The 144,179-nt window shown below is 43.6% G+C and overlaps 1 protein-coding gene and 1 long non-coding RNA gene across 5 annotated transcripts; both read right to left on the reverse strand.

Annotated features, from left to right (window-relative positions):
* Positions 1-48,825: 48,825 nt before the first annotated feature.
* Positions 48,826-118,524, reverse strand: LOC142879457 (uncharacterized). 4 transcript variants are annotated; one of them, XR_012925304.1, is made up of 4 exons: positions 118,373-118,524; positions 116,557-116,917; positions 68,410-68,540; positions 48,826-49,070 (listed from the first exon to the last, which is right to left on the reverse strand). It is a non-coding gene; the product is annotated as an uncharacterized LOC142879457 (long non-coding RNA). The 4 variants fall into 4 exon arrangements; XR_012925302.1 differs by having other exon boundaries at positions 48,827-49,074; XR_012925301.1 differs by lacking the exon at positions 48,826-49,070 and having other exon boundaries at positions 68,101-68,540; positions 118,373-118,523.
* Positions 118,525-125,200: 6,676 nt separating this feature from the next.
* Positions 125,201-130,104, reverse strand: sox4b (SRY-box transcription factor 4b). Its single transcript, XM_076012506.1, has one exon. The coding sequence runs from the start codon at positions 129,388-129,390 to the stop codon at positions 128,062-128,064; it is 1,329 nt and encodes a 442-aa protein (XP_075868621.1). The 5' UTR covers positions 129,391-130,104; the 3' UTR covers positions 125,201-128,061.
* Positions 130,105-144,179: the final 14,075 nt, after the last annotated feature.

Here is a 144,179-nt window from a genome sequence, read left to right on the forward strand (position 1 = left end):
ATTCTTTGTCCTGAACACATTCTGGTGAGGCTTGTTGGGGAAAGAAATATCAGTTTAGAAGTGACATAATATCAGCGTTATGATTTAGACGACGATATTTCAGTTCATACAAAATTCCTAATGAACCGTTGAACTTTAACCCTGGTTTCCAAATTAGATATTGTCCGATATTGAATGAGATACTCTATTAGATGTTGGATATGTTTGCTCGCGAATTGGTCATGTAATTTTTACAAGAATGTAAATCACATAACTCCAAATTTTGTTGAGTATTGAAAATATTTGGGTCACCTCCTTTGTAAGTCCACTTTTCCAGCTGCAGGGGGCAGCTGCTGTCTGATAAACAGCTGAGGTGGATTTACTGTCAGGTGATTATAGTGTGACTCTTCATCTCAGTTGCGACTAGGAAGCTTTTTGGTGTTTATTGATTTGATCAGAATTTCTGAACAGTGATAAACGAGTAAACTACTGCCTACTTACGCTAGCATTAGCTCAGAACAAAAAAAGACATTTCTAGAGGTTTTTTTTTTTTACCCTTTATGATATTTTAGCACATTTTTTTTGTATTAATTTGCTAATACATTGACGTTTAAAAGATCCCATCAACAGATGACCCAGAATATAAAAAGATTTATAAAAAATACGATCTATCTGATCATCTTTATCTATATCTGATTATGCATTAAAAGAACAACAAGCAACATGGACGCACGGACGCCCGGAAGCTTCACTTCCCTGAGCAAAAGTTGATGCCTTCACTGTATAATTAGAACTTTAATATTAAAAAAAAGGTTAATACTATTTTCCTATGTGACATTTTGCTTGCTAAATATTCACCATCCAGGATTTTCATAGCTTAACCCTCCATATGAATATGAAGTTATTGAAAAATACATTTCATAGTCCCACTATGGACTGATATTATGAGAGAGAATTCACATATTAGCTAATAAAGAAAAGGAGCCTAAACAGAAACTATGGTCTTAATCAAAAAGGCCTTTGCTACTTATTCTACCACCATCCTAATAGTGACGCATCCCTGAATGTAATTAAGCCTGAGCCTGTAAGGATAAAAAAGTAAGCTTGTTAATAATACGTTCTGGGAGAAATGAAAGAATAAAATACACACGAGCGCTGTCTTCCATTTATTGCTTTAGAAATGATATTGGATCTAATAACCCAGAGCTGTGAGACCACATCACACCAAAAAACAGCACCTAGCAACTGACGGATAGACGGGGAGGGGCTAGAAGGGGGAGATTGACATGAGAAGTCATTGAGGAATGAGTGCAGAGATTTAAACAGGTGAATGGGAGAATCCTTTTTTTACAGTGAGCAAGCGCAAATTCTTGGGGATTTGAAGGAACAATTGAAAAAAAAAAAAAAAGGTTAATTCTCCAAATTGTAATATCACCTTTGTCCACCCCTATGGCACAGAAATAAGGTGATGTTGTTACCGCCGGCTAATATGTCACCTGATCTGATAAACGGTCCTTGGTTCAATGCCATGCTCGGCCCTTCCTGTGAGGGAGGTGGACTGATGACTCTGAATTCCCAGTTTAGGGTGTGAAAGTGTGCTGTGTTTGTTGGCTTATCTCTGTGTGTCGGCCCTGTGATGACGACGTGACCCGTCCGGGATGTCCTCCACCTGTGGCCCGTTGACAGCTGACATGCAGCCAGCAGCGCAACAGTGGATGGAAATGGAAGTTGAACACGGTTCACTGGCTGGGTGTACACATCATGGTCAAAAAGAAAAAAGAAAAAGAAAAGAAAAGAAATGAATTGCCCGATTCTTATTTCCTCCTCTCAAATAGAACAAGAATGCCTAAATTCAGATTGGAATCATCATTAATCATTTAATCTGATATCTGTCAATAACAAAAAACAGTCCAGCAGACCAATTGGATATTCCTTGCCATTGGGAGTTAAACAACACAGACAATACACATTAGCGTTGTTGCATTTGTATTTTTCTTTTTAATTATTATTTCATCTGTTCAGCTCCAACTCATCCTGTTCTGGGTTGGCAGTCTAATCGCATCTGGGCATCTGGGTCGCGCCAGTGTCAACACATTTGAAAGTACATAGCAGATGTGGGTCATTTTTTTTTAAAAGAACATGTAAGTGACACTCAAACAACGACAAACACTTGGGTGTGAAGACTGAGTAGATGTAAATTCGGCGTTCAAAAGTCGCTTCATTGTTCATTGTTAAGTCGTCTTCCCATGTTTAGTTATGTGGACAGGAGGTCTTTTGGAAGGACAGATGGATACTGTCGAATGTTTTGCCATATTTGCTATGTTTTGAAGCACAGCAGGATACTGTGTACTCTGTGCTTGGCGGTCGCAGTTTATGACCTATTGCACTGCACTTGCGAGTCACTAATTAAAGGAAAGCTGCAGTGACTGATTTCACATTTTGAATAACAGCGTCAATTCTCAGGAACCCATGACGATGTGGCATCTTCAGGATCAAAGTGGTTGCTGTCACACAAACGCTAAAATAACCTATTTTTAATTGCTCCGAGAACATTCCATTACATCTAATTTCACAGCATTATTTTTTTTAATAAGAAAATCGTCTTTCTGGGCACTTCTTCATCTCCTCTGGTGTGGATTTAGACCACCCACTTGATGTTTTACTTTTCAGTAAGCAGTGAAAAACCAAGGCAATTATTCAATCTTGCAGTTCATGACCTTGTTTTCTTTCTTTTTTTTTTTAAGTGCCATGCTTTAACTCCAGGTTCACACATTTCATTTAAATTATAATCCTTCCTTCAAGCAAACAGGCCAGGGCTTAGAGCAGACAGCACTCAAAGAGCTCCACCTTCATCATCATCTTTACGTTCATCAAGCTGCATGCGCTCAGACATTGAAGTCCTCTGCATCCCCGCTGAGCACAAACTTAATTTCCAGAGCACAATGGCTGCATACGACGAGAGCGCTGTGCCACCAAGTGTTCTTAGTGCCGATACACACACACACATGCGTACGCTTGCATTATATATATATTTAAAAAAAAGGCCAAAAAAAAAAAAAAAGGGCCCCAGTATCAAGCATGAGCACACAGACGACGGGGCTCTTCCTCGTTTGAAGCTACGTGCATTTCCATGCAAGAAGAAAAGGAGGGAAGGCATTAGGAGCGGTTTGGCAGCAGGGGGTGTGGATGGGGGGGGTGTTTGGGTGGGTGGGGGTGTGGATGTGGGTGGGGTCGTCCAGCCCCTCAGCAGCCCCGAGTCTTTACAGTGAGTCACGGCGAAGTTGGCTTGGGAGAGATAGATCGTGGTAATTGCCTCCGTGTCTGTGGATAGGATAGAGAGAGAGAAGAAGAAAATTTATGTGTGTGTGTGTGTGTGTGTGTGTGTGTGTGTGTGTGTGTGTGTGTGTGTGTTGCCAACACCACCTCCAGGCTGAACTGATGAGCTCATTATTTTTGCTCCCAGAATCCCCTCCAGTCTCCGGTAACAGAAACACGCGCGCGCGCGCAGTCGCACGCACACGCACACACCCATGTATGCGTGCACGCACAGTGTAGATCCCTATGTGTGTGTGCACTTGCGCTTGTGTGCATGTGGCCCACGTGTGTTTGTGCGTTAATGTGTGCAGTCCCAAGGACTAAGCCGTTCCCCCCACCCCTTCGAGTCCTGCCTCTGAACTATTTATCGTAAAAGCGATAAGGATAAAGAGAGGCGAGAGATGTACAGGGGAAGAGCGCAGGAGAGAGCGATGGTGAGAGTTTTGATTACATCGTCTGCAGCGGGAGGTGAAAGATATTAAAAAAGATATATGCCTCTCTGAGTGTGATTTAAAAATAAATAAATAAACGATGATGCTCAGAAACTAATCGACGGGCCATATCCTGGACATCTACATCGTTAGGAGTGATTTACAAAGTGGATCATGAGCTTTGAAGATTAACACACCAGTGCAGTTGCCAGCCGGCCATGTGTCAGTCTTGTCAGTTTGTCTGAATCTAAGTGATGTTGTCTCCTCTCTGCCTTGTGTCTCCTCAAATAAACAATTAGAATGAGGAACAGTTGGCCTCCGTTGGCTGTGATTTGATGTCCACGTCAGGAAAATGTAATTTCCTCGCGCCCAATTAAAAATAAAACGTTTTTCACGACACTACGTATATTCATGTGATTTTTTTCCTCCCCTTTATCATCACTCAGTATTTAAGTTGTCCTTTATGCATTCTTAACTACACACATATCCACAGCGTTTAAAGCGCTGACGTCACATAAGTTAAAGGAATGGACTTTGCTGCTGCAGTACTGCTTGATTCTGGGATTCGTCTGCGTGAAATCCATCAGACAAAACAACCTTGTGGATCAAGCGCGCTCATCCCGGTGGCATTTGTCCACTCTATGAGCTGTCACACGGCAGAAAACACTGATCACTGCCGGCCAGGTGGACTTGACAGAGAGTTTAGGGTGTCCTTGGCCTCAAAGTGACCCAGATCACTTCAGATTGAAAGATTACACAGAGCGCTGCTTGTATGAGAGTTAGTGACGTTGTAGAGAGTGATATTTGGTCAGGACATCCATATTAATATCAGCCTGGAGTATAAAAAAAAACCCTAACCTGAGAATATATTTGCTTTTGCAATACAGCTTCATTTTTTTCTTTTTCAACAGGTATTTCACTGATTTTCGAATTGGATCTAATGTGCAACATGTTTGCAAACAAGTTTCCCTGAAGAAACGCTGACACAGCGAAGGTTCAGTTCTTGCGAGCTGCGCTGTTTGCGTGTTCCTGGAGGTTTTCATAAAGAGCAGCCCAACATGGACGTTCGCATTAACAGTTCATGAGGAGACCTAAGTGTCCGCTGGCCTTATTAAGATAATAAATAAAAATAAAAACTTGAACCTTATCAAGCCATGCTTGGAAGCCTTTCCTGAAATTGTCTCTCCATTCTCCTGCTGGTTGTGTTTACCTCCTGTTTTTTAAACTGATCGCTAATCGGCGTCCTATAACATACAATGCTCATTCATTTGTATAAAGCGTCATTGGATGTTTTTATTCTGATAATAATTTCTGAGCTGAATTTTCCCTAGCTGACTTTAAATCACCTCGGCATGAACTGCCATTGCGTTGAACAATGTGGCTCATCAGTGCACTAACTCTACTTTCAGCTCTGCTCTTACTTTTCACTCTCCTGCTGAGTTTAGGAGTGTATTACATTTTTTGTTTGCTTTTTATTTTTTTTTTACTGACTTCCTTATTTATTTTATTCTCATCATTATACCTGCTGGAAATCACAGCTGCTGCTCATTTGTGTGAAACAATCAAAAGCAAACAAAAACTAAAACACATGTCTGCATGTACCCCTCCTCCACACACACACACACACACACACACACACACACACGCACAGGAGAAGCATGTCAGATGCAGAGATTAGTCAGGATCCCTTCAGTTGGTGGCAGCCAGCAGTGCCCCACCACAGATTCTCCCACTGCGAGCACACTTGCTCTACGGAGCTAATCCTCAAATGACTGCAGAGTCACTGCGTAATTAGAAGATGAACCTCCTTACTAAGCGGGATCCAGGGGTAGGGATGGGGGGGTGCGAGGGCAGGCGTGCCATGCACATCCTCTCTCTCGCACATGCACACTCAGACGGGCTCACACCAGGAATCACATCCCTATCATTTTGATAATTAATGCCATTATAATAAAAGGCAGGATGTCTAAATTTAAGACTCTGGGCAGGACAGACACCATATGGCAAAATTAAGTTTCATGATTCCAAGCAGACTGACGCACACACACACACTCACACTTTAATGTGGGCTGAGATTGAAAACGATTCTCTTTGTGCACTTAAGTGTTTTCAACTGGAAATTGGTCTTATTTTCATTCACTGGTGACATCTTTACTGTATAATTTATGGTTGTTTGCTTTTTATCTTTCTAACAAGCACAGATCAGGTCAGGCCACCTTTTTTTCCCCCAAGATGTCTGTGTGACTTTCCAGACACCGCATGTATAATTAATACCATGTCGCTGCGTCATCATATCAATTAAATATTCCTTATAATCATAAATAACCTCTTTGTATCTGAGATTCCCCTGGCAGAAGATTCTTCTGCTTGGCTTTTGTTCCTTCCCTCGTTCGTCTCTGTCAGCGTGAGCACTGTTTCCTTTTCTCCAATCTTAAAAGGCAAATTGAGTTCACCTTCTGAGGTTTGAGGCCATGTGCAGGACAGGAACTTTGGCTGGTTGTGAGTGATGCTGCCAATCTCTTGCATGGTTTGAAAAAAAAAAAACTATAAACATAAATTTTACTGAGCCCTCCAGCTCGAGCAAGAACAACTTTTAATACTTAAATTATAGTGCTTAATATCCAAATAAAGCAAAGTGTTCTTGCAAGGACTTTTCCCACTGTTTGTTTTGTTTTTATTGAGGCTCAAAGTGAGTCAGATGTTTATTTTATGAACACTATCGTTCATCGTCTGGAGCGCCATTCACGTCCCCTCCTCTGTGGGCCTCGTGATCACATCCAAGCACGTCTGTTGCAACGAGGCCGTGAGAGGCAGCCAGTGTGCAAATGAAAGAGGCTCCCGCTTGGACTGCATGATCATTCCTTCCACCCATTCATGGTCAGAAAAACTTTGAAAGTTGCCGTTCACTCTTTACTGCGTTAAGTCAGCAGGTCGTTATGATGCTGCGCAGGTGAAACTGACGTCTCAAGAAAGGGCCGAGAAATCTGTGTTGCACAGCAGCTGGAAGAGATTCACTGCTGTGTGCGAGCACAATAATCACCACTTTAAAGGCAAAAAGAGGTCAACCTGACAGTGCACATACTGTAGTTATAGACCGAATCAGAGACAGACTTCTTTTTTATTGTTCTTTAGGAGGATTTGCCACTGATCCAGGGCCAGTACAAGCGGTTAGTTGTCTTTTTCTTGCTAACAATGAACTAATAAATGCATTATTTGTCTGTCTTGATGCAGCCAAATCTTTTGAAGCACAAACAAAGATTTTTCTCCAAATATTTCATGAATATATTTGAGGTTGAGTAAAAAGTTAATGTTATCCAAGAACTGTTTTTTTTTTTTTGCTGCTACTTTACTTGATAACTGACTGTCAGTTCCCAAAATACACAATGGTGAATAATTCACTGATGGAAAAAAATAGTATAGCATATAGAAATATTGAAATGAATCTCTCTGTGTTAAGTTCAAATGCTCCTTCAGACTCATTTTTTTCTTAAAAAAAATAAATTAAAAAAACTTATTTTTTTTGGAAGATTTTGAGATACATTATTTGATTGTAGGAGCAGTTTACAAACTATATGTCAGTGACAGTAATCATTTGAGACTCTCTGAAAGATAGAAATGCAACATTAAATTTGCAGTGTATTAATTCCTATGTACAATAATTAGATCATTTGTTCATTCAGATTTTCTGACACTTTCGACAATAAATACAGATGTTTAAAGATGTATCCGAAACAATTTCTGCATTATCTACAAATCCGTGCACACTCATGATCCCTACAGAGGGAGTTGTGAAAACCTCGTCCGTTGCTTGTACTTCTGGCGCTCCAGACTTCACCGTGCGCGTCCGTCCTCGTCAGCAGCTGGAGCTCAAGCCTCATTTAGCAGATTCCAATCAGGTATGTTGTTCCACAGTTTAACTACCCAAAAGTACAGGAAAATAAAGAAAGATAGCATCTGAACTAAAAACAAACCCCTAATAATGTCCTCGAGCAACGACTTTGACACAAAGCCAACTGTGTAATGCAGAAGTGACTCTCACTGGCAGGTCAATAGTTGCATACAAAGCAATATTTTACTGATAACAGCTGTTTCTTATTGAAGGTTCAAATGTAATAACTATGCATTATAAGGAGCAATGCACAGTGTAAATGAAACTGATAAGCCAAGGAGACTCACGATAAGCCCAAGAAAGATGACAAGATGCCGGGGGGGGGGGGGTGTTTAAAGAATAATCAGGTTCCTTCCTCTCGATAGAAAAGTTCTACTTCCACTGTAGTGTGCTTCAAAAAAGCAATCAAACCCAAGGTTCCTTCACTGGAGGCCATCTGAAGAAAAAGGAGACTGTCCACATGCTGCAGCTGTGGGCAAGAAAAGCAGAAAGAGAGAGGGAGAGAGAGAGCACCAGAAGGAGGTGAATGCAGCACCCAAGACTTTAAAATTGAGAGCGAAGATGTATTGCTCTATTTCACTGTGTCTCCTTTAAAACTAAAAATCCACTTTACTAAATTCCTTGGAGCAATAGCTTGTGAGCATACACGCTAGTGGATGACCAGTGTGAAAAGTCCCTCAATTTGCTGCTTGCTTCACTTTTCAGCCTTCTGTGATGTCACGAAGGACAACAATTCCTCATTGACGCACGCCCAGTCAGTTTCTTGCTCTGCCCCTTTAAAGCCACCTCAGTTTTGCCAGCAAATCTCCATGCTAAGACTGAGGATTCTTTTCAGGCTTTAAAGCAGACTGCCATCTACTTGTGCCATCTACAAAGCCCATGTCGGTTAAATAATGAATTAGAAACTTGAGCAGAGGGGAAGAGGTTCTTCTGTGTAAGGGAAATTTGGAGGCGAGGAGAGAGCATCATTAGAGGCAAAATGACTGCAGACCTCTCATAGAGAAAACTGCCTCTTCATCTTAGAAGGAGGAGCTGAGAGTGTGTGTGTGGGTGTGTGTGTGTGTGTGCGTGAGAGAGAGTGACACAGCCAATCAGAAACCGTGATTCTGGTTCAATGCAAAGTTTACTGGGTCAGACCAGATGCGAGAAGAAGGAGGGGCCCCAGCAGACAGCGAAGGTAGGGGAAAAGGGAGTGCGCACTGAGTATCACTTACAGATTTTCACTCCCCTCAGCTATTTTTCTCGCCATCTTTCTCTCATGCACGATCTGCCTGCTTTTCATCTTGTCTTCATCATCTTCTTTTGCTTTGCATTTCTATCTCTTCCTGTGGGGAAGAAATGCTGGAAATTTAATCATGCAGTGGTGGGAAAAAAAAAAAAGTTTTTGGATCCGACACGCTTTTGTAATATAATGCATTGATAACACTGAAGCCTCAAACTGCAATTCTTTTAGTGCAGTCACCCACCGTCCACATATTCACTTCTGCATGTGCACTGCTTTGTCCAGGTCAAAAGTGGATGTTTTGGCAAGAAGATTTCTCTTGGCACACATCCTGGACAGGTACATGAATTCATTTTCCTTGTTAACGTTCATCAATAATCGTTTCTTTCTGCCTGATCCAGTCATACTTTTTTCGGCACACGTCAATGTTTTTCTGTGTTATATTAAAGACCGAGTAAATTTTTACAAAGAAAATAATGTTTTTTTTTCTGTTACTGTCTGACTGCAAATTGTAATTTCCTGTTTAGGACTTGTTATTGGTACTTCCTAATATCCGCAGTGGCCAATAATTCACTGGTGGAAAAAAAAATATTCAGCATGATTGAACAATTTTACATGCGTGTCTGTGTGATGAGTTCAAATGCTCTTTTACGCTAAAAAGCAGTTGTTATTTCCAAATTTACACACCTGCTAACTAAGAATGAAACACTTAACCGAAGTTGTGGCCGTTGAAGCTGGCTTATATTTACCCACGAGTCAGGATGTAGCATTCGTGGACAGCAAACAGGTTATCCAGCTTGAATCACAGTTATTCTGTCAATAATATTCCCCATGAATCTTTTGCTAAAAAGCTATATTTCACACTTTTGCAGAGGGACATCTTTAGTCTTTGCTGAAACAAGGGTGTGTGCTACGAATCTAAAGCAATGCGGTAAGTCTGCTAAAAGTGTAATGGGGAAAACAGGCTAAGCAAAAAAAAAGAAAGAAAAGAAGCGGAAGCACCGTGTAGGGTAACAGCGAGGTGTCTTATAGGCAGGAGAAAAGAAATCAAAGGGAACGAGATCAAGGGGGGGGGGGGGGGGGAGCGGAGAGAGAAGGAGGCGCGGAGAAACACAAACAGGGGAAATAATAATGGGAGGAGGCAGCTGAGAGATAAGAATGAAATGTGAAATAGGGTTTTGATTGGGATGAAAATGAGATGACACAAATGAGGGAGAGAGGGAGAGAGGGAGAAGAAGGGCGCTGATGTGGCGTTCCCTGACAACACAGATGCTGCCGCGCACACACACACACACACACACACACATTAACACTCACACACACATTCCTTCATAAACAATTTAACCATATTTCCCCATATAACACACTCTTAAGTTATTCCGGGCTCATATGCTTGTCCCGTTTACTTACGGTCTCACATGCAAGTAGTGCTGTGCTTATAATTTAGGAATAATTTGTTCCTGCTGTTTCACACGCCGGCGTCTTATTGCTGCCCATATGGCCATCCAGTTTACATACAGTGTGTCCAAAACATCAGCATCAGATAAAATTCAGACAATCACACTCAATATTGTGTGGCTACCCCCCCCACACACACGCACACACCCTCTCCGTGCACAGTGTTTTTTTTTTTTCCTTTTCAGTTTTTTTTCTGATTACCATCAGAGGCAATATGGGCCAGTGCAATTCACTTGCAAATGCCGTGCGTATGAGACCACATCACGCTTTTATTGGCCACTGAAAACATTTCTAATATAAGGGCAGACACGGGGGGGAGGCATAAGGAGGCACTGTGCTGCGCACAGCCTTCAATAACACAATTTTGTGTTTGGCGGCTGCGGCAGACTCCCTCCTGCGCCGCACCTACGCCGCGGCGGCCTGTCGGAGAGGCTTTTATTACGAAAGGAAGAGAGGGGGAGCACGTCTGAGATCACAAGGGCAATTACAGCATTATTTGGAGTTTGGTTATTTCCTGGCACCCTCTGTTGTGTGTTCATGGGAGCGCGCAAGCTCGTTTGCACGGTTTGCCGCGCGTCTTCAGCGACACATTTCCCCGTCTCCTCAGATAACAAACAGGAGATGCTTCTGTATTTTTTCGGTCGAGGCATTTGGATAGAAAACTGTCTTCTTTTTTGTTTCGCAATAGGATTCCTTATTGATTCCAACATTAAGTGAATACACTCGGTCTGCCTCTTTGCGTTCTATTCTAGCAACATCAGCCTTATGAGTTGTCACTTTTTTAAAGTCAATGTATTTTTTAAAATTCTAAACAAAGTATATTCCGATGCTATAAGTCCTATCGTGGCATGAGTATTTTTTTCACCTGTGGTTATTTGTGAGGAATCCCCAAGACCTGTTTTTTTTGTGTGTGTGAGAATAATAAAGGACCATTGCTGTTGAGAGAAACTTCAGGGAACTTTAGGGAACCAGGCCATGTCTTTTCCTTGTGCTTGATTCAGGGCTAATGGGTTATAATGATTGTGAAAACTTAAGCCCTGCTTTCTTCTTCTTTTTTTGTTTTGTTTTAATAAGAGTAGCAGCTGTGTTTTAGTACATAATTTGACTCTAATTTAACCATTTACCATTAAATGAAAATCAAGGAGAGCATTCTTGCTAGAATCGCTGCTGGTTTCGGGTCAGTGAGGTCTTTTTTCGGCACAGCTTGTCTGGTCAGATCCAGATTCCAAAGTGGCTATGTTTGTTGTAAATGGAAAGGTTCTTTCCTCTTTCAGCATTAGGGCATCGGTTCACAATTTCTGTTTAAAGTAAGTGTTATAGGGGAGTTTTCTCTTCTTAAATGTGTTGCAGCCAGTCTGGTGTACAAATGACACAGCGACAGTGGACTTAACCAACAGGTACTGGCATCCAGAGGATTTATTATGTGACTGTGCCATTAAGCCAGCAGTGCAGCTGTGTATCTTCAGTGCAGGCTTAAAAAAAGATGTGTTAATGGCTTCACATGTTCTGCAGTTGTAAACACAATAATCCTCGACCTCAGTGTATCATATTGCTGACATGGTGTTAAAAGAAAAAAAAAAAAGTCACTCACTCAAAATACTTGCAAATGTGAGAGTCCCCATTACATTGTTTAAATCACAGATGCATGCTCACCTCATTTTGAGGAAATTGAAAACTGGAGACAATCAGCTACAGTATCTTTGCAGTTTTAAAGTGCTGTGGGTTGCAGGAGCAGAAGTCAAGGTTTGAAGGATCCTGCAATGAAATATGAGTCTCTAAGCCACCCCTGTAGCATCCCCACCTGCTGTGCAAAAGCTAATGTCACAAGTTCTGTCTGCAAGACTGAACAGGATAGCTGGGATTTTCTCGATACAGCTAGCTCATAAAAGACAGAAAAACATGAGCCTTTGGCGTAATCCAACATGGTAAATATAACAACGTCATAAAATAGATTTGATTGATGATAAACAACTTTGCATGTCTCTAAAGATGGTAACGAGAGCAAACGGCAAAGTACAGCAACACTGTCTCCTTTCACAATGTGTGAGATTCCAAATGGTGGCTGAAGAGGTGAAGAGTTTGAGGAGTTAACTCGCTTGATTAACTATGTCCAAAATAATGTTTTTTGTTCTACATTCAATGAAGAAGTGGGTCCCCCAAAACATAGGTAACAATTAAAGCTGGAGCAGCATTGATTGGGGCTAAGCCACACCTTGCAAAACCCCAACTCATGACCGAAATCTGGCCCCACATCCCTCGAGAATGGCAGGATCTTCATCCAAAAACCCCAAAACGAGGCTTCCTATTGACTATAAATGAATTAATACATGGCGACACGGTGGCGCAGTGGTTAGCACTGCCGCCTCACAGCAAGAAGGTTGTGGGTTTGATTCCGGGGCCCGGGCCTTGGACCTTTCTGTGTGGAGTTTGCATGTTCTCCCTGTGTCTGCGTGGGTTCTCTCCGGGTTCTCCGGCTTCCTCCCACAGTCCAAAAAAACATGCATGTGAGGTCAATTGGACATTCTAAATTGTCCGTAGGCGTGCATGTGAGTGTGAATGGTTGTCTGTGTCTATGTGGCCCTGCGATGAACTGGCGACTTGTCCAGGGTGATACCCTGCCTTCGCCCTATGACAGCTGGGATAGGCTCCAGCAGACCCCCGTGACCCTGAATAGGAATAAGCGGGTATAGAAGATGAATGAATGAATGAATACATGGCAAACACTGTAATTCAGACCTAGTGCAGTCTGGCACAGGGAGGCAGATGAAATAATTGCACAGAACTTCTTCCAGAAAGAAGGACACAGCACAAGAAGAAAAATAGATAAAGTGCTGTAGATTCTAACTTATACAACCCTGGGAAGTTAAAAGCTACGAGTCGCTCTCGCGTGACCTCTATGCTAAACCAATGTTTTCTCCTGTACGCATATTCCAGTTGCCTGCAGGAAGAGGCCAATTTTCCTGATTGGCTTCCGCAACAAAATATCAGACTGCATTTTCTCCAAAAGTAGAGCGGCTTTCAGCTTTTTCCAACCAACCAGCTGCATGTTTCAGTGTGCCTGTTGCTTGCGACAGATCAGGCTGCTGCGGCCAAAACAGAGAGCGCTCATTAAAACGAGCAGGAACACCTGGGTTCTCAGTAGATGACCTGATGTGGGTTTTTAATGCAGCCTGAATGTTCGGTTTTATGCAGGAGTCTGGTGGCTGAGCAAATAAAACAAACTGGCATTCCTAGAGCCTGAGGTCACTTTCTGTGCAGATTAAGAGTGGTTGACTGAAGCAAAGACCTTGCATAACTCTAATAACGCCCGCATTCCAGATGTGCATCCTGTTTTGGTTATTAGTAATATGATGACTTTGTCATGTTGCTGCTGGCATCCTCAGTCTATTCAAGTCTTTTCCGCTAATTAAAGGGATATCAAATTATTTCATATATATATATATATATGTATATATATATATATGTGTGTATATATATATATATATATAAATATATATATATATATATACATATATATATACATATATATGTATATATATATATATATATATATATATATATATATGTATATATATATATATATATATATATATATATATATATATATATATATATATATACATATATATATACATATATGTATATATATATATACATATATATATATATGTATATTTCTCTAACATACAATGTGACATTTTGCCCAGTAAGACATTCCTGCTTCTACTGCTTCTGTGTTCTACAAGAAGGATCATGATTTTGACCATCAAAATAATTGCAGGACAGAATAATTACAGTCTGTTTTTGTGGAGTCGGAGCTTCCCAGTTGGCTGGTTTTGAGTCAAACTATTGCTGATTCACATCAGAGCTCCAAAAAAAGCCGTGACACTGTGATGATGGATGAGAAAAAAACATTCTGAGTCAAACTCTGCATAGATCAGATGAGTTTTGTGTGTTTTAATGTGAAAATTCGAGAAAGAGTGCATTAAGGGTGAAAATGAAAAGAAAAACCTGAAACTGAGTACTATGAAAGCGTCACCGACAATTCTAAAATAACAAAAAATTCTATTTTTCCTTCTCCAACACCAGTTAAAGTGTAACACTTTAACAAGAATGCAGTTCATCTGATTGATTTATTGAATCAGCCTTCTGTATTTCAAGTCCCTGGATGAGCCGCAGGAGCTCGACCTGAGCAGGGAGGTCAGGAGTGAAGCTCACAGGAAGTTAGCAGAGGGGGGATGAGGAGATGGAACAAATCAGGAGGAATATGCAAAGGTCGATCGAGTTCCCGCGGGGCGCCCTGAACTCAGGCGAGAAGGAAGGATGCTCCGAGGATCGACGGGAAGATGGGACGAGACGCAGACGAGCGAAAACTCAGCAGGGTGAAGCAGAACGCTGAACGCTGGACTGCCGAAGCGCTGGACCAGTGGAGGCATGGGAATAATTCTTCCAGATGTTTCTGTTCGTTAGAGAGTTTTTAGTGGCCTTTTTCCCTGACTGTTCTTCTCTGGATGCACACGCGCACTATTGATGAGCTGTGGCTGTGACAGAATTTCATTTTTTCCATTTGTGCTCCATTACGAGCTGGATCTAATGAGCGGCGACGAGAGGCCAAAATGGGCATTTAGAAGAGCTCATAACGCCGCAATTTTATTCACGGATGCGGTTAGTTTGCACAGTGGACAAATCAATCTCCTGGCAACACAGACACGAATTTGGTGCCAATCTTCTCGTCACACACTGGGTGACCGCCGTCCAAATTTTCCCAAAAGCAGCGCAATCATCTAATAGCAGTGGGGCTCCTCACTGAAAAAAAGAACCAAACACTGTGAAAATTGAGCCACAGCAGTGGCACTGAACTGCTCAGGCTGATTATGGGCTTGACTTTGAATTACATGACTTTAACTAAGTGGAGCGATTCGGGGGATTCAACACCACCTTCCCCCTTTACCCCTCCAAAAAAAAAAGAAAGAAAGAAAGAAAGAAAGAAAGAAAGAAAGAAAGAAAGAAAGGAAAAAAATCTGCTCTATGGTAGGAGTGGTCAACAAAAGATGCGTGTAACTACATAGAGCTGGTGATGAAAATTGGCCTCAGGCTGTGCTGTGGGAGTGAATAACAGAGGAGGCATCTATTTCCTATGTAAATGAGCGGCAGGTACACGCATGCAAACACACACACACACACACACACACACACACACACACAAACACCCGTGGATCCACAGCCACACAAAGTACTGTGAACATGCACAAACACTCAGAGCTCAATAGGTGGCCCGACAGAAGTGGTTTATTGTGCATGAACGCTCCTCAAATTTCAATGTGTTGCATCAGCCAGCCGGCTGCACTCACTGCCTCAATTAGCTTGCCTCTCTTTCCTCGAACAAGTGAAATAGCACAGTGCTCAGTGTAAATGACACTTGAATCTTCCATTTAAAGTGAAACATAGCGGGACAAGATGTATATATCACGTTTTGGACAGCTTGTCATTTCCATATGACTTCTCTTTTTTTCCAACCCCCATATTGTCCCAGATATGTGCCTGATGAAATCAAAGTGTAGGACCTTCCTCTCTACCATACATGTTTTCTCATGAGCCCCCACGTTCAAAGAAAAAACATGATAAACAGAAATGTTTTGCTTTCCTTTATGGCAATGCCCAAGGCTGTATACTGTCAGTATTCATCATTCTGTTTACCATAGTATTTTGTTTTAGCTTCAGGTCTGTGTTTTTTGGTCTCTCATGATCCACTCCGTGATGCGTTCTGTCACAGAAGGGGTTGTTTAAACTGCAGCATCTTCAATGTGGCACACAGACACTGTAGCTTTTTGCACTCTGGTTCACGCAATAACCGGGTATGAAAATGCAAACCTTTGAAATTTGGTTTTGAAATGAAATCTTTCCAGTGCACAGCTTTTGCGCCGCTGTGTACATTTGCAAAAGTGATCAGATTTTGTGGAAACGATGACGCCGTGAAACCGCACTGCTAGTTTGGATTGCATTGTTCAGAAATGTCCGGCACTTACTAACGTTGTGGCCCTTTGCCCATTTTGTAGCGCACATACTCGTATTGTGTAGTACACACTGTTGCCTCTAAAGGTTGGAGTAATTTTGTATTCAGACACAACCTGCTGTTTGTTCTCATCTAAATGCGTCAGTAACCACTTCTGACCAGGTGTACTGATTACTTTGTGTCCCAATTTCCAGAGTGAAAGTAATTCATGCATAACAATTGTTTGGCACAATAAACGCAAGAGCGTGGTGGGCTGGGGAGAACAAGGCATTTTACTCAAACTTTTTGACCAACAGTGTGTATATATGCCATATACAATATTAGGCAAACATATCTCCTAATGAGTCACATGAGCCTGTGCATTGCAAGATCTGGGAATGCAGTATAGGTGAGCTATCTAACGTTTACTTCACACGGTGCACAACATAAACGTGCATTATACACACCCTCCTTACGCAACATTACCGTCAATGTATTCAACCATAGATCCTCTTTCCGCACAAAAATAGGACTTTTGTAAAAAAAAAAAATAAGGAATACAGTGACGAATGATACCTGCTGCACCCGGCTTGTTTTCACTTGGCTGCTGGCATGATCTTATTTCTCCACGGTTCATCACTACTGAAATCCAGCCAACAGCCTCTGTGTTTTCTCAGATGTTTATTGTTATATTGTTATATGTAGTATATTCTTTGTTATACACTATGAAATTCTGTTGATGAGACTTTCAGGCCAAGTCATTCTGTGGTGCACGCTCGGTTTGCTCTACTCATTAAATGATTAATCATTTCATTACTTATTCATTTATTTGCTCATATACTTATGTATTTCATCAGTCATTCACTGAATCACATAATGTAATACAAATTTCTTTCCGAGAGCCTGACAGTGAGTTTACACACATGACGAACCGTTTTTTTTTTTTGTGGCATACTTTTTAATCTTCATATATAGGCAATATGGGTCATGTGTCACTGTTGTGTGTTGACAGAGTCACACAGCCGGACAGAAACATTTATACAATTGTTATTAAGTCAGCACACACAAGGGACGCCGTGCAGACATTGCATGGCTCTCATGTTTCATTCATATTTATAATACAGGTGTGTGAAGGCATCAGAATCACACATGTTCCACCAACACGTCAAACACTGAAAAGCTCAAGTTGACCAGGACTAAACTTGGAGCACCAGGAAGTCAAAATGAAAATATGATTGGCATCAGCAATATTTTCTTGTTGTTTTTTTGGCAATAGTCTAAAATATGCAGATTTTTGAGATTTCAAAACATGGGGGAGAAACATCATGCAAAATGGAACAGCAAAACATGTTTGCAGTTATATGAAAGCAAAAAAAGGCCAGGTCGGAGTAACAAGTACAGTTTCTGTCTCGAGATTTTGAGTGTTTTGTATTTGTGTCAAGAAAGCCTTGTTCTTGGGTGTAGCAGATAACTGGCACTGTAAACGTTTCATCATTCATTCTGCCTCTATTCTCAAAAAGTCAAATAAAACATTTTTTTTTTCTTTATCAGTCTTAGCAAAAGCCAAAATAAATAAATAAAAATAAAAACTGCCGCTGGTACGCAAGCTGCAATACACAAAAGCGCTGCATGCACGGGCATACACACTGCTGTCAGGGCTGGTTTCTTTAAGTTACACTCTGTCTTTCATCATGGGAAAGACAATGCGTGGAGGATATGGTGACAGTTTTCATACACACAGTCACAGAATTAGGTCCAACCCTGCTGGTATTTTTAGCTATTGGAAACTTTTGTGTTTGTTCTCTTTCTTTTTTTTCTTTCTCTCAAGCAGAATTTGTCTGATAGTTTGGGTGGCGCTTTGCATGTATTGTCTTTAATCTCCTTTCACACTATGCTGTACTGAATGTTCTTTCTTCTGTGCAGCGCTGCCTTGTTTTGTTCTTCTCAGCAATGTTTTAGTGTTGAGTTGTTTTGCCATCCTATTCTATTCTATTCTATTCCAGTCCATTCTATTCTGTTCAAAACATTATAAAGGATATGTACCATACCAAATGTGAACCATATGTTTAATCTTGGAGACGTGGATTCAGAAAATCAGTAAATCAGCAAACATGTTTTCCTCAGACTGGAAGGTCAACAAACTGGCTCATTCCCTGATCTCTGAAACTGTGATTCACCATGGCAACTAAAACAAAAAGTTCTCTGAGGGCTTTATGTCCCTTGAATAATATGCATTTCTCCACACATACACTAAGTGAAGTATGTTCAGAAAAAAAAGTGAAGCAGCCTCAGTCAGCAAAATTCAGGAAGACACAGAATACAGTTTGAATACAATGTAGTTATTCAAAAAAAGTTTCTATCATTTAAGTGCAGTTCTGTAGGAGAACAGTGCCCAGCACAGGTTAGCATCACAGACTCAGTCACAATAGTAACTCGCTTAGTAACAGACTGAATTAACCCACTGTAGTTTGTTACTACCTCCCTCTCTGAATGGGACAGCCCATTTCAGGGTTTCAAAACAACAACTCTCAATTGGACCACTGATAGACCCTGGTGACCATGTAAAATGTATCTCATAAATTGTTGAAACAATCAATTTGACATTTGAAGATGAAGGCAATAAAAATCTAAAATGAATAATTTCACAAAATAAAAACGACCACTGGAACAATTTTGATGGGGGAACATCAATTCACTGTGAAGTGACTATTAATCAGGATTAGGGACCAGGGTTAGGACCAGGGTAAGGATGAGGGAATACAAAGGGGGGTCCTTAACTGTATAATAAGCAATAATTCCAAAGTTATCGAGGAAAGACTTGAAGACTTAATGTGTGTTACCAAGGTACCAAAATACAAAATAGCAGCTCATCAATCTGCACTAAAGATGTCATTATTAAGACTGTGGTTCAGTACATAGTAAAATATGTGATTTTTATACTGATGCTGGTTTTTGTCTGTAAAGTTAGATTAGGAATATACTGGCTTTCACCATATCATTCAGCCATATTGTCTTGATCTGTACACCCTGCTTTATTTTTGCTGCACACTCTCTGGATATGTGCTGCTTGCTCAGTGCTCCTTCTCTACTATGACCTCCCTCTTATTTGCTACATGTTCTGTGTGTCAGTATCAGGTGCAGTGAGTGACAGTTATTGGTCTGGTGTCAGTGGCTTAGGCGTTACCTTTTTTTTTTTTTTTAAGGCTGATCTCATTTCTGCACACTTCCTCTGTGGGGTTAACGGCTCGTGCACATCCTGGCTGTGGAAGGAAAACAAAACAGGAGCTATCGCTGACATGCAAACAAGTGGGCGATTATGTACACAGTGCCATCTTAGAGCAGGACGGCCAATTAGGACAGGTAACAACCATTATGCACCACTGCCGCTATGATTGCAATTTGTCCTTAATTGTCTCACTTGTCATTTAGCATTTCTTGTGTTCCCTGTGCCGCCCAAACCCCTGTTGAGCACCAGATGCACAGGTGTAATTGTTTTGCTTGTTAAAACGGCAGTTGTGATGCGCTGAGTGTGAAGCCAGTTTTGACGGCGCTAAAATGGATGTAATCATTAAAATGACTTCATCCGAGAAAGTTGAAAAGTAGAAAGCACACAGCTGGGTTTTGTTCGCACAGTCTAATAAGCTGAGAGACAGAGAGGGAGGGAGAGTTTAACTAACGTGAGAAGGCAGGAAGGGGAAATGGCCTGGGAGGAACAAAAGTGGAAATGTTTCTTTTTTTGAGCAAACTGCAAAACAGAACCATGATGTTTTCATCATTGAAATCATTGAGTTTTACATAGTTTCCCTCTTTTGTTGTTCAAGGAAAATGGTCGTTACACATTTCTCTCCAAGTTATACATTGCCCTGCTTTTGATTTTGATTATCACTTGAATATTATGCAGGAAGAAAAATAGCAGGACGTTTTACCTGGCAGTCAGATCTATACCTCTATATGCCAGATTCCTAGACATTTAAGGTTAGAGTCATTTTCTTAACCCTCCACTTCCATTCCATACAATATCTACAGGATGTTTTTAATGCTTTCAAACAATCTCTCGTATTGCTCAAACAATTATATCTGCTTTTGAGGGCTGTTTTAACAGAAAAGTCGGCTCAGACGTCTATCCTGGTTGGGGTTCTCACTTGTCATCAGCACGCAGTCAGTTCGGTGAACCAGTTAGACCCCTAATGCTGCTGTATGTTCTGAACTCTTTGGTTTTCCTGTCTGCTCGACTGACTGGGGACCCGAGAGAAAGAGGTAAAGGAAGTGCGATAGTCTGTCCATAGGAAACATTGGGGGCCCCACGTCCGATTTTGTAGAGGGGGTAAAAAACCACCAACAGAGATGGAGGGAGGCAGATAGGGAGGCCGAAAAACTGCTCCCAAGAGAGGGCCTGTCGCTTGCGTATTTGCTAAAGGCGGTTAAAGGTTATTTTCATCTAACGTCTCAACAGCTTTTTTTTAAATGTTCCGCTGAGACACAAAACTTCTGCAAAAACACTTGTTCTTTAGCTATCTAGCTGTCTAGCTATCGTCAACATTGAACACATTACTGCAACCAGCCTTTCGTGCCCTTAGTTGAAAATACGCAGACAAAATGACCAAGAAACGAACTGAAAAAGCAGATTTAAAATGTTTAATACAGGTGAGAGCAGTAAAGATTGATGCTGTATAACGTATAATTTGACTTGGTTACAGAAGTAATCTTTCCTACGTAAAAAGATGAAGCAGATGGCAATGTGCTATTCTTCTGTAAGGTACCTTCCAGGTTAAGTCACTCATGTATAGCATATCAAACTGCAGCATGCCACTTGACTCTAAAGTCCCCATGCTGCCTTGAGGCGCAGGTCAGAGAAGAAAAAGCTGTTTCTCCGATTCTGTTGTTATTACAGAGAAAGACATATTACACACACACACACACACACACACACACACACACACACACAGACACACTTCTAAACTGAGTTGTTAAACTGAGAACAAGGGAAGGTTTTTTTTTTTTCCTGGCGCTGTTGAGTATGTCCATTACATCCTTTATTCAGCGTTAAATGACCAAACTTTTTCACGGCGCAATATAATATTCATTAATAATATATGGCACAGTGATGAAAGGAAAACACTGTGTATGTATTGTCACATCAGGACGCCACAGTTTGCAGCGTTCCTGCGCGCCTCCTTGCATATTGTATGAGTGAAAGTCCCGTTAACGCCGTCTGTGCTCCCCAGCGACCAAAGTTGGATCATTATTTCTTAACAGATACCTTGCACAGACATGAATATGTTACTGTAGCAGACGCTTGGCTTGTCAAAGCTGTGTACTCCTCACATACGCTAGCTACGTACATTGTCCTGACCATTTTTTTTTTGTTTTTTTCCCACTTCAGCTCTTCCAACATGAAATGCTTGAGGACAAAGTCATGAAGAGAGACTGTTGAGGGACAAAATGGTGCAAACGAAAACAGCTTTCTCTGTCGACATCATATAATGTGAAAAAAACACACATACAACGAAACAACTCAGGAGGACTTGTCGTCATTCTTAACTAAAAATACTGTAAGTAATCAAAGGTCCTCTTACACACACTGACATAGAAGCACTGCCTGTGTGTGTACACGTGCATGTATAGCGTCCTTGGATCTTCATTCCCTCCGTTTTGACACAGTTTTCTCATATACCCATTCAAAAGGCATACTGGGCTCTTCCTGTCATTGTATATTTTCTTGTTCATTAAATTCCCAGGATGTGATTCCTACAGTATTTAGTCTGCAAGAAATCATATATTCACTTTAAAGAAGTTCAAAAGTGGCACAACTAGAGTGTAAAGCACTTTCTCTGACATATATATATATCTACACATACGTCTCAACAAACACAATATCAGATCTACGACATATCTTTCACCCTCCTTTCTGCTACTTAACTCACAAGAAGCTGAAATTAGACGACCAACTTTGGGGTCGCTCCAAGAGAAGGAAATTATCTGTCTATTAAACAATTAACAATTATTGTAAGAACACAAGACTTTGACAATCATCTATGGGCAGAGGTTCTGAAAAACACAACAATTATTACTCAGAATTGTGCAGCCTTTACACTTTAACCCTGAGTCTGCATGTGACACTAAATGAAAACGGGCTAATAAATCACTTCTCTGTAATACTGTGTCATTAAGAAGGAACTGGCATGTGAATCACGAGCACTCTATATTATCCTCGGGGGGGTATGGACGCTTTGCGCTGTCAGGCTGTCTGTCTCCCAACACGTCAGTCTGGCAGACTTCACATCTGGATCACTGTTATTAAGACAGTCCCAACAGTCACAAAGGCACAGCGGCGCTGTATCCAACTTGGAAAGCTGGGAGGCGAGTGGCGACAAGGCTACATACAAATTTCCCGTAGTCGTAGTAATCAGTGTCGATGGAATCAAAGTATAAGAATGAAATGTGTGACCGTGTATATAGATGGATGGAGTCATCGTGATGTCACTCTTTGGTTTGTGACGACCCGTCCAGGAGAATTGACACTGGTTTCATGGTCAGCAACCATATTTGGGTGTGTGAGTGGTGGCGGAGGTGAGCAATGATTGGAAAATGAGTGCAGCTGACTCCAGTTGGCTGTAGTTGGCTTTAGCCGCATCCACAACTGAATGGCCATTCTTACACCATATTACACAAAGTGTACATTAGAGCCTTTTTTCTTTGGATTTAGTCCAACACAAATGTAGCACTATGAATTTTAAGGTCTCCTGTCCGTATTGACAGCCGGTCATTTTCAGTCTTTTTGCAACCAACTTTGGCAGCCCCTGCTGGCTAAACGATAGGATGCAGGTTTTTGGTGCTTCTGCATTCGCCTGATTTTTGAAGCTCCGTACGTCTTTCCATCCAGCCAGTGGACTGCACCAGCCCAATTTGCTCTGAACTAGCACTGTTTTTTTTGTTTTGTTTTGTTTTTGCTGAGAGCAGCATGACCCACCAGACAGGATCCCTCATTTGTCAGGCAGTCACACAGCACAACTGTCAGCGTGCGTCACCCAACAGTGAACATTCCAGTCATGACTCATCATGATGACTCCGCCGAGCGCACATTCCCTCGACCAGCGCCGCCACGTCGCGCTCTTATCTCACGGAGCGTCGGTGGCTGATGTTCACACCTTCGTCCGTCCCGGTACAGCAGCCGTGATCTCACACTGAACCTTGACACCGGTTCGAGTACGAAAAGCCAGAGCGCTTCATTTGACAATGAAGCGTCAGGAGCTGAAGCATTGACGATTAAGCGAAGTGGAGAGGAGAAAAACGAGGAGTTGTGAGGAATAAAAAGAACCGGGGGAAAGTTGGAGGGAGAGCCAGCAAACAAATCAAATTTCATCCCGGTCCTGTTGTCCCGTTTCATTTCCCACCCCACCCCCACCCCTCCGACCCCTATCCCTTTCTTTGTCAACTCATTTTGCTGCCTCATTTTCACCCCAACTCTAACCCCCTCCCCCCTCACCCCCCCCCAAACTCCTTGCTCAGATTCGTTCTGTCAGCCGCTGTCTCTCCCTCCGCGAGCAGACAGGCAGGGACAGGGAGGCTGTTGTTGTGCTTGCAGTCTGACACTATCGGCTCATAAATCCCTGTCAACAGCTTGTACGTCTCGTCTCCTCCTCTGCCTGCACCCTCTCACTGCCTCCCTCCCTCCCTCCCTGCACGGGTGGAGGAATGGAAGAACCCACTGACCTGCCGGCAAAGGTTTGAGAGGCAAAAAACACATACAAACATGCACAGACAGTTAGACAGATAGATATTTTTAAATGTTTTCACTTCCTCTGTCTCTCTTCTGCCGCCCCGCCCCCCTTTTTTCTTTAAAACCTTCCGGCAATGTTTACCAGCAGACAGTCGTCACTGACAAGTGCTTCCTGTGGTTGGGGGTAAACACCTGGGTAATAAGGCCACGCAGTACAGCAACACCTCCAGACAAGAAACAAAAAACCTCCACTATGATTCATAACCTTGTCTCACTGCACTGCATGCGAGGGTGTAGGCTGGAGACACACAATCAGGTCATGCAGGCACATGGGGGCACATATTTAAAGAAACGCGTGCATTCACACACATGAGCGAGAATGCTGCACAAATCCAAGTGCAGACATGCATGCTCACACACAGCTGCACACGCTTATTCTTGGCATATATCGCCAAGCAAGCGGTAAGCCAACCCAGCCATGTCAGCCAAAACAGCCAACACACATTCTGACTGCAGCGTTTCAGGGCGAGTGATGGGGGAAAAAAATGAAGTTCTTCTTTCCCTTCGGCATCGCTAATGGTTTACAGTCGCGAACTCAGAGTGGCACAGGTTCCACTCCAAGAGCTGTCAGCGAGAGAGCCAGTCCAGCCAGTTTTTTGCAGTGCCTCAAAAAATCCTGACGGGGGCGAAAAGTTGTGCTGCGCCGAAGCGTGAGAGCGACCCGAAGTGAAGTCTGAGCTGTCACTGTGTGTGTCAGAGTTTATGAACTGAGTGGCTCTCGGACAGGTTGTCTGCTCTCCAACCCCGTGGCCCAACACGTGGTTCACAAGTCAAAATTCAATAATGGTCCCCCGGTTGTCAAACAAGACAAGAAGTGAAAGAGCGACACTGTAACACTGGAGAAGAACGGCTGCTAATGTGTTTCAGGATAACTTTACTCTAAACCAATTCTATTCGGTTACTTAATTCAGATATGCTTTACTTATTTACAGGAGATGAGGATTATTTGCTTTCTGCTTCACGTACATTGAGCAGTTCATGTCGCCACTCACCATATGAGGGTACATTTTTTGTTTGTCAAGCAAAGTTATTTGGGTAAATGTTTTCTTTAACACAACAAAACACCAATCAGTCAAATTTTGAAGTTTCGGTTTAGGTGTAGCTGCTGCCCCCCCCCCCCCCCCCCCCCCGCCCACTGCAGTCTGCAGTCCTGAGCTCCATGCAAACCAGATGGCAAAAATAAAGTGCTGCACCCTCACGCATACCCTGTTTATGGGTGGGGCATCAGCAGGCTATCTAAATCATTTTTTTCCACCGCAGCGACCAAACTGTAGCAAACACTGGTTCATTTTCAGTCATAATGCAGCAGCAGCAGCCACCTTGCAAAGCCAAGAACTTTGCCAAGAATGCCACACATTGGGCTCTTCTTTTCCTCGTGAGTGCCCCCCCCCCGCTGCTCTGATGCAAAAGTGCTGCACAACCCTGTTGCCTTTCGCAACACAGGATTCAGTGTACGTGCAGCCTGTGTAGATGTCATATTTAGTTTGAGTCGGTTTAGGTTGATAAAAAATATCATTATCTAGTGCGTTCTGTAATTTCAGATCACCAACTGATCAGTAACACCACAAATGATGTATTTTTTTTTTCAACTTAATCCCTAATATATTAGCGAAAAGTACTTTGACAAACGTTCTTTCACTCCTTGACCACAAAGTCATTCGGCACCATGCTGCTTTATTTCACCTGTTTAAACATTTTCTTATTCCCATTTAGTTGGTTCTTTCTTTCTGATTTTAGGGTTTAGACCATGGAGAGCATCATTTTTAAGCAAAATGCAGTTTCAATTTATCCCACAAATCGAACCAAATGCCTGTCTCATTCTGTCATATTTTCTATCATTCTTCATTTCACTGTTATCTAAATTGATTCTGTTGCAGCAGAATTGCATTTTTTTCAGGCCTGCTGCCTAAAAATAGCTTCTTTTTTTTTCTATCAAGTGCACAAGTGTGCCAGTGATTCACTCTCGACTCATATTGTTGTGTTGTCTCCGGACAATACGGTCATGTGAACAACAGGGGAAGCCTCCGTGAATCATCGGCCCAGCCAGACAAGACGTGCTAGGAAAGCCTTTGAGCACTTCCATTTTGGAGAGATCACAGGGAGGAAAGGGCTTTTTTGTGTTAAGTGTGATTAGCTCTGGCAAACGCACAGCGTTGCCTGTACGAGCTCCTGCATGCACACATACGGTAACGTCTGCTCCCGCATGTGTCTCTCTCCGCATGTGTGTATCTAAGTGTGGGGCCCACACATGTCTTAGTGCGCAAAGGAAATGGCTGACAGAGAAAAATGTGGCCAATTCTAATTTTAATTGCCAATGGGGAAAAAAAGGGAGGGGTGGCAGAGGGTGGGGGGGACTCAATATTATGGGCTCTGTCCAGATGAACAGAGGAGAGGAGGTTTAGGCATGAAAGCGTATTCCTTATCACAATTAAAAAGTGCTTTAACATGACTGCAACCTTTTGAAGTTAGATTAGCAGCAATATTGGAGAGATTGGTGCTGGCTTCTAACAATGGAACTGAAAGGAGGGAAGTTATTTTTAAAAAGCCAAAGGTAGTGTTTTCTCTCGCTGTCGCCTCTCCCTTGAATTAGCCTCAAACTGTTTTTTTTCTTTTTGATAGATTTTCTTAAGTGGAACCACATTTTCCGTCCCGTTTCTTTTAAACATGACATTACTTCACACGGACATAAAACATGCGCTTGGAGTCCAACCAAAGGATTTGATGGAAAGGACCAAAGAAGAAAAGGAGAGAAAGAGAGAGAGAGAGCGAGAGAGAGAGAGAGAGAAAAAGAATCAGAAACAGTCTGAGTCTCTTTTAAAAGCATTTTTAGCCTGAAGTGACAGAAAACCACATTGCAACTCCACCTCACATGGAGCTGTTTTAAAAATCACAATTAGTTTTGATCTTCAGTGTAAATAGAATTGGGTTTTTGTATGGGCGCCCACTGACACGCAGACACACACACACACACACACACACACACACACACACAGGGTGAAAACAAACCCCACATGAGGACAAGCAAGTGACTGTGAATTGACAATTAAGTCAAAATTCCCATCATCCGAGGAAAATAAGTGCCATTGATCCACTTCTTACATAAGGACATGCAAACCCCTGGGAAGACACAGGGCTGCAACCGAGAGCCCTGTAATTAGAGAGAGGGAGAGAGCAGACAGAGAGCGAGACAAAGCCTAACCCCGGGCGCAGAAACAGGAAGTGAGCGACAGGAAGGCGAGGTGACAAAGTTGTGAGAAAGAGAGAGAGCGGGGGGAGAGAAAAAAAAATCCTCCCGCTTTCACCTGATTGAGAGAGCGTTGGGGGGGGGGGGCACGGAGGCAAAAACAAAGAGCAGCTGCAGAGGATTTACACACTGTAAATAATTCATGTAATCAGCAGCGGGGGCGCCGAGACGCAGACGATATGAAAACAGACCAGGTCTGCGGAGACGCAGCGGAGGGAGTCGGAGGGGAAGCGGAGACGTGAGGACGCAGACAGCGTAACGGTGGAGCGGCGAGGGGATGTAACACTTACCCCGACGTTCATGTCCAGACGGGCCCATCTTCCCCTCTGACTCCGCCGCACCTGAGCAGAAATAACAATCACCTCCGCTGTTTGTCTGATGACTGGAGATTGCTGCCGGCAGGTTGTGAGCCACAGCTGAGTGCGGCAGCTCAAGGCACAGGTTCATCTTCGGGAAACTGCTTTGCTCTTGTCAAGCTTCAGACTCAACGCCAGGACTTTATTAGTCATTTTAAAGCTTCATGTGCACGCGAGGCCGGGGAAGCACATCTCCGCCGGCTCTGTAGGGAGTCTGTACGGCTTATTGCAAAAGCACTCGTCTTGGTGCGCAGTTCCAGCCAACAGAAATATGTCATTTCAGGTCAAACACTTGTTGAGTCTGCTGCAGGGTTGTGAAGCTTTGGGTAGTTTGCAAAAGCAGGCTGAGTGAGAACACTGACCTTAAAAAGTTCCTTTTATCACCGAGCTGCTGCACTGATGCAGTGATCTGTCAACTGCTGTTTTTTTGTGTGTATTTGTGTGTGTTCAGTGACTTGTTGAGAAGTCCTCAGAGAGCGAGCGGTGCCTCGTTACCGCCCCTCATGTCACGTCCAGGCACCGAGGATCTCTTTGTCTCTGGTCGCGATCCAGGAGGCTACAGTGTAAAGGCACATGTGCTTCTGCAACAGATGTCATACCGAGTTCAGCCCTGAATTGTCGCTGTGGCAAAAAATGCAGCTTTTCTCATTTAATGTCAGTGAGGCCTGTCTGTTTTTGTCAGCATCTGAAAAAATATCGAGCCTTCTGCGGTGAAAGAAACCTGCGGATGAGCCGAACGTCTTGGCTGCCGCAATCCGTGTCACGCTGCAGCAACCAATCACGTCTCTCAGTGAACAAAAACACATGGAATAACACAACTTTAAGTCACACAACGGGTCCTGTTCAGTGAGTTTTTGGTCTAAAGAAAATAAAACAGCTTATATGTCCTCTCCTGAACTAATCATTGCAACCATTTTGCAAAACCAAAACAAACAACTTGGATCTTCTCAGTCTTGTCTTCAAGTTGATATACAGATGTCCATGATCTAAGGACAGATAGATGGAGAGATAGATAGATAGATAGATAGATAGATAGATAGATAGATAGATAGATAGATGAATAGATAGATAGATAGATAGATAGGTTTCAGGTTTTTTTGAAAGCTTTAACCTGACACAAGAAGATACAAGAAGCTCAGGTGAAAACACTTTTACTTTAGTAACAGATGCCAGGCTGAACTTAGAGCTCTGGGTGAGAATAATAGAAGAGCTGAAGTATTGCTGACATCAGTTTGCTATCATAAAACGTCTCTCAAGAACAACACCCTCAGTGTTCTGAAGGGTTGGGAGTGATCAGCCTCGCCACTGTCGGTTTGCCTTTCTGATGATGTCACCTCTGGCCTTGCTTCACTTCTGTCCCCGTCTCCCCTCCCCCTGACCCAAAAGCCATGGCAAACAGAACGCATCAGAGATACCACATAAACACATGAGCCCTGTTGCACCCATTGCACTCTGTCTTCGCTGAGTTACACACCCCGACACCCAGAAGCTTTTTGAGAAGTTGCTGATCCACAAATTCCCAAGGGTTTGGTGGAGTGGACAGGAGCCAGTGGAAACTGCAAACACACTCTGGAGCGGCTGCGAGTGATGCAAGCACAAACAAACTCCAAGCTCCCGTTCTCGCAAAACACACACCACATCTGCGTGTGCACGCTGTGTATGTGTACATGTGCGCATGCGTGTGTTGGCGACTGCATTTTGAAAGGCATAACGGCCTCGCGTTTACAAGATCACAAGACTGAAAATTAAAGATTGCACTTCCTGTCCAAAGGTTCTTTGGGTCTCAGTGCAGGGGGATTGAGTTGGAGAGGAAGAGAGGTGGTGCTGCAATGTGAGTCAAAGCCAGATGATGTATAGTGAAGGAGGAGGGAGTTAGACTAAGGGACGAGAGAGAAATGTTTGGGAAATGAGGCGGAGAGTGCTGGGAATAAACAGAAAAAGCAGTTTTAACCAAGGGTAGATGGTTCCATGTCTCAGGCCGGAGAAGGGATGGAGGGGCCAACGAACCGTTCAGGGAGAAATGGAGGCAAGAACGTTGCTATCGTCTTCCCCTTTGCTCCTGTCTCTCCGCCCCTTCGCTTTAAAGGCCAAGCCACAGCACATTATGGGTCCCTGGGTTTTATTTAATGGCTGGGTGTGTTCTGATGCTAAAGTCATCGGCAGTTAAATCCTGTTCCTAATTAGTGGTGGGAACCGGAATGGAAAAGGGAACAAAGAGATCGGTTGGGGAACAATTAGTAAAGGGAGAACAGTATTTTAAAAATATATCTATATATTTCATGTCATGGTTTGAGACAGCACCTCACAGGACATACGACATAAACTTGCAATGCTGAGGATTAATTGCTGACAGCAAATGTCACTTTTCCGCTGGCGTCCTCTTGCCTCCACTTTTCCTTCACTTGCTCACAGTTCTTTTAAATGGAGTTTATACATAATCTTGATGATCTCAGAATATTATAAATCTGTTGTTGGCTGTAAGCATACAAGCTGGAAAAAAATAATAGAACACATCGAATGAATGACAACTAATCTTCAGAAGGTTAATGTCTAAACACATAAATACATTAGAAGAAGAAATTAGAAATGATTAAATGAGTTGGAGGGGGGTGATCCGTTAAATAGATCAGCTACCTGCCTCCTGTCTTCTAGAAATCTACTAGAGTAGAGTATAGAGTTAAAATGTCTCTCAATTTTAAGGTGTGACACCAAAACATCTTGGCCTGTGTTAAAAATGGAAAGAGTGAGACTTTGTGGGGACCATTAACTTGCATAACAGCATACATAATTCAAAGTCAAGCTAATTTTGTGCTCGGTCACATGGATTAGATTATGGTCACATGACGTAACTGGGCATGCCCAGAGGGAATGTTTCCTATATCTTCTTGATTTATTACATTGAAAAGAAACAAAGCTCCTTTAAAAATCAAGCTCCAGTAGTGACTGTCTAAACCTTCCAAAGTGGACCAGTTTTAGAGCAGAGAGAAAAACCCTTCAGGCTTGCAGTTGGTGCAAGAGCAAACAAGATGTCTGTCACAGGCCTGTGGTGAGCCACAGTGTGCTGTGTTGTTTAACAAAACTCCAGAGTGGAGCAAAAACATCTTTTCCACCAAGAAAAGCCACCAGTGACGCTTGTTGTCTTTCTTTTAATGTAAAAATGGGACACACTTTTGTTAGCCAATCCAGCTGCAATACAGGGTTGACAATAATATTGCACTAAAACAATTATTTCCCTAGAATGCATTGAGAAAACACACAAAGCTTCACTGTTGTTTCTGTTTTACCCGCCTTCCATATGCCAGTCCATCATACTGTGTATCGCATTCAGCTGTTGTATGTGGTATAACTGCATGTTGTCATTTTTCTGGTTGTAAGTAGTCATTTATTTATTTAAGTAAGTCAAGGTAAACAATGGATCACCTATTGGCTTTAAGCTGCTGTTCCTTAGAATGTGTTTGTGGCCTCAACAGAGGTGACAGGTCTGCGCTGGTATAAGATCAGCAGTGTCCGGTGATGAGTAATTCCTTGAGAATGAACAGAAGAAAACCAGTTCACCAGTGACTTTTTTTTTTTTTTGACTCTGCACTCAACTGGGCATACAGCGACTTTTCCATGTGTCCCCATGTGTCACAGAAAAGATGTTATTTTGGCAAGAGAGGCTCGAACTGCTGGATGAGCAGGTGGTTTCCAATCCAAAATCAAAAGCATAAAAATCACATTTTGCTTTCTAAAATTCCAATGACTGCCAGAAGTATTTAAATGCCTGGTTTACTAACTGCGGCCATTGTAAACCCTAACAAACATGCTGTAATTCAAAAGAACGTACCAGTCAACTCTGGAAATTTGACAGCTCGATTGCTCAACAGAGATGCTTTCATAGCATCATCACTTTTACGTGTTCCCAAGTCTTTCAACTAGATTCCAACTATATTCCAGTCAAATCCATGCCATCAGTTATTCCGAGGCGAGTCTTGTCTTAAGGCTTTCATAAGACTAAGTGGGAACATCTGCACACACAATTTATTCTACTTGGAATAATGCTTAGCGATTTCAAAGGAATTCATGGTTATTAGGAATTTTGATGTGGTTGACACAGCAGCCCAAGATTTTCCATTGTATGGGTCTTGTGTGGAGTTATTGTAGCTAAATTTCATTACAAAGACTGTGCATGGACTCAGACTGGTATTGCCGCAGCTCACCTTTGCTCTTGTGCAACGGATGTGCAATAGCAATGAGAAAAGGATGAAATTCCAGTTAGACATTTTCTAATTTTAAATTCATGGAGACGAGAGCTAAATCTCTTGTCTGGGTCAAGTCTCAAGCTAGAGTGTGGGAGGCAATAATTGTTAAAGTCAAACTGTTTTCTGCTCTTTCAAACAGCTCGTTGTTGTTCAGTTTTACAGTATTGAAAGAGCCAAATCAACATCTGTGTGAAAAAGCTGAAACAGCGTAACGGACAATAGATTGTATTCAAACCACATGTTGTTCGCAGTTTCTTACACACAAAACATTTTGGAAGTTTTAAATATGAAAAACAAAACAAAGTAACTAAACTGTTCAGTTTTTACTGTTACAGTAAAGCACCAGTTTTCAAACTGTTGCCGTCTGTTGAGCCTGTTATGAATACAGTGACTAATATTTGATTGACAGGTGGTGTTTTAGAATACTGAGTGTACAATGTGCTCTCTGAGCAAGAAGGAGAAGTGCGGGAAGAGAATTTACAACAGACAGGGTGTACCTGCTGAGCAATTAGAATGAGATTAATTGGTTGGCTGGTTGGTTGTCAATTCATTGGACTGCCATTAGCTTTCGTTCCCCTCTCTGGAAACCATTTAGATGGGAGCTAATTGGTATAATTGTTCTGAAGATGGCGGAACTCCTGTGGTACGACAGAACACACTTCACATCCTCTCTGTGGGTTACTAGCACGAGCGAAATTGCAATTGACAAAACGTTACAAGTCAAACAGACAGCAACAAGAGAAAAGGAACATTTATTTTGCCGAAGAAATCGCACAATTATGCACCAAGGTCACAGTAAATCTGCCACCTATTAATTTATACTTCAAAAAAACACCATCAATCTTACTTAATTTACTCACCATCCTTTGGTATTTATTCATTGGGACTTTGTCCCTTGTTTGTGACTTTGGTAGTGTCTTGATGTTGTCTGTCTTGCCCTTGTCCTGTCTTGATCTATTGATAGTTCTATGAATTTTATTATCACAATGTCACGTGTAATGGAAAAAAATAATAATCTGCCAACTTTTTGTATAGATAAAAAACAACAACACCGGATTAAAGTGTATGCAAAACACATCCTGTATTGCAGTCAAGTAAATTAAGCACTGTTCAATAAAGAGGTAAGGCAGCAGACTCTGAGAAAGCAGATCTTTGTTTATTTTCTCGTTTATTTTTCAAGATCATATTAGTATTCACAGTGGTTTCAGTCCTCCATGTTTTGAAGGGTTGTACCGTCAGTCTAATTAAGGTGAGGCGTTGATGTAGTCTATGATTTATGACAGAACAGGACCCCTGATGAGTCATAATGCTTTATCATAAAGGCTCCAGTGGAACAGAACAAGGCAAAGCTAATGATACATTTTGTTTTCAGTAGCAGTCTGAGAAACACAGAGAACTCTCACTGTGCCATGGACCAACGCATCATAATACTTATATAATATATGGAGACTATGCTATGTACTTATGAACCTCATGCATTAATGATAAATGCAATCTGTTGACATGAAATAAAATAAAAATGTATATTTATATATTGTTAGTTGGATGAAGTCAACTAAAAGTAAGTGTTCTGTATTCAGACTCTAATTTTAAAAATGTGTATTTAAATAATTGTTAGTGGTGGTGATGAAGCACCGCCATTCAGCAAAAGTAGGAAAGGACACAGATTTTACCTTGTCCTCACAGCCCCTGTGACTCACAGCACATTGATGTTGTCAGCAGTGGGGGATTTCTGACCACTGGATGCTACTAAATCTTACACACTTTTAACCAAACAGGATGTGACCAAAAAAACAAAACAAGAAATCGAATGTGAACATTAGTCTGACCCAACACAAGAGAGAGACACATGCTGTAATAGAAGCATGAAACACCCATGGTATATGTGCGTCTGTATCTGCTGTAAGAGTGTGCATGTTTCAACAGCATGAAGTTGAGGTCATGGAAACTTAACTGCCTGTGTGCTGGCCTGAGGATTAGCCAAGACATGTCTCCACTGTGGCTGGAATGCTACTTTATCGCTGTCTTGCTCACACACAGGCACAAACGCACACGCGCGCGCTCACACACACAGACACAGACACAGACACACACACACACACACACACACACACACACACACACACACACACACACAAGGTCAAGCTATGGAAATTTGGAGCAGTGTTTGCGGAGACCTTGAAGGCCTGTTTCCCTGGACCATTTAAAACGTGAATAACTGATAAATAATCAATCTGATGTAAGAACAGATATGTAATGTAAATGTAAAATCTTACTAGCTCATACACTTTAGATGATACTGTTGCATTTCAAATTTTAATGTGTGGTAAATATTTGATTGTGTATAATTAATGCAACACTTGCTTTATTATTGTAAAAAGAAACCTGAAGCATTCATTTTTAAGCGGCTATATTTACATATTTATAATTTGGCTGATAGAACTATGCAGATGAACGTGCATATCAACGTAGGAGATCAGAAGATGTCAGCCTTCTGTCAAGAATAAGCTGTCATGGAGATTAGTTGATATCAGCAGCATGTTGGGATCTGAGATATATCATTTATTAAAAACTCGTCAAGTTATGTCATAAAGAACTGCAAGTTTTTTGTTTTGTTTTTTTCCCCCTGAGACATGAAAACCAATAGTATCTTTTTTCACTGATTTTAGAAGATTCATTTTACATGAATAAAACAATGGCTTTTTAAGTTTATTTTTAAGATCTTCAAGATTTGGGTTTGAGCAAATTACTTCAGAAAGTGCTATAGGAACCCATCTTCCACCTCCTTATTACTTCAAAAAATAAACATTTTTTCCCACTTTATTCTTAGGGTCCAGAGCACGAGCCCTGGAGTTATCCAATTGTTCAACCAGTGGATCACTGAGGAAAGCGGAAAACAGCGGAAATTTCAAAATGACTGATATAAAGACAGGTATTAGTGGCTGTGTGGCTGCACGACCACCATGCGCCACCACACATGATCACTGAGTATTTTTCCACACTGACAAGACCTTGCTGACAGCTCCCTCCCTGCATATGCTCCATTTTTCTTTTTAAAAAATATTTACCTGCAGTTTAAGAGCAGTTATACCTAAAGACAGTAACAGTAAGGGACACAGCTTGGACTTCTAGGGTCTTCTAAGGTCATACAGATGTCACGTCCATTTCCCACAAAAACATGAATGATCATGATGGACAAAATTGTTATTTGTGTCTCTCAATGGTAAGTCTCCTATGACAAACCAAATAGAAATGATCAAACCAAAAGAAAACTGAAGATGTTATGTGGCACAATGTCCTGGCTGTCAGTTGGGCTTGTTGTTTGCATGTGTCCGCGTGGGGTCTCTCGAGGTGCTCGGCTTCCTCCCGCCGCCCTAAAGACATTTGGCTAATTGGCAACTCTAAAGTCTGTAGGTGTGAGTCTGGTGGCTTGTTTGTCTCTATGCGCCCCCCCCCCGCCCCCCCCCCGATGAATTAGCAACTTGTCCAAGACAGTGGGAAAGGCTCCAGGACCTCCGTAACCGACTGCAGGATAAGTGGTATCAGAAAGTGGATGAGTAAATAGACGCTTCTGTCACACATTCATGTGGCGGTCGGTGTGAGGACTTTTGATCCGCACATTTCACGCCTCAACATTTCGCTTTCGTCTTGCGGTTTATTCGTTTCACATCTGGCCTGCAAAGGCCTCGAGTGTTTGGTGAGCAACTGCAGTCCATACTCTTTCTGAGTTGCACTCTGTTGTCTTTTATGGTTTGGAGTCTGTCCTCTGAAGTCGTGTTGGCAGGCCGTGAGGAAACTCACCAGACCGCAGCTGGGCTCCTATAGAGCCGGACTTGAGCAGAGCCAAATTAATTATATGCCTCAGTGTCACACATACTGCAGCATATAACCTACTTTCGGGGTTATTGGAGTAGTTAAAGCAGAGCAAACAAGTTTTAAGGGGATTCCAGTGGACTGATTTGGCTGTCAGCTCTTATTCATCGTCCAAAGTGATGAGCTCCGCCCTCCACCTGGAGGGAATTATAGTAGGTTACAGTTGGACATATACTTCCACCAGTCAAAAGGAAACGGCTTATTTCTGCTGAGGAGACCCTGTCCCAGCGAGGGAAGTGGCGAACCACATGAAGCTAGCGCGATCCAGTTTGTTTGCGCACAGTAATTTACACAGGTGAGAGAGGATGGGCTGCTGGGGATTCGCACAGCAGCGGCCTTGTTTGGTTCCCTCCACCGCCGGGGGAAGCACGGCCTGAATCCACACCATTCATCAATTCCGCACCAGGGCTTGCTCAGCTTTTAAGTAGTGCATGTAAAATAAATATTCTTAAACAGTTTTATAAATAGACGCAAAAAGGCCATTTCAAAGTGGGGAGCATTACTGTGGAATCAGCAAAGAGCTGCACTTAAACAGTCGGAAAACTGTGTGCGGCATTTTAATGAAACTGATTCCTGGAGGGACGGAGAGACTTGTGGAAATGTTCAGTAACAGCAATGAAAAATCTCAGAATCTGAAAAGTTAGGCCATAGTGGAGGGCAAAATGTTAAAAGTGGTGTGTGAGCACCTAATTTTCTGTGACACAGATGTTTCTGCAAGCTCTAAATACAGCCTCAACAAATAAATCCTACTTTTCTGAGATGCTGAGATGTGATTTGTATGTTCATCTGTGGTTGAAAGGGGGCCATCAGGTTTTTGAAAACCTCTTCAAGTGGTCAAGTTTGCTCATTGCATATAAACCCTGCGTGGACGGGAAACCACTGGCAGATCGGAGACGTGCAAAGGCTGCAGTCTGGCTTTGTTGCAACTAAACTGAAAAAAAAATGACCATCCAAATGATTGAAAACCCCTGATATTAAAATTCTTGTTGATTAACCAAGTCAAACATCCAACCTAACCTCATGAAGCATCTGGATTTCTAAGTCTGACTTCCAGCAGATTCACCTTTAAAAGCTCCCGTTGAAATAATTTCCAGTCGATCTGATGAGGAACAAATCTATAAAGGAGAAAGAGGCGCGGAGGAGATGGGGGGGGACATCTCCTGTTCCAAAAACAGGAGATGTCTGCAATGGCAAACAATAGTCCGGCAGTGTGGTCGTGACACTTTTATTGATCACAACAGTTCTTTAATACAAAGAAGAGCAAAGGACAACGGAAGGCTTTCCCCACCCCTGAAATGGCATTGACGAGACTTGACAAGACACCGCGGGGTATCACAGCTCATCATAGGGACTGGTACCAAGTCAGTGGCCCTCCTAGTGTGATTGGCAGGTGGCTCATCCAACCCACTCTTACCTTCTTGTCCACCACCAACATCATCCAGTGAACACTCCTATCCGCTTCCACGTGTAGACAGAAAGTTAATCAAAAAAAATGACAATCCCTGGAGAACTTCTTTCCACAAAGTGGTTCATCTTGTCCTTCCTCTGCAGCGCGTGTGCGTGTGTGTGTGTGTGTGTGTGTGTGTGTGTGTGTGTGTGTTTTAATAAAGAAAAGGGGGCTGTACTGTAGCTGTGATTTACCTCATCTGTCGCCGCTTTCAGAGTTTTGCTCTGATGGATGCTCAACTTTTTAATTTACAGCCCTTTTAATTTAGTTCCAAACTCGGTTCCTTCATTATCGCCATTTTATTTGTCTGCGCGACCTCCACTCGCCTCTGTGATTTCCACCGTGGAAAGCCTCCGAGTGCTGTCTCTTTATTCCTCCATCAATCTTCCCTTTTGACGCAGCCTTTCCTCGCTCAAGGTTGTGGCATGAGGTTACTTTATTTTGACTTTCTTTTATGTTGGGCATAACACCCCATCCATCCATCTGTCCTCCTGCGAATCTGCCTTTGTTATGGGCTTATTCAGACTTGTTTACAACTCTCCCTCCCTCTCCTCACCGACAGTGTTTCATTCATTCATCATCACCCCTGATAGGCCGTCACTGATGCCGCCATTCCACCATCTTCATCATCCATCTTCAGTCAGCGGCTGTGTGCGTGTGCCACACTCTCTGCCAGGCTGTTTACCGACCGTCCTTGCTTATTTCATTCTTAGTTCTTTTTCTCTCTTTTTTTTTTTTAAGTTTATCCATTCAACGAGTCCGTTTTAGAAAGAAAGTTTTCATCAGGTTCTATTTATCTGTCCAGGGTTTTTTTTTATTTTTTTTAAAGGAGCTCACATAAATAAATTAATTCTAGGCTTCTCCATTTTTTTGGCTTCTCTTCAAGGAGCATCTCCACGTTATCAGAAATGTTGATACTCTTCACCTCTTCCCTCCTTCGAGAGAACTTTTTTGAAATTGCCTGGGTTTGTTTATGTAGCATCTTTTCTTATCGTCCCTGCCGGTCCACCGCTCCATTCATTTCTCTCTTCAGCGCAAAAGTTGGAGGAAATGTACAGCTCCTTCTTTCTTGTACAGACAAATATTTTGGTCAGTGAGGGTTTTTGTCCTTGGTGAGGTGAGGATTCGTGAATTGAATTACACAAATGTTTGACCGCAACAAACAGGGCCTGATGCCTAATAGAAGCCCACAGGATGAAACAGTGCTTAGGGCGGTCGGGGAGACAGGTAATGTAAATCTTGAAACACACACACAAACAAACCCCTGTCAGATGTCCATCTCTCAGTCTTGTTTTTGTTTATGCATTGATCCCTCCCCAACCAAATCCAACTTGCAGCGATCTTTCTGACTGACCGGCTGCCCTCTCTTTCATTTCAAACTAAAGAATTTCATAAACCCTGACCAACTCTGGCAGGATGGGAGAGTGGGAAACGGAAGAAATGCAGCTGAGGTAATAACCTGATTTCGCCTCAGTTGGTTTTGATTTAACAGAGGAAGAGTGTGTCAGAAAATCAGCAGGCGCTCTCCTGTCTCGGTTCCCTGCCAGATACCACCCCCCCCCCCCATCTCCTTCTCTCTCTCCCTCTCCCCCCTTTTGCTTTAAAGAAAAGCAAAGGAGCGACTGAGACACAAAATGAAAGGAGAGACGTGCTGAACAAAGAGGGATAGAGACAGTGAAACACACCCCATGCCAATGAAATAAAGTCAGCTGACACAAAGAGGCAGCGATAGCATTGAGGGAAGTGAATGTGCTGCAGAGGCAGATGGAGGCGAATAGAGGAGGACGTGGGAAGGTATTAGCAGAGAATACATTTTTAATAGCGCACAGATCAGACGCACCAAGAGCTCAAATGCAAATAAGCACTTTGCATCCACAATTTTGATCTTCCTATCCCCCCCCGCCCCCCACCTATCAGGTGGATTCATAATCATTTGGCAGACATGACAGTGTATCTGACACTAAGAGAACAAGACCCTGACAACATGACAGGGAGGGACAGAGAGGCTAATGGGTAAATACTGCGCCGCACGCCACTCACACCGCGTGCACGCTGCCAGTTGATTACCCCAGGTGTTTGTATTCACACATGAGGAGCATTTGAATATTAAACTCCTCCAAAAACATGTGTCAGCCCTCGCCCATCTGTCTGTCTCCCTACAACGCCTTGACAAAAGCGCAAGCACAATTAATGTAAAGCTGGCAGGATGTGCCAATTTACCTCTAGTTTCCCCGCTCAGAGCGTCAGACTTTCCTTTTAAAGCGCACATTTTTTTTCTTTTTTTTTTTAGCATAATAGATGAGGCGTGTCGTTCCCTGTGCCAAAAGCGCCCTCACATCCAAAAGAATGTCCCAATTTGCCCATTTTGGAAGCAGATTCCAATTTAGAGCTTAAATAAAATGACGGTTTTAGCAGCAACATTCTGTATCTCCACATGCCAGTCCATTTTTTTCTGTTTTTTCTTTTTCCATTTGCATGACATTCTGCACACATTAGCAAAAAAAAAAGAGGAAAATATTTTGCAGAAAAAAATAATTCCCCCCTCGAATATCCAGGGTTATCAGTTAAAAAAAAAGTGATGCATTCCAATGCATCCTGTATTGTTGTGTTGCCATGTCTTGTCTTGTCTTGTCTTGTCTTGTCTTATTGTGTCTCGGCTATGGACAGGTGACTGTAAAATGAAAAAAGTACTCTCAACTCAACTCAACTCATCCTCACACATTTCTATTCTTATTATAAAGCTGGTTTGTTTTAATATGTAAAAAAAAATATGTAAACAGTGGTTTACAAGATTTCAAGAAATACATTTAATGGAAACAAGAAACCATGCTTGACTGACCTGCCCGATACAGTCACTCTTTATTGGCAGAATATACACAGAAAGTACATCCAAGGCCTAATGACATGTGAATAATGGGAACAAAGCCATCTAACATTGTGTGACAAAAAGCTTAAATGGTCCATTATGTGGGGATGTAAAGGTATCAAGGAATATGTTGGGACCATTCTGATTGCTTGTTGTTTCCATACAGCCGGTAAAATGAATAAATAGATATATATATATATATAAAAATAAAATAACTCAATTTTTTTTTTATTTCTTCTAACCATTCGGTCATTTGGTCTAAATGAAATCCTCAAGACAGTTTGAGTTGTGCCAATTTATAACAGAACAAGTCAAAGCCTTTGAATCACACACACTGGGTCTTTCATGCTTGTTGCACTGTCAGCAAACTTATGAGTTATTTTTTTTCCTTTCGAGGTGGAAGCCTTTGATATTGTTTTTGTCTGTTGATCGCATGTCACCGATCTGCAACAACAACCCACAGAAAATTGGTGCCATGCAGTTAAACAAAAAAAAAATCCCGAGCAAAACCATCACAGAAAGGCATGATTGAAAGTGCCAAAAGCCGACGTTCATACATGGTCAGTGTCACGCTCTCAGTTACGAGCTACACTTTTCATAGAAAAAAAAATGGAGACGACGTAAACGCACACAGATGTGTAAGCCGTCACATTGGTGCAAAAACAGTAGATAAACTGTAGAGTAACATCATTACACAGAGGCAGCTTTTTGGTGCACCTTAGTCTTATTATAAGAAAGGCACTTACAATGACTCAAATTAGCCGTTCCATTAATCCGACAGTGTAATCCCTCTATTGCATGGACCGCTTTATTCAACCCGAGCATGGATTAGAGAACACTGAGACTCTGTGCTGGTGGTCACTGGTGTATAACACCTCATAAAGATAATATGCAGCGCGCGTGCATGTGTGTGTGTGCGTGTGCGGGCGCTGGTGCGCTCGTGTGTGTGTTTCCTGCTGTGCCGGTGGTCACCATTGTGTAACGCAGAAAGTTTGAGTGTGGCCGTGCGTGTGTGGGGTGGTATGTCGTACATGTGGATAATGTGCTTCTTGCCTTCCTTTGTGGTTACCTGGTGAAGGGGAAAATCCCTGTGAGGTGGTCTTCTCGCTAGGTGGACTACAGAGAAGGAGGCCTGTAACAGAGGAAACTGGGAATTAATAAAATAAACCCTCTGACTCCAAGACTATTTCAGGTCAGGGAGCCCAGAAATGAAACAAAAAGTGTTGGGTTGAAACGGATGAGCCAAAGGAAAGACAAAAGACTGCAAAAAAAGATGTGTTTCAACTCTGCCCAGTTCACACAGAGTAAAAATAGATTTGGCAAAGTTTAGCATATTAAATATGGTGTTTTAGCACAGTCAGAAAATTTCTTTCTCTGTTTACTACCCAGTCAAACTTTCTGGATTTTTATTGAACCACTTCAATCAGAATCAGAATCAACTTTATTAAAGTTTGAGCATGCAAACATGTGACCCCGGTGTTTCTAAGCTCTCTGTGTACCGACAAAAAAGAAAGCCTCAAAATTATCCAAAGAACAGGAATCTAAACAACTACAATTACAACTATGACAGGTAGGAGAACAAAAAAAAAAAAAAATCTTCAAAACTCAAATTTAAACCCTTTAGAGGGAGAAGCAGAAGAAATTTACCCCTTGACCTCACTGCTTCCTTTTCTGCAATATTATTTGCAAAGTGGAACTGGTTGGTAATGGGAAAGTAGGGCAGTAATAATAAACATTTATATCCATCTGCTGCTAAAGGGGAAAATCTATACAATACAATCAGAAAAAAAAGATATCGGTCAGAGATGCATCGCTGCACAGCTCTCACTGGAGCTTAGAATGAATGTATTCATCATGCACTGTTTGCATCCCAGATGGAGAAAATCTTTAAAGGTGGCCCGAAAATGGTTTCATTTGCACCGATGATGCATGGTGCGTTCAAAGTACGTGTATATTAGTGTTCAGCGAGCATGCATCACAGAAATGAACAGTGTGTTTGCTTTCAGCAAAATGAAGCTCAGTTATATTCTGTGCAAATGAGCAGATTTCTTTCCAGTAGAACACTACCGTGACTGCTTACCGCAGTGTGGCTGACTGTTCTGCAAATAATTCCCCTGATCATAAAGTCATGGACAGAATTGGCCCCTTAGAGCGGAATTTATAGTTAAGTTTTTAACTGTTGTTTTGTTTCAATCTATCACAGAACTGGTTATTATTAAAAAAAAATAATAAAAAAAATAATAATGATAATAACTCTGCTTCAAGGGAATGTGCAAAATGTGTAAAATAATTTGAATTGAATCACAAACACACTGTCCTCCCCAAGGAAATAAAACAAACATTGTCTAATTACCAGTGATATTAAACAAAGCAGATTTTGATGGGATAACGTGTAAAAGAACATACAAAACATACAAAGACATTCAATGGAAAGGTCAGAAGAAGTTCCAATACAAACATTCAAAATGGAGACAAATAAATAAACCAGGTGTCATAAGGTCGTAGATGATTTCACATTCAGTTTGTTTGTCCTTTCATTGTGACCCCTCCCACTATTCAACCCTACAAACATCAAAACCTTGGTGGCAGAGACTAACATTGATAAAACAGTATGAAAGTCCTGTGTTGTTTCGTTTTTTTCAATTACCATTGAAACACCAGCAGCAATTAATTTCAAATTATTCCAGTATTGTACTCCAGGACACCTTGACATGTGGTGCATCTGGAAAGTGTCACTTTTTCCACATTCCACATCCGTGCTATGTTACAGTCTCATTCCAACGTGGATCAAATTCTTTCCTCAGAATCCAACATAAAACACCCCATAACAGATATTCACAGCCTTTGCTCATTTGTTTGTTGATGCACCTTTGGCAGCAATTACATCGTCAAGTCTTTTTTGAATATGACGCCACTAGCTTGGCACACCTATCTTTCGCCCATTCCTCTTTGCAGCACCTCTCAAGCTCCATCGGCTTGGATGGGGAGCCATTTTCAGGTCTTTCCAGATGATGGTTAATAAGTCTTAAGTCTGGTCTCTGGCTGAGCCACTCAAGGGCATTCACAGAAATGTTCTGAAGCCACTCCTGTGATAGCTTGGCTGTGCACTTGGGGTCATTGTCCTGTTGAAAGATGAAGCTTCACCCCAGTCCGGGTGCACTGTGCAAGCAGTAAAACATCCTCTGGTGGATCACTCCAACTTTCATAATGCCACAGCACTTGCCTTTTTCATCGTTCAGTCAATTTTAATATCTCTGTCAAAAGAATGGAAACCAGCACGGCGGGCGAAATTTGTGAACATCTTTAGACACAAATGCTCTCAAGGGACAACACGCAAAATAGGGTCATGTGCAAAATATAATGGTAGTTTAAAAAAAAAACGGGCGGTATCAGAAGAAGGAAGGTATGCAAACTGGAATGTGAAACTGGAATTTTAGGCCAACACTCTTCGCCTCCATATTCAACGTGCAACAGTTTTCAAAAGTCTCACTCATTCCAGCAGCTGCTGCTGTGTCTACGAGCTGCGTTGCGTGTCAGGTAGCGGCAGCGTCTTCCCATCAGGCTGCCACTTCTCTTCAACAGTCATTTTCTCCTGCAGCCATTTAGCCATTTCAACTTCCCCGCTAGAAAGTTCCAACAGCCCTGGTGAAGCCTTTTTTTTTTTTTCTTTGTTTTTTCCAGAAAAAGCTTTTGTGGTGTTAATGTAGGTATATGCACTCTGGTCAGGCTGTAAAAAAAAAAAAAGCATGGGTGGCACGCAGAAAGTGTCAGGTACAGTGCAGAACAAAAATCTCATAATCCACTAACTCTTTGCTAGTCATTATTATTTTACATGGAAGCTGTCCCAAATACATAAGGCCCCTTCCCTGCTTAGCCCGGTCTGCCAGGCTCCAATGCTGGGTTTGATGTTCCTCCAACATCCAACAGGCTATGATTATTTCATTCCTTTTTTAACATAACACATCAATTATTCAACCTTTGCTAGACCAGATTTGATTTTTTTTTGATTTAACAAAAATGGCTGAGCTGTGTGTGTGTGTGTGTGTGTGTGTGTGTGTGTGTGCAGGAAACCACACATCTGAAGGGGAGACTGAATATAAAATGTCCCTGCAAAGATAATACCTCATGCCTTGATGATGATGGATGGCTGTTGGAGGGGGTGGAGTAGAGAGAGAAAAAAAAGAAAAGCAAGTGCTCTGGAATAAATGATGGCTTCATTAGCATAGCTTCTTTTTGCCATACAATAAATTGCCTTCTATACTTAAGGCAAACGGTCCACACAACAAGTGCAACTGTGGCACTTGTGTGTACTAATGGACAGTAATGTGAATCCACGAGGTCCAGGTTTGAGAGCAGTAGCAGCTAAAAGTTAGATTGTAAGCCCTCTGCGTTGTAACTTAGTCCCCAAAGCATTTCATTGTTAAATTAATTAGCCTGCAATGCCAAACCTCTCATTAATTCCTACCTTTTGCTAAAATGGTTCCTTTATCCTTTGGCCTCATTTCCTCTCGCTGAGTCCCCTCTTCTCACCCCCTTCCCGCCTCTTCCTCCCTCCTCTCCTTCCATCTCTCTACATCTCTGCTAATGAAGCCAGTTAAATCTTTGCCAAAACACAAACAGCGCAAAGACAAGAAGTAAGAACAGTGCTTACTGTTTGTTAAAGGATTCATCATGTGAGCTGTTTCCTATGAATAATAAATGCAAACGCTGACTTTTGTCTGCAGACAAGACTTTGGAACATGAATTATGCATTGTTATTCCTGGATGGGGCAATGCAGGGACATTGTGGCTGCAAGTGTATCGAGTGTGTGTGTGTGAGGCACCCCAAGTACACACTGTGAATATAGCTGCCGAGGTTGTGGATACAGTTCACCGTAATTAAAACTCTTGTGAGATTGTTGTGTGTGCAAATACATTTGCAGCCAAAACCCTCCTGGAAGAGTTTGCCCAAGTTGGAAAACTCAGTCATTATCTTCTCCGTTCCCATGATGATCATCATGTTAGGTGAAGTTTCTTAGTCAAAAGAAATTCTGGATCTTTCAGGCAAAACAGTGTTGCAACACTCTATGTGACCGGTGGGGAAGACGAGAACCTATTAAAAAGTCCTCATCTTACAATCCATAAAGGCTGTAATTATTCTGAAGGCAATTTCAAGACTTGGGGCTCTCAAAGATTATCGCTGACTATGCAACACAGAGCAATTTTGGACTCCTGTTTTTTCTAGTTTTAAAAAGCTCCACTTTTCTTCAGCTATTTAGAAAAACATTGCTAAATTTTTTATTTAAAAAAACAAAACAAAACACCAAAACAATAAAGAAATAAATACATAAAAAATTAAACAGAAACATTGCTGAACTTGTCATTGACATTACAGGCAAGCAGAAAATTACTGAATCTAATTTTGAGGTAAAGTGTTTTTAGCTCCAGGAGGCTCATTTTGAAACCCAATCAAAAAGATCCCAAATGTCCCAAACATTTGTATTGTTGGGTTTATTTATCTTATTCAAGCCTCTTGATTGGGCAGGATGAATGTGTGTATTTTGGCTCATTTGTCCTGTGTGTAGGAGGTGTGTGAGGTGGTGGCCCAGCATATTTATGGCCACGGTATTTTTCCATTTGATCTCTTCTCTCCCTTCTGCGCCCCCCCCCCCCCTACACAGTAATCATTACAGCAACAAAAGAGACCGCCTTTCCGCTATGCAGTGGAAAGGTTCCACTTGCAATGCTAAAATGTTATTCTTTTTTGTGTCTGTTGTCACTGGGGAAATGATGGGGGGGAAACTTGATTGAAAATCAGGGAAAAAAGGGAATAATTACAAAGAAAAGAAAAAGGCAGCCATCCACCCGCGACAGCAATCATCAGTGATCTCTGCTGTCATTTCAGTGCGCTGTAAATAATTCATCAAAAGAAACAAAGGGGAAACAAATATGCAAATAAACCCCAGAAAGGCCAGTAACATGGGCCTGGCACCACATGGGAAGAATAATACCGGATTATTACCATGGCGGGTTACAACTGTGATGAATTTGAATTCTTCTTGTTTCATCTACCTTGACAGTGGTGGAGTCACACATACACAGACAAAAAAAAACCTTGAGGGATTTGAGGGTTTGATTGAGGAGGGAGGGATGGATTAAGGACAAGGGGAATGGAAGGATTGAGGGAGGGGGAGAGCGAGGCAGGGGAGGGAGGGGGCTGACATTGGAGGGAAGAAGAAAGAGATTTGAGAGGGGAAGGGAGGTAAGGAGGGAGGGAAGCTTTAGAGAGTGTATTCGACAGTGCTGTGAAAGGTAGCCATCCAGGGCTTTGATGAAAAGTGCAGGCCTTCTAAAGCTTAGGAGTGACAGCATATGATTTGGTCAAAGCAGGGAGCTTTTCAAAGGTAGACATTCTCACTCTCATTCATCTCTCCCCAGTTGAATATAACTTTTGGGGCTGGGCTCCTGCAAAAAAAAAAAATCCAAATTGGTTTGACAGATTGACTGCATGTGGTATTGTCGCCCCCTACTTCTCCCCCACTACTTACTCACTGGCTGGTAGGCTGGCTGGAAATGTAGATATCCTGAAATGAAGCGGAATGACATGTAGTGTTTCCAGCAGCCTGTCTCGTGTCAGTAGCCATGAAGGAAGCCACAAAGTCATAGAGGAAGTGACTTAATGTAATTCTGTCTCCTTTAGAGAAACTTAATAACCACTGCCACTGCTCCTTTAATTGGCAGCCATAAAAATTGAAAGACGAACGTCTAAAGACCGATGATGAAACGCTCATCTGTTGTTTAATTTTTCCCCATTTAAAGCATGGAAAATACCAAGATTGCACACAGAAAGTCAGTCAGTCAGAGACCGGCATGACCAGTCCGTCTCTTTTGAGGAGGATGAAGCAGGAGCTAAAGCCGGGATTTAGTCTGGGGAAAACACAACCCAACAGAACAGCTTGTAAACTGCCACAGTGCGGATGCTGTGATGTCAGCAGTTTTATCACAACACAACACAGTTTCTTGATTGAAATGGAGATGAGGGAACAACAGAAGTTTTTCTCTACTACCAACTGGCTTTGGCAAGAGTTTTGTCAAACACTTTGTCATGGTGTCTTGCCACATTTCTGATGTTTAAGGGTGACATCTGTCACCGACAAGCGCTGGAAGACTCTTCGGGCTGTGCAGCAGGCAATGAGAAGTTTCTTGAAAAATGAGAGACATGACATTTTTAGAGTTGCCTTCAATTCAAATCAGCTTTATTTACACAGTGCCATATCAAAAACATAGCTTTCCATCCATCCTTCCATTTTCCTATCGCTCTTTCTTCTGCACTGCTGGAGTCTGTCCCAGCTGTCCTCGGCGAAGGCGGGGTTACAGCCTCAGACAGTTTATCACAGGGCTAAATAGAGACAAACAACCATTCACTGTCAAACTCACACCTACAGCCAACTTGGAGTTGCCAATTAGCCCTGTGTGCTTGACAGTGCTAACCCACTGCACCACAGTGTTACCAGTATAAAGTGCATACTAACATAATTTAAAGCATTTTTTTTTTTTGTAAAGGGCCTTGCCAGAATGTTGTGAAAGAGGTCTTTCCTTGAAGGACGTGCAAAATATACAAATAGAGTCGGGAAATGTTCCCTCTGGCACGTCACTTTAGCTTGTTCATGGCACAGACACAACACTTGCGTGGTATCTGTGTGTCAGACATTGTGTTCTACCTTATCACATGGCCACAGCTATGCCAACGGCCACGTAATTGTCTTGAAGAGGTGCTTGAGGCCTTTTAGCAGTTGGCTTGGTGACAGCAATATGGACAGACCCTCTGGGCCCGCTGCCATTACAAGTGAGGGTTGAGGTCGACAATCCCAGGTCGGTGGTCACGGAGAGAAGTACCGTCTGGATTTACCAGCGTGTTGCTATCGCACACAAACAACTTCAAATGCATTATGTTAAAAAAAAAAACCTACACACACACACACACACACACACACAATTATTTGAAACCTACACACACAGCGTGTGGACAAATGTGCTTGGGTCGCGTTTTATATGTAAAAACGTTGCACTGACACAAAATTGAACACGTGTGAGCCTCTTGCCTGATAATGGCATCTACTCTGCACAGTCAAAGTTATACACACGTGCAGATAATTGTGTCTAATTTGGGCCCCTCATATCTGTAGAGTTCTCCAGGGGACGAGACCTCATCAGGAATATATTGGTGACCTACATACTACTGTAGGAGCAGCTCAGACAGACACACACTCACACACACGCACGCGCACCAGCGTCTAACAGCACATGCTGCTACCCAGACATGGAGGCTGCATTGCTTGCACGCACGCCGACACAGGAAGATGTCTGTTCACTCTAGGTACCACTCTGCCCACACGATCAGATACACCCAGAAACAGGCTAGCAGGCATGTAAACATATCTATACACTGCGTGCGTGTCTTTGTCCACCCACTTTGCCAAACAATCTCAGACAAACTGTAAGCAGAAACAGATGCTCTCCCACGTTTTCTCCAAAGGGTCAACAAAGAAGTCAGTCTGCAGCGTTTTGTGAGTAATACAGTGAAAGTATATAATATTCCAGCTGTGAGGAGTGATGAGCTGACTAGTTTTACAAGTAAAAGTGGAGCTTTATGGGTCAGTTAAACTGTTTTAGAAAAATAATGAGATCTCATCCAACCATAATTCTGGCCTAGCACTCTTTCAAAACTCCCCTGACGAAGAATTGTACAATATGTACATACATATCTGGATGCTGCTTTTGGTGGTTTCCACTTCAGGCTGTCCCAGTTATCTGCTGTGGGCAGATCCTCCACTGATATGATACAATAACTGCAGCATGTGTTCAGTGCGAAGGGCAGGCATCGCTGTCTGCATGCTGTATTATGCATTCTGTTGGCACCAGACAGACCTCAAGTCATCATTCATCATTCATGGGCATTGTCTGTCAGCTTCACACTGCAGCAAATGGCCAAGAGGACCTGACTGAGAGAGAGAGAGGAAGAGAGAGAGAGAGAGAGAGAGAGAGGGGGGCAAACATTTTAAGCGAACTGTAACAGAAGGCGGCCTGACTCACGCACAAGTCATCCGTGAGTAAATCAGACGATAAATGAGAAAGAAAAAAGTTGCAACAAAAGAAAAATGACGTGCTGTGGCACAAAGGAAGCTGAAAATAAATCTGTGGAGCATTAACTCTTGTGTGGGTTGTGAGGTTAGAACCCCTGAGAAATAGCTGCAACGCCATGCAGACACATCCATTATCAGCCCGTACAGGTAACTGGGTAAAATGCTTTTCATAAAGATGAAGGGGTGGAGTCTCAACCTCAAATTTTCTCAGATAGAGTAACTGCCATGGAGTTAAAGTATCACCATATCTCTTAATATATGGGGTTAATGTCAGAGTCCAACCAATGACGTATTTATTCAGAGATAACAAAATGACAGTGGAGCTCTTAGAAAACATCCTGTTTGTATGTGGAGGGACATAAAGACACAAGGATACATTGGGGCTAATCTGTAATTGATACCAACTAATCTGTTCCATCTGAACAATAACTATAGCCTTTCTTAGTGTTAGCCAGTTCTTGTTTATTTGGACCTAAAGAGATACTCTATCATCGTTTCATTTTTTTTTTTTTTTTTAAATAAGCTGAAAGTCAGATTGACAAAATGTTCACATGCTGTATTTTACATCCCCCAAAAATCTATTTACTTTGCCCTGATATAAACCATCTGCAAAAGAGCATATAAAGTTCCCTAACATTCTGAAAGTTTTATTGCAACCATAGCACCACAGGAGAGCAAATACTGATAGACGATAGAAAGATCAGTTGGGCATCTCCAACCTTGACAGAACAACAGTACACTGCTTTTTGATTTGACACAGAAGTTCTGCAGGAAGTTGGTTTGTCTGCCGGTACCCCGAGGCAAGAAGGAAACAAGTGAAATCATTTGTGAACCCGACTTAGAGTAGTTGACCCACTGTAAACTTTCCATTTATATTTAGGCCAGTCCATAGGATGTTCACTAGAGAGAAAACCAGAAAATATTTGTTTCAGACTTTCTCTATATTGAATGTGAAACTGTTCTTTCTTAAAATTGCATAAACTTTTGTTTGCTTTTAACTGTATTGAAAATGTGCTGATTGTTGTTCTGATTGCCATTTTTGGGGCATCTCTGTTTTTCCTCCCAATATTTATCTGTGTCTATTGTGCAAGTGCAAAAGTCCCACGTTTTATAGATCTCCGTGTGATTTTGAATATGTAGCATAATAAGTAATGTTGATTTTGATTATAAAAAACTGAAAACCGAGAGAGAATAATGGTGCACGGTGATGGTTATTTGTCTAGATAGCAGGATATTGTTGTCATGAAATGAGACGGGAAGCGCGGGAGAGTCAAATTGAAATGGACAGAAAAAATATGAGAGACGGACAGGCGGCGAGTAAGACGAGGGCAAGATTCTGTAATCATACATTCAGCAAGTGCACTACCAAAGAGCTGAGCCACTGTTATGTAAAACCGAATGTAACATTCATGAGAGCGCCATCGTCTCGCTCTTGGCCCGTCGGGATGGTGCATAAACGACCCATATGGTTGGCTGCTAAGCCACTATCTGAAACTCATCTCAAGCAAACAGGAACACTTGGAAAGGTTCAGTGCCGCAGCAGAACGGCTGATAGATGTGTGGCACAACCTTTATTGGAATGAATGGGAAGGATCATATGTTGCCCGAGGAACTCGGGGTATATCCAAACCTTGGGAAAAAAAAAAGATGAGGGTGGAGGGGGGCGGTGTTGAGTGGTGGCGCGATGGAAAAAGATGTTGTTGCGGGGGGCCGGCCGTCTTGGGTGGGAGTGGGGGCGGGGTTTAGGCAATAAGAAGACGGATGAGATCGAGAGGGAGCTGTGACATGCTCAGGCAGAAAGCATGCTTTCTGTTAGCCTGAGAGCTAACCACACACACACACACACACACACACACAGATGCCCAGGCGTTGTGATGTGGTTAGCTTGGGATTCTGCTTCTGAATGAGTGTGTGTGTGTGTGTGTATATATATATATATAGTATATATATATATATATATATATATATATATATATATATATATATATATATATATATGAGCTATGTGCTGCAGGAAGCTGTGCCAGATCTGCAACACTGCACCCCGCCATCATACGAAGACTGGGACTTAGAGGGCTCTGGCCCTCTGTTGTGGTTTCTTTAATTCCCGACATCTCTGTACCCCTCCACCTCCCTCCCACCCCCCGTCTCTGACTCTCACTCTATCTCCATCGCCACTGTCTATCTGTCTGTCTGCCTGCCTGTTTCTCGCTCCAACGCTCTGCTTCCCTTTGGCTGTTTCCCTCCCTCTAAATTCTCCCATCGCTCTCCTCTCCCCCAACCCATCATACGTCTTCGGCTTCCTCTGCCTTATTGCAGGCGCGGGCTCAACATCAGCAGCCATCGGACGGTGTGACACAACAAGAGGAGTGGAGCGCAACAGATTTTTTTTGTATTTTTTTCCCCCTAGGGTAATCTGAAGTCGTGAAAGCAAAAAGGAGGCCTTTTTGGGGAAGGTATGGAAGTATATAGGGTTTGGGAAATGTCTGATGTGTGCCTCAGACTGCTGGAGAACTTGATCTTCGGGGCATGTGTAGGCCTAAGTGCTGAAACATGAACGCAGGAGGAGTTTAGATCATGACTGTAATGAGTATAGGAGCCTCTTTCCAGATAAACCTCACTGCTCTGTGATCATAAGGTGGTGGGCTTTGCTGAGGTTTATGGCTTCTGTTGTGGTTGCTTTGTACTTCTGAAATCTCCCCCCCACCACCGCCCCACACCGGATTGTCATGGCACTCACTCAGCAACTCTCCATCACTCATCGCCTGTCCTCACTCACCTCCGATGCCTTTTTTTCTTACTTCTTAAGAGAGCCATTTAACTATCTCTTGTTGACACAGCCCTGATGTCTGACTGCCAGAGCTTTCAAGTCATCTTTTTGTTTTCTAAATCTATTTTTTCTTCTTTTTCTCCTCCCAGTCCTTGTGCAAATCTTTGAAAAATCTGCTGGTCCGTCCTCAGTATCGCAAGTCACAACCCAAGGCACCAACGCACAGACAGGACACACATATCCCTAAACACAAACAAGCAGAGGCAAATGCAGCCATGGGTGAACTAATGCGCACACAGCGAGCCTGACAATCAGACTTTATGTCTATACAAACACACACACACACAACCACGTTCTCTTATCATCACCACCTCCTCCGCCCCCCTCTGTTTCCGAAACCTCAAACACCCACACACTGCCTCTTGATTCAATTAAACCTTAGTCAGGCCCGGATTGTGAGATGCCCCATGGAGGGAAGTGGTGGTTCTGCAAGTCTGTTTTTTGTTGTTTTTTTTTGTGCGTGAACCCCCCACCCCCCACCCCCCCACACACATACACACACCCTTAAAAAAAAAATCACTTCAAATTCGCCACGGCAGCTCCTGCTAGCAGTCATAATGAATGAGGAACATAGACGGATGGACCCCAGATACATAGACTCCACTGCCAGACTTCCCTCAGCCGCTTCTTGTCCTTCTGTCTTTCCACATCATTTTTTGGGGGGTCTAATTTAGTTCTTCCTTCTACTCGTATGTCTGTCTCCCTGTCTCACTCTCAATCTCTCCTCCCTAATGAGACAGAGACTGTCCTCCCTGTGGGGAAAGAGGTCAGTGCTCCTGAAACAAACACGTGCGTGCGCAACCGCACGCGCGCGCACACTCACGCACGTGCACACTCACACACAAAAGGCACAGGCAGACAGTGACCCATAAATCCCATCTCTATTATGCAGAACATCAGTTAGCTGATGGTGGAGCTGATTATGCGGTAACCCTCCGCCAGCCCACAACTCCCTGTTGGATATCTGCTTTTAAAGCCCAATCCCAAATGTCTTTTTAGCATATCAATAGAGAATTATATATTCCTAAACAGTGGGACCCGCATACATATAGTTTCTTCTCAACTTGCTCATCTCATCTTGTCACAGTGTGTGGCCATTTCAAAAGGTAAGCAAAGAAAAGAAAAATAGAAAAGCAAATACATTTGTGGCAAGGTAAACACTTTCCTCTTAAACCCTCACAAATGTCTCTGTATCTTGGTATGATTGCCACTGAAGACATTATTCGAAAAAAAAAAAAAAAAAAAATCATTTATTCCAAACTAGCTGCAGTGTCGTGTAGTGTAGTGCTCTAAGCTTGCACATTTGCATACACTAGAGAGTAGGCAGGTTTAGCAGCAGCAGGTCAGCTCTTTTTTTTCCTTCTTTTTTTTTCGAGAGCTGTTGTAAAATTGAAGATCAATGCATTTTAATTTGTGTTGCAAATGGGGTCAGTCGTAACTAAACAGGTAATTTATGTTGCCGCTCATATCCGGCAGGTAACACTTAACATTAGATGGAGCACGCATTAAAGAGTTATTCTGAGCATTTTGAATGCACTAAAATCAGTACAGTCAGTCTTCTATTAAGGCGATATTGCAAGCCTTTTACTGAGATCCTATTTTTATTAGCAATAAGCATAAAGTAATGTAAAAGCTGCACCACTTAAAATCCCAATCACTCTAGTAATCCAGTAACACTTATTAACAATCTTGTCTTGTACTGATACTAACTACTGATTAAATTATTCTATACAAAAATAACATTATTTAAAAATGTCCTGACAAGTGGAAAAAACCCTTTACAAGCAAATATTCTTTTCACGGTGAGTACGTTATAGTTAGTTGTTGTTTTTTTTCTTTGCTGTTTGTCATCCTTCTCCACTTTTAATCTCCATCTACATATTTTTGATACCTTTGCAAAGAACTACGAGTCAGTTTTCATTGTTTGGATTTATGAAGGGCTGCGCAAACTGAGCACCGTGCTGAGTAGTTTTCATGGAAGTCAGCAGTGTGCCTCTGAAATTGCTCGGAGTACCTTGGCTTGACTGTGTCCCAGAGGGTTGGCGTTATAGATTGGTGCAGTGTCGGGGTGAGAAGTGGTGACCCCAAGAAACATTGCTTACTAAGCAAATAAGCAAGTAATCTGTTTGGGTGTGTGCGAGTGGATAAATGTGTGTCCATAGTCTATAATACAGGCCTCTGGATATATCTGCAACCATGTGTGTGTGTGTGTGTGTGTGTGTGTGTGTGTGTACACGCAAGTGTGTGTGTGTTTGCTGCTTGCTCATGAAAAGTGGTCCCTTTTGCATGTTCATTGATAATGCCATGCACTTCCATTCTGCATGTTTTAGCTTCGTAATTGAAAGGCCATCTGCGGTCCACCGGGGAGGTTTAGTAAAGGGTAAACTGCGAAGCTCATTATTTTAAGGTGATGGAAGCCACCAGAGGCCACAACATATTAGTTTGTGTCCAGTTTAACCTTCAATTAAAGTATGTGAGGCGTACGCATGCACAGAATTCATGCATGTTATTTCTTTTGGGGTATTGGACAGGGGAGGGTTGCGCCTACTTGCATCTTCCCAGACAGCATTAATAAAGAATAGGGAGGGGGGGGGGGAACCAAAAAAAAAACAAGACCCTCGTTATAGGTTAATCAGTCCAAACTTTTTCCGTCTTCACCAAAACTTTGGTTCGCGCAAATCACCACGACTTGATTAAAGCTAGTGAGTTTGCTAGAGTGTGCCTGCCTTTGTATGAGTGTTGGGTCAATAAACATGGAAACAGACGTGACCTGCGTGTCTCAGCAGTTTCCTGTGTAAGCTGAGCTTTGCCTCAGTGTGTCCCCTCGGTTCTCCTGTCACTCCTCACGCCTGCAGAGCAACGTTCTCTCCTCCATTAGTGGGACTGTGTGTTTGCACACCAGCACACGTGTGTCTGTCTTTACATGCATGTGTGTTTCCATCTGTCTCCTGTCACCAGCAGTCCTCTCCGCACCATTAGGACCTGTTAAGATCAAGGGTCATTTCTATAAAGGTCAAAGTTCAGCCTTCAAAAAGGTTAAAAGTCACCGGGTCGGGCCTGGTGTGAGGTGACATTGAACAAGCGCGCTGCTGAAGGCTTGACAAGTAACACCTTTGGGAACTTAAAGAACATCCCACATGGGCAGCCCACAGTACATCTCATATAAAGACATACCACGGCTCGCTTTTATAGGTAAAGTGACATAGGAAACTGCCCTAGAGGGATAAGTAGCTGCTGTAAAACCCTAAAGAGTGATTTAAAAAGACTAGTGAAGCTCTCACATTTGTCAAAGTTAGGTATTATGCCTTCAGGAGTTCAAACAAGTTATTTTACACATTGTTTGGTGCTGATCTAGCAGAGCAGTTGAAAGATCTTGGTCATCCATTGTGCCAACGTCCACTGGAAAGCATTTTTAATCACTTTCAGTTTTACATAACCAATCAGCCTCCTTTATGATTAAAGAGCCGTGAGATGCGAGAGGAATTGATTTCTTACCAAAGCGAGAGGCAATTGCACCATGCTGCTCTGAAAAACCACAGAAGACAAGGAATAAAAAGCTACGAAAGGTGGTAATCAATGACTGCCACAAAAAAAGACTTGCATGAAAAGTTTAGATTGCAGCCGTTTCATCAGAACTGGATGTCGTTTTTACATAAAAAAAGAAAAAAAGAAAGAAAACAGCACTGATTTTTTTTTTTAATGTGGATGATGTCTTCGTTTTACTCTCAGCTGGCTTTAACAAGAGTTGCATCAAACGAGTACCAACAATGTGTGGCAAATGTTAGTGTTCACACATAGCTGAGCTGGCAGTAACAAATCTCCTCGGTCCACTGGACTGGTCTGATAGTTTGTCCGATCCCCTTCCAAGTTTTGCCTTTCCTTTTCAAATACTTTACACGGTCTCCCAACCAGATGGGTCCATGAGATAAATCCGTTCCATCTGGTGTGCCAGGTTTGTTGTTGTTATTAGTAGCATTAAACCACTGGGAGATGGCAATCTCTGCCCTAACTTCTCACAAATCTAGCTTGGACACAACCTCATCTCGAGTAGAAACCACCGCGTACACATGGAAGTCTTCATTCCTCTGTAAATGTAAACTCATTCCATCAAAACCAGTTGAAAGACGCAATCACAGACTTTCTTTCATCCACAGGCTTTAATTGGCATTTGTAACAATCTGTTTAATGATGGTATGCAAACAGACGAATATGATAAAAATAATCATCAAAGTAAAGAGGAATATGGGAGAACTGCCCCACAGATGAGTCACTGTGGAAGGTCTTGGGTTGTTCTGCGTGGAACAGAGGACTTGAAAGAAGAGGAAGTCCAGGTTCACCCTGGAATTACCAATAGGGGCTGTTTGGCTTCCACATGCAGACATCCGCTAACATCAACACACAAACACACCCGCACCCTAGCACTGACAAGCTCACGCACACAGTCTGCCTGAGCAAATGTCTCACCCCTGCTCCAAGTCAACCCATTCACCCGGCCCCGGCAGTTAAAAACAAAGTTTTCCCCTCCAGCTAAACTCAGGCCTGACCATAATTGAGTGTGTGCTCTCAACTGAGTTTATTGAATTTTACTTTACTGCTGTACTTTTATTGTTTGCCGTGTACTTGCTGTACAGCTGCGCTCTGTTGTACCGCATGTGTTTATATGTTTGATACCGGGGGACGACTTAAATAAATATCTCTTGTGCTGCGAAACGTCTACTCTTCTTATGCATTGTTTATGAAGAAGTGAGGGAGTGTCACTGCTGGCACATTTGCAATGGCCAGACACAGCCCAGGCAGTGCAACCACAACTTTTACAACTAATGCATTCCAGTGTGATCCGGGCAAAAACATCATGTGGACCAAGTTCACCATTTTGAGTTATATTTTTATAACCACGAAAATGGGAGGGAACCATGCAGTCTGAGCCACAGTACCCGCCCGCATTGTTGCTTCATTATCAGTTGTTATGGCTGCACTAGCAGAGGTCACAAGGTTTGTGAACCTACTGGAGAGATGCAAAGAAGAGATAAAGTCAGACTTCACTGACAGTCATTAATGTTGTATGTATATGAATAATAACTGAATAGTTTTACATACAACACATGGACGCAATGTGCAAAATAAAGACGGATCGGCCATTCTCTTTTATGTAAGCAGACACCCAAAATAAAGCATGTTGATCCAGCTGGAATGTTATCCAGAGCAATTTCTGCAGATTTTTCCCCCTTTTGTATTGCCAACAAATGAATATCTGTTGCCACAATTATACTTTGTGAAATTTGTGCTTGCTTATTGAAAGCCTGGCAAACCAAGTCATCAATAACCAGTAGCAGATGTCATAAGAAAGAAAAAAAAAAAAAAAAAAACCTTTCAGTAGCATTTCACTTCTGATTTAGCTTTTCCAGAATTGTCGAGGTCTGTTCATTACGCCTGGTTTGACTCTGTCAACTGGAAGGTTAAACGGTGAAGTCAGACTCAGGCACGCGGACTGATAGGCTTTGTAAAATGACTTGCTTTCTCCAGAGGAGCAGTCTGACACAATTAATCATCAAAAAAAGGCCCTCCAGATGTCCAGAGAACAGCATATTTAGCCCTCTGTTTACTGACTCAGCTCCAGCTTCCTGCTAAAACCAAAGCTGGTGTTTTGTTAAACCGTCCACGTGTTTTGGACTAAAAAACAAGGAGGCAACAGGAGAGTCTCAGAGGGGGGAAGCAACGTCTCAATGGGGGGCGGGGGGTTATCGTAAACCTGGGATGGGTGTCAGCACCCTTTGTGACATCACACAGACTACTGTTTGAAGACATTAGTGAATGAGAATTTCCAACTGAATTTTGCGGAGCAGAATGCCGTCTCTTTTCAAACACCTGAATCCAAGATCAAGGTGCCTGATCAATTCTACACACACTCCTTGACGGCTCCAGGTGTGCTTTATCTCCCACATGCTATACAAGCTGGTTAGGTTGCTAAATTCCTGACTTTACCGCAGCCCTCTCGGACACAACCCACTTAAAGCCCTGGGTGTGGGTGCTGTGTGTGGGCATGCATATGTATGAATGTGTGTCCACCCCTTCCCCAGTTGGAACAGGATGCCGTGGGTCAAAGGGCAAGGTCAAAGGTGAAAGCCTGACTAAATAATTACCAGATACGATGACTCACACGCACACACACACACACACACACACACACACACATTTCAAAAGGCACAGGCCCACAACTATATGGGTTGTTATTTTTGAAATGTCTGGACACTGTCTTCCTCTCTGACCCCCCTCCCCAAGACCTCTTTAGCTCGTGCACACACCTTCACCTATATACACAAACACACACTTGAACGTGGTCTCTTTACCTCCCTGTCTGAGTGACACACACACACACACACCCACATACGCACGCACACACAGACACACAGGTTCCCAGGCTGAGAGCTTGTCCCATTGACAGGCTATCAGTCAGGAAACAGAGGGGAGAAAAGGAGACGAGAATGAGAGACGGAGAGACTGGGTGGCCAGATTTGGGCTGTCATTCACAAAGGGTCAAAGGTCACACCCAGAGCCCACTGACATGTATGCACACACATAGGCACCGCAAAATACGTATGCGTGCACTCAGAAACACACACACACACACAAAACAGCGTTTGTCAAAACAAGGTCAAAAGTGGAGGGCAGACAGCTGGCTGCCTTTGCAGAGCGACCGAGGCAGAGCAGACAGCTGGCTAGTTTTACAGGCGTCTGCCCTTTAAATAGAGATGGAAGAAAGTTTAAAGAGGGTGCAAGTGAATGTTTACAACAGGGCAAAGAGGTGCAAGCACTTCCTCTAATTGTTCTGAACGTGCTTAATGTCGGCAACATGCCTTCGAGAAATCATGAGCACGCTGAAAGGGAATAATTTAATTAGCAGAAAGCAGGACGCCATAATGTAATTGGATCAGATTAAATATAAACTTAATGTCTTGATGTTTTTCGCCACAGGCATGGCATAGTTTGCCCCTCCCCCCCGCTCTTTTGGGCAACCTTTAGTAAACTGTTGATGAAGAGGAGGGAGGCGAAACAAAAACAGTGCCGTTGCCAAGTCCTCTGTTTTATCCCCCTATTTCATATCGCTGTGCCACACTTTTTAATCATCCCGATCGGTCCAGACCTAGACGGCCCAGTTAACCTCCTGTGCTTTTCAAGCCCCCAACAAACTAATTGGTGCAGTGATGAGAAGACATTGGCAGAGAGACCCTGGACAAAACACACACACACACACGTACGCACGCACGCGCACACACACACATACACAAAGACAAATGAGTATATCTGCACATTCTATCACGCAGTCTACACATGTTTCACAAATACAAACAATGTCACGCAGGCAGACAGGTAAGGTTATACAGACAGACGTGCACTTCCCTGAGACTCTGGCCAACCATATGGCCTTCAGGTCGGCTATTGAGCTCACAAAGTCTGGCCAAGACAAATGGGAGCTGTATTTTCTCTGACTGCCGCCGACCGTGGCTCCGATGGCAGAAACGGCCAAGATTAGGTGGAGAAGGTGGCTGCAGGGTTTCATAGTAGGCTGTGTGGTAATAAAGGTGTTAGAATGTAATACTAGGAACAGCCTTCTGATCTCATCAGTATCCGAATATATTCCTTTATAAACTACGCCAACACTGGAAGGTTTTCATTTTGAAAGCAGCTTTAGGCTGAAACGAGTGTTTCACCACCATGTCTGATCTGACGGCCATCCACGGCTCTGAAAGCAGGCGCCAGCTCTTGTACTGAGCCTTCAGGATCAAAAGGGAAGTGAATTTTCCCCGAATCCATATAAATGCGTGAGGTTTTAATGACACAAAGTGGCAAAAGTTTTATGCTTTATAATTAAGACCTACTCAAGTAACTTTGCCCTCCATTGACTCTACATGTTTAAGCCTTCCTTAGAAGCTGTGTGAGAGGATGTTTCAGTGAGTGCTCAACATTTGAGGGCTGTTAACATTTGGTCCTTAATTTCGTTTAGTATTCCAGTCTCTGGCCTTGGTACTTAATGAATAAGGTGGCTGGCTATATCAGGGTTTTTTTGATTAAAAACATAGCATAAATTAGTGTAATTAGAGCAAAATGTTCATCTGTGTTAGAGTCTATTTTTTTTCTTCTCCCTTCGAGTGCCAGTCTACGGTCCACAAACCCCAAAGAATAAAGTCCCTGTTTTGCACAGCGCTGGGTGCCAGGTGGGAGAAGACAACATGGGTGGTCAAGGTAGATCCGCCAGGTGGGTTTTAAAGGTGGGAAGTAGAGCGGAGTGCACGGTGTGGTCAGAGCTGCAGGGAGGAATCCCACAGGTCAACTCACCCACCGACACACACCAACTGATAGGCCCAGTGACAGAGTGAAAGATGCATGGTTAACCAAACATGGAGACCAACTGAGAGTCAGGCCAGAAGCCAGATGAACAGATGATTGTGTGACTACACCCACACACAAACACACACACACACACACACACACACAGGTCACCCAAGCCAGTCAAGCTGCCTTTTCTTTGCCCGTGAGAATGATTAAGGGTAAGCGGTGATACACACACATTTGTCTTATTAATGCTGCGCTGTCTCCTTCTTTAGCACAACTCACACGAGAGTAATGTTTTCTGTGTGAATTTATATTTTCGTCCCATGGCCCAACCCCGCCATTGATCATTGATGTGTCCGGGAAAGGTGAGTAATAAGTAAGGGCCCGCGTGTTTAAAAATTCAACAAAACATTATACCGCATTAAAGTCCACATTTGATGCAATGTAGGCCTTGCATAAGTACGCAGCGAATACGAAGCCGCCGTAGGTTTAATATTTCATTGGCGAGATTGCGTATATTTTTTATAAGACTGTGTCAAGCATGCAACAAAAACCATCCATCTAACAAGCAATTTCATCTCACATTCAGCCTTCCACACTGTGTGGGACTGTTTTCAATGCCACACCTGTCTTCTGCACAGTTTCTAATAAAACTTGGCCCCATCCCACAGGACGAATAAGACATACTGCCCTTATGGATGTTTTTAATCTAAAGAAATGCAAATGCAGTTTCAAACTGTTTACTCAGCAACCTTTAGAGGGTAGAAGAAGGAAGGCCTTGTTAAAAATGGAGAGGAAAATCCTTCTCTGATGGTTTCTGCTATATGAAACTGAATTATACATGCTCTAAATATGTGACTGTATGGCCGTCCTAAATTACATCATTTGTTCAGAACAAAAAGGGTCGATTTACATCTAACAAGACCTGTTCCTCAGGTTTAATAATGATGTAAATGTCTAAAGGTCCACTGGGCGAACTGAACAGATTCTTGTGGGCACAAATGTTACCTTGTTTAACTTCATACAAATGTAATATCATCGACGTGTACCTCTTTTTATTCATAAGACTTGATAGCATTTACTTTGTGTACATTGGCCATGGCCATGCAAATCACTCGACTGTTATTATTATTACAACTTATTTATACATACTGTATGCAGTTATAATGATGAGTTCACATTGAAACTCTTCAATACTGCGTCTACAATCTCTATTCACGTGAATTCCAATTAGCTGCTTTGCCTAAATTAAAAGGATCTGTGCAGAGCTCTGCGTGTTGTCTATTGCAAACATTCAATCAGTGTATTAATGTTCCTCTGAGCCAGACTCCACCAGCAAAGTATTACAATGTTATGGTGTGATGTGTAATGTGTAATCTGATCTGATGGTGGTAAATAACTCCACCCAGCCACACAGGGAGTGGGAGAATTTCAGACTCCTTCTTTATTCCTAAATTAGGTGGGGGGAAATGAGTCATTGCACAATGGGACTGTTGTATTATTAGGCCCTCAGAGGAAGCTACAATTGTCGGATCAGACTCTGAAAAAAAGTAAGTCTGGGAAAATATTAGCTTCCTGCCCAGAATCAAGTTGGTTTAGTGTTCGCAGTTCTCGCTGCTGTGAACACTTGAACGTCCTTGTGAATTTTATCCTTCCTCTCTCCGATTCGTTCTCTTGCTCCACCTTTCCAGCTGCGCCTGGTATACACTGAATAAACTTTGAGGGAAATTCAAGCCAACACAAAAATAAACACTCAAAAACGCACCAATCAAAATAATCTGGCACAACAAAAATACAAACCGTACCAGTGAGTATGATTCCCATGAGAAGATCTCGGGGATATTACTGAAAATCATGCTGACACAGATACATCAGTGTGTTTGTGTGTGGAAATAAGATAACAGACAAATGGAGTCAAACAGCATGATAGTGAATGAAAGGCAGACGGTTTACTTTTATTACTTCTTGCTTCAACAGCCAAGCTTGTTTGCCAGGAGCACCTCTTTGTCTCTGGGTGCTAGAAGGAACGAAAGGGTGAACGTTTCCCTCGAAATAATCTGGTTGGAAGCCAGCGTGTGTCTCTCTAGGGCAGCAAATACTGCCTGCGTGACCTCAGCCGAACTCAGCTCAAATGGTACACTCCTCTCTCGGCTGATGTGGAGCTAAAAGAAACTGGGTTGAAGCAACCAAGCAGAGGGGTGGAGAAGGGAAACAATATTTATCACATTAACAAGCAAAACTTGACGAAATCCAGTGATATATGGGCAAAATGGAGATACTGTAAATCCCAAGTGAACTTAGCACCGCTACCACATGACGTTTCAAACGGAAATATTATTGAAATAGATTTATAAACCAGTATAGTCACAGTAACAGAAGGAGTCACAGTACTGCTCATTCTTGCAAAATATTTGCAGCCCTTTTAATCTTCACATGATCTAAGAGACTATAAACAATTGGCTCAAACAGTTAACCATCTGTCTTTGGATTCTAACCAATACCTTTGAAGTCCCTGCAACCATTTCAAAGCTGCGCACCTCGACCACAAAGACTAACATGCGCATTCACCCAAACCTCGGCCTCTTTTCCATATTTCAGCCTCCTCAGGCAAGGGAAACTTTTATGGGCCAACACGCTGACCTTTTTGAAAGAGAGAGCACAAAGTAGCACAGAAAATCACAAAAAATGTGAGTGGAAATAGGACTTTCTTAATGTTATTAGGATGATTCTGTTTATTTTTTTGAAAACAAGTGAGTAAGAGAAAACACGACACATTAAGGGCAGCTGTACCAGGTTCTTATCAAATTATTGTTGCAAAATATTTTCCTGGGCCATGCAGAGAAACACTAAAAGAAGCTTGCCACCACCACTGTTTCACAGACACCTTCTCTTTTCTAAACTAAATACAGATTATTTTATTTTTATTTATTTTTATTTTTTTGTTTGTTTTTGGTGGGGGGGGGTGGTTGTGGACTTGTGGAAACTAATTTTCAATTTAATACAGCCAAATGAGAAAAGCTAAGCCTACAGTGTACTCAGTTGGTGAATTTCTTAATAAGTTGAAATGGGGTTGTTAGGCCCTGCCAAAAGTACTGTATGTGCTTATTGAACATCATTGTCGTTTCACTCTGACTGAAAGTTGAAATATTTACTGCTTCAGAGAGGACAGGAAATGTAGCTCGAGTAATGGATTTTTGAACTTCATTCATCCATTTTCTATGCCCGCTTCTCCTGCACTCAAGGTCAGCTATGCTAAACTATCTTTGGCAGGGTAGAACCAGGACAAGTTGCCAATTTATTTATTTTTACAACCATTTGCACTCGCACTCACACCTATAGATAATTTAGAGTTGCCAAATCACCTTACATGGATGTTTTTGGACCACAAAAAAGCCCGAGTATCAACCCTGCAACCTTCTTGCTGTGAGGTGACAGCGCTAACTACTGTGTCACCCAGTTTTATACTTAATTATGTGTATTAAAAACCAATGTCTTAAAGAGAAGAAACAAGAAAGGGCTGTATTAAGACAGGAGAGAACAAGACAGTTTGGTAATAAAGAGAGGAAGACTAGGGTGACGAGAGGAAGAGGGGGATAGAAAGTGAGGAACAGAAATAAAAGAGAGAGAAAATGAATAGAAGGAAAGATAGAAACTGTTTGTTGAAACGAAGCAGAAGCAAAGAGGAAATGATGAAGCTGGCACCTGAGAGCAAAGGTAGAGAACGGAAGTGATGAGTTTGGAGGAAGAGTTCAGCAAAGGCCCTGGATCCAATCAAAAAATGTGTTTTTGATTCTGCTTTTGGTTCCAACCTAAAATAATGTTCCGACATAGACTTGCTCATACCTAAGCAGTAACCTTGGTCTTTGAATGGGCACTTGTTCCCAGAGAAACACTTCTCCGTGGCCTCAGATGAACTGTAGAACCTCACCGCATGTATGAACCAAGCACTGAGGAATTAACTTACCTGCTTTCACCCTAGAAATGCATGACTCACAGCTATACACAGCAACGACATTCTCTCCGTTTAACAGGCTGTAAATCTATTGTCAACAGATTCTTGTCCCGATGGAGACCTTATTAACATTTGCATGGGTGCAACTCCACATTAAAATTATCACATATCTGCTGCCGAATTACTGTACGTGGGAAATAAGTGCTCGTTAAAGTGTCCACCAAAGTTGTAAATGCTAACACTAGACGCATTCAATGTATCATGTGACTTTCTTATCTTGTCTTATCTTTCCGTATCTTATCAGTCAGAGTCACTCACAGGTTTTTTTGCCTCCTGTAAAAAAAAAAAGAACACCCCAAGCACAATTATTATTTTTGAAATAATGTCATCCACATGCACCTCATGAAATGAAGAAGGTCAGTTGCATGCCAGACCAGCTGGTGGCATTATAACCTCTTAAAATAAGAATACATTGACCAATCAGAAACCTGGAAAAAAGCCAAACTTTGCATTACCCAAAATGGAACAACAGCAAGAACAACAGCAATGAGCCAGTGCGCAAAAGATGACACAATAAAGACAGGTCTAACAAGATGTTGTCTGTGTAAATGCCAACAGTGTGAGAGCTTTTTTTTATTTTAAGTTCAGCTTATATAATGGTAAGACTGCATAAAAGAAGCTACTTTTGTTGAAATAAATTTAAAATCAACAAGTCCACCTATGAGTAGGCAAGGCCTTAGATTCTCAACAAGCACAGCTAAAATGTTTCCTGCAAAAAGTGCAAAACAACACTTTGACAACAAAAGTGAAAGCACCAAGTGCTAATCTTGAAAACAGGGTTTAGAGAAGTTTGCGGAAAGTGCTTTACACACTTGCATATGCTCAAGGTCGGTTTAGCCCTGCTTCATGGTGAGAGGGTGACGAGCAAAAGATCACATTACACACATGCAATATTGACATTAGTGCTAAATAGTGAGTGACAAAGGATAAGAAAGTGGCAAAAAAAAAACAAAACACAATTGACGTTAATCTCTTAACTGTGTGGGAACTATTAGATAAATGCAAGAAACTGAAACGTGAAAATAAAGACACTCATACATGTGTGCATTAGGGTCCTCACATGCACACACGTGCAGTGTTGCTGTCTGCCTCCCACATGCAGTGTTTGTGACACATAGGAAAAGTCACTAGACCCGTACTTCCTCCCAAACAGAAAAGCAACAAGATAGGCCGTCTTACATGAAGCACACAGGAAATGTGTGGGTGAGTGCCTTTTTGTGTCAGTGTGTGTGTGTGTGTGTGTGTGTGCGCGAGAGAGAGAGAGAGAGAGAGTGAGAGAGAGAGAGAGAGAGAGAGAGAGAGACTGTTTTCGCGTGTGCGCACGTGGCACCAGCAGGTTCTGCCTGTAGGGCTCGTGACCGGTGCCTTATAATTGCCTCCCTTTGATTTCGCCCACTGACGCAAGTGTCTGCAGAGGGAACTGATCTTGTGAGTTGTGCTCTGTGCCAAGGGATGGGCACATCGCCAACGAAGCCTCGAATGACACACATAAAACTCAAAATGACATTGGGAGTTAGTAAGTTACTATTTGACATAGATTGGCTAATTTCTGACCCGTGGTTGCCTCCTTATTGCGCAGCCTCACCTAAAATGTGCCGTTAAGGCAGCACCCTGGACACAAAATCCATATCAGGTTTCATTTCTCCTTTCACGAAACTTCTGCTTTTTTATCAAACACATGGTAGTAATCGTTGGGTAACTAATCACTTGACGCTCGTGTATTGGTATGTGTGTGTGTGTGTGTGTGTGTGTGTGTGTGTGTGTGTGTGTGTGTGTGTGTGTGTGTGTGTGTGTTTGTGTGCCTTCCTATACAGGAGTTGTACGTTTGCAAAACATCCAAACCGGCACTTCCCCATGATTCAGTGAGAGCACGCACTTATCTTCGCTCACATGTACTGCTCTGCACCAGCAAGTGTGTCAGTGTATGCCTGCAGCGTACACGCCACAATATGTTTGCATTGAACTCCGTCATGTACATTGCGCGAGACAATACACACACACACACACAGTATGGGTAGATAGAAGCACACTTTTGCACTTCATCGAAATGCAAAAAAAACACAAGGCAGACAGGAAGGAGGTGGAAGACAGAGTGAGGCAGAGGGGGAGTCCTGGGGTTTGGGCATCTGCTAAAGCTTTGGGAAACTCAATCACATCACGGCTGAATGTGGAAGTCGTACCTGGTCGCAGTTAATCATGTCAGCACACAGCGCACTCGCACCCGCACGCACACAAGAGTGAGAACGCGACGCAGACGGGTGAAGGACGCCTTTTATGACTTCCATGGGGAAGAGTGTTCCCTCTAACCCACACATGCACACACGCAGGCGCGCGCACACACACACACACACATTAAACACACACTAGCCTGCATGACTTTGGACACTGTGTCTCACTGCTGTCTTCCCCTGCCATGAACATCTGTCACCCTGGCAGGATCCAGACTGCTAATAAACCCGGAAAGGCACATTCAGGTGCTTACACACACACACACACACACACACACACACACACACACACACACACACAGCGTTATCTATATTTCTCTTCATTACTCCTCCTGCGGCCCAACCGGCACAGCCAGCTTTGGCCCGACTGTTGGCGGTTTCAGCATTTATCACTGTGCGTGCGTCCTCGCGCGCACCTGCACCCCCAGCCAGCTCAGCAGAGCCAGGAAGTCCTCAGCTGCGACTTGTTTATCTGTTGTTGTTGTTTTTCAGATTCTTCTGCCCCTTTGGGAGAGACTACCACCCCTGTTTACATACATTCCGGCTGATCTTTATGCAACAATGAGCTGCGAGACGACGGCACCTGTTTCCCGTAAGAATCCCCGAGGTGCAACTTCCTTCGGTGCCAACAGGAAACTGTCTCTCAAGTGCTGTTTACTGACCGGCACAAAGGGAAAGTCTGTGCGTGCAAAGTTCACCTTTAGATATTATACAGAGGTGTAAATCCCCATCGTGCTGCAGGCAGTAAAACGCGCAGGTGTTACTGTCTGTAATCTTCAGCTTTTGAGCTCTAGGGGGAATATTTAGCAATGCACCGTTCAAAGGGGCAATTTTATTGCTACGGCTCTATAATCTTTGAAACTGGTAGTGAGGAGGTGTGTGTGTGTGTGTGTGTGTGTGTGTGTGTGTGTCCTCGTGCAACACCCTGCCCTACATTGTTGCCATTATTTTCCACTCAACACTGTTCAAATTTTTTTTTTAGAAAAATAAGCCATGAAGACGTGCCTTTCCTGCAAACAAGCAATTTTAATTCAAATTAGGGAGAAAACCACAAGGAACACTGAGAAACACACGCAGGAGGAATTTGTGGAAAATGAGAACTAATTAACCAGAGTTATAAAAATCCACCAGGTCTGGAAAAAAGAGGTTTTAAGATGGACCTTTGGAGCAGCTACTTCCAACATCCACTTTATAAAATGAAAGCAAGCCATCACTGAGGCTGAGGATGATTATTTGTATGACATTTAGTTCCTTTTTTTTTTTCCTCATTTGTTTGCCTCATCACATCAAATTGCCCCCAAACTGATATAAAATTTTCATCATTTTGGCTTTCTCACTCAGATTTGTTTTTCTGGGCTCAGGAAATTAATGGGTCAACATTTCCTGTTTCTGGCTGTACGCAGCCTGCCTACGGATGCTCTGAGAGTGATCGCAGCTGAATGTCAACTGTGGGAGCATGACACAGATATGCAAAGTGAACAGGGAAAAAAATAAGCTGTCATCCTTTATTTGCATTAACAAACATTTTCCAATAGTTGCTCGCCAAAAAGCAACATTCAACCATCGTAGTTCTCCTAATAATCAGACGCGCGCTCTTTTAATTAAACCAGCCTTGTTCATTATAAGGCACCTCACTGGAACACTGCAATATAACAACACACTCCTACTTCATAATAGTTGTATGGTTTCCCTGCCTCTGACATCACCATCTAATTATGCATTAAAATCTACCAACGCCAGAGCTGTGATTAGTGTACATTGCCGGTAAAAACCACATTAGCTTAGAGGCTCACCTTGGCAATCTTATTCCCGCACACATTTCCACTGTAGTGGCCTGGTGAGGATTCTTCTGGTGTTAATTAAACCGTCTGTCTTAGGGAGAATTAAGGTCGTGATCTCCCGGACCTCGGCACTCCCTCACTCCCTGGGAAGAAAGGAGAGAAGAAAAGAGACTTAATGAAAGAATAAAAGGGATGAAATGACTTAATGAACCGCCTAACGAGGCCTGCGGCCATTTAATAAGGGCTTATTAAAGCTTAATTAGAGCAGCACTCCAGCTTGTTTGGAGTCATTCACTGTTGACTTGTGGCTGATTGTATTTTTATGACAACTGGATAAACAGGAAAGCGTCAATTTCACTCGAGGATGCAAAGCGCTAGTGCGTGTGTGCGTGTTTGTGTGCGTGTGTGTGTGCGTGTGTGTGTGCGTGTGTGTTTGTATGTGTGTCTGTGCCACAAACAGGGATTCCAAAAATAATAGGACGATAACACAGGTTGACCTTTCAATCACACCAAGGCCCTGGAGTCATCATCCGGTCACATCGTCACGTTTGATTTACATCCAGCACCACATTCCAAAGCAACCTTTTCCTGAACCCTTAAAACAACAAAAAGCCAAAAAAAAATAAAAAAATGTGGACAACCATCACACTCAGCGATTGCAAAGCTTGTCTGACCATCGGTTATTATTCAGATTCTCATCCAAATGCTGTTTGATGCCTTCCCATTGAGGTGCAGTCAAAGGAGCGCATCCCTCACTTCTCCACACATTACTCAGACTCTTTTGCATCAAAGCAATATTGTGAACCTTGGCAAATGAATCACCAGGTTTGCGGAGAGCCCAGTGATTCAACGCGCAGACATCCCTCTTTATTGATTCACACACAATAAGTCGTGTCCCCTCGGGGACTACGACTGGAAACACATGGCAACGCGGGTGTAGAGGAAAGCCGACTTTCATTATTCAGACGGTGACGTCAGCGGCTCTGGGATGGCTGAGTCACCCTCACGAGACGCTGTTTTCTACCTATATGCGCCAAAACACTGCCCTCATTACTGCTGCTGAGTCTCTCTGAGTAATTTGGTTCATGGCAGTGAGGCAGATTTTACTTGGCCACAGGATGTGGGCATTTGTGCTGCCCCCTACGTGGACGCTGTAAAGACATTGTGAGCAACGGTTCTCTTTGAGTGGCTTTTGGCGAATAAGATCAGTAATTGCAGCAGCTTTTATTCCTTCATTCATTCATTCATTTATTCATGCATTCATTCATTTATTAAGCAGTCACTGCAGGCAGGATGGGCATGCTGTTTTTCACTCAGGGCAACCAAAGGGAGAAGGAGGTCTGCAAGTGAAACTGATCTGACAAACCACCAACACGTGTACACTTAAACACGACCACTTTTTTTCTTTTTAATGAAAGATGTATTGAGACTGAGGCCACTGTGGAGCTGCACGCATCCAATGTGAGTAAGACAAGGCAACATGTCAGATTTAATTCATGATAACTGTCTGGGATTGTGTTGGGCTTTGCTCCTTTGAGAGGTTGTACCGTACACACCATGGTACTTTTGTGTTTCAGTCATGTGTTACATTCAGTTTTTTTCTGTATCCACAACCAGTCTAATAGTCGAGTAGTTCACTCTCTTGTTAAATAACCACAAGGGTCTGAAAATAGAAGAGTATTGTGTCCCTTGGTTTCATTGCAGCTGACTATACGTCCTGTGGTAGAGCATAATGATGGAGAAGACCTCTGAGGCTCTGGCCACCTTAAGCTAAAGAGTGCACTGTGGGTTCACTGCACAGGCACACAAACTCTGGACACTAAATCAGGTCTCCAGTTGACTTAACAACTTAACTGACATGTGATTTAATGTGCATCACTGTTACTATAACTGTTCTTACTGCGAGTGGATAAAAACTGCATGTTATATTGCTTTGTTGAATACACGCTACAATACCCCATCACTTCCAACTCTTGACCTGGAGTGAGGACTAATTGCTCTCCATAGTACAGCATCCTCCTATAAAAGTAGTCCATCAAATAAACTCAGATAAAATGCATCTCATCCCGGCTGAGACTGCAAAAGGATCAACTTGTCTCAACTCAGCAGCTGACGAACAAACCCACGTCACAACAAATGCTGCTGAGGACAGATTTTTGTGTTTTCTTGCGTAACCTTGCAACCTCGAGATACCAAACGAGTTTGCTGCTGGGGTCGAACATGTGCACACTTTCACACTCACCGGCATATTTACTGATGCATCATGCCAGAGTGCAACTCAAGCGTGACGTCACGTAGCAGGCGGGCCTGTGTGAAAACAGCCTTGCGCTGGAGCTGCGTGCAGATGTGCATGCTGGAGTGTGATTCAGGTATTTGGTTTCTCCAGAGCAAAAACCACCGAGAGCTTTAGCGGAGCACACGCCCGTCTCTGGTTTGGTCTTTAAAAAAAAAAAAAAAAATCCCACTGTCAATTTCATAAGTGCTTCATACAGCCACTTGCATCGGTTGCCAGAGTCTGTTTTGCCCTCGGCGCTTCTGGTTTTAGTTGAACACAGCTGAATGACTGTCCAACGTGTGTACGTGGCGAATGACACCCTGCTTTCAAGTTTCAGTCATTTACTTCCCACAATCAAAACCAATTTGAGGGTGGCGGGGACTCAGAGTTCTCAGAGTTTAGTTTCAGGCGCAAATTTGGATTTCAAGCTTGAAACCCGAGTGCATGTGGTTGCGATTATTTCTTTAAACGACTTTAACCTTTCTGCTCCCTCGGTCTGCACCCGACGACGTCTGGGAACTGAGTTGGAGGCATGAAGGGGAGGGGGGAGGGAACGCAAGTCACACTCTAGAGGACTAATAGCCAGTCTTTGGCATCGCCACGCAGACGGGCTTGAAGCGTCACAGAGAGGTGCGTGAAGGCATTTCGCCTTCGGAGGAAGGTTTTGGAATTCCTGCGTTCACAGTTCACGGATGGTGCTTCCGCGAGTCCGCTGCCTGGCTGAAACACTTCAATCCCACCCTTGTCTTTCCACAACGCCAAACAGCTGACGATATCCGCTGCCGTCTGTTTTCCCCCTCCTCTTCCAGACACGTGTCAATTTTAATGTTGGAGGAATTTTGGTGGTGCCTGTTTTGTGTTTTTTTTGTTTTTTTTGTTCTGCTCCATGAGAATGATGTCAACCTTTGTGCTGGTCCTTCAGCAAAGAATGGAGGCTGCAAAGCAGCTGACAATTCCTGCACTAAAAGATGCCAACGCATCACATCATTTAGTTCCCCGCTTTCGCAGCTCTGTCAGCTGCACCCAGGAGAGTTATGGAGGCGGTGAAGGGGGGCGGATGATGTCATCTTTCCGAGGCTGCCTTAAATCCCAGGGTTAATATGCAAGTGCACTGAGCTCTGGACGATGATGATGATGATGTTGGTGGTGCTGGTCAGTGAAGTGGTCATGGTAGTGATCACTCGGATGACGTAAGCTTCCCAAAGTCTTTTTCCAGCACTTCTGCCCTTACCTCTGTGATCAGCTCAGATTCAATTTAATTTAATAGAAGAAGAAAAGAACTTGTTGTAATGAAGGAAACTCAGTTAGTTAGTATTATTAATAATACCATCAGTGTGTCATCAATTAAAACTAAATTAGATTTATTTTAAATTACTGCAGGGTGTGTTATAATTAAAATGTCTTTCTCTAGGAAATCGTAAAATTTCATTCTTTTTTTTACTTACTGCAGTTTTAGTAGCACTATTGTACTTTGAATCAATATTAAACATTCTCACAACTTTGAGCTTGTTTTTCTGTACTGTTTTTTTTTTTTAATTCTCAGTTGTGTGTTGGGTGAGATAATCTGTAATAGCAATTAGCTATTGGGAAAATAGAAAATGTGTCTAAACTAGAGTTCAATGCATTCTCACAACAACGTCTGAGTCAGGGTTTCGTGACAAACAGTGTTCCAGCATTCTCCAGGGAAAGGGAAAAAGACCGGGGCTTGTCATAAACAACCAAATGTGTGCATATCCAAAGTGTGATCCAAGTCTCAAGACTGTAAAGTGAAATTAAAGGGTGTTATTTGGGCTTTTTACGTCAAATCTTCACTGCTGTGGGAAAGTGAAGATTCTTTTTTTCTACTTTAAATAACATATTTTTAACCGAATTTTGGATCACAGAGCTTCTGGAGACTGAAATTATCCCAGACAAGCTGTTTTTAGTCCCATCTAATCCAGCTGTTCAGGCAGCGAGGCACTGAGGAGACATTGTGCTCATTGTTTGTACTCATGTCAAAAGCAATTACTGCGCTGAATAACTTCATATCATAATGAATCCCTGCTTCAGCCCAGCTGGAAAAAATCAGCGTTTCCATGGCTTTTAATCTCTCTTAAAATGCCCATTAATTTCCAAAAATTCCCTACTATTTGCCCATTTCACCCCATTGTGCTGGGGCTGAACAATAAATTATGTCACCCTGCCGCATGACTCCTTGCTCATTATGGTTAAACTGATAACACATGCGGGGAAGCTTTAGCTGTTAAAACATCTCAGCACCAAATAGCTGACTAGGCCAAGGCTTTGAAATGACTTGCACTTAGAAAAATCAATTGGGGCTTAAAAAAAAAAAAAAAGTCAATTTCTTTTCCTGTGTAGCAACAGACATCAATACAGGCTAAAAATATCACTGTCACATAATGTGAAAGATGCTATTATCCACAAACTTTACATGGAACACATGTCATGAATTATATGACTGGAGTTGTCATCCGTCCTTATCGCTTTAACAAACTGCTCCATGAAGAGTTTTCAAAGGTCACACAGGCTAAAAATGAGACTCACGTTCATAAAGCCAGAGGGCACATTTATCTTTTTTTCTTTTTTGCCACCCTTCATTTCCAGCTGTTTTTAACAATCTCTCCCATTTCCTATGTTTTCCTAGTTACACCCTCGTGCTCTAAAACTATATCTAGTTTTACACATGGCATGATGTCATCCTGCCTGTGGGGCTTTCCCACATTCGCGGCCCAGCCGATAACACATGTGGGGCGCTGTTAAAACACTTGGGTGTGTAGCACTTTTAAACTCCTGACTCATGTCTAACCTATGGAATGAAAAGGAGAGTTCGGCCAGGGGAAACAGACATCGTTTTCACCCCCAACTTCTCTGAAGGAGCTTCAGGGCTCAAGCTGTAAGTGCCTTACACAGCAAATCTGTCCAGTAATCTCTCCCTCAGCTCTGTCCTGATAGATAGATAGATAGATAGATAGATAGATAGATAGATAGATGAACAGACAGACAGAAAGATCCAGATTTTGAACTGTATATTTGTTAATAATAGTTATTAGACTGAATTATGGTTATACACTTGGTCTCTTAGTTAAAGACCGCTCAAGCAATGACCTACTAAAAGAAAAAAAAAAGTTCCTGCTCCCCACTAGGAAGGCGAAGGCAGAGTGGGTTAAACGCTGACTCACCAAAGTGTACTTTTGTGGCCGTGCAGCAGACCACCGGTCTGGTCTGATGTCAAACACAGTCGGAGCGATCATAAACAGCAAAAAATAAGCTTTCATGCAAAATGAGTAGACGCTAATTCCCCGTCTGGCCTCACGTTGGGGGCGGAAGAAACACTCTGAAAACAACTGCAGTCCCTGTGGGGCACTCAGGATAAACTCGGCTGATATGGAACCTGAAGAGGAAGTGGGACTTGTTTATGAGGGAAATGACTTCATTCAGCTGGGATCAGACTATGACCTCATGCTGACAAGATAATGGCTCAGACAGAAGGAGCGAGCCAGCAAGCTGTTTGGTTTCCGAAGTCACGTGTTCACGCACAGAGGTGAACAAGTGCACCTTGGCTATTTAAAACCTTTAAGTCTGCAGCTTAATAGATTTGGGAAATAGTCAATGTGCCACAATGGGTGACTTTCACTGATTTCATGATTTCTGTCGTCATTGCTGCAGTGTGTGTGTGTGTGCTTACATTTCAAAAATGAATGTGTATTTTTGTCAACATTCAGAGTTGAAGCTTTGATTCAGAATTTCAGTGAGTCTGCGCGTAAAACCTTTTTAGTTTTCCTGGACAGCCTCAAAGGTGTCCTGGGAGATTCGGATAAACAGGAGTTTTCAGTCAGTAGAAATTATTAAAAGAAAACAAAAACCATCTTTGTTCCTGAATTGTACTTTTTTATTTATTTATTTATTTATTTTTTATCTCCTAACTGTTATTCCAAGCCCATTGACTTACACAAGGGATCACTGCAACTTTCCAAAACAACATTCTGTTGCTCTGCACTTTCTATAAACTGGACTGTACTGACCTCTAATAGTCCTGGGGATTGGGACAGCGTGATTGAAATAAAAATCCTTCAAGCAAAAAAAAAAAAGAAAAGAAAAGGTTGCAGGGGCTTTGGAGGAGCTATTGGACCTCCCAAGAGCATATCTGGAATGAAGCCCAAAAACAAAGCCTGTTGCTGGGTTAAGAATCTTAGAATATGTCCTGTATAATGGAGCCAGAGAGCCAGTCCACGCCCGAGGACAGTGGTGGAAAAGTAATACGAGCCTGGCTGAAGAGGGATCTTGTGTTGTTTTAGAGACAGTTGCTGTTGAAATAATGACAGTGTTTGGGAATAAAATAATAGTGGGTGTTTGGTGTCAGCCAACGTTTAGTTTACTGTGCAGCTGTTTCCCACCAAAACAGGGGCTAATTAGAAAAAGATTGTTTCTGCTTAATGAAGAAAGTGATGCTAGTTCTCTGTCACAGAGTGTGTCACCGACCATAGTCATTTATGTGGAAGTGGGAGGCTGCTGGGGCCCTAAAATGGGATTTTTCTTTTCCATTTTTCAGCACATTTTATATAAAATAAATTAAGGGCTATAAATGTGACTAATAAAAGATTTTAAGGGCCTGTAACAGGGACATAGGAACTGCTCAAATGCCACAACAAAACAGATTGCCAGGGATTACATAACGACATCATTAATTATAGTTGGGGTCCATGTTTGCCTCACAGTCAGGACTTTTCATAAACCAGGACAGCAAAATACATTAATTAGTTAGACTGTTGGCAGGTAGCTGAAGATACAAGAACTTTGTTCCATATCTTAGAGGACAGAAGGATACACACACACACACACACCCATACACACACACAGGTTAAGGGTAAATTATGTGCATTATGTTTTGATTGAGTAGCCTGTTTTCTGGTATGTGAAAGCTTTTCAGACACTTTGCGGACATGCGGGTGTGGATGCACGTGCACGTACGAGACTAACTACATTTTCCCAGCAGGACAACCAATGTCATCGCATCTGCAAGCGCCATGTGCAATGTGCTTAGCGTGGGTGTTTGGCCGGTTTGTGTCAATTTCAAATGAATGTCAGTATCCAGGGATTTCCAGTGTATTATAGAGCTGCTGCGACACGATCGTGTTGGTTCAGCTGTTCGCGGTGTTAGTGTTGCGTCTGATTGGCAGATTAATGTGAGCACTCCACGCTGATGAGCTCAGTTGGGCATTGCCACTTGCCTATTTGAGATGATGCATAATACTATGGATAATGGCCAATTGGTGGCTAACTACCAAGTGGAATTGTCGCTCTGCTGTAATCACAGACAGGAAACAGGAAGCAAACTCCTGTCTCTGTGTTCGCGGCCCCGTGTTTGCATGCCCTTGTACAACCACTTGCCTGTTGTGGAGGACAGTGTTATGAGAGGGTAATGTTGCTAGGAGAACCATTTATAGACAAATACCCATCTATTGCAGCGAGGTGTCTTCACTGTCAAGGCTAATACAGAAATGAGTGTTGTGGGGGGGGGATCATTCACCCAGAATTGGAATTGCACACAACACAATGGCGATGAACAGCCCCGGACTGGCAAAGAAAATCATCCCTGGTATTTGAGGTCTTCACCGGCCCGATGCCAAAACCACGCCCACTGAATGAAGACACTTCACATTCATTTTGGCCATATGGTTTTACTGTTGTAAAAAAACAACAGTAATAACAGTGTTCTAAATATATATAGAACCAAACAATCTCTTTCTGGATACATCACTTAATGAGAACAAAAAATAAATAAAGAGGCATGTGAACGTTAGGATGTCAAAATTACTGACATTTCTGTCAATGAAAGCCTCTCATAATGTAGAGTCTTTATATTGCAAATGCAGCAGTCTCCTCAGCCTCAGCAGGTTCATCATCACCACCTACATCTCCTCCTTGGGCTGCGGCTGCAACGCCATCCACCTCCTTATCCACCACGTCACAGACAATAGGTGACTTGGATGTAGCAGCAGTGGCACTAGCAGCCGGTGTCGGTGACGACGCCTCCGAGCCCGCGCCCTCGCTGACAGCGCCGCTCTTTACAGCAGGCTGCTGCTGGGCGAACAGCTTTGTAATTTTTTAGACATTTACCCGCATCTGCCTCCAGACGTTTTCTTTTTTTTGTCTCGCACCTCCTCCGCACCACCTTTGACTTTTTTGGTTTGTTTTCGCTTGATTTTTTTAATTGCAAATTTATTTCTGATGACGCCGGTCCCACCTTCAATTAGCGTATCTAAGCCCGCCACCTTTTTTTGAGGTAATCACGTAGACGTGTGGAGCAAACCATTTTTTTGGGGGGAGAGGGGGGGGGGTCGGAGTCTCAACCTACCTCTACCCAGTCACAATCACCTCACACACCCCCTCGACAATGGATAATGGACCGGGCCGCCCAGTTTCTAGGGCCGGCTGATGAGCGGTGGCTGCATGTTTTTATTATTATCAGATTTTTGGGGGGGAAGGCTTGGCAGCCCCAGAGACTGCCGGCCCTTCTGGATTCTGCCAGAAATGCCAGACCGGCCAGTCCGGGGCTGGCGATGAAGGTGACACTTCAGAATTATTGTCCTGGTGTGAGTCTAACTCACAAAAGGAAAACATCCAGTGTCAAAACAATGGAAAACCACAGGGGGCTGTATGGGGGTTTCTTGTAGCATGTAAACAAAAGTGGCCACACGCCTGTGTTGGAGGCTAGTAGTAGCAGTAGTAGCAGTAGTAGTAGTAGTAGTAAAGAGACATGTTTTGCCATCATTCCATGTTGATTTTATTTTGTTCTCCATTTGGATACATGGTCACAATTGGCACTGGGAAGTCTTCTTTCAGTTCAAGAAATCTCTATTAGCTCATGTAATTAAAATTGTACGCAAACTCATACATACTTCAAGAAGAAATGTGCAAAACGATATATATTTGAAACATGAAAAATAACATTTAAATAGTAAAAATAAAAATCAATTTAATGAAGAATTATCTTCCCAACCGTTGACAGAGGAGTAGAGGGAATAAATTTACACAAACAGAGTGGTCCCATTCGACCTTATTAACAAAGTGGGCCGCTAATGCTAACTTTTAATGGTGTGATCCACTCACATGCTGATTTTCACTGAATTCTTAATGAAACATTTGCATGTTGGAAAAACATATTGCTGCTCTGCAGCCCCGGGACCCCAAGTCAGATTTCATTTCTGTCTTCGGCTGCTGTCTGAACAGTGCACGGTGAAGTTCATTTGGATGCACGGGAAGGGGACCATCATGTAGCAGCATGTGTCCTTGGACAAAAATGTAATTTTAATTCTCAAGGTGTTGTTAAAGTTAATTAAACCGCTGACGTATATTGAATAGCTTCCGAGCGCATTCAATATAAATAGTGCAGCTGTCATGTGTGTATTTGGATACTTAATTCAAATACTTTTGTGTTCTATTTAATCTCTACAGTATTGATTGGCTATTAAAGCTGCATCTGTTTTTTTCTCTCGACAGGAATTTGATTTTAATCGCCGGCACCACTCGCAATTTCACCTTATGGACTCAAACTTTGTGGGAAAACAATTAAAGACCTGAAGCCTAATCATTGAAATGCACAGGCTGCTCCTACTGATCTACTACTCACACGCACCCCCGCATGCTTGCACACACACACACACACACACACACACACACACACACTGCAAACACTGTCCTCTAAATATATATATATACATATATATATATATATATATATATAAAAAAAACATTGCACTAAGCAGTCATGGCGTCTCCTCATGCAAGGAAGAGCAAACATAAAATAAAAATGCAAGAGCTGGCAACAGCTTTTTAATGCTGCTATAAATCAAGAAGGGCCATTGGCAGGCTGGTAACTCTGAAGCAATCACTCCATACACACACCCAGAGACATGCAAAACACACACGCACACACACACACACACACACACACACACACACACACACACACACACACACACAAACAGATCAATAGATGCAATAGAAATACACGAAGGGACAAATGGACGGACAGACGCAAACATTCTGCAGCAGACAGTCACTTTGGATATGAGGGTAGACACAGGCCTCCTTTTCAAAGGTGGCTTGGGAGGGAGGGGCACCAGGAGCGGATAAGGTAGCCGGCGTATTTCACCTCATTCACCGGCTGACATGGCCTCTCAAAGAAACCTTTCATTACATGTTCAGAGCAGTCGGCTCAGTCTGCCCAGTGCCGTCAATTTAGCTGACATAATACACCGGGCTGGGTCTCCACTCTTTCATCCGGAGGGGGATTTTTCATCTCATGATGTTCATACAGAAGGAACTGGCAAAAAAAGAAGAAGCGCGTGTGCGCAAATCCTCAGAAGTCCAAAGACCCTAATACATCGGTTAAGTTTTTTTTTTTTTTTTTAGTGTTCCAGCAGTTAAACCTGGTTAACCGCCAATCCGGCCAGAACAGAAAAAAGAAGATACCTCGAGGAAGTAGTAGTAGTAGGAACACCTTGAAAGAGATCCTTTCACCTTAAACTGGAACATTTGCATTACCTTGTTTTATTTTTTTTTTATCATTCAGGAAAATGTGGTGGAATTGGAGCTGGAGCTCCAGGAACACCAGCATTTTACACCTCCACCTGCAGCGGTGTTTTTTTTTTAAGTGTGCTATTTACTTTTGCCCTTTTCCGGTTTCAGAAAGGGCAAAGCAGCCACAGGTTCATTACACAGTCGCATGTGTGTAGGTGGAGCTGGTCTAACATCCGCATCAGTTCATCGGTTTTTGGCTGAGTTGAGCTTTGCTACATGTGTTTTGCGGGTCACATATGGAATCTGAATGGTTCCTTTCAGTAAATCACCAACTCGAGGGAGGGTTAGCCTGGGCGCGATGAGTTCTCACATGGCTGTGCAGCGAGAGGAAGCGTACACAGCCACAGAGAGAGCCTCTCAAAGCTCTCACCTTAAAATAGAGCACATCAATAACATTCTCATGTTGAGGGAAGATGTGAGAGGATTGGCTGGGTTTTTTGCTTTCCGCAGGACGAGCTCTGCCCGTCCTCTTGTCTCTCGCTGAAGCGTTGTAGGCCACCCACAGATCATATAGACACTGCCTGCATCTGTCTCTGCCTCGCTTCTTCCCACCAACGCTCTGTCTGGCTAAGCTGACCTTTTTTAAACTGTTTTTTTTTTTTTTTCCTTTTTGTTTTGGATTACATAAGATTATATAACTAAACCGTCTAACACATGGCTAAAGGCAAAGCAAAAACGCCAAAGCTTTCGCAATGTACTTGTCTATAGGCTTGTTTTTATTTTATTGATCTTGACTTTATAGGGCAAACCAGGTTTAAAACAAACCAAAGTTGCGGAGAGGGGGGAGGTTCACTAGACTCCGGTTCAGAAGACAAGGTGTAACAACCAACTCAGCATCAGCCTGTGATTCACTGAGCAACTGTCAGTCAGCTTCATATGTCCAAACCCCCTGCTGCGCCCACACAGGGCATGGAGGTATTTCTTTAGGTGATTTATTATTATTTTTTTTTTTTTTTAACAAGATTAAACAGCTAAAGTAGAAAAAAAAATGTCTCGGCAGCTCAGACGGCCTTTTTCACACTGTGAAAGTGCAGGATCCAGACACTGCATTAAGCTTTGCTGCCTCACAGCTCAGCACTGTCTTATTTCAGCTGCTTTGGCAGCCAAGCACTCAGTAAACACCAAACCATCCATCTGCTATTACTCATACAGACAAACTTAAAAACTGCAGCCCCTCATCGAAGCCTTGTCGTACGTGCAAGGCTTCAACTTGAAGATGTTAAAAGCTAAAAGAATCCGGATCAATCAAAACCCCAAATTATCCTTCCGCCTGGACTCCAGTGACACTCATGCCTCAGATGATGAACTGTCCCCCAAAAAACAAAACATAAAACCTTTGTGTGAATTAAAAAGAACCGACATGTTTAGCTGTTTTTCCAGAGCTGCCTGTAATAAGAGATATTTTCTGAAATGTGTTGCCAAAAAAGGATTTCCCTTCCGGTAAAGTGGGATTTTAAAAAAAGAACCAGCCTCTCTGCTGCTCTTCATCAACCAGTAGACATGTCAAAGCTCATGAGTCCATGAGTGACTTTGAGTCTTCGCTGCTCGCTTCGCTGAAGACACATCTTTTTGTCTGACTTGTAATTCAACTCAGCATCCTTGCCCTAGCCCATGCCTCTATGGCTATTGTTAATGATTATTCAATCATAGGCTTGAATAAATAGCGCCACTGTGGAAAATCAAAGCTCAATCCCAGTCATTTATTAGCCGTGCAAAGGATAATGTTTTTGATGAGTGAAAGCCACTCAAGGGTTATATTGTTATTATTCTCTCCTGTGATGGGGCGGCTCTGTAGCTAAGTGTGACCTCTGACCCCAATGAAACAGGGTATGACCATGAAGATCAATAAAGCATCTTTTAATAGTCAGGACATCTGAGAAAGGAGCCTTATAGGCTAATGATCTTTGAGACCTTTAGTGCAATTTCCAAGACATGGTTCACTTAAATTTGCATCAGCAGTGTACCTCTGCTAAAAAAGATCTATTGGCACAAAGAGACGGGAGATAATAGACTGTCACACAATACATTCAATGGTCATGTGATGCGATTGCCGTCTCTGATGTACACGGGCTCTCATCTCTCATCATTCGGGTCATTAAAGGCTACCGTGTGTGTGTGTGTGTGTGTGTGTGTGTGTGTGTGTGTGTGTGTGTGTGTGTGTGTGTGTGCGCGCGTGTGTGTGTGTGTGGGTGTGCTGGAACTTCAGATTCTTGTAGACAATCAAACTGGAGGCGCAAAGTTCTCAGAGAAACAACAAAGCTGAAACAGGTACAGACAAAACACAAGCAGACACAGGCACACTGTCGCAAGGATGAACACACACATTTGGCCACCCAGGATGTGAGAGAGCAGGAGAGAGAGCGGCAGAGAGAGAGCGAGGTGGAAACTTTAAACTGTGTTTATAACCTAACTCCGGATTATAGGGTAGACTGAGAGTGAGAGAGGAGTTTTAGTTGTTCAGCTGTAAATAATTAAAACAGAGCCCACCGCGCGCACACACACACACACACACACACACACACACACACACACATGCACTCAGTAACCCCTATTATCTTTATTAATACTTCCCTTCCTGATACTAGTAGTCAGTGGTGCAGAGAGAGGTAGGGCTTTCTTGTTAAAAAACAGTATTTTTCCTCTCTTCCTGTCTGACAATGGGTCATACATATTGCAAATCCTGCAGATCCTTTTATTTACAGTCACCTCACAGAACACAGCAGCTAACAGCGTGCCTTGACACGTGCAAATTTACAGCTCAGCTTTTGTGGAAAGCAAACGAAATACACATCCAGTAATCCATTATTTGATGGCTTCTTTTTTTCTCCTTATGTCTGAGAGCGCAACATATCCTCTTGTTCTTTCCCTCTGTAAATCTCCGGCTCCTGCGTCAAGTCTGAAAGTTTTCAAAGGGAACCTTCAAAGGCTTAAAAAATTTCCTTTAACTCCGTTGGGATTTTTTTTTTTTTTTTTTGTCTTTTTCCGGCCAAACTGACATGCAGAGTAAAATTAGTAAAGCTTGGCCAACATCGCCGACATGTCGCAGGGGGGACCGGCACGCAGGACCACATTTGAGGCTGGTAACGTTATAACCCGCAAGATCCGTTTTTGTCTGCACCAAAAAATCATTCTGAAAAGTTTCAAAGCCACCATGCAGCGCTGTCAGCTGCAAACCATTTACTGTGGAGGCTGCAGACGAGCTGCCAAGTCCTAAACGACACGTCTTATTGGCAGAGCTGACACACAGCTGAAAGCTTTACAGATGAAAGACTTCTCCTGTACGCGGCCTGAGGCTAATAAAAGTATTTATAGTGTGAACAGGTCGGCGTTGCCACGATTACTTTTAGAGTGTAATCTATTACACATAGGGTATAACCCCGCATCAAGAAAGAAACAGAAATCATACTCGGAACCTTTGAAGATAATTAACAGCAGTTCATCAGATGATCTCTGTACCATTGACTGACATGTTGTACTTTTAATGAGGCAGGAGTAACAGAATATGTAATGTGCTTAAGTGATTGAATTTAACAAGAAGGCCATTTGTAAAATCCAATCATTGTACACACAATGATTTTTTTTGTTTGTTTTTTTTTTCCATTTTTGAAGGTTTTTTCCACTTTTTGGATTATTTCCATTGCAAATTCAACAACAGATCTTTCAGATCTTTTTATTCTGATTTAGAAATCCAAAATAAACATAAGATATACACACATTTGCTCTTTGCTGCACGGTTTCATTGATAGGCTGCCAAACAATGCATGTCCGAGCCAAGGATTTCACACTGTAAGGGGTCAAAGGATCAGTGCGTGTCAGATGTGCAGTTGACAAGACTCATTAAAAATACACTCGTCCAAACACAAATGCACGCAAAACTACAACGGAAGCTACAATGGATGCTGATTTGAATTTCGCGGGCTTGTAAGCCATGAACTCTCTGACCTTGACAGCCTTGCGCCTTGTGGCCACTGATGCTTCAGAAAAGTTCATCTCACACCGCAGCTCATTTTGCTGTTTTCCTGCCCAACGGTTTTGAAACTTCCTCTAGAAAAGTTTTCTCCCAAACCTACAAAGAATAGTCCGAGGTCCCTCATGTCTTTGGGCTTCTATCAACAACATCGATGACAGTAAGTCAGGTCTGATGAAGTTGTCATATTAGTGTTGGGAACAAAGATGGCCCATACACATCACATGGAAAATCACTCTAGAAGACAAGTCAACACAAACGTTGAGCTGGTGTCACTACTATCAATAAAATGTCTCATTTGATTTGATGAATATGAGGAACTCTAACATTTATGATAGTTTTAAATTAATTGAAGTGGGTGCTCCTGGGTCTATTTCAATAAAAAGCCTCGTTAGATGAAGGACAGAAACATACCTTGTTTCATAACCTCTTAAACTAAGTGTCACTCCCCTTGATGAACATCTCAGTAAAGCTAGTTCAGGTGTCGGCACATGGACACTGAAGCCGCAGCTGTAAAAATATGTGGCCGTGACCACAGCGGAACAACTTTGACAGGTGAATTGCAAGATAACTCACTCATCCTCACAAAGGGCATTGTCAGGATGTAGTTTCCAACGTGCAGCAGCTGGGAGCTATAGAAATCTTTAAACCTTACAGACTCTGCAAAGACGACCTCGAAACGCCCCTAGAAGGCTGTGATTTCAGGTCTGAAACCTCGCAAATCTCTCCTTAAAAGCTCCAATCAAACATATTTTGACCTTAGTAGTAGAGAAAAGCCTTCTTGTCCTTGTATTTGTAACAAAAGCTACAAGCTGGCTTGTATGCAAAAGCTGCTGCTAAACAAAACTGGGTGAGAAAAGTGCAATAGTGGCAGATTTATTTTAATGCATTTGCATTAAAAGAAAAACACAGCACCACACTCAAGGCTTTTCTCAATGGACAACATATTTCCACTTTAGTGCTGTCTGGCGTTGGGGAGAGTTACATTAAAGACGCGCTTCCAGTGTTGCCCCTCACACCACTGTGTTGCTACCAAGTGGCTCTGCTGGCAACAAAAAAATTGGATTTGTCTGCCTTGAATGTGATAGACAGAAGGTTATACCAGTAACCTTCCAAGTTGTTTTATTTATTTATTTATTTTTTAAAGGGCCTATGCTTTCCAAACGTTCCCTGTGGGCTCTTTCCCAGATAGATACATGAAGTCAATCCAAACGATTTTGGGAACTGCTCCATCTGGCATGTGGGTTACTTCAACAAACATCACAAATATACACCACTGAATAAATTGACTTTAATTGCATGTACCGTTTAAAAATGAGTTATCCACTTCTGCCAATCGCCTGTGTCTGGAGAAAAACGATTATAATACTGCGTGAATTACTTAATGGCTGCTATTTGCACATACACAAAGCGTTTTTGCATTTTGTTTGATAGAATCAGTTTCTATTTGCACATTGTGAACTTTATGGAGCACCGTGTTGTTTCCTGTTGCTACAACGGCTTTCACATGTAATGACAGCACGTCGGCTCGAGACTGACCCACTTTGTTTAAAGTCTAAAATGATTCATGACACTGTTAGTAAAGCATTTTGTCAGTGTAATAAAACCTAATGAGATTTTTATATTCTCTAAACTGTGCCACTCCGGATGAGGTTAAAAAAAAATCTTCAGGACACAAAGTCCTTTCTAACCGCATATGAGGGATACATGTAAAACATCAAGGTAGAAAAGAGTTTAATCATTAGACCAACTGGCACGTTAACAACTGGTTCTATTGTTTTATAAGCATTTTCAAACAGACATTTCCAAGAAATATGCAGGGAAACAAATCATGAAAATAATGCTGTAGTAATGGTTGAGATTACACTCAATTACGCAAAGGCTCAGAGTTGGCACATTCTACTGCAGAATCTGGGCCAGGTTCACTTTGCTGGTGGTCAGATCACATCAGCCACTAAACAAAAAGACCCCCCTCCACCCCCCACCCGGACCCAATATTCCTTATTTCATCTCTCCATTCCATCTCCTCCCCCTCCACTTTTATTCATCCTGTCCATCTATCTGAATCCACACACACCCCTTTCACTCTCGCCATAAGTCTAACCTTTGCAATGTCAAGTCTGCACTTTTTCATTAAGCTTACACAATAGACCCTGAGCCGGTTTCCACTCTTTGTCAGAACAACACCGATGATTACAATCTCAATCTTCTAAATGTCCTCATGCAGGAAATACTCAATTTCATTTATAACCTTTAATTTCGCTCTCAATCACTTTAACCTTTCATTTTGCCCACAACAAAAGGACTGTTATGTTCATTCTGTCCCGACAGAGATTTATAATGGACCTTATCATCACAAATAATGGACATGCTTCATTTTGGTCCTTCGCAGCAGTTATATACTGAGTGATAATAATTATGATTAAAACCTCTTACGATAATGTGGTTCACAGCATTTTGAAAGAAGGATTTTTTTTTTAGGTTGAGAGACTTAAGCCTGGTCTAAGACTGCATTTACTGCAGATCAGTTCATTGAACCTTTTTAGCCTTGAAAGTGGAATATCACTTTGCCCTACATTATACGTGTAGTCCTGTTTAAAAAACACAAGTGATCTCCCAAAGGCAAGACATCTTTGCTTATGGTCATAAACAAAATAATGTTTCAGATCAGATGATTTACAACTATCTGAGCTGATGTGTATTGATCAGTTACAAAACAAGAATTTATGGAAAATGCTTGACAAAAACATTGTTTTCAAACATGGACTGCACTTTCCAGCACCTTCACGGTACCCCAAAGCGCTTTACAAGTTCACCCATTCATACACACATTTATACACCAATGGGTGGCTGGACTAATCAATGTTTCCTACAATGGATTGGTCATTGTTTAGACGGAAGGAATTATAATATGAATGTCTTATTTTCATTAAAGTAATACTTATTAGGTTTATGCTGTATTGACTAAAAAAAAAGTATTTAGACTATTTTGAGGGTTTTTTTTACCTGTATTTGAGTTTGTGTTTTGGCTTTTTTTTTTTTTTTTTTTTTTTTTTTTTACATTTCCAGCAAAAAGTTGCAATACCAGGGGATAACCAGTTTGTCTGCTTCAGCTTCATGCAAGCCAAGTAGTATCTAATGATAAGTTGCACTAGGCTCCGGTCAGTTGCACTAGGCTCCGGTCATCCTGAAATAATGTCCTCACAATAAAGGGTTAGGATAACAACGCTATATTTCAACGAAAGAATGAAAATTCATCCAACATTTTAAAAAATATGCAGGTTCTTACTGCGAGAACGACTTTGAATCACAACTGCTTTCAGTCAAACGCTGCCGCCCCACAACCACACCGCACACACATAGGTTCATTGTGATGGCGAGTCAGGGTGCCTTTTCTCAGCAAAAACTCCTTTAAACTGTGACGGAATGGATCATTATAACTGTCTGCGAGTGCTCTCTGAGCGTCAGGCCAAAACAAAGCCACTCTCCTCGCGCCCCTTATCTCTGCTATAGCTCGCCCTTATCTCACAAATGGGCCCCATACAGATAGACAATCATCACATACATCAATGGCAGGAAGGTGGACAAACACCCACAGCGCACACGCATCACACACGTTGATAGCACTGGGCTTGATCCTTTTTCATTTGCAGTGAAAGACAGTGCATTGAAAAAAAGGGAAGAAAAAAACGGGGAGGTGGGAAGGTGTCGGGGTGGGGGGGACCCTTTTTTCACAGATGAAATGAAAAGCTCGTGTTGCAGCGATCTGTCAGAGCAAGCGGCGGGTTCAACGCTGGGTCAGACTACCGGGGGATTTTTATTTTTTTTTCCACCACCATGTTCCCTCTCAAATTACATGGCGCAAGAGAAGGCGTATAAGGAGGGGAAGGGGTGATACTCAACAGCTGAGGTGAGAAAGATGGATATATTGACAGAGAGAGAGAGAGAGACTACCACTTCAAACAGCTTCGTGTTTTCGATGCTCAGCGCTCATCTCATATGCTGCCTTTTTGCCAAATATCCACCCAATTAGGCACTGAGGCCAGAAGCAGCGCGGCATACTAAAGAGCAAATCAGATTGCGGCCAATCGAGCGTTGATGGCGTGAGCGTTTGCTGAGAGAGAGAGGAACGAGGCCAAGAGGAAGAAAGAGACATCAGGTAGCCGGAAGGTCAGTAGGGCGGGCATTCCGCATCAAGGCAGCCTCTATCTGTTCCATTCTCCGTCCTCCCTCCATCACACCCTCGCTCCGGCTCTCCGTCATCCTGTCACTCTCTATTGCCTCGTCCCCCTCGCTGGATCCTACCTCCGCTCCCACTGCTCCTGTTTCAGTGGAACACAGGCTAGAGAGTCAGTTCAATCACCGACTGAAAATGACCGCAGGCGCTGAGAGAGGAGTACGAGGCATTGTGCAAGTGTGTGTGTGTGTGTGTGCGTGGTGGGGTTGGGGGGCAAAGAGAGGTAATGAGACAGAGAGGAACAGAGGTGCTGCTGCTGCTGCTGCTGGTGTCGGCGGCAGGGTGTGGGGGTTCGTGGAGGTGGCGGGGGCGTATGATGGACGCGGAGGTGGGCGAATGAGGGAGCGGCAGGGGGAGGCGTCGCCGTCCAATGAGAGTCGGGGTTAAAAAGTCGAAGGCATCATAAGCATCAAAGGCAGACGACAGAGGCCATTCTTCCTGCTGTCTGCTCTGTCTTCTCCTTTCAAAAACAAAGCCGCACTGTTCCCACTGAAATATGGCTCGCTCCCCGCACAGTGAAGACGTTTCCTCGTGCGCCCCCAACAATGGGGCACCGCCGCTGCCGCCGCCGCCGCCGACTCAGTGCGTTTTCAAAAGGACTTCTGAATTTGACAAATCCTTTTAATATTCATCTGTGCGCGACTATAGGCCCCGCGATGGATCGTCTTGTCGCCGCCTCAAGAAGTGCTCTAAAACTCGCTCGCTTGGGCGCGCGTTTGTCTCACTGGCGCGGCTGTAAGCACATTAGCGAGAACCTGAAAAGGAACCTGTCAGGCTTTCAAGTTGCTCAGCAATAACCACCTGTTTATGTCTTTTGTGAAGTATTTTCTTGAAAGGAATAACCACAGATATCCTGTTTTTTGCCAGTATAGTATAGAATAGTTTAGTGTACTATAGTATCGTATAATTATAGTCATATTATAGTGTTGCAAGAACACCTCCTGAGCACTGACCCATGAGAAATTGTTTCCTGTCAATGGGCAACCAATCAAAAGGTCAGCAAGAGGGTTGCCGTCTGCAAGTGTCACCACAGGCTAATAGCATGAACACATCTTTGAAAAGTGTTGGCAGTTGGTGAGGGTTTAAAAAGCACCACAAGGAACGTGGGTTGTTTACCGTTCCAGGGCAACAAACAGCGATTTCCAGTGAAAATATGAGTCAAACTTAGGGGGAAAAAACTGCAAGAGCAGTGCAACTACCTCTTTAAAAGGTTACCACGGGGAGAACACAAAGGGAAGCTTTTTTTCCCTTTTTGCCTATCACTTCCTAACATATAACAACCAACACTGCCGAACTGCCATAAAAAATAACCTAGAGGGAAATAAAAGTGAAGTGTGCTGGAGTGCCATTAAAATGAACACATCTCTCTCCGCAGTGTTACTCTGGGAAAATGAGCCGGGCTGAGGAAGCGGCACATTTAGGAGTTATAAACAACTCACTGAGAGATCACAGACATTACACAGAGAAAGGCAGAGTAGCTGAGGAGAGAAATCACAGAACATCAGCAGAAAGAGAGCAAGGAGAGGAGGCAGGGGGCAACAAAACCCAGCTCTGGAAGAGACTAGTGGATATAAGTAGGATAACAACACGTGTTGCTAAACTATTGCTTCTCAAGTTGCATTACCCTCTGAATAGCAGAAAGAAAATCCTGTCAGTTGGTAATAATAAAGGTTTTATTATGGCACAATCTAAGTGGTGCGGTACATGAGTCCATCTCTTCTTGTGCATTAACTTTTTTACTACCTGCAACCATCTGAACGGCTATAAGATTTGATTAGTTACTATTCACTGAGTCCTAGTCTAAAAGACTCAGTAAAACACTGTGATTGCTGCGCTACTGTATTCGGCTCTGCTGCTTCCCTCTGTTACTGCTTAAACATCCACTGATCTGGACCACCTGCTTCCTGCACAGAAGGCCCAACACACAGGTGGTGGAGGTGGGGAAAGTTTCACTCGCTCACTTGCCTAAATTAAACGAACCAGGTCAGTGATTCACGTGAACAAGGCAGCAGTCCGGATTCCCCAGGGTCACCTGCTAACAGCAGGCGAAATGCACGCTTTAAAACCGTAAAGTGCAACACGTTCTTGTTACTTTCTAAAATCTAATTAAAACAACTCCCAGGCTGGCATCTTATGACTAACAAGTGGCTACTTTACGTTTCATAAGTTGATGAATGAGTTGCGCAAACCGAAATTGGTCAGGCCTCCTCCAGCGCCACAGAAGATAATCACTTGCCTCACATCCTTATGCAGACACACTCACATAAACACATTTCTATATATACTGACTGAACGAGTAAGCAGCTCTACTTTAGCAACAGAGGGACTGAGTCAAATCCAAAGCACCAAGCGTGTGGGCTCGACTTTCACAGCACCAATCATGCTGTTAGATAACTGTCCTGCTCTCTGCAGAGATCTTTGACTGTTTCTCACTTTACATAGTAGTTGGTGGTGGGGGGTAGGCTTTATGTGTTCTGAGTGGGTGTCTGTTCAGCGGTGCTGCTGGCTCAGGTGACTCAAATCAATGGTGGAACCGGGTCAGATTAGATAAATAGTGGGAAGGCCTGCAGAGTCGGTCGAATTCACCGCCTGGAACAAGTGGACTGAGCGTGGACACATCCATCTATGGATAAAGGAGGAGAGAAATCCTCATGCTAGAACCTCGTAAACGCAGTTTGGTATGTGTAGAATGTGCAGGGGCATACAGGGTATAGCGTGTGAGGCAATGTCTGTCCCGCAAGAAGGAAAGTATGACACCATTTTTAATTATTATCCTGGTGCCTAAAATTTGCCTTTGGTTGTGGAGAAAAGCTTGTTTTTGTTTTGCAGCTCTGTATTTCCCAGAAGCCATTTCAGCACCGTCAGTGTTTATGGTTAGGGATTTTTTTCCTTTTCCAATCTTTGTCTGCCCTGCCTTGTTGTCGGCTACCACTTCTGATGCTTGTTCATATAATTGCTGCTTCTGCACGTATCGCATACTTTTTTGCTGTCACTTACGAGAAACTCCCCGTGAAGGTGGGGAAACTAAAAAGTGAAAAAAAAAAAATAATAATAAAAATGGAGGGAGAAGTGGGAGAGAATCTCCAGACGGTTATTTTCACTGAGATTTGTTCTGTTGTGTTTCTCCAATGGGGTGTTGAGTGCTGTTGCGCGAGGATAGTCACGCTAGAGCTGCTTTGTATGAATAACATTTCATGTGCAATAATCTGTGTCTTCCCCGTCGCAAAAAAAAAATATAAAACTGACACAGGCGCACAAACACGCACAGATGAGGAATGACCTCAACCATGGCCACAATCACCACACATCCTGTCTTCATGTGCCTCTTCTCCGTCACACACACACACACACACACACACACACACACACACACACACACACATACACATAGCTGAAGACAGACGCAGAAGCAAATTAAAGAACATGTGGCCTCACAACAGGAACTGGTTGACCAAACCAAAGCACATGCAGAAAGTAATAAATGGCAGTTCCTATAAATAAATGTTTGTTATGCGTCTCTGGCTTTGTAGTTGCTGCTCTCCTCCTCTGTCACAGTCATGAGAGTTCAGTTCCAGAGGCACTTGTGTTAAAGTGGCATTCCCTGACACTCTAGCTTGACTTGTCTAACTCCTGTCAGTACATTTTCCCAATTTGATCCCTGTGTTACTGTCACCCCGTTCTCACTGCACAACTGTAAAATGAACACGCATTCCCGATTCTGTCAAAAAAAATCATCATTAACGCAGAATCCTGAGACATTTGCTTAAAAAGAAGCAGCGAGAAAAAGCTCATCTTCGCAACCTTGTCTCACTTGCAACATTACGGGCGATAATCACTCCGCACGCATGTTTGCTTACTGGAATTCGTGAGTTCTTTTGAACTAGACAGGCACGCCGGAGGAGTCACGACAGGAGCAAGAGATGGGAGTCGACAGAGGCGGAGGGGGAGACTGAAGGAAATGAAATCAGAGTGTGGGAGAAGTTGACAGACGTGCAGTGGAAGGGGGGAGAAAGATTGCAGTGAGCTGGGAGCTGGCGTGGGGACTGAGGCAGGCCCAGTGGATGTGTTGGTGGAGTTGACAGCAGGATTTTTTTTTTTTTTTTTTTTGTTTCCCCCCAGCCTATATTTTAATGCCAAGCTGCTTTACTGACATCGGCATACAGTCACCTGTAAATCAAAGCCAAGCCCGTCATGTGTGAGCTCTCCTTTATCCCAACCCGTGGCTCGCATTTATACATAAATATACATACATACATAGATTTACTAGCACATTCTGTCACACTACTGCAATTCTATGCCACGGCTTTAAGCTAAAGATTTGACATTTTTAACCTTTAAAAAGTCATATACTATATATTATAGCAAATTACAGTTATTTATTTAGGCCCAGCGACTCATTCTGGTGAGTTTTACACACCTAATTGAATAATAGAAAAATATGCACAGAAAAAATGGAAACAAAACTTGCTCATGCAAATCAAAGAAGAAGCCAGCTTAAAGAAAACAATTAATTCATTTGATCCTTTTCAAATATGCATTTGGAGTGGGGGGAGCCCCACCGCTCCCAGACAAGGTCAAAGGGTGATGAGACGAAACCCTCAGTCTGTCACAACCACAGCGGACGAAGCAAGTCATTAACTGCCAGTTGGTAACAGCTCCAGACGTCCTGCTGGTGCAAAGGGTGACACTTGACCTGCACCACCAGCATGTGGTGAGCTCGGATGTGCCGAGGAGAGCTATGTAGAAAATCATTTTGCCGTGAAATGTCTTGGTTGTGCGCTGAACGTGCACAAGGACCTTCCAGTTGTTCCAGTTTTCCCCTGTAAATTGCAATCTGTGTTCTCGTGAGATGTTTATTTCAGTTTATGTGTCTGTTCGTATTGTATTGGTTGTTTATTGCAATGGTTCATGAGTGGGAGGGTCCTGACATTTTCAAAGGCAGAGAAGAAGGAGGAGATTCACACACATAAACACGACTGCTAGGAAACAGGAAGGTACAACAGATGGTGTGTGGTTTCACTTTTTACTCTGATGTCATGACAAAGTATTAGATTATTTATTTATTTTTTGTCTGAAGCTGGATTTTGAATATTCTTCCTTCAATCCAGCAATAGGGCAAAGTGAGCCCAAGGTTCCTTGATCTCTTCTTCTTTTAATCTGAGAAAGCTGCTATGACAGCATCCATTCTAATCATATTTGTAAGCTTGCAGTTCTGTTCTTCTTCGAAGTACCTTTTAAGTAAATACTGCAGTCACTTTTTTTTAAAACACCTGAAAATGCATTAGACTGAAGCTTTTCAAGATGGATGTTGAAAGATTTCAGTCTTGAAACTTTACCGATCCGGCCGCAGAGCTGGGTTAGAGCTTTCATAAGAGTGCCTTTTTAGCTGGGTGTGTGTGTCTGTGCTCACATGTGCATGTGTTTGTATATGCGGACTCCAATTAAGCATCATAGCTGGGAAAAGGTAATTACTAAGCTAAGTGGGAGACCAGCAGTCATGCTGAGACACATAAAGTGCAAGCACACATTTGTGCAAAGCACACACACACAGACAGAGTCTGCCTGTAACTCTGAGTGATGCATGAACACACAGGCCTGTCAAAGCCATCAGCCCTCATGAAGGGGGCTGAAAATAGCCTGTGTACGCTGAGACAATCAAATGTCACTTCAGAAATTATGCAAATGTATTTTTAAGGAGGTGTCTTGGAGGGCAGTCAGAAAAGGAAATGATAATCACGGCCGGCTGCCGCAATTAATAAAAAAGAGGCACTGACAAGGATGATGTCTCTCGTAAAATATTTAATTCCACTGGGATAAAACGGAGCCAAACACTAAGTTTGATAGACTTGAGGTTAAAAGAGAGGGCAGACAAAAAGAGGATGAGACATGGGAAAAAAGAGACAAAAAGCTGAAAGTATGTCTGAGAGTAGAAGTGAAATAAGGGGGAAATGATCGTCTCCTCCGTCAAAAGCTGCTCCACAATAATCTATAAATATGAAAAGTGGGGTTATTATGAGAACATCAGATGGATTGTGAAAGAGAGGGATTTTTACTCGTCAACAGGGATTCACAAACCACTTTCTAGTGGTTGACTGATGTTTTATCTCAAGCCAGACCAACAAAGCACAGACACGCAAACATGATACCATCAGAACATTTAACGTGCTTGTTGTCAAATCAAGTTGATCAGATGGTTTCCCAACCTCACAGTGAACCAGTTCCTTGTTTTTAAACGTTAGTACCAAGACCTGATGAACTGGTCACACATCCACACATGCTTCCCTTCCCCTGTGTGTGTGTGTGTGTGTGTGTGTGTGTGTGTGTGTGTGTCTGTCTGTCTGTCTGTGTGTGTGTGTGTGTGTGTGTGTGTGTGTGTGTGTGTGTGTGTGTGCGTGTGTGTGTGTGTCTGTCTGTCTGTCTGTCTGTCTGTCTGTGTGTGTGTGTGTGTGTGTGTGTGTGTGTGTGTGTGCGTGTGCACGTGCATGTGTGGCATGAGCTGCATCCCGCAGCACGATCAGATGACGGGACAAACCCAATGACCCTGGAGTGCGCAGACATGTCTGGGCTTGCTCGGACTGCGCTTCAGCTATGACAGCACCTACATGCTGTGGAATGAGGACTAGAGTAGGGCCCACTTTAGCCATATAGCACATTTTGCAAAACACAACAAAGTTGTTGTCGTTACATGGCGACAGAATTGCAGTTAAGGCCTTACATTTCACTTCCTTTAACCCCTGGCTGTAAAATCCACATTGTTACTTCCCGCCTCGATCAGAAATAATGTCACGATCCGCAAGTCGGTCGCCAACGGCCGACGAGGTGATCAGCGTGTCCAGAATGTTTCCCACGGGCCACATAAAGGCCTTTTCATCTGCACATATGGAGCTGTTTAAAGAGGGGCAGGTGGGAGAGGAGTCACGCACGCACACGCGACCGTGCGCGCGAGCGCTGTCTTGTTACCTTTGCAATGCAGCAAATTTATAGCCTTGGATCAAACATTGGAAAATGATGGCGCCCGACACTCAAGCACATATCATCAAGTAAAAATAATGACACGGACGAGGCATGACTAACAGATGTGTTGTAATTTCGAAATCCTGTCATCACCGCCGATTAAACACAACCATAAGGCAGCCGTGGCCTGTCTGGCAAGCGGATGCCGCGTGATGTTACCGCAGAGCGAAGGTGCAGCCTCGGGAAAAAAAAAGGGAAGACAGAGTGTCTAGCAGCTGTTGTTTTATGACTCATAATTATTGTAGGAGATATAACTGTCAGTCAACAGGGCAAAAATCTAATTGGCGTGCATGTGCTGACCAAAGTGTTGGATCGCTTTTTCTATTATGTAACATATATTTAGGTCATTCCTGGTTCTTATTTGCCAAAGCCGCATTTTCTCTTTCTCTCAGTATTTCTTTCTTTCAATCTTTCATTCTTTGCTTCTTTCGAGCCTCTATGAAATCAAAACAAATCCGACCAAATGTGAAAGCAACCAGGTTACGAGTGCATATTCCAGCAATGTCATTTCCCTCTTATTTACGCCACGCCGGAGCGGCCGCCGCCATGGTATGACAACCCTTGTTGGGATTCTGTCGCATCAAGGCAGCAGATTTGAATGCTAAACCCATTAGCCAAGCATCACTCACAGTCAGAGCTGGCGATGATAAATAACCCAAGCAGAGAAATCTGATTAGGAGGGATGCAGGCAGGGGATCTGAGGGAATGAGTAACAGCAATGTCGCTGTTATCAGGCCTCAGTCAGATTGGGAATCACACACCGAGAAAACATGAAATGTTCATCTGGTTGATGTCGGGTGTTTTCTGGATGCATGGCTGGGTTGCGACTTAAAAATTGGGTCTTCGGCATGGCGCAATTAAATGGAAGCTTAGCTGTGAGTGCGTGTCATACCTCAAGGCTGGCCGTATTGACACTTCTGCTCATCTTTTTAAATATGGCCTCCTTAATTTTGGAAAAGAAAGTACACACAGGCTCACGCTTCGCTTCACGTAAGCGTGTGAATAGCATGATGAATATAGAGTTGTGCCAGTGGAGTAAAACACTTGTGTTTACTCTAGTTGCCCGGGATGACAGGTTACTCTTTCCATCTGGTTCCTCAAAGACAATCAGGAGTGGATGACATTAATCACCCAGCTATTGGCCGAGACAAGACTGTAGAGGAGTGTAAATCCTTACTTGATGCAAGACAGGTCAAGAAACATAGCAAACACTTCTAGATTGAGATTCTTTCTAGATTTATACATTCTCATTTTTAGAAAACCCCAAATTCAGGTCAGACGGCCTCATACATAGTAAACAGCTTCACACCAACAGCGTTTTGCTTATTTGTTTGCATTTTTTAAGATTTAGGTCAAAGGGATCCTTTGACCTAAATCAGAAAAAAGAGCCCATGGGAAATGTTTATTTCCTATGTCCTAATGTCTTTTTTCAGATGCAGATTTTTCAAGATGAATCTGCAAGAATTCATCCTCCAAAATCAGAAATGTTGCCGTCTTATTGAGGTTGTGGATATTGTAAAGTGGTACAAAACTGCAGCTGACTTTTCTATCATTCTATCCATTTCTTGTTCATTTTTAAACCCACTGGCCATTCAATGCTGTTATTGTGATAACACTTTGACTGTTTATGTTTAAATGAGATCTATGATATGATACCTATGATTAAATTAATCCCCCAAAGTCCGATGTTTTTACATTAAAAGCAGTTGAGATTAAACCACAAATGAACCTAAAAGGGCTGTGGGGACGTGTTTATTGTTATGCAGGGATTTAAAGGAACTCTTTTTTTTGTTTTTCTTTTGTCTTTTTGTTATTGTTGTTCCCAAGGGGTATGCCGTGGCACACTGATATCCCTTGAGGCCAGGCCAGGTGTACCTTAAATCCCTGAAGTATTACAAATAAATGCAGTCTGATTAAATAGTTTTTCATTTCCATAGAACGCAGATACAATCCCTTGGTGGAAAACGTAAAATAAACACAGGTTGTGATAAGATCAGACACGTCGCATGGTTCGCTCACAAGGTTTTGGGCTGTCTAAATAAAAAAAAAAAAATCTGTACAAAAAAAATATGGGATAATGGGAAAGATAAAGTTGTCCTTTTAATTCATGTTACCTGCTTAGCACAGATCACAATTGTCGTGCGATGGCCCACAGTGCATCGCTGCGCTCTGTGAGATTTGACAGGAAATCAACAACCAGTTGGCTACTTTGAACTTGCAGGGAGCCATTTGTGTTACTCTCTTACCGTGTGTTTACCTCGCGCAGTCAAAGAGGATGAAACTCAACGACACTGTTTGAGTGGACTGTGCTCTGTCTTCTCATCTTCCTCTGTGTCACAGTGATAGTGGAGCTCGCTGCTTCATTAAGCATCGCATTGTGTTGATAAATGCTTTGAGATGCCTGACCTTTGAGAAAAGACAGGTATCTCTTTGAGCTGAGACAGCTGGGAGGCAGCTTCATCATAAGTGGTTTTCATCAAACTCAGCAGAAAAGCTCGCTCCACTGACCAAATTATCAGCGTTAACGGAAAGCTCTTGCACCACACATTTAGCTCCTTGCCTGGAACTGAAGCACTCGGTGATAGTTAGACCATGTGTTATTGGGTAACTCTGCTTTCCGCTGTTAATAAGCTTAATAGGTTTGGTGCAAAAAGACATCTGTGCTTTACTTCACGACTAGTTCACTGCTTTACTTCCCATTTATAATATACTAAATCAAATAATTTCGTAATAATTTAGTGCAACATACAGTAATCAGTATTAGCAGCAGCATCATGTACCGCTATGTAATGTGACCCATATATACACATAGAAAATACTTTATATGTTTTGCTTACGTGTCTGCTGGAGTATTTGTTGTTATAGTCTGAACACAGAGGTGAGATTGGGTGGAGACATCTGTCTGTTAGCATTGTGCAGTAATTACATGCACCTTCATTATGTTGTGTGCAACATGCATTCAGACAGGCTCATTGTGTTTGTGCCGTTGCCATTGTTGATCTTTCTGTGGAAGCAGGAAATAAGTGCCGCAAAGACAAATTTCCCCACTGGGAGAATAAGATTGCATTGCGCTTTGTACACATCATATCATATCACATTATATTAACATTGTTAGCAATTAGATGATCCTGCATCTTACACGCTGGTGCTTTTAATGCTATTAGTTGGTCTTTGGTCTGTTTTAATAACACACTTCTGAGTGCTGCCGCTCCTAAAAGGTCAGCCTGGACACAGCCTGCAACATTTCACAGTCAATCGATTACCGCCCCCTCACCTGGTCACTCTGATCACTTATATATACATTTACATTCATTATAATAACCCTTAAGGTCAGACTGAAGCCTGTTACATAATTAATCGCTAAATCTGATTAAAGCCATGGTCAAGGGGATTCTGTGCAAAATAAATGAATAGCCACAAGCTCCAAACACATATTTATTTTCTTTAAAAATTACAAACATAGCTTCAATCATGCATCATTTAGCACATGCTATTACAAACTGACATTAAACGGATTTCATTTTCCCCGGAAAACAAGGCCACAAAACACAACAAACAAATGACCGGCGCTGGTTAATTAATAAGTGCAAATTTAATTTCAATTTCACCGCCAGACACATGCACTGCTCCGTTTATGGGCACGTATGGGCCGCGTGAGCGTTCCCTATGACAAACAATTATACAAACACACACGCACACATACATTGATTGACCTTTCCTGCTGAGTATCGTTAACACATGCAGCCATATTAGGAAAGGTTAACGAGCAGCAAGGCCAGCACCCCTCACATGGAATACAAACAGCTGAAGCAGGTGAGGGGGAAGGTTGTGGGACTTTTACAATATTCATATTCATTCTCACTTTGCAAGTACACGCGCTGAAAATAATGTGATGGAATTACTGAAGCCGATAAGAAAATTGTCTGTGACCACACCCCATCGCACCAACGAAGGTCGGCTGGTCAGAGACGCGTAATCGTGTCACATTGAAAAACAGATGCTCTTTGAAATTCTTTCAGTGAACGCTTTCGCATGAAGACAGTGCAACTTTGTTTATTTTTTCCCCTCGACTCGGCGATGGTTTTAATTGGAATTTTAATTGGAATTGTTTGTTTGTGCATGAACAGTCATGTAGCTTATTATTAAAACGATCATTTATGCGCAAGAGCAGTTAAAGCAAAGGCCAACACTATGCGAACTCCACGCGGACCCCCAGAGAGAAAAATGAGATTGGGGGGGGGGGAACAAAAGCAACGATAATAAAGTCAAGCTACTTTTGTGTAGAAAAAAATGTCACGTGATCTGCATTAATCACTAAAAGCTATATGTGTGTCATCTGGGAAAGTCAAACTCAAGGGAGAATCTGCACTTGCAAAGAAAATACACAACATTATATCACCAGTGACTCGAAGTAGCTCCTGTCCTGTGGTGCATATCCATTAAAAAAAAAACTCCCGGTCACAAATTTATCTCACAGAGCCACCGTGCATAGATAAGAAGCTTTTAATGGTCCTGGAGTTGCTTCAAGACATGCAGAGTCACAAATGACCCACTCACTCACACACACACACACACACACACACACACATGCACGCACGCTGTAAGTGGGTCAGTGCAGCAATGGCGTCAGTGTCTATAGTCAGCAGCAGCATATTTGCATCAGTCATCCCAACTAGACCGTGAAGAGAAGGATTCCCCCGCTCAGCTGAGCCAGTGAGTCAGTGAAATATACCCTCATAAAACCCTGCTGGACTTATAAAACAGGCCTTGGGAAAAAAAAAAAAAAAAAAAAACTTGGATCAATTTAATGGGCTGGACTTGTAGGCTCTCTGCCTCTGGCAATTCAGATACATTGCGGAAAATAACATCCCAGGAGTGCCTGACGCTGTAATACCTGCGAGACGCAGCGGTGCAGTTCCCAGGGTGTTTTATAGGTCGTGCTCTTAGAGGGAGGGATGTAGACATTGAGCCCACTGCGGCGGTGCCAGTTGACGCAAATCCTCGCCGCTTTCTAAAACAGAAACAAACTGACAACCTTCAGATTCAGCCTCTTCAAATTAATCGCTTCGGCGGTGCTTTCCTCCAAATATTTCATGCTTTCTTTTTTGCATAAATAGCGACTGGGAAGAAAGATCTGGGGCCGCATCAACACTTCCACTTAATTCTGCAGAGGCGCACTGAGCCAGCCCACTGGTGCGCTTTAAAGTTGGAGGGAAAAAGCCAGTGGTGCAGCCAACGTGCAGCCAAATTCCACTTCTAATTAGGCCTGCTCATCAGAATTTAGAAGGCTGTGGTAAAAACAAATTTCCATGATATAAGCAGCCTCAGGACATCTGCGAACATTTGGCTGCGAAAGCAACTTTGGGATTTAATTAAATAAATTGTCAAGGCCCCTCTTTTTTTTTTTGTCAAAGGGGGCGAGTGATGAAATTAAAACAGCTTCGGATGGTTTCAGCAAACTGTGACGAGGCTGAGAAGGTATTCAGTCAAAGTAGGCCAGCACACATTTGTGTTTTCTCATTTGTGACCAGGTCAGTTGCGTCTTTCCGGGGGTAAGTAAATGAAAGCCCAGGGACAGAAGAAGCTCAGGGCTGCGCATTTACCACGCGCCAACAGACAAAACACATGCAAATGAGAAAAAAATCAGCTTCATCCGTTAGAAGCTGTTGGAAGTTTGTTAGTGGTTTGTCTCTCTTGCACGTGGAATCGACCTCTCTCCTGTGCTGGAATGGAAACCAGTGCAAAAACCCAGAGATCTCCCCCAAGTCCATCCCAGCCCTCTCTTCCCTTCCCCCACTCCCACTTGTCTCCTTTGCAGATCTTTGAGAATGACTTTCCCCCCTCAGAACAACGTCTGACCAATCTTTTGTATTTTCCCTGAGCCCGCGCGGGTCAGCCGTGGGCCCGGCCAGCTGATGCCTCGACCCCGAGTCCACTCCCAGGTAAACTAGCGAAAGACCCCCGTTGCTTCCCTAAACACTGTCTTCGCTCTCCTCCTCCATCTTAAACCCGCCGCCACCGCCAGGCCCCTTTTGTTGATACGCCCACCTGCCGGGTTCTACCGCTCTGTCGGATAAGTGTCACAGGAATCGTGCTCGCGCGCCTCGAAACACACCCGCTTCCCCCGCTTCCGCCTCCCCCCCCCCCCCCCCCCCCCCCCAACACAACCCGTTCACAAAAAAATAATTCATGCAAGCTTCCAGGACCTGGCAGGACAACTTTGTAAGCAAAGTGGTATCAGATGTGAGCGGCTGCAAAGTCTTTGTAATGGAGATGTTGGTCTTTGTGATCAGCATGGTGCAGAGTGCTTTATGCAGAAATTGCAGAAGGCGATGAAACGTAAAGGCAGAAATGGCACCGCACCTACTCTGTCATTATCAGAGCGGCCGCCACTCGCGTCATTTTTGGACTTCGAATTGGTGTCCAGGACAGAATGAGAAACACCAGAGTTGGGACTGCATTGGTCTCTCTCTCTCTCTCACACACACACACACACACACGCACACACAAGCAGACGCACAAACACATTTGATCAGCGCTACCGCTCGCTGTGCAAAAAGGACAGTTCCTCTGCCAAGGCAACATGCTGCTGGCGAGCGCTGCAAGAGGCTGTCATAGAGACTTCTGCTCACTTAGTACTTCACACACAGTCTGTCGTACCACGCGTTACTCACTCAGCAAAAGCATGAAGCGTGAGCAAGTGTTTTAAGTGACAGTCCAATTTTTTTTTTTACTTCCATTTCTTCCCTTTTTCCCTGAAAACAGTCCGGCATAACCTGGAAACAAAGTAAAAGCAAGAGTTAAAAAATAAATAAATAAATGAAAAAGTACTTCCAAGTTTTTGAGGCTTTGTCAGGGCTGAATGAGCTCAGATCAGAGACAGTAGGATAGGGAAACACCCGAGGAGGATACTTGATAAGTGATGAATGAGCCCTGCAGGTGGAACTCAAAGCTTTTTTTTTTTTTTTTTTCCCTCGTCTGCTCGATTTGCATTCTGACTTGCCAGCCAGACGGAGCGCGATGCGGTGTTAACCACAAGGGGGCCTCTGGTTCAGCATGACTGTCCGGTGGTCTTGTGACATCACGTCACAGCACTGAGCACAATGTAGTGTAGACACAGGTATCCAATTAAACACACACGGCGGATGCATCCCTACACCCCCTTCCACACCCCCTCCTCACTCATTGTGCTGACACAGATACACCCTCACTGACTGTCACCCTCACATATGTGCACACACACACACACACACACATCAAAAGACAATTTTTTGGCACAGACACGCAAATGCTCCCCTTTTCTGCTGCTCCACCCCCCTCTCCGCCCCCTCCCTCCCCCCACCTCCATCTGTGTCAGTCACATTGGTGGTGGTAAAAATTCAGGCTGTTGAAGACAAGCCCCCCGCCACCCCCCCCCCCCCCCCCGCCACCCCCATCTACCCCTCCCCGTCAAGTCGGAGAGCGACATTTTTGTGGAATGGCTCACAGTGACTGTGGCTAATCTTTAACCCGAGTCCATTAACCGACCTCGTCCGTTGCCGTTTCCTGTTTTTCACACAGACGCGCACCTTTGTTTGCCACAATCGATGGCAAAAAGCAAAACACACACAAAAAGAAGAACACAAAACACACGCACAGGGTTTGGCGCCGACGCGATAGCGACGCCTGGTTTTGGCCCGCTTAGGTGTCTCCGTCAGGCCCAGAGGTTGGTTTTTATTTTTTTCCTTTCCTGACAGACGACAGAGATGCGGTTGTTGCACACCGCCGCAATTAACACGGTATGTGTGCATGCGCCATTCGTGTCAGTTTAATCAGATCATAATTGAATGACAGAAAACACAAATCCCCCCGAGGAGAAGCTTGCGCTGCAGTTTAGCGGCGCTTTCAGGGATTTTTTTTTTTTTCACGTGCAGCCGAAAAAAAGTCCAAATATTTGAGCGGTCGACCTGCTGTCCCGTTTTTTTTTTTTTTTTTTTTTTTTCAATTTTTCTTTTTCCAAACGATGAGCGAAAGTGACTCGAAGCATGCGGCCTTCACTTTCTGACCCGAGCAAACTGCCAGTCAGGTTCGCACGCTCACTTCCACACAAAGACACACACACACACACACACACACACAGACACACGTACAACTCGCAGACAAAAAAGAAGCAAAGGCCTGACGGTGATTATCGCATCAACAACTCGCAGCCGTGTTTGCGATCCATCACTGTATTTACTCTGTCGGTGACAGCTATATTGCCGCTCTGCGTGCCATGTTTGTGTTCATGCCCAGCGTGTTTGCTTTAACGTGTGCCTGCTTTCATTCTCCTCCACGGGATCAGTCTCACTTCTGTCCGCGGGTTTCGATTCACTCTGAGCCGTCTGCAGTTTGAGGGATCCCTATAACGATGCCGCTCTGCTCCTGAAGCTTTCGTGCCATGCTGAAAAATATTGACCTGATGTGAAGAGAAAAACAAGAGGCCCAACGTTCAGTACGCAGCAACATCAAAGGTAGCTGAAAGTCAATACATGTGTGAAAAATGCAGAGATTCAAACTTAATCACAGTTGCAAAAAAGGGAAACTTCACCACTCATTCAGTCAGTGTTGAAACAACAGTGTTCGAGTACGTTAACTGTGCAAAATCCTATTTGTATCCCCTATACAATACATAAACAACCAGTCATTTTAATGGCCACTTGTTTCTAGTATAGAACTTGTTTCCAAAGTCAAATCCAATGTATGGTCACACAAAATCAAAAAGATACACTTGAATAAAAGAACCTGTCTTGGATCTGTTTTCCACTGCGTGCTGTTTTGTTAGTTGTGCTGGTTTGTGAATCAAATGAAATAACTGCAGGACAGCTTTAAGTCTGTACGCTACCCTGAAGTCAGAGTTGAGTAAAGGGTAGCAACATATGGAAGCGTATACATGAAGAGCCGCCCGACCCCAGATGTGACTAATGAAGTGAGAGTCTCGTACGACCCCTCTGACCTGCGCTGGGGCCATGCAGGAGCCGGAGCCGTGCAGCCCCGAGGTGCTGTGCAAGTTTCTGCACATTAATGGGCGAATGAGAGAAAGAGGTGAGGCTTTGAGCGTGAGTGTGTGTGTGTGTGTGTGGAATCTGTGTTTTGTGTATGTGTGTGTGTTTGTGCATATGCATACATTGTGCGGCTCTGCAAGTGAGGGCGTGTGTGTGCGGTGAGTGCACCCGTATGTGTGTGTGTGTGTGTGTGCGTGCATTCGAAGCAACATGCCCCGAGGCTGTGACAGACGGACTCTAAACCACGAAACCCACACACCCCACTGCCTCGCTTAATAGTGCATGAGATAAGAACATTTGGACTTCAAAATGCCCCTCCACCCCCACCCCCACTGCCCGCCCACGCCCACAACCCCCCCCCCCCCCCTCCATGGGAAATTGAGTTTTATGGCTCCTCAGTTTGAGACAATTGCTCCAAAGGTTTGGATCTCTGAGAGGAAATTCCACGTCTAATTGAAGGTGTCCCTAAATGGGTTCACTCGGAAACCTAATAAACAAAGTGCACGCAATGGCTAAGCAGCACTGTACGGGTAAAAAAAACACACACACACACAGACATCACACATGTATGCACATATGCTCCAAGCACAAGGCACGCACGGTCGTAGATAAACAGGCGCGCAGACAACAGACACGGACGCAGATGCACGTTATGCGAACACATGGACGCCAGGGGACACAAATTAGCCGGCGCACAATCGGGGCAGCGGGGGAAACACATGACATCACTTCCCTGTGTTTCCTGTTGCAAAACACAGTCAGTCAACACTGCACAGGTAGTCGACAAGTTGACCGGTGGAGGTGTCACATAACATCCCGATGTCTGCGTGGACGTGGTGGTTCTTAAATAGCTGCAGAAGAAACGGTGACTTTCCAACAGCAGCTTTCAAGTTTTCAAGTCTGGGTTGTTGTTTTTTTTACCGAGGTCAAATTCATCACTGCGGCAAAGCCTTGCAGGGTTCGTGTTGTGGAGGCACTTAACAGAACAGAACAGAACCCACTGTGTGACACGCAGGTGGGTCGTGTTGCTGCTTTTGCACCTGGTAGCTGGCTGGAGGATGTGGTTAGCAGCCGTTAGCAGCGTGACACTGACTACTGCAGTCAAAGAGTCGAGCAGGTCTCACGCTCAGTCAGTCAGCTCCAGAGGCACCACAGGGCGCCGACGCTGGAAATGAACAGGAGACGTTTTTTTTTTTCCACAGGCACCTGTCTGTTTGAGAGCAGAGGCGGAGGTAAACAATCGGCGCAGAGCGACTGCAAAAGCATTTGAGTGAGATGAAAGTGGAGCACTGTGAAATCTTACCTCTTGGGTCTGAGCTGGCTAAAGTAATATATAAAGTTATATATTTTGTTAATGTTAAAATATGCATCTCGTTTAGCGCTTGTGCAAGTCAGCAATGTGTTTTCCAACTGCATCTAAAGCTCTGTGCTCGCTAAAATATAAATAAGTACAACAATCAGTGGAATCTCACAGCTTTTGAGTCTTGTAAGTGTTAGCCAAGCTGGGCTGATGGGTCCAACAGATACTAATCACAAAAAGCATGTTTCAAACTGGAATCATCTCATAAACCACAAATGAATGTTAAAGTATCTGGAACAGAAACGTGTAGCAAAAAGATGTGCAGGCTCGGACTGATAAAACTTCCTGACTGATATCAGATGATCAGCTCGCTGGCTGACTGGCGTCTTCATCAATAGGAGGCCCATCCTATGATTGTGACCGAATGGAACCCAGAGTTCATCTGCTGTTGCATGATGCACTGAGCAGCATGTCGCAATAAATACAGCACAGCGAGCTTCTGATGGAGGTTTCAACCAGAATGAGATTCTCACATCGTCACAACTTGTTGGCCAAATGTTTTGCAGTAACGCAACACAGCGCCGGTGTGACCGCTGTGTGATCCGAGGGAAAGTCAGCACGTTGCACTCGCATGTAATCTCACAATACTGACACTTGCCCTCGCGGACGACAGTCAACGCAGCAATTATACTTAAACCCTTCCCAGCCCTGGAATTCTGACCTAATCTCCCTGCGGCGTTGCTGCAGCAGTGCGGTGAACCGAGCCGTAAGAAGCGTAATCCAAAAAAATTCACCCAGAAAGCAATGATTCATCGTCCCCTTCCAGTGCAAGTGATGGGGTGAGGTGAGGGTAATCTGAGGAGCGAAAACAAGCCTCTTAAGCAGCAAACTCTCAGAGATCAAATGAAGACGTGTGACTCTGCCAGACACTCACTACGTTTAAAGGACACTTGAAAAGAAAAAAAAACTAATTCTCGCCTCAATCCAACGACAATGGACGACTGAGGTGCATGTAAACGCGTTACTTGGACTTAAATCGGAGTTGGTGAACTCTGATTGAGACACCCAGATAATGTCACTGGAATTTGACTTTCAGATGTTAATTGAACAATGTATGTATGTAATGCGGTCATTATCTGCACAATAAGTCATGCATACACTCTGGACGAGCTGGCACGAACGACTAGGGTGTAAACGTTGAGGGTTCATCAATCCCACTGGATGTTCGATCATCCACTTCACTGTTGTTTGAAAATGCCGGCCTTGTATCGCGCTGCAGTTATTGTGTGGCGTGAGAGGTCAACCGGAAAGCGGGCTGAAACGATGCATATTGCCCCCTAGTGTTGAGGAGGACACGCAGGAGGACCTTCTCACTTGCATGTAAACTGGGACGAGGACGGAAGTCCAGTCAGACGGCAAAACTGAATTTTTCGATTAAGCTGTGAACGTACTGACTGAGTCCGTGGCTGATGAGTCTGCCGTTCGAGAAACGAGAAGAGATGGAGGGGAAGGAGGCGGGTGTTTTTTAAAGAAAAATCCATCACTGTTCACAAGACACTCGGGTCTATTTACGCTCAAATGTTGCTGCATGCAGAGGAGAGGAGGAGGAGGAGGAGGAGGAGGAGGAAAGGGAGAAGGTGAGGGAGGAGGCAGAGCGAGACGCGGGCAGAGAGGGAGAGAAACAGGAAGAGACGGTGAGAGAGGAACGTCGGTGAGGAAGAAGAGGGAGAGACAAGCTCGCGTCACAGCGAGGACTGACGCGATGCGCCCGCCTGCCCTCCCACTGCAGGTGCAAACGGCCAAAGACAAGGAACGATAGGCAGCGTGAAGCGGACGGGAAGGGAGGGGGGGGGGGTGTGACTGGAGGGGAGAGAGGAAAAAGTGACAGTGAGATGCGTCTGGGTGAGAGACGGAGACGGAGACAGGGACTGACGGACACATGGGGGAGGGGGAGGGGCTCGGCGGGGACTCTGTGTCTGAGGGCAGAGTCCAGCAAAAACACTCTGCATGACAAGGACAACTTGTCCCCCCCAACACACACACACACACACACACACACACACACACACACACACACACACTCCTTTCAAGCCTGCGTTCTAGAGCTGTGAAAACCGGCCAATCAGCCAGCCAGATTAGCAGCTGTCCACACTGCAAAAGATGTCTGGCGGCTCCATCAAGACCAGCTCAGTTCCACAAGGACGCTACAGACAGAGGGAGCGGCTTCCACGCTCCTCCTTGACAGAACGTCCCAGGAGAAAAAATGAAATGATGTCATTCAGGGAGGGAGGCACGTCTTTTAAATGAGGGTTGTTGGGTTTTTTTGGGGCTTTTTTTTTTTTCTTACAAATGTGCAGCTGTATTTTTAGATTCTTTTGAAAAAGCCGCCGGGGCTGATGAGTCAGCACAAAGTGACAGCGTGTTTTCAAATGGAGCAGACAAAAGAGTTCCTCTGAGATGAGGACGGCGACGCCCCGGCCCTTGTCGGAGTCTGGAGTTACCCTTTCAAGTGAACGACGCAAATTGGTCCCTCATGGGAGGGAGGGGGGGTTTGTTTTGTTTTTTTTGTTGTTTGTTTTATTTTTACTTTTTTTTAAGGTGTAATTTTAACATTTGCGGCTGTCGTCGGCCCCATTTGCATTTCTCGCTCGCCGTCACTTCTGTCAGCGTGGAGCCGAATGAACTGGCGGTGAACTGAAGAGGAGGGCTGGCGTCTCACTGCGCACGGGGTGTGGAAATGGAAATCGCGGCGAGAAATCAAGTCGGGGGGTGGGGGGGCAAAGAGGCGGATGGTGGGCGGCGGGGGAGGGTGGGCGACGGAATAAATTAAAGAGCGGGGAGACGAACAGACAGCTGGGAACAAGGCGGGGGGAGGGGGTGGCGGGGAGGCGTAGTAAACACCTATTTGCCGAGCGTCCTTGTCTCGGCGCGCTCTCATATTAAATATCTCTGTGTCTGAGTGGCCTCGGGGTCATCGGGTCAACGCGGCGGCGGCGCTCAGCCGAGGACACCTGAGAGTCGGCTAAGTAGCTGGTTGAAGCGGCACTGCTCTGTCTGCGTGCAAACAGCAGCGGCAAACACACACACACACACACACACACACACACAAAGCGTAGGGGGGGAAAAGAGGCTACCGAGAGAACACACAGAATCCCCAATGCACATTAAACACCTGCAACACTAGCCGCGCTGTCAAGGCTGCGAGTGGATTAGCTCAGCAAGCCGACTGAGAGGCGGCCCGACTGCTGCTGCTGCGCGGGGATTAGCTCTTGCATTTGCAAGAGACTTTTAAATGAATTTAATTTTAGCCGGAACCAGGCCGCCCGGGCCTCCCTGAGGCCGCCCGAGGTGTCGCTGATGCGGAGGCAGGTAATTTGGAATAAAAGTGCAATGAGTCATATTAATGGACAATTACACGTAGCACGTGGACGTCGCTAATTCCCCCGAGGCCAATTAGCGTGTTTGCGCCGCAGCCACTTTAATTTGGAAAAGAGAGCAAATGAGTCCCGTGAACTAGTTTATTAGCTGGGATTACGTAGCTCCGGTTACACGGTGGCACTGGTGTCCGAGCGAATTAGAGTGATGAGTCATGAAGCCAGAAAGAGCGTACACACTCGCGGAGCTGCGAGCGACCCGCAGATGAAGTTTGAGCACGCAGCGTCAGTCGTCAGTAGTGTTGTAGTACTGGAGACCGGTCTTGGTCTCAAGGCCACTTTTTAAGGGTCTCGGTCTCGGACTCGGAGGCATTTCGATCTCGCTAGTCTTGATAACGTCTTGGTCTTGGTCAGGGCCGTCTTGACAACAACACTAGGCATCGGACTCCCAGTATCTGAGTGCCATCGCTCTGTCACAGCGGGTGAGCTAACAGGCTAATACATAATTGAAGCCGTGACTCATTTTTACTCAGCTCATTTCTCAGCAGAAAAAAAAAAGGATGCTTTGACCTTGTCTGGGAAGAACTTCACATGCACTGTGATTCAGCGCAGGGTGGCCGGTCCTTATACGAGCGGTGGCTAAACACTGAGGTGATGTGAACATTGCCACAGGCTGTGCCAAACTCTGTATGCAGCACTGGCATGTGCGTGCGTTGTAAATGTGAGCGCGTGTGCGCGCGTGTGTGTGTGTGTGTGTGTGTGTCATCATTCCAGCGTCGCGGATGGTCACCCTCACACAGAGCGAGCACGCTTTGAGTCAGAATTCTAATTTTATTCAGAAAGGACATTTACAAGTACAATGAATTTGACCTTGTGAACTGGCGCCGGCGACACAGCACAGTGCCGAGTAGCTAACGGCTGACGCATAGTGATTAGACGCATAGTAATGAGAGCGGGGCGTGACTTGGCCTTATTCAGCCACTTTCCCGCCAGAGATTACACACTGATCTCGTGTGAAAAAGAATTCTAAGAAATATGTCTGCCTTTAATCTGCGCTAAATCTTTTATATCGTCTCACAAAGGCATTCATTTGGAATGCAAACTGGATTTCCCTTTACAACGGACATATGCGCACTTTCCCCGGGGGGGGGGGGGCGCGCCGCAGCAGGTTGAGATACAGATCTAATTTGATTTCCACATCCATAAATAGACATATTCAAATTCAAATGGCAATCACATCAGAGCGCTTTTCGCGTGAACTTTGAACTGCGCCTGGACGGTCATGTGTCGCGTCCCGTTTTATAAGCTATTGGGCCCGTATCCGGCAGGGTTCAGTCTGCATCTAGCATGAAACTACTGCATTATTGAGCGCGGGGCATTTATTCAGGGCTTATTCAGCCCATTTCCAGGCACTCAGATTATGCCCCGCACTGGACTGGAAAATCGTGTCAATGCAGATTCTCTTACGGGAAGGCTTTCATAGTCTGAGGCATAATCTGCCTCCAGGAAGCCCAACTTTCTTTCTTTTTTTCAACTGTGGCCCTCACATGGCAGTAAACGGGATGCTCTCGCACGAACGTTCTTGGATGTGACCAATCTTGATGCGGATTATTAAAAATGAATAGAGCGGATGAGTGCATGAGGGGATGTGAAGACGGGAATGGAGTCGTTTTAGAGATGGAGATATCTGTGACACAGTTTAGACGTCCTCTCATTTTTATTTGTCTGACCTCTTCGGAACCTTTCGGAACATGTCGCTATATCACTTTTATTGCCTTACCGGCATTGCTTCATTTAATGCACAATTTAAAGCGACACTGTGTAGTTTCTAACATTTAAAATTATAGTTGCTAAGGCATTTTTATTCATGACGGCCTTGTAACATGGAAAAACACAGTATTGACATAGTGTGGCATAGAACTATCTTCTTTTACTCACATCTACAGATAACATTATCTTTGGTCTTTCTGGTCCCTCAAACATAGAACTACTAGTAAGCTAGCTGATTACATCCAGGTGCCAGGCACGCAACCAAAGTTACTGAGCCCTATACCAGATCAATCAATGGTAGGGGTGCTAGTCCAAAAATAAAATATTATAAACACATAATAACACATTTTAATTCATAACTTCCAGGTAGAGAAACTAGATGCTGCTCCTTTAAACTGAATACGTGAACATTTTTTGAACTTTACAAAATGGAATTTCCTCAAAGGACTCGCCAGACACAGTCAGAGGGAAGAAGAATTGAACCCACAAAGTGAGACTATGAGGTGGTAGTAAACAAGGCTGCAGCCTTCGGGGGGGGACAGGTGCATTACTAAACCAGACGATGCAGAGATCTTACATGCTGGTCAAACTTGTTTTTTTCTTTTTCTAAACTGCCTCGCTCCACACAAGCATGGAGTAAGACGGTCTAAAGTCTGATATCTCAGCGAGCACAGGATGTAATCTGATTCATCACACTATATGCAGCTGAGCTTAAAGATATCTCCATCAGAACAGACCGGATTCAGCACCAGTCAACCATGGTACAGGAATCTGACAATGTGTTTTTGGGGTGAAAAAGACAGAATAAAACAAGATAATATTTTAGATTAGTCTGCCCGACTACCACTGCCCCGGCCCTGGCAAGCAAGCAGCCTCACAACAAGTACACGCAAAGACTATTTTCGGTATTCGACACTCCCTGTTTTGTGCTGATATGTCACCTCACTATAATCTGACTGGTCCATCTGGATGTGATTCCAACTTGTAGCAGCACCTCCATGAAACAGACAGAAAACTCTTGAATAAAACAAGCATCGGAATTCGAGAAAATCACCTTTTAAGACCTATTTTGGTCTTAGTTCTGTGTACTTTCCATATTACACAGGCTGAACACTCTTCTGGATACAATTACATGAGCACAATTGTTGTACTATTTGAAAAGAAAAAAAAAGACAGGTAACAGCGAAAACAAACTCTTAAGTGACGTTTCCAGGGCAGCTGGTTTGGTGTTTGAGCTGATTTAATTCATTCCCTCATGGTTTAACAGCAGCAGAGATATTTATATATTTTTTTTAGTATTTCTCCTGTACTTTTATCCACTGATAAAACAATGTCTGTTTTTTGTTTTGCAAAACACATTTTATTTAATTTTTTAAATAATGACTGTCAAAATATTACTTTCTTCCTTTTTTTGTTGTTGTTGTCAAGACCAAAAAGTCTTCAGCCTCTCTCCACTGTCTGCTCCCCGAAATAACTGCGATTCATTCAGTTCTGTGTCTGTCAGTTCAGGTAAGTGCCTCGGTAAAGTGCGCAGACAAGAGATCTTCACACAAGCTGCACTTTTTTTCTGAGGGGTTTGAGTAGTGCATCACTTTGTGAGGCAATTAAGCGTTTTAGGCTTGTGTTTAGGCTTGTGTTTGTGCTGCCTGGTGTTGAAACTACGTCAGGTAACAACAGAGAGAAAAAAAATGCTGCCTCAGTCAGTCTACTTTACATACAGTTTGGTCAGCTCAACACAAAGTCTGATTGGAAAAACAAAAATACGCGGTTTGGATTAAAAATGTGTTTTTGCGTCTATGTCGTAATCACAGAACTCAGAAAGTAACTCGGCGTTGTCCACAAACTCATATTCTCGTATTTATTGATCATTATATTGACCGGTGTCTCCAGCCAAATGCAGGGACGGCTGGGCTGGTTAAGACACAGCCTTAAAAACAGACATGATAAAAAAGCTGACAAGCAAACAGATTTATTAAGTGTTTAAGTCACGGCAATAATCTATAAACCTCAGCATTAAATCTTATCGAGACTGATGCAACAAAACTGCACCATGCCTTCACATGTTCATCCTCTAGTGACGCATGCATGCATGTGTGTGTGTTTGTGTGTTTGTGTGTGTGTTTGTGCCTATGAAAATAACAGCTTCTTAATCCTCTAACTACCAGACAATAACAGATTTGTCTGTGATAAAATCATAGTGTTTTGCGTGTGTCTGTCTGTCTGTCTCGCAGGCAGGTCTGTCTTCACATGCCCGTGTTCTGTAGATGCCGTGTTTGCCTCCCAAGTGGATATTCCTGATGCACGTGTGTGCGGGTGTGTGCGTGTCTGTGCGTGTGTTTTTGTGTGTGCGTGCAGGTGTGTGAGAAGCAGATTTGGCTACGATAAAACCCCAGTCTTTAGAGGGATTATCAGTCTGTCCCCAGACAGCAGCATGCTGTGCATTTATGGAGGTAATAACTTGACCTCTAATAGACAGACAGACAACTATCTAAAGCTGTTATTGGAAAAAATGGAGCCCCTATATCTCTAGTTGGCCGAGCACACTGCACTGGTATATCTGCAGTGGCATTTAGCCCTGCCACGCAGTCACGTGAGCGCTCAATCAAGTCCGGTTTTTGATTTGGTGTTTACCTGTGTGTGTGTGTGTGTGTGTGTGTGTGTGTGTGTGTGTGTGTGTGTGTGTGTGTGTGTGTGTGTGTGTGTGTGTGTTTTCTGTTTTGCTTTGTTTTGAGTTTTGGTCCTGCTTTTGCCTCGACTTCTGTAAAGTCCCACAGGCCAAATGTGCAGTGGGCAGAAAAAAAGCAATGAGCACATACCATTGCACAAAACAATAAAGCCAAACATAAAACAAATAGAACTCCGCCTCATAAAGCCCAGTCCTCCTCCACTTGCCTGAGAGATATCTCGCTGCTTTCCCCGGCCGCTAAACAATAAAAACGTATACGGTTTGATTAAAATCAATGGGCTTCTTTTTAAAACCCATTCATATCTGCAAGGTCCTTCTGCTTTCGCGACTTGTGTGCTTTTATTCAGAGGGGAGGCTCTCTCGAAAAGGTCGCGTGACGGTGGGCGGAATGGCAGGCTGAATGGGTTTGAGGTCGAAAGCGGAAATATAAACCCGTCCGGGGAAAAGTCACCGAATCCAACGTTCAAGTCCACAGGCCCTCCAGTCCTTCTGGCTGTCAGTAGTAAGAAATAAAACGACTGCTTTACTCCAGCATGGTAGGTGGAGCCGCGTAAAAGTGAAGAGGCACAGCCATGAGGAGCACTTCCAGCTCAATGTGTGTCCTGTCCTTTTCATTCCTCTCCCTCTGTCTCTTCACCTCCGTCCTTTACGCACAGCGCCTTTCTTCATCTCCCTCTACTTCCTCCCTATCTCTTCCCCCCTCCTTTCCTTATGTGCACAGCCACACAAAAAAATAATTTATTCCAGCCTCCCACCACAGCCCCCACCCCAGTGTGGCTCTGTATTAGCATGCCTGCAGAGCACGTTAACTTATCTCGCAGCTACAGGCACCGACTGGTAAAACTAAGCTCTGATAGTTTGCAGCAGGATGACCACAGAATGCCTGTAGCTCGGAGAATTAGGACTGTCGTCACGATTAGTAACGGTGGGTCTAATGTTTTACTGTGCAGTCATTTACTGTACTGTATCCAAAGCGCCGCTTCCTGCATGGCTCAATGGCTGTCACAAAGGGAACATTAACCCAAATTCAGTTGGCAGGCTTAATTAAACATTATTGAGACGGCACCGCAGCCACTTTTTGGTGCTCGTGTCTACATAGAATTTTGAGTCTCTTGTCTTGGCAGGATGACGAGCAAAAACCAGTTCCAGCGGCTGTTTCCCCTCCCTGAGGTACAGCTTGTATAAGACACTGTTTCAATGCAACAAAAGTCCACATTTAGGTGTAAACGTTTAATGAATTATTTTTAGAAAGTGAAGTAAATTAAGTGAAGTAAATTATTTTTAAGTCTTTTTTTTTTTTGCTTGACGGAGCAGAAAATGCATGCGAAAACAGAGACAGCACGTTGCCCACAAGGTATAGCATGTACACATCCAACAATTGGTAAATAACTTTCCTGAGGCAGAACCACCAGATGTCAGGGATAATAAGGCTTACAGAAGCTAATAGTTATTTAGGGCCTGATGCCGTATTCAGGTCCAGTACACTTTGCATTACGTCACACAAGCTTGCGGACGTGCCCGAAAAGAAGGAGCAGGCACTGCAGATGCAAAGCCGCGCTCCTATCGTCGGAATGGGACCGGAAAACAGAGCGAGGCACTCTGGGCTAATGGCAAACACAGATGGATGAGAGATTACGGAAACACAGATTTAGTTGCATATGCTGCATAGACAAAGATGGTGTGAAAACCGTTGCCCATTTTTAATGAGCATTTCAGCTTAGAAGGATATTGAGACTTCAGAGCCGCAAGATGCGGCAGATGATTTCGGAGCTAATGTTGTCCCGCCTAACTTTGTGGATTAGGTTTGGAAGCTCGACTCCCGCCGGGACGTCTGAGCAGGGAGGGAGTGGAGGAAGGAAGGGAGAGAGAAAAAAAAAACCTTCTTTCACAATGCTCCCGCTAAATGCTAAATGTTATGAAAACTGCACTGTACTTGATAATGGCATTATAGATAAGCAATGTAATTAAGCTACACACAGCGGAGCGCGCCGCATTGTTGTAGAAAGCGCGCGTGTGTGATGCCTATTAAGAGCTCAGTGCCAGGCCTGTCACCGTGATTAGTTCTGCCAAGACTGACGTTTCTGTTTTACTCACAAGTTTATTAACTGAATATGCACATTTATAATCCAGATTGTCATAAGCAAACAGTGGAGCGCACACAATTATTTGTCCCCGAACAAAAAAAAAAAAAAAACACAGTTTGACACATTCAATGCAGCAATGAAAGGCCTTGCGTGTCCAGTCAGACTCCATCCTCTCCTCTCGCCATTTACGTACCATGAACGGATGACTCATCAGCGCCCACACGCTACCGCTGACCTATATCTGTCCCACCTGTGTGTGACAGTGTGACAGACTGACCCACATTCCCTCTGATCCAGCCACTTACGGCGTGTGACCTCAGCCGGTTCCATAAGAGCAGCGGGAGACGGCCAAATGCTGAGTCCTAGAGCTCAGCAGCCAATAAATGTGGGCGTAATCGTTGTGCAGCGGGACACAGGCACAAGCAAGTGATCCTGATTCTCTTTCCTCCATTCATTCCAAATGTTATTTTGGTGAGTCGCACAATTCATGTTTATTTCCCATCATTCAGTCTGTTGAAAGAAAAGCTTTTGCTCATCTCTGTCATTTGACTGACTTTCCATTTTATATTTACACATTAAACTAAAAAGTCCCAGTTAAAAATAAACATACAGGGTGCGAGGAGGGAGTGGGGGCCGGAATCATATCTGCTCTATAAATCTCTGGCTCACAATCGCTGACAGGCGACTGGGAAGGCAGAGGCGCGAGCGCTCAGCCAAGAACAACATCTCCGTGTTGCTGCGGCGTCTCTCAGCAGCAGAGCGGCAGCATGGTGAAAATGTGATGCTGCGCGACCATGTGGGCTGCCATGCACCGAGGCTGGAGTGTGGGGGTGGAGCTTAAAGGCTTGCGAGTGCCACTGCGCACTCTCATTGGCTCTCAATGACATCATTGATAAGGAGTGCGGCTCGCTCTCCTCGTCCCTCCCGCTCGTGCAGCAGCGTACGCACAGGTTCAGGGGGGCTGCGTGCATCCGTTTTTCCCTCGCTGCGGGCCGGCCCGCGTTAGCTCTCTAGCCTAAATGCACCTTCATTACATCAGCGTTACCTCCCCTCACATTTATCCATCTGTGGTCCGTCGAGAACGAGGGCATCAGATGGCAAAACACAAAGGAGCAGTTGTAAAACACTGACATTGGAGGCCACGTTTAGAAAAAGCAAGTGTGAAACTGAGGAAGTGAGAAAACTGAGAGAAACAGAACAGTAGCAAACACTTTTCACCGAATGAGTCACGTTGCTGAGACTGAACCTTTGCAGAGGACGCTGCAAGGCTGTAAACAATAATTTATGAGTTGAGAAAACGAAACGAGTGGAGAAATCAGAATCCTCCGGGGTTTTCCAGGTGGTTTTCGGGCAATTTTTATGGAATAGCTTCTCACTAAATATGGACTTTTAATTAGCTTGTCATTACCCAAAAGATTTTGCAGTAAACAGTTTCGCAGTTACGGAAACAAAAGACCAAAAAGATGGTCGGAACCCTCTCTAGCACCTGAAGCCAACTGTGGTTGTGCATCATAAAAGCAGTGAAAACTGCCTTTACAAAAAACTCTTTGCAGCTTTTTGTGCACGTAAACATGAATAAGTGCCCCAATTACTACCCAACCTGCTCATTTTGATGGAGAGTGAGCTGCTTCTCTGCACATTTGCATTGTATTTGTCTCCAAACTGCTGCATGGTAAACATATTTTCTAAGAGAATTAGGAAAAACGTTTTCTCATCTCACTCACTGGGATTTGTATCGGGATTATTTCAGGACTGTGTTGAGGCCCAGCAGTGGTTGCCCCTTAGTGAAAGGGCCGCAGCACTGTAAACAAAGGGCCACGTTCCAGTTCAAAGTAACATTACCTACCCATGTAGAGATCTTCAACATCCTGCTATTCCACACAGTCTGGTCTGTGATGTGCCGTGAGGAAAGACTTCACATTCTTATAATCCTTTGAGTGTCTCGTGAGCTCTCAGTTTTCCCAGCGTGCCTTGAGACGCACCCCCGCCTCGCACCGTTGCCGTTCTCATGTTGGAATCCTCAGAATGAGACAAGCCTTCACCTACTCCAACAGAAAAACCACACGGTCTCCAAATCCTCTTCTGCATCTCAGAAGCCACTTGATAGGTGACTTTGTACATCTTCCTTGTGATGTTCAATGTACTTTATTTCCTTAAAACTCCCGAAGATGGAAGCCGCTTTGCTGTTAAAAATCCACCTGAGGATCCTGAAGGAATGAAAAGGGGGGATAAAAGACAGATTTAAATTTAAGGGAAAATAGGATTAATAAACACAAAAAATATAAATCAGTAAAAAAAAAAAAAAAAAAAGGAATAATGCTAAATGGGCACTTGAAATGTTACACAGTTTTAGCAGTTATTGCAAGTTTAAAGTAAACAGTAAAAGTCGGCAAGCAAGCGTAAGCTTATTCAAGTTTTATGAAAAAAGCAACATAAAAAAGCATAACATAAAAAGAAACATATTTTATGATGCTTTATAAAAAAAAAAAAAGTTTAGGAGTGGGTCTAATGTACAATGGAAAACAACAAATTCAAACAAGTTTTTTGTGGACACTTATGTCAAAAAGAGTTTTATTATTTAGAAAATAATTGTTTTAAGTTCATTAACTATTAGCTGAATGCACAACATCAAGTATGTGCCATGATGAGAGACTTGCAAGTTTTAGCTTTTTGTCTATGTGATCCAACAGGTTTTATACTATTTTTTTTTCCTGAAAAATAAAAAGAGGCTGTAATAATATTAAAGTTGTTAAATTCTCGTCTCTTCTCGTGGGGAATAAATGTTACCTCTCACTAAAAGTAGTTTCCCGGTGGATTTGCGCTCCTTTTCTGCTTCCCTTTGTATGGACCGAGAACAAAGGAGCCTTTACTGTAACAAAGAAGCGCCAACGACTTATACCTGTTGCTCTGTCTCCACTAAACTGTAACAAGTTTAGAAGTCGCCACCGAGACCAATATCTGCTCTGGGCGTCTTTTTCTGCCTCTAAACACTGTTTTCCAGTCGCGCAACAACTTTAATTCCGTGCCACTCTTGTGTTTTGGGGGCAGAATTTTACACCTGATTGCATTGTTCGGAATTCCCACAGTTGCACGCGCAACTTCGCGGCACTACGACAACAACCGCCACAAAGCACGTGTATGAAAATAGCCGAAACAAAGAGACTATTTATGATCATAAACTCCCCGCTGTGCCTTTTATAGCAGCGTGCGCGAATGATTCCTTCCCCCGCAAACTTCTGACAGGCATTTGCTTTGTCTTGCGCGTCGCAACATCTCCAAGAGACACAACAAGAAAGAAAGAAAGAATGGAAAACCCCGGCGGCAGGACAAAGTCAAACTCTCACCTGCAGCCGACGTCTCTTGGCAATTAAATCCCAACATTGCGCGACGAGTGCGGTCGAAAGTTGCGGGGATGCGTGCCTGAGCATCCCCGCAAGTTCTCCCCTCAAAGCGCCCCGCATCAGACAAAGGAAAAGAGGACCGCTCCTCTCGCTCTCTCTCCTCGCCGCCTGTGTTTCCCTATGTCTCTCTATCCCTCCCCTCCCGCTTTGTGCTCAACTTTGAGCGCTGACGCACCAACTACAGTCGGCAACTTTTTCTCTCCTGGGAACAAAGTGGCTCCAGGTGTGCAATAAGAGGGGGAAAGGCGGCGGACGACTCACCTGCGGACACCCGGCTGTGCGCGCGTCGCGGCGGGAGGGTGAGGGGAGAAAAAGTTTGCGAGTGGCCACATCCAGCTTTGTGTTGTGGAGTCCCCCTTTGTCTACACGTGTGATAGATGGATGGGGCTCCTTGTGGCCGCGCCTAGTTCATTTCGCTCTCCAAAGAGTCCCGCCCTCTCAAAGTCAAACAACTGCGCGTACAGGACCGCAGATACGCGCGATCACCAACCGAAACACGTTTGCTCCCACATTTAATGCGCTTATTTTGTGTATTTACCGCTGCGCACCAACTTCTCCCAATCAGTTTCTCCGCCTGTTGAGAAACTATTCCCTCTGGAATTGAGTGTTTGTTTGCCTTTTTTTTTCTAAGTTCATTTAATAAATTCCACTGTTTTGAGATCTAATACACTCAACTCATTGTTTATCCATTTGCTGTGTGTTGCCTCACTAAGTCAAGTCTTTGTTTACAAACCCTGAGCATCTTTTAGTCGCACCCCTAATCTTTTCTAAGAATAACACCTCCAGCTTTCACAACTTGCATCTTCTCCCCTCAGTGTTTCTGCCTGTTTTTGTCTGTGTTCTGCACACATTGAGGCACACACTGGCTGACAAAAAAAAAAAGAAAAAAAAAACTTTCCTGGATGCGCCGCCAAGAGACCTCCATTGTGTCTGGGTGTAGCAGCAGCACCAGTAGCACCAGTAGCACCCGTAGCAGCGGCGGCGGCAAGCAGCAGGGGAACAAAGACAGAGACAAAGGGGGAAAGGGTCTTATTGTTTTGTAATGCACAGGGAAGCAGTAAATATAAACAGTGACAGTGAGCAGAGCTGCTGCAACAAGGTGGTCCACAAACTGGGAATCACTTTGTGTGTCTACAGGACTCATTAAATACATCTCACCGAGCTGAAAATGTTGTACATAAAATAATTATTCATTGACACTATTCAGTTACATTACAGATTGCCTGTGTATTCAGAACCAAGGCATTGAAATTTAATGATTTATGATTTGTGAACAAAAGATCTGATCCCACTAGCGATGGACTGATGTTGCACCTTTAAAACCAGTTCAAGTGAGAACGACCTGAGAACGTTGGCACTTTTTCTTCATCCCTAATTGAGAGTGAGGTGACACGTCTGTCAAGGCCTGTTAAACTTTCTGCTGTCGCAGCTTCTCGTAACACAGGATGCAACAACAAAAGGTGACATAACATGGCAGGCTGTGTCATTACTGCCGTGGTGGCATTTAGCGTGGGTGTGTTTGCACTGGGAGTTGCGCAAGCAGGAGGGAAGGGAAGGGAATTAAGTCTGAAGGATAAGCGAGGCGAGCCGAGTCAGAGGAGAAGTCAAGACTCTTAAGTGTGTCCCAAATCACATTCGAAGTATTCTTCAGCGCAGTGCTCTCATTGTTTGTTGCAGCAATTTGGGTGTGAATAGAGTTGCACAAAAGCAGCTTTGCTGCTGCTGTGCACCTGGCAACACTGGCAGCTCTTATTTGTATTTCTGTTTGGCCTTCATTAAGTCTTCGTCTAAAAAAAAAAAAAAAAGAAAAGAAAAAAGCTATTTTCTCCAGGAGATCATTAAAGCATCTATGCAATCATCTAATCTAATCATCTTCTACCACTAAAGTTAACACACACCACAATGTTGAAGCCTTATTAAAATGCACCATCATATAGGAGGATGTTAACTGATACATTAACATCCTCCTACTGTATATGATAGATGTTAACGTCTGATAGCACACTCACACTGTTATGCCACAATGGTGTCAGTGGGGGAGTGAAGTTATTACCATTTGTGCATCATCACTTAGTCATCGCTCCACACTCAACTACCGGGTGGATGAATTCTACTCTCTCGCTCTCTCTCTCTCTCTCTCTCTCTCTCTCTCTCTCTCTCTCTCTCTCTCTCTCCCTCTCTCTCTCTCTCTCTCTCTCTCTCTCTCTCTCTCTCTCTCTCTCTCTCTCTCTCTCCCTCCCGCTCTTTCTTTCTCAAACTTCAGGTATTTCACCCAGAAGTATGTGGTTTGGAGCCCATGCAGTGACCTCTTCCTTTTGCACATTACTCCTTTGATCGGGTGGAACACAGAGCTAAATTAAACAGGCAAACAGCTGACGTGCAGCACAGCTGTAGCCGCTGTTACTTATTTCTGTTGTTTGTGAACATTGTCTTTTCTGTTCTGCTGCTCTGGATGGCAGCAGAAAGACATCAGTGCTGCACTTCTTCCATATTTCAACAGGCTGGCAAACACACAGGAAGCACCTGAGCCCCGAAAACAAGCCAGACAAACCAAGAGGAACTTGCCTGTGTGTTCCAGTGATGTTTGTGTTTGCTTCACAGCCATCCAGCGGGAGCATCTCAGTGTCATGCAGGGAGCCAGGCAGGTTGAGATGAGAACACAAAGGGAAACAGACCCCCCCGACGCCGCTTCAACCTCCATACAGGCAGGGAGAAATGAATTATTAAATAGAGATGCTGCAGCTCACGGAGAAACCTGTGTGAACAAGGTTGGTGTGGAAATAACAGCAGAAGCGCACGGCGTCGGAGCAAAATGAAGGAGAGCAAGTTTTATGAGAGAGTAAAATTCACACTGAGGCAGACGGAGAAAATGATCTGCTCCGCCGCTCTCTGCACCCGCTGCACCTTCGCCCCCGATGAGCTGAGCATGGAACAGCCACGCATGGCGACAGGCAGACATGGAGATGTTGTCATACCTCTGCCACCCCCTCCGGCTGAGCCCTTATCCTCCCCGCTGTGGTTTTTACTGGGCCACTGACTCCAGCAGTCAGCCTGCTCCGCTGTGGCTGCTTCCTGCATGTCTCCCCGCCGAGGAGTCAGCTGAGCGAGGCATGAGACTGCACATCCAGCAGACTGCACACAGTTCACAGGGGCTCAACGCACAGAGGAGCGTCGGGGCTGTCGGGAAAATCTGGTCTCATCTTAAAGGATTCACACACAGTGAGAGGGATGCAACAGTTTATTTGGGGGTCGAGTGTGTGTGTGCGGGGGTGTGGGGGTATTCAATGTCTGAGTCACAGTTCAGAGGCAGTGCATGTCAAAACTACAACATGGCAGAGCTGCAGGGCGGTGTTTCTTGGGGATTCTGACGACTAAATCTGGGCTTTGATCCCCATTCTGATCAAGGACCGCGCAGAAAAGAAAAACTCATTTTGCAAAATGAAATGTCATGGAAAATGGAGTACCATTTAATCCAAGGTCGTATAAGTGAGGATGAACCTATAACCTAAATACAGTACATACATATCACTTGTGTGTAATACAACTCAAAGCCCCTGTTTCTTAAAACCCCATGACTCTTGCACTGAGTTTGCGCCGCTGGTGTGACAAAAATGCACATGACTTTGGCGCTCAAGTGTTTACGTGACAGTGTTTACATTCACTGTAAAGCTCAAAGTTAGACAGCCAATTAAGGTCTGGTTAAAAAGAAATACTGGTGAAACGCTGCAAGGTCTTAGCAGCTTCGTTAAACCGGCTCTGTGTTTGATGCACAGTGTGCTGCTTTTCCTATTTTCAGCACCCTGCCTCGACAGATGATTAAATGCATTGAGAGGCTTTTTTTTTTTTTTTTTTTGGGGGGGGGGGTATCTGACACATCAATATCACCTCTCCTGCCACCCTCTTACTGTAAATCACAGCCTACACCATTAGGCCTTAATTCTGTAATCAGCAATGTAAACTAAGTGCAGTAGATTGCATTTAATGCTCGCAAAACTCATAAACAACTCATTACGCACTGACAATCAAAGTGATTTGGCCCCGCAGCCTTTATATAAATGGAAGCATTTGACTGCATTAACTAACCAAACTAATAAATTGCCTGAAATGGCTTGCTGTGTGCAGATTATCATAATGCTGTGAGTACGGAACTGTGTACAAGTAGGTATTTCAAGTTCAATTTTGGGATTATGATTTGCATTTACCAATGCATTTGCAAAATCAACAGAAAAGAACATCTTACAGATGGTGCAGCAGCAAAGCCCCATTATACGATATCTCTCAAGAATTGCCTTTATTATACTGATTATTTGTTTGTTTGTTTGTTTATCTATTTATTTATATGATTTATTGTCCCCACACGAATCAGAACAGTTGGAATGTACGAAATAGTTATTTATACATTTACAAAAGAAAATCCTGTCTGTGCACCAAGAAATTTCACACTGCGAAATAAATTGTTGTGCAGCAGTAACACAACAGTTTAATCATTACGTCAAGGAATCCAAGATGTGAAATCTTTAGGATGTGATTAGGATTTAGCATTACTTATTGGGATGAATGGTTTCCTATTCCCTACCGCTGAGCCTGATGGGAGACGAGACGTGACAACGTTTATTGGAGATGTATCTGTTGATGCAGATGATGCAGACGAACAGTGTCTGGCCTGACTGCAGGGGTGCCCGTGTCATGTGCTTTAATTTTATGCATCACATTTCAACCCCATGCACACTGCACACACACACACACACACACACACACACACACACACCCGTGGACATGCACTTGCCGTAGACAGGCAGACATGCTTGTCAGCTATGCTGCAGGGCCCATGGCTGGCTGCTGTTAAACCAGCCCTTCCCCCCACAAAAAAGGGTCTGTCTGGGAGAGGGGGAGGGGAAATCATGACTGTCTGAGCACCAGACAGCCAGCATACAGGACACACACATAGACAGACACACACACAACAGGAGAGAATAGAGGAAGGGGGAATTTTCTCTTTAAAAAAAAAAAAAAGAGAAAATAAAAGAAATAAAGAGCAGTTTGCCTCAGAAGAATCCTGAAATTTGTCTTCTGAAGTGATTGCCATGTATTCTCTAAGAAGCCACCTTTTTTCCCCTTTTTTTTTTAAAGCCTCCCGTCCCTATTCAGCCAATTAAGGTGACCCTGGTCTGTGTGTAGCTTTTCATTAATGATGTAAACGAGCAACATTTTATACTTGAGCTGGGCCGCATTTGAGGCAATTAGACAAACCTAAGTCGGCAACATAATTGGCTGCTCTCGAAGCCCATTAATAATGGAACAGTGCTGTTAGTAATGGGACGGTAGTAAAACAGCTCACCTCAGTGCCGTCGCACTCGGAGTAACAGGACTTGGGGGTGAATAGGTACACCCCTCGTGTGATGTGTTTACAGTGGACCTCCCCTGCTGTGTGGCTTCACCAGCTCGACCTAAGTTGGCTTTTCGTGTAAGCTTCAATCCAGACGCAGCTGATACAAAGGAAGTGCATATTTATTTCCTCCAATGGAAATGCTCTCTTCTTTACTTCCCTGACATTTATAATAGTGGAGGAGCAGGGGCATCTGTTCATGCCTTCATGGTGATTTTTTTTTTTTATTGTTGCTCTCTTAGATTTTTGTCAATGCCCAAACGGAATGATAATCTGGGGTATGGTAAATAGTGTGCTGCAACGTGATCCGAGCATTGTATTTGCTGCAGATAGAGCAAAACTGTTTGTTTGTGCAGCATTGGAAAGGTTTTACCTCATGCATAGAACGCTTGATTCTTATCCCTTTAAGCCTCAAATCGATCTTGTGTGGCTGTGCAAATAGATATATTTACCTTTTCGTACGTTCTCCTCCTGATGTGAGAAACTGTGCAACCTAAAGAATATATATATACACACACGCACACACACACACAGTCATTTTTGAGCCATGTTCTGGCATAAAGCAATGTAATAATCAGTTTGGGAGCACCCTGCCTCTGACATTCTCCTACTAAGATGGCTATACATTTTGAATGCATGACATAGACTTAATCCTTATGGGGGAGCTTAACATGAAAACGTATCAAATATGTGCCATGAAAGAGTTAAAATAATCTTATTGATTTGCTCCGTCTGAGTCCATATAAATGCATCTATCTCTTAGCCCCGCAGTGCAGCTATAAGCTCCAAAAGGCTTTAGAGAATCAAGACCAGTCTAAGTCTATGGAGCAGGGAGCCCGCAAATCAGCCCTGCCTATTGTACTGTAACAGGGAATAAAAGTGGGCTTTTTCATAGCTCACTGACATGCTCTCCAGGACCTTGGAAGACACCGCACTGTGTACCACAGTGTGAAAGGAATTGATGAAGAACTTTTACAGAGAAAGTTAATCAAGATATTCTTTTTGTGTTGAAATCGGTGATATGCGAGAGGAAAGATACTTGTTGTATAGCTTTCTGTCTAGCCTTTTATTCTTCATTTGCCAATTATAACCTTAATCTTGTTCTTTCGATTTTCCTTGTGTATTTTTTTGTGTTTTAGCCCAATCAAAGTGTTGAGATATTTACAGTAGGAGCCAAGAGGAAAGTCAAACTCAGGGAAGTGTAACACTAATGAGCGAGTAATTGGGTTGTTTATATGTTTTGTTTGTGTTTTATCTTTGCTGTTTTGTTGGAATACACGCTAGGAATCTGCTATAGCAAATGCAGCAGTGAGAAAATAAATTGAAATGTGTTGTTTTACGTTCATAAGATTATGTTGATGTTCCTTTTTTATATTAATGCTGGATTGCCAAAAGATGAATGTTACTAATCAGTCCTACTTTAAAAAAAAAAATAATAAAAAAAAAATATATATAAAATATATATATATATATATATATATATATATATATATATATATATATATATATATATATATATATATAAATATATATATATATATATATATATATATATATATATATATATATATATATATATATATATATATATATATAGTATTAGGACACAGACTTTCCTGTTTGCGGTTTCTTGCTGTATCACAGCCTGATGTCAACAGTCAAAGAAGAATTGAAGAATCAGATGAAAAAGAGACTCGTAGAGATTCAGTTCCAGCTGATATTTATTTCCTTCCTTGAAAAAGTTCTGTACACAAGTTTATATCAACAATCTGACAGGCAGTGAATGGACACAATTTAGCTGGCATGAGTTACCCTCCCCTCCCATTTCGCTGAGTCTCAAAAAAAAAATGGTTTCTTTGTTTATGGCATGATTAGAGACAATAAATGATAATTCTACACAGCATATTGCACAGGATGGATGAAAAATAAAGTCAATATATTTAAAAATGCTTTTATATATATATAAAAAAGTCTTGAACTAACCATCTTAAAAGTAAGTAAGGATGTGTAAAAGATAGCAGTTCGAGACAGTGCCTGTCCTTGATAGCAACAACGTACATAAACACACAATCTTTTTGCTTTATGATACAGTCAAATATACAAAGATCGAGTTCACGGTTCATTGTTTTTCCACTTTTTTCATTATTTTCTGAAAAACACAACAGCTAGTAACCTGAATCTGAAATACAAATGCTATTCACCATGCCATAAAGATACTAAAACAATTATTCGCTAATAGTTAGCCAACAAGTAGAAAAGATTATATATTCAAATACAATGAGAAACGCAGTACAAGTAAGTGTTTTGCGGAACTCAAGTCAGAAATTTGAATATGCTTGATGTCGATACTGCTGTTTGCTTGCTGCGTTGATAGCCTGTTCAATCCAGTGGTTGACTGGCAAGGTTTGACATCACTTAATGAAAACATCAAGAAATAAGTCCAATTTAAAGCTACAATCTCCACATGTGTTGTCGTAGGCAGGATGTCTTGTTAACAGGAAATGCAAAAAACAAGTGGCTGCTCAAGATCACAACGCTGTAAAACTCACATGGTCCACAGGAATAGCCTGGAGAAATAATGCATTCCTGTGTCTTTAAGGAGCCTGCAGACTGGCACTGTAAACGTAGAAGGTAGGCTGATACAAAAGGCTGGTGCTGCTTTCAAGTGCTGTCGGAAAAACCTAAATTGCATCCCCATAACCACTTCGCTGAGCATTTTGTGCCTGTACTGACAACACCAGATGCTCAAACTGGACATCAGAGAGTCCTGCCAGTATTTGCTGGTAAAGAGTTAAAGACAGTTTTACCAAATTGGTGCGTTCAAGCACATGTGATTCACACGAGCCCCTCGGCTTGGTTACTCCAGTAAAGAATAACAGGTCGATGCCTTAAATTTATTTAAATACACAGTAGGCACCACAGTGATTAAGATCTGTTTTAGTTTGCTGTCCTTTCTTAAAAAGGAACGCGCCCTAACAGACTACATAAGACATACGTACAAGCTTACCATGAGCACTTGAAGGCAGCATGAAAACCAGCCTGCCGGGGTACTAAAAATTAGGAAATCCAATACAGCTGTATTTGTAGGCTACACACACCGATTGTTGATCTCCCTCCTTCCCCGCTTTCCATATAGATTTGTACAAAAATACACTGAGAAAATAATCAAACTGTTTGCTCTCTGTCCAAAAAGTGTGTACATTTAAATATAAAATGAAATCGAAAAATTGGGTGTGTGTTCTTTTGAAACTCTAGCCCTTCGCCTGAGAAGGAAATGTGACAGACGCAGACATACTGACGAACAAAAAGAAGACTGGATCGTGTGAACACGAAATAAAAAAGGAACACAACGTTTGAAATAATAATTAAAAAAAAAAAATGCTTGGCCCGGTATATAAATACAACATCCAATATAAAATGGCATCTGAATACATGTACAAAACAAAGCTCAGAGGATGAAAAACAAAAACAAATTGGTGAGGATTTCTCTATAGCTATCATCTGACATTAAAGAATTTTGGTCCTGAATAGAAGAGAACGCGCGCGTGTGTGTGTGTGTGTGTGTATATAAAGTTCAGCACAGATTTGAAGTTGCGTCTGAGTCCTGAAGTTTGACAAAAAAATTACAACAGCTGGTGATTGTTTCAATGTCCGTTCCTTTTCTTTTTCTTTTTTTCTTAAAGAGAAGAACCGAAAGCGAGCGCCACCTATCCATTTAAATAAACTAATACTAGTTGTTTTTGTGTGTTTTTTTTGTTTGTTTTTTTTTAAAAACTGCTGGACAGTCTCACAGAAAAAAATCTCAGCACAAGATAGGAACAAAGTAGGCGATCATGCTTTACATGTTTTTTTTTTGCTTTTTGAGAAAAAATATTCGACTTTCGGAGAGAAAAAAAACATCAACCCACCTCGGTGTCAAAATCCCTCTTTGTGACACACCACATTTAAAAAAAAAAAAAAACAAGAAAAAGAAAAAAAAAAGTCGCACATCAGTCCCATTTTTTGTACCTTTTTAGTGGTGAAGTTCACTTGGTGGTTGGTTAGAAAGTTGTGAAATGTCCCTTTTTTGTTGTATAAAATAAAAATAACAGCAACAACATTGATTTTTTTTTTCTTTTCTTTTTTTCTTAAGTTGACGGCGGACCGCGTTAACGTGCAAATCAATCACAGTTAAACTTGTTCAGTTCAAAAACAGTTCAGGACCGAGCGGCTCACCATGAGGGAAGTCACTCCGGTTCTCCATGTTTCCTCTGCCCCTCTGTGTCTGCTCTCTCCCTCCACCTCTGCCGGACAACCGAGTCCCTGCTCCACGCCACACGTCCCGACAAAAGACAAAAAAAGCGGTTGAGCTCTCTGTGGATTTGTGGCATTTCGCCGGTTGAGGCACCGGGACTAGTTTCGGTGGAGGGATTTTTTTTTTTTTTTTTTTTTAGACTTCTAGTCTGGCAAAAACACAAACTATTACCCACACGGTGCCAGGAAACTCCTGGTTGTGTTTTGTGGTCACGTTTCTTTTTCTAAGCTCGCAAACACCTGTCGTGTTGTTTTGTTTCTCGTGCTTAACTCAGTACGTGAACACCAGGTTAGAAATGGTCGACTCCAGCCAGTCCCCGGAGATCATTTCGCTGACTTCGGGCGTGCAGTAGTCGGGGAACTCGAAGTGGGAGCCCCCGGAGCCGGACTCAAAGTTCAAATCTAAGTCCCTGTCCAGCACCGACGAGGCGAAGCTGCCCAGCGACATGCTGTCGAAGCTGGGGCTCGGGTTGATGTCGAGCAGGTCGTCCTCGAACTCCTCGTCCTCCGACGACGACGAGGAGGACGACGAAGAAGAGGAAGACGAGTGGGACGAGGCGGAGGAGTGGGAGGCGGAGGGGGTCGGGGAGGAAGCCCGCCGACTGCTGCTGTACGTGTGGCCGCCGTGGCGAGCCGAGGAGCCGCCCAGGCTGCTGCTGCTGCCGGGGGAGTCCGCTCCGTCCTCCCTGCCGCTGGCCGCGTCCTCGTACAGACTCAGCGGGTCGCTGGACTCCGCCGAGCTGCTCAGCGTTGGGCTGGCCGGCACCACGACGGAGGACGCGGGGCTGACGCTCAGACTGGCCGCGCTGCTGCCGAACACGTAGACCCGCTTGGGCTTCTTGGCATCCGGGATCTGCTTGGTCGACGAGGAGAGGGATTTGGACTTGTAGAGGGAGTTGTGGTGGTGGTGCTCTGACGGGTGCTCGGAGGCAAACGGTGATGCTTTGGTGGTGCTGCTGCTGCTGCTGCTGCTGCTACTGCTGCTGCTGCTGTTGTTGCTGTTGCTGCTGCTGCTGCTGCTGCTCCCGTAAAGTGATTTGTGGGGTTTGCTGCTGAGTGATTTGGAACCGTTCTTCCTCGACGACGAAGACGACTTAGTGCTGGTGTTGCTTGAGCTACTGTGGAGTTTGTCCCCCTTGTCCCCGCTGCTGCCTGGCTTGCCGCCGCTCGACTTGACCTTCTTCCTTGGCCGGTACTTGTAGTCTGGGTAGTCCGCCATGTGCTTGAGTCTGAGCCGCTCCGCCTCTCTGATGAAGGGGATCTTGTCGCTGTCCCTCAGCAGCTTCCACCGCTTCCCTAGCCGCTTGGAGATCTCGGCATTGTGCATGTCCGGAGACTGCTCCATGATCTTCCTCCTCTCAATCTGGGACCACACCATGAAAGCGTTCATGGGTCTCTTGATGTGGCCGCTGGGAGTCTTGCACCACGCCGGGTTCTCTGCCAACTTGTCCCCGGCGGTCGACGAAGCCGTGGAGGCCGGGGAGAGAGGCGACGCGGCTGGGTCCAGGTCCATGCACGCCCCGGAGTCGGAGCTCGAGTCCCCGGCGAAGAAGGACAGCGCCTCGGCGGTGCTCTCCGTGTGGCTCATTTTCTGCACCATGCTGCCCCACTTATACACACACAGAGGGGAGAGCGATGTGCCTGCTCTGTCTCTCTCCCTCTCTCCTTGGTCCTGCGATTCACTTTAAAGCAAACTCAGCTCTTTTCGCCTCCTCTGCGCAGTTGGAGCTGAGTTTCTTCAAGAAAAAAAAGAACGCACAAGAAGTAATTCTCTCCTGAGATGAGGGATAAAGTCTCGGTAACAGTTCGGTCCAGTGTAGCCTTGGAATAGGCTTTGGTGAGTAAAACATAAAAAATAAAAAATACCAAAAAAGTTAGATTTCCAGTTTCTGTAGGTGCTCAGACAGCGTGAAACAGATCAGCCGAGTCTCCACTTTGCACCCGACTGTCTGCCTGTACTGTCTGTCTGTCTCAGCCTCTTCCTTATGTGTTAGAAAAATGAATTCAGCCGTGTGCTGACTGAACGAACATAGTCTGCGCGGCCGCAAGAGCGCAGACTGTGGCCGCCAGACTGTGCTCTCAGGCAAAAGGGCTCCCGAGTGCAGTGTGTAAGGTAGGTGCTTTTTCTCTGCATCGGCTCTGTCTTCCTTCTCCTAGAAACAAAAGCCGTTCATGCTGAGAAAGAGGAGGGCAGAGGATAAAAAAAAACACACAAAAAAAACCTATGGGCGAGTTAACACTGTGCGCCTTCCATCTGCGGACCTGCAGTCGAGTTTCAAGCAGCCCTCCTGTCCCGGCCCCCCCTTGCTCGCATTTATCCTTTCTGGGAGATACAACGGCGATAAAAATCCACCAATGGGACGCTGTCGCTAGCCTGCCTGTGCGCCAGACTCACGCCCCCTCGGCGCCGATTGGCTGAAAAAGGAATCTAATAATAATCAGCGCGTGCAATGAGGAGCCTCGTGTCTGACCTCATTCCAGAATACAACAAGAAACTTCAATTTTTTTTTTAAAGAGACACTGGCTACGTTTTGTGGGGACCCCGCTCCCCTTCTCCCTCTCTCTCCCTCTTTGCTCTCTCACCACCGGCCCATGTGTGCGCCATTAAGTCGTAGCCATTATAGGAAGCCGGGTGTGTGTAACTGTATATGGAAACTTGAACGCCGAGTACAGTTTGTGCTGCACTGTTGCCCGGGTAATAGTGAATAAAAGAAACGCGCGCTGTAACATTAACCTCGTTTTGTGCGCCGCAGCGGCAGACTGATGTTATGAAACGGTTACACTTTGTGGGGTGAAAAAAAAAAAAGAAATCCCGAGCCAGAACCGTGCAGCTGCCGTAATCACATCCGGTGTTTACAGAGTTGCGACGAGTAAACAGCTTCTCTCTTTTTTTTTTTTTTTTTTTTTATTTAAAAACAGCGGGTACAATATAGTTATTACGCGTTCATTTGAATAGAAAATGTGGTCATTTTTAGCACTCGCTGCTAATTGTTTGCCTACAGGTGGTCGCAACAGTCGAGCCCGTGTATTTTCATGCTCTCGCCTCAACCCGGAGCGTCTCTTGGACGCATCGTGGTCGTTAAACCGGTGTGAAAGGAGTGGAAGCCAAGCACTATATGCCCCTGAGCTCTCAACCCTCCACCTTCCTCCTCCCTCCTCCCCCCTCCTCCTCTTTCTATCTGCGTCTCCTCTCCGAGACGGGGTTGGGCGGTCTCTTGTCACATAACCAACCCTCTGGCACACCAGACTGAAAAAAAGAAGAAAAAAAAAAGGGGGGGGGGGGGACCCAGGGAGGCAAGAAATCAGGCGCGGTGAGCAGCTCAGCTAGTGAGCACACGCTCCCCGCAAAGTGCCGCTGAGCGCACCTTTTCTTGGGCTGATGCTCGAATTTTAGGAGGGCGTGAAAGGTGCTGACCCCGTACCCCCCCGCCCCCCCTTTTGGCACCTTTACGCACACGTTTTGTTTTTACGCTGTTGTTTCCTCTCTTTTTCGGCTAAAATCAAATTAGATGTGCGTTGCTACTGCTTTAGTACACATTAGGTGTCACTAGTATGTCTATTTCTCTGACACGTGAAAAAGTCAGTCTGTTGGACTCGTAAAACGGTTCAGTTCATTATGCAACGACATTTTTTATCAATTTTATTTTATTTTTATTACTAATAATCATCTTGTGGTGACACTTGTTTTGTTTTTTGTTTAGTTTTTTTTTTACTACTGTGAATCCTCGGACGTCTTGGTAAGGCTTGTAGCGTGCTTTTACATGAGGAGAAAACAGAAATCATAAAATGTGCGAGGAACCACGAGGACGGGAGCAGCTGACAAAGCCTGCACATACCCGGCCGTCGCTAGATGGCGTCGCCGAGCCAGAGAGGACTCCGCTCGGCTGAGTTGCACAGAATGTGAGCAGAGCAGCAGAGATCAGACCGAGCGTTCAGAGCAGTTACAGAGGGTGAATTACATAATGTCTCTGTGTGATAGGGAGGCATCCGAGCAAAGCGGAACGTGTGCTAGGTGTATGTGTGCCATAACAAAGCACCAGGTGCCTCGACGGTGGATGAAGGTAGAGCAGCGAGTGAGAAGCCGGTTTAAGTTGGTAAAATCAGATCAGTTTGGAATCGAGGAAGGACGTAATGACTGCAGCTTTCCGGCAGGCACGTCTTGGAAATGGGGAACGGACTTGAAATTAAAGTCAGTCTGTTCGTGTGTCAGAGTGCAGCAGACGAGTGAGACGGTCAGATGTTCTGCCGTAAATGAAGAGAGGAGCCAGAGGTGACCTGGATCCCCACTGGGAAATTACTATGAAAGTGTCGTCACCAGCGTTACTGGATGCATTTCAGTGGGTACAATTATATTCAATATGGCCTCATATCTGCAGTGCATCCAGCTAAAGCAATGGGTAATTGGGCTCCAATTTGTGTGTTCATGAAGCAGAACTGCATTGGAAATAAGAATGTTACCTCATAAACTCGCACCACTCCTCAAAGCCATTTTAATGAGGAAATGCAGGGGGGAACATTGTAGCACATACATTTGTGCTGGAGGCAGATGTGGATGGAACAGAGGAAACAAGCGTCACATCTTGTAGTTTCACAAGATATTGCACACATTTGCGGCACAAACATCAAAATGTGTAAGCTCATGTAAATTTTGATTTACATTTAGATGTGTTTTTCTTTGATTCCTCCTCCCTTCCCCTCCTTGTTCATCAAACTTTGGGAACTCTGTGCACCTGGAGTGACAGCTGGCATCCCTTTTGCGCAAACACCATTATACTACCTTGAGCAGGTGTCCCATCCTGTATTCTGTTCCATTCTGCTTCTGTCTACAAGCAGAAAATAAACAGGACCTTTCCCCTAGTTTTTTGCCTTCTGAGTTAACTTGAATGCACGTCTCTTTCTTTAGCTGCCCACACTTCTCTCTCTCTCTCTGTCTCTCTCTCTCTCTCTCTCTCTCTCTCTCTCTCACTCGTCCCGTCTCTTAAGGGTGCACATTAGTATGCCACAAGCACACACACACACACACACACACACACACACACACACACACACACACACACACAGAACCTGAAAGGATAAGTAGTGCATTCAAACTTTAGTCCCACTTTCTGTGTCTCTTTCTTTCGCTGCCATTGTTCCAGGGAGGTGCAGCTGCCACGCGAGCTGGAGTGGGTCGCGTGCCAACCCTAATCTCAACAGGTGTTCTTTTGGGTGTTTCTCAATCTGGCCCCCACCTCTCTCACCCCTTTCTCTCTCTGTCTGTGCACTCTTTCTCCCCCACCCCCTACCACTCGCACTTCACTAAAAACACTTTGCCTGAACTCCCCTGCTTTCATTACTAAGGCCTCAACTGCGTTAACCAATGCAAAACGCCGGCCTCTTGTATTAGCTGTTGAAATGAAAGGTATTATGCGGGCAGATGGATACAGCATGCAGAACGTACCGGACAGAATTTAATATTATTTTGGAGTACAAGAATATCCGTATTTGGATAGTAACCTAGTTAAGACTATGTTTATCCTCACTTTAATCAGATTGAAGTCATAGTCAGAGTAATAAGCTATAACTTCACTAAGACTTAAATATGTGGATCTTACTCGAGGCATGTGAACACCTTAATCGCATTAAAAATTCCTCCTGGAGGTTTAACTTTTTTTCAGCTTTTGCAAAGCATGTCGTGGTTTATGACTGCGGCTCTATTGTGCATACAGTATATACACTTCGTCCGAACTACAGATGTCAATTCAGTTTTGAGGGGAGACCCAAAACAATATGTATGCCCATTTTGTTTTGTTTTTTTAGATAAATTCTGAGGTATTTGGATGAGCGGAAGTAAAGTAGTATGTTGGAGGTCATGACACTATGGCCATCTATGGTTTCTTCAGAACAGGATGATAAACTTGTGAACAGGAATATCCTGTAACTGCTCTGCATAGTGTGCTGTGCATGTTAACGTAGTCATCGATGAACAAGAAAGCGTAATGATGGTCTGTCTCATTAGCTCGGTGCCCGGTTGCACTTGTTTTCCCCAAGGCTGCAATATGTCTTCCGTGTTATGATCGGTCTATTGGAATGTCAATTTTGTCAAAATCAAATGTTGAATTTTAGTTTTGAAAGTGTATTTAGCCATTGGTTTAGAGTGGTTTTACTTTGCTATGTAATTTGTTTTATTTCCTAGTCTGTACACAGAGTATAATGTAGCCGAGTCTTAAGGTGTGTTTCCACTAAATTGCTTTCAGTAGAAAAAAATACTCCTACACACCCTTAAAAGAATACGAAATAACATTCAGAACTTTAGAATCTACCAAGCAGGTGGATCAGGACTGTTTCCCACGTACTGCCCTGTTTGGTTCAAATTGGAATTTGAAAACCTTGTAGACCAAAGAAGCAATAAAAATGGATGAGTCAGCCTGCAGTGGGGCATTCCACCGTTTGTATAACAATAAAATCTTGTCTTGACTGCTGTTCACTGACTTTCCTACAGATTGTAATAGTACGTTTTATTAAAAACTAAGTCTAAATTGTTTTGTTTAAAAAAAAAAATAAAAAAGTTCACTTTTTATTTGCTCGTTCTAAGTTTTTTGTTTTTTGTTTTATTTTTTATTTTTTTTGCCTTTTTGCCCCTTTTTCAAAACAAAAGTGATGCTTTCTATTTTCACCACCACCGTGCATTTTGTTTGTTGTGTATCACAGAAAGAGAGTTCGAGATTAAGCTTTCGATATTGGACTCCCTGGCATTTGTTTCCATTTCTCAACCATCTCTCCTCCGCCACCTTTACGCAGCTCAGTGTTTGATTAGCAGGGCTTCCAAGGCACTGCCTCACCCCGTCCTCGACCTCGCTGTTTCTCCCTCTCAGGATAAATCTGATCTGAGGTCATCTGTTATTCAGAACACTGACACCATATGGCCAGCCACCCACTCAGAGCACGCCCAGTCACTTCCATGAAAACTTAAAATCTTCCCATATTAATTATTGATGCAGCTCTATATTGACTGGCTGTCCCGGGCCCTGCTTGCAGTTAGAACGTGAAATCATTACTTACTCATCCATAACAAACAATTTGACCTGGGCAAGTCGTGTTGTTAAACGGCATCTCTAAAATGCAGTGGTTTATATTCACAAATGATTTCTTTTTCTGAAAAAAGGAGAAGGAAATGGAAAAAATAATGGGAGAAAAAATGAAATAAGCAACAGTTTGACCCGATTGCAATTAAAAATTGTGCTGCTCCAGGCACCTCCTTGTTGGTACCCATTGTGAAACAGGCACAAGCAGCAGTTTCCCCAAGGGGGGCTGTTGTGGAATCGAGAATGCCTTGAGGGTATTAGTGCGAGTAGAGGTGTCAGTTAAACGAAGAAGCGAGAAAAAATTGACTCACCAAAGGACTTTTTTGTTTTTTCATGAACTGAAAATGCTTCTTGTCCTCAAACATCCCCACCCGTGTACGCTGACTGACAGCCTGTGCACAACTCCAAGATATTGACAAAGTCTACCCAGACGGCGCAAAGGCAACCATACAGGAAAAAACCCCAAAACGAAACAGAATTTGGTGTGCTGTCACATTGACTGTTCATTCATGTGTAGACTGTTGATAGCATGCGAAGTGTACGCCTATCGTTGTATGCTGTTGATGAGGAAGAGAGGGAATACATTTCCATACAGCCAATAAAAACTTAGGTTACAGATGAAAGTGAGAACGAACTCTGTTGAACCAGATTGCTTCAAATATTCATAGAATAGTGTACATTTAATGTGTGTACCAGTTTAGATGGCCCATTGACAATTAAAAAAAAGTCTATGTAAAATCTAAGTATTTATCCATATACAGTATGCTGTCCCTATATCGTGAGCGACAGCATTCCAAGTGCATTACCCTGTGACCAGTCATGATGCTTTTGTGTCTTGTAAGATGGAGCGTAGCACTGTTTTGCTCTTATTTTTTGTTGTTTATGTCACAACTTCAGAGTTACAACCACCTTTACTTGAAAGGGATGATTCCTCTGGTCATTCTCTCAATGGCTGAAACTGAAATATCTAAAATTCATCTGCCTTTCCAGGGTGGGTGAAGGTCTCTATTACGCTCCTATGGTGCCACCGTTGGAGTTTAGCAGAATGAAAAGGATTTTGTGACAAATGATACACTGATAAGTTCACTGTTGGCACAGTGGGCGGAAAACGATGATGGCAAAAGTTGTACAGACAATTGGATGACCCCAAACGTCACCTCTTCTCCAACCGCAGTGAGCATCACAAAGAGTCTTATAACTGCAAACACAAATGTATGGCCCCCGAGTGACAGTCCAGCCCGCATCAACAACACGACGACATACAATGAAACTGTTTGGTTTACTACATTTTCACTGTCATCAAAGTCAATGTTCACAACGCAGTCTTTTATAACACTATAAAAGACAGATGGCTGCTCACTGTAGATAGAATATGTATTTATTCAGTTGTATTTTCTAAAGCCTTGTTTGAACAGGTGTTTTTAGGCACAGGTACAGACAAAGATGCTTGCACGCACACACACACACACACACACACACACACACACACACACACACACACTCACACAATCTCTCTCACACACACACTATCACCTTTAGTAGTCAAAGTCTTATCTTATCCTGAAAGAGCAGCTGCAAAGTATGAACCTTGCTTCGCTGTAAATGATTGGTAGTGTGTGTGTGTGGGTTTTACCATCACAACCCCTCCTGTCCCTCGATTGACAAGTGCTCATTATTAGTGGTCCAGCTTTGATTTGTGAAGTTCAGCAAGGTGAATTTGAACATCTGTCACATTTCAAGGTTGGCTCCATTTAACTGCAGAGGGGAACAAATACTGGTAAAGCCAAACTACTAAGTTAGTGATTAGGTAAAACACACATGCGCACACACTTGGACACACACACACACACATAGATGTGTAGCTTATAAATGTATAAAAACTGATTCAGTTGTAGTTCAGTTCTGCCAAAAAGGCAGGGCCATCGCTGTGAAGTGCAGCATTTTAATGTTTTTACAGTCTTTATTGCTCTAGCTACTCATTATTGATTGTCATTTCAGTTCTTCTCATTGTCTATTCAGAGTTCTTAATTCATGCACTGAGGTTTGTATAATCTCCAACCAGTCTCAACATTTCTTTTGCTATTTATTTGTTGCATAAAAAATGATTTTCACGTGCTCTGCGTATATTTAATCAAGGTTGCATGTAATCTATAAATCTACCGTCCTGCATTTGATATTCATAAAGACACGGCTCAGACACTGTCATTCACACGCTTCATTTGGCAAATGTGTAAACTTTGAGGCAGCATATTCTTTGTGTTTGCAGCTTCTGGTCACACAGACTAAATTAGTCTGACGTTCAAGATGGAAAAAGCTCCACTCGCAGAATGTGTGAACTGGAGAATTTGCTTAACTTGATAACTTGTCACACTGCATGCATACCGGTGCATTTTATCTATTTGCATGTAAATAATGCGCTTTTTTCTTTGGCCTTTGTGTCTGGGTAGACATGTCAACCCTGCATACAGGTGCCTCTAAAACTATTTACATATACATAAATATATATTTATCTTGTGTGTGCATGCGATTGTCAGAGGTGACAAGTTGTCACCGTGCTTTGAAAAAAAAATGCTATCAAGGAGATGTGGTGTCACCTTGTCTCCTCCAACCTGGGGCCCGTGTGTGTGTGTGTGTGTGTGTTTGTGTCACACCCTGCTTGAGCACCTCCTGACTTACCGAAGGTAGACTGTCTGGATGACACACACGTGTCCCAGGAGTGAACCCTGGATGATGAGGCCACAGCAGGTGTGGGGTTCACCTCTCCTTTGAAGACACACACACACACACACACACACACACACACACACACACACACACACACACACAGTCCTTTTGACATCACAGAACTTGAGTTTTGCTCTTTCAGGGGACTGATGAGCAGTCAGTCAGTGTGAGGGACAAGGTCAAGACATTAGGGGATGGAAAGACAGAAAGAGGAATTGAACTGAAGGCCATTTGGTTACATTTTTCGGATTTCAGAAAGCCATGACTATGAACGAAGCTATGACAACGTGTCCGTTTTGACGTGATGCAACCGAGAGCCCATGTAATCAAGAGGCAGGAGATGGGAATCCAACGACTGCGTGCTCTGTTACTATTCAATATTGTCAGCGTTAGCGCTCCCTCGCTCGATGTTGCTGGCTGAAATTAAAATGAATGTTGTTCACGTAAGCTGAAGCTTTTACAATCATTCGCATTATATTGGAAATGTCAGGGAGGAAGAACATTGCATTTTGTTTTCCGGTTTCCAGCGTGCCTCTGGGCGCCCATCACAGAGACGGTTATGATTTCTATTCTCTCTCTTTCAACATATTAGAAGCATATTGGATGTAATCTATCCTCCATCCAGTGGTGTGACAAAGTGCTATCTCACCAATTACTGACTGCCATCTCCCCCCTTCCCTCTTCACACCTGGTAGACAGGATGTGTCTCATGGTGTGTGTGTGTGTGTGTGTGTGTGTGTACATGTGTGTGTGTGCTGAAGGGGTACATTGGAGGGGTGTGTGTGAGAGCCACACAGACAGATTGAATCAGAGAGAGAGAGCTTTTAAACAGGTTGTCACATGTGTTTACGTTGCCTCGGCCTGCATCAGGTGAATGACATATCTTCATCTGAGTGTAATCGCTCTGCTGTGGTTAAAGCCTCTGCTTATACGTCCTCGACTTGTCGGAACCGTTTGCATTGCACTTCTTCGCACTTAAGCAGAATCACCAGGTTTTGGTGGCACTTTTCTGTTTTTATATATTTATATATAATTATGAAAGCAGGGTGGAAGGAGGATGTGGAAATGTGGAGTAGTGTTAGTTCACAAAAGCTACACTAAGAGCCCCTTAGGTTTAAGATTGCACTTGATTCGTCACTTCATTAATATGTAAAAATCTCAGCCAGATACAAACATACCTTGTGTCTCTTGTGGTGTGCCACATTTCGCCAACCAGAGTTCCAACAGAGTAATAAAAACTAAAAACAGAAGAAGACAGCACATTTTTCTGCAACCATCTGAGGTCCCGTCCACACGGGAACGTTTTTTGGTGGAAACGGTAAAGTATTTAAGGGAACCAGCTAACTAGCCACCTATTTGTCATGAGCAACAAAAGAAAGTAAGTCAACCATCTAGGACAAAATAGTTCAACTAACACAGAGCGAGGGCAGACTTTAGAGGCACACTGTTAATATAGAAGAAGCAGCCTTTAACCTTTCATCTCAGTTACACCGCCATCAAAAAGTTTTTATATATATATATATATATATATATATACATATATATATATATATATATATATATATATATATATATATATACATATATAAATGTGACCTTGATTTAAAGACTAACACTCACAAAATATGTTCCTTTTGAACATATTTTAATATTTGTATTGTTTTAAATGTGTGGTAGCAGAATGCTAGAATGCCTTCGTTTGGGTAGGAGGCAAAAAAGCATGGTGTATGCTACAATGTTACATGTTGTGCATGATTCTAATTATTTGTGTCTGGCAAAACAGACTTAACTTGGTCTGATTTACACAAAATTATACTTTTAGTTTATAAAAAAAAAAAAAAAAAACTCGGCACGGTATTAGAAACTTTTGAACTCACAACTCAGTTGACGTCAAGGACAAAGACGGTCACCCAACGAGTTAGCGTAAGATAACCTGATGATTTCGGGTAATTAGGGGTGCAGCTGAAGTGGGGAATGCAACTCTGTGAGCGGCAGACACTGAAGTTAACACGACTCTGTCTGCGACGTAACCACGCGCCGCTGAACAGAGGGCTGCGCCTCGGTATGTAAATAAATCCAATTTAATGGGAGCACGTTCTGTTCTTCCTCGCACCCCTCACCAGTCTCGCCACCAACAAAGCTGAGCTGAAAGACTAATGACAGCGGTGCTCAGTCGGAGCAGCCAGGAGTGGCAGAGGGGAGGTGGTTGGGAAGGGCGTCGGCGGGCGGCGGGGGGATTGGGGGGGGCAGATCATATTTCCAGCAGTTTCTTTGAGGCATGGTGAAGAACTGATCCCCTCCTGTTTGAATGTGATGCACGCTGAAAGTATTCTTTAGTGTGTGCAGCTTGACCTGTTTTCACTTTGGAGACTGATTACAACACTGATGGGTGAACAGGAATAAAGAGGCATCTGCTGGCGTGCAGCAGCAGCTGTCTGTAAGTTCCTGATAAAGCAGGTAAACAGCGCTCCGCAGGGTAAAGTGCACCGTGAACACCTGCTCCGTTCAACCGGGATAAACGCTCCTAGTTGACCCGCTGACATCGGGCCGACTGTTGAAAAAAACGGAACACATTGTGCGGTTAAGGGGGCTAGAATGACTGTGCAAGATTCCTCATGTGTTGCATTGTGTGTGACTGTGTGAGTGTGTGTGCGCAAACTGTAGGTCTCTAAATTGCAAACCAAATGCTTATTTCAGCTCAATCCGTCCCCATGTAGTTATTTGATATGACAGATGACTGTGGGTGTCAGGGTAATAGTTGGGTTGATGGCCTGGTCTGATTGCCGGCCCACGTCGCTGCAGCTAGCCAGCTACACACACAGGCACTCGCACACACAGGCACTCGCAACACTTTCTGCCACCACACAGTTAGCAACAGTCTGCGTTTTGCCTTCCTCACTTCTCCAAGCCAGTCGCTCTGCACTGCGGCAGGGGAAGCCGACACACACTCTCTCTCGCACACACACACACTCACACACACACACACTCCTCGCTGCTCCACTCCCAGATTTTTTTTTGGAAGGGAAGAGATGAGGAGAGAGCAAAGGCAAGGCGGCGTTGCGCTTTTTGCGTCCTCACATAGCTGCAGAGCTGCAGTCAAATCCGGCAGACCTCAGATTTCTCAGGGATTTCGCTGCTCCGTGCTGAAAGTTGTTTCAAAGAGATTCGGAGCGCCGTCGTTAAAACGGGGGAATATGCAACAAATCGGCGAACCCGAGCCTGGAGAGACGCACAAAATACTTGGGAGTCGCAAGAGGGACTTGGACCTATGTGGAGGATTTTGGAAGCGTGCAAATTTTTGGGGGGGTTTTTGTTTTTTTTTCTGCATGGAAAAAACGAAGGCGGGAGCCACGCCAGAGGTTCTCCGCTGCTCCTCCTTGAAAACTCTTTTGCAGCTTCTGACCCCGTGGGCTCTGACGGTCTCTGCCGACTCTCCGCCCGCGTGCCAACCAGCGCGGTGGCATTCGACGCCGGCCGCTCTCGTCCCAGGATATAGACGTGGCCGGGCCTAGTGACGGTGATGGGGGGGGATCTCCTCTCTTCACGTGCACTATAAATCATATCCAGCTTGTGCGGTATCCAGCCAGGGGAGCTGTCCAGCAGCAGGCGAGCAGCCCAGACGAATCCCAGCCCCAGTGGAGGAGAGTACGATGGAGTGGGTGCACAGAGAGGGAGAGAGTGAGAGAGAAAGGGGGGTGCTTCCAGACAGGGTGACCTACATATTCAACGTCGTCTGGAGTCAGAAAGAGAGAGAGAGAGAGAGAGAGGAGAGAAAGGGTGGGGGGTGGGGGGGGGGATGCGGAGAGCCAGCAGAAGCAGGAAGCGAGATGATAAGATAGCAGGAGAGAAGGATGAAAAAGAGACGAGGTGCCGAAACAAAGACGAGCAGAAGAGCAAAAGCGCCTCTGCGTCGTTCCTCCTGCCGCCGAGCCTCCCCTGCTGGATCTCCTCCTCTCCTCCTGCCGGCTGATTGGCTGCTCTCCTTCACTCTCGTGCCATTAATCTGCCATTGTCTGTGGGGGCGTCCGGGGGAATGCAGCTGCCTGCAGTGCGACCCTGATCTTTGCCGTGCAAACAGGCGATGAAACAATCTTTTAGTCACGGTTATTGTCAAGCGCTCGTTGCTGTTTTTTTTGTGTGTTGACCCCGAGCTGCGCGCTTTGTCATCACACCCCCCGACCCCCTTTTTTGCGACCTCTGTCCCTCTCTCACCCCTCCACCCAATTGTCGAAATCTGTTTTTGTTTTTTTTTCTCTCAGTAACTCTTGTTTTTTGCTTGATTTTGTGTTGACATTTTTTTTTTTTCTTGCTGCATGTGTGTCGCATGTACGGCTTTGGTGTTACTGGAGACACTGCATTGTGGCACAATGGCACAGTCGTGTCTTTTGTCTGTGTCTGCACCTCGAAGTCTGGATGAAGAGCGAATGTTGCTTCACAACTGTGTGCGACTGCCTCAGGTGCAGGTCTGTGTCTCTCTGACAGGTGGCGGCTGACAAGCTGTTCTCGCGCCGTTTTTGTTCCAAAATATTTAATCAGCAAAGTGGTGAAGTCAAGTGTGACTATCTGCCTTGGCAGTTGCAACCGTAGCTCACCGCGAGTCATCACAAGGTTGTCATTTGCCTTTTTTGGCAAAAGGGAAGTAAGACAGTTCGACCCTGCCACGTTATTACAGATTGTGGTCTCGCGTTTTTGGGTAGAAGCGGAAATTGCCGGTTTGTGCGCGTGTTTTATCTCGCGCCTTGTTTTATTTTCCCCATTCTTACCAGCATAACAGCCTCTCAGGAAGTACACGATGTGTGCAAAGTCATTATGTGCCATATTTATGTTCAAAGCAAATCAGGAGCCGCTTGAAAGGGTTCATATATCTGGGGGTGAATGGTGACTAAAACACACACTAATGACAGCAAACGTATTGCTTTTTGTGCGTAAGTAACACGCGCACCCAAACCCAAACTATTTTCTGTTTCCAAACCAAAGCGGGTTTGCAAAGATTTTGCAATTCCTTTTCCCTGTTTTCATCGCTAGTCTTTCTGTCCTCGCCGTTTCTGTCGCCTTGGCCACGCCACTCGCTCCATCCATTCTCTCCACTTGCATGTCAGTCCCCAGGGATTCAGTGTTAAGGACATGAGAGAGGATTGCAGTTGAAGGAGAGGAAATGACATGGGTAATGGAAGAGGACACACAGGCACCTGTCAGGGAAAATCAAGAACGTGCAGGGGGAAGAAATGCATAATTTATGAGACAGTATTACACTGCTTTCAGTTTCTCCGAGCTTAATCAGAACCCCTTGTTTTGAAAAGAAAAAATTAAAGGGGCTTCCTTAAATCTTTATTTCAGCAGAATTTGGTGAAAGAGACATTTATTTCAAAAGAGCTTAGATAAAGTTGCGAATTGGCCATTTTCTGGCTTAGCAAAGACATTTTCTTTTGCAGTCTGACACAAAGGTGGTGATTAGTTTCTCCTGTCTCCCAAGAACTTATTTTGTCCAAGTGTGAAGCGCTTTAACATAGAGAAAATGATTAATTGTGCATGTTTAATAGATCCGGCAGGGTACAGTAATTATTGACTGGGCTGCACTCCGTGCCTCCAACTCTGTTCTCACATCTCCCGTGCACAAGGTGTTTTGATTTGAGTTCAAATGGAGCTCTGGTTCTCTTTTCAGAGGCGTCGTGCAAACTGAACTCATCGCTTCGCTCCCTGCAACCCGGACAGACACCGGCTCGCCTTGGTTGACAGGCTTGTTTAGGCCACTGTACCCTTTCTTTATCAACATAATAAGGTTGACCTTTACATAAACATGCACCCAATGAACAGGTTGCATCCCCCGCTTTCCCCACGGCCGTCTGCCTGCATCATGTGACAGCTCTATTAGTTGGAAATGGCAACTACAGAGCACATCCACCGCCTTCCACCGACTTGCGGTGAATCTTATCTATCGTGGCGTTTTTGGTCCTCCTCTCCGTTAAAATTGCCCACAATTCCATGTACTTATATTTCATCCCCTGCTCCTCTCACTTTTCTACACTTCCAGCCCATGAATGTCTCTAAAATCATGGAAAAATTGAAGAAAACCTTTCGTGATCAAAGATTCTGCCGTTGCACTCAGCAGTGCATTATCTGTGATTTGGCGTGTTCCTATCACATGTCAGACAATGCCAGCTGTCAGTTACAGTGTGAAACTGCAAAATTGAAGACACTCTGTTGGACTCTGCAGAACATAAAAAAAGCACTCTGCCTTGTGAGTCCTCAACTAAATGGCTTCTATTTTTTAACATGTGAGTGGGTTGTTCTTCCACTGGTAATCTTCCTTTCTAAGTCACTTCTCTAAGAAGTATTTACTGAATTGTGCCTGTAGTTGCCTGTGTTATTTCCCGTCTTATTCTCAATGTCTCCTTGAAGTTTGAAAATGCTCAGTTGTCACTATTCTCCCTTATTTTCCAAAAGTTTTTTTTTTATTATTATTATTATTATTATTATTCACTTTTGGAAAAGCACAATAATGCAGCAACTTCTTCACCCAATCTTGATACAGCTGTTTTGTTGCATTCAGGTGTGCAAGGTGACGTCCAGGCAGGAAGAATGGTTGAATGTACTCGAGAAG

Source organism: Nelusetta ayraudi, unplaced genomic scaffold, assembly GCF_046127955.1.
Source record: "Nelusetta ayraudi isolate G7.1 ecotype Tasmania unplaced genomic scaffold, CSIRO-AGI_Nayr_v1 ptg000136l, whole genome shotgun sequence".
Lineage (NCBI taxonomy): Eukaryota > Metazoa > Chordata > Actinopteri > Tetraodontiformes > Monacanthidae > Nelusetta > Nelusetta ayraudi.

Coding starts and splice junctions, on each gene's coding strand:
- sox4b (XM_076012506.1), bottom strand. CDS start 129,390: ATGGTGCAGAAAATGAGCCACACGGAGAGCACCGCCGAGGCGCTGTCC.